The sequence below is a fragment of the Dendropsophus ebraccatus genome, chromosome 1 (assembly GCF_027789765.1).
Source record: "Dendropsophus ebraccatus isolate aDenEbr1 chromosome 1, aDenEbr1.pat, whole genome shotgun sequence".
Classification (NCBI taxonomy): Eukaryota; Metazoa; Chordata; class Amphibia; order Anura; family Hylidae; genus Dendropsophus; species Dendropsophus ebraccatus.
Window position 1 is genome coordinate 163,623,705 of NC_091454.1, and position 144,179 is coordinate 163,767,883.

Sequence of the window (144,179 nt, forward strand, 5' to 3'; positions counted from 1 at the left end):
CCCCAGTTCTGAACCTGCTGCTTTCCGCTGAAGACACAGAAAACTGTGTGTGAGCTATTCACTCAGTCTTCCCCTCCCTTCCAAGATGGCTCATGTAAATAGCTTCCTGGCCAGCTGTCTCTGCACTGTTTCTGCACTCTGTGATGCAGGGAGGATTAATCACAGTAAGGTCACAAGTAACTTGACCTTAAATTACCCTCCCAAGCAGAATCAGCTAGCCAGGGACACTTTACGTGAGTCGTCTGTGGAAGAAGGGGAAACAGAGAGAATAGCTCACACACAGTTTTCTGTTAATTTAGGAGAAAGCAGCAGGCTCAGAACTGGGAGAAGGAGACTGAAAAGGTAATGACATGTATGGAATGAATTGTTAGTCTCCACGAGATGGGGATGATTCAACATGTATAGTACCTAACCGGATAACCCCTTTATTAAGAGGAGTTTGAGGTCCTGTGGCCCAACAGATTAACTATAATACTCCAGAAAATTGGCGTAAATTCTAGCAAGAAGCTATATTAGCTATAAGTGTAAAGTGGAGCACAAACAGCCATCGATGTGCCAAATTAATTTAAAAGCCTGGGCTGTTTCCTCTCTGCATTAAGATTAAAGAGGACCAATCACCTAAAAATCACTATCCCTATAATAAAAGATTCTCTGTCCCTAAGTCTATTCCTGAAGATACAGACTGCCTGTGCAGTCTGTATCTTATGCTTTTACCTAATCCAGGATAGCGGAGAAGTAAGGCCGGGGGCGGCCATCTTGATGACGTCACAGTGGTGCGTTCCAACGCTGGAACGCAAGGGACGTAATCAAGATGGCGCCCGGCTTTACTGCACCGCTACAGAGGAGTAGGTAAAGTATAAGATACAGACTGCAAAGGCAGTCTGTATCTTCATGAAGTTTATTTCTGAAGATACAGACTGCACAGGCAGTCTGTATCTTATACTTTACCCACTCCTCTGTAGCGGTGCAGTAAAGTCGGGCGCCATCTTGATTACGTCCCTTGCGTTCCAGCGCTGGAACGCACCACTGACGTCATCAAGATGGCCGCCCCCGGCCTTACTGCTCCGCTCCGCTCCGCTCCGCTCCGCTCCGCTCCGCAGCTATAGGTAAAAGAATAAGATACAGACTGCACAGGCAGTCTGTATCTTCAGGAATACATTTATAGGCCCAGTTAGGATATTCATACACAGCGATCTCGCGCTGTATAGCGCGGGATCACTGTGTACTTACAGAGCGGTGGCAAAGGCTCATGGGAGCCCTTCCTGCCGCTCGGCATGCCGGGAGCTTCCTGTCGCGCGCCGGCTCTTTTCAAAAGAGCCGGCGCGAGACAGGAAAAGAAAATCGGTATATTGTGAAAACGCGGCCCTAAAAGTAATGAATTCAAATTACAAATATTAATAAAATTACAATTTTAATCTAATTATCGAAAAAAAAATTTTTAATTTCCGCCCATGATTGGTTCTCTTTAACAAATTGGAGGAAATTATTTAAAGAGGTTTTCCGACAAAATAAATAGGTTAGGGTGCCTTAAAGTGACTGTACCACCAGGCCAAGGCTGAAGCACTGGAGGCGGGCCGACCCACCCTTAGTGGGAGGAAACCCCAGCCCCTCCATGACGTGACTCCATTAGAATCAATGGAACCCTATCATAGAGGGGCTAGGGTTTCCTCCCACTAAGGGTTTGTCGGCCCGCCTCCAGTGCTTCAGCCTTGGCCTGGTGGTACAGTCACTTTAAACATAAAAAGGCTGTATGCTACATTCACCTGTCCATTCATCCACAGCACTGCTGTCACTTACTAGTGATACCACAACATGCAAGAAATGGCTGCTCAGTGAACCATTGGTTTAGGCAGGCCAGTACAACAGGTGATGTCACAAAATTTTGAGCACTTTTGCACGCCAGAAAACAGGTATACATGTAAGTTTCTGTACATTTGCAGAGTTTCTTCAGCACAGTACACAACAATGCATTACATTCTGAATTTATTGAAGGTTTTGACCTAATGATATCAATAAATCAGCAGCAGTTCCACAATATAACTAGGCATGTTGCAGATCCGCGCGCCAATTTCCTTGTGATATAAGCCCTTGTTTTTTTAAAGTTGCTTGTGGATTAAGTTTGTTAAAATCTCTTCATTTTCATTCCATTTTTCTGGTACGGTAATAAATTGCGGATTTTCTCCCCACAAATCCATAATGTGTATACACCACGTGGGCATAATCTGGTAAGAACCAATTCTCAAGTTTAATTTAAGAGGTATCCTTTTTAGGTTGCTTTATGTATATCTGGCTTTCCACGTTAGTCATAGAGGACATCGTAAAGATAAAAAAATAATAATTTTAGAATGTGCAAGGTTGAACACCAAAGGAAGATTGCAAGACAAATAAATATAATAATGGCCTGAATGTGGCAAAAATATAAACCTTGTAATACTGTTTCTCTGCTGTTTTACATTCTGGTTTGGTGACATATGGTCCATATGATAATGTGCAATGTTAAATAAATATGCATGAAACTTCACCTTGCTGAAACAATAGGATGAGTATATTACACAGGCAATTGCTTTTTAATAGCTTCAGAATATTGTAAAAAGAAGAAAATGACCAGATAGCCTCCAGTGACCCAGAATAATTTACATAACCATCTGTCTGAATACGCAACATATTATACTTTACAGGATTGACAACTAGATCACCTGGTACATCCTCTTTAACCTAAACCCACTAATCGAACGGCGCCGACACGGGGAAGCCGGTGCCGAAGTCCGTTTTTCGGACCGAGGCCCGGTTCCCGTGCACGCCGCCGTTCTATGCACCGGAACTGGCCGGTGCTCAAGCACTTGAGGCCGGCCGGGCTGCCCCCAGTGGGAGGGAGTTCCCTCCCCTGTATGACGCGGCTCCGTTAGAATGAATGGAGCCGCGTCATACAGGGGAGGGAATTCCCTCCCACTAGAGGCGGCCCGGCCGGCCTCCAGTGCTTGAGCACCGGACGGTTCCGGTGCATAGAACGGCGCCGTGCACGGGAACCGGGCCTCGGTCCAAAAAACGGACCGCGGCACCGGCTTCCTCGTGCCGGCGCCGTTCGATTAGTGGTTTTAGGTTAAAGAGGATGTACCTGGTGGTACATCCTCTTTAAAGCTAGAGTATGGTCTGGCTCATCCAATTTAAAGAATGTATATTTACACAGTTAGGCTACATTCACATGTTCAGTGCATGGATCTGTGTTTTTTTTTTTCAATTTCACTGCGCATATAATTTTTTTCTGGTTTCGCAACATATTTTATGCAAAAGTTCAGCCTGTCATTGTAAAGTACAATTAGTGACGCAAAAAATCATGCGGCTCATGCGGGTCTGTAGGTGTAAAAATGCAAGTTTCATGGCCTTTTAAGCACAAGGAGGAAAAAATAAAAACGCAAAAATGAAAATTAGCCTGGTCCTGAAGGGGTTAAAGGGAACCTGTCACCCCCCGCTACAGCCCCCTATACTCACCTGATCCCGCCGGAGCGCTGGACTCTCCTGTCATTCTCTATGAGCGTTGGACTCATCTCTCAGCGTGCGCGCCGGGCTGCAGCGGCTGAGATCTCTGTGACCCGACCGGATCAAGAAGCGGGATCAGGTGAGTATAGGGGGCTGTAGCGGGGGGTCGGGAGCCTGTCACCCCGACACGGGGGTGACAGGTTCCCTTTAAGGACAGAGCAATTTTTTGTTTTTTACTCCTTGTGTATGTAAGGCTATAGCAGTTGCATTTTTTCACCTAGAAACCCACATGAGCCGTTATTTTTTGCGCCAGTAATTGTGCTTTGCAATGGCAGACTTAATTTTTGCATAAAATATGCTGCAAAACCAGAAAAAAAATTATATGCACGGTGAAATTGAAAAAAAAACACAATTCTTTATCTTTTGGGTTTTTTCGTTTTTACGCCGTTTTTCTATGGAAAAACTGTCATGTTATACATGTTCCTCAAGTCAATATGATTAAAACGATATGCAATTTGCATAACTTTTATATTATTTGATGGCTTTTTAAAAAATAAAACCTTCTACAGAAAAAAAAAGTTCCTTAAAATTGCTCCATTCCCAGGCTTATAACACTTTTAATCTTTGGTCTATGGGGCTGATTGAGGTGTCATTTTTTGCGCCATGATGTGTTCTTTCTATCGGTACCTTGATTGCTTGAATGCCCAATTTTTGCACTTTGGCAGGTCTTTGCACTTACGCCGTTTACCGTGCGAGATCAAGAATGTGATAAATTAATAGTTCATGCGATTATGCACACGGTGATACCAATTATGTTTATTTTTAATAAAATGGGAAAAAGGGGGGTGATTCAGACTTTTATTAGGGGAGGGTTTTTTTTATTTATTAATGAAGACACTTTTTTTTTTTTTACATTTATACAGTAATTAGAAGCCCCCCTGGAGGACTTCTAATACAGCTACATTGATCTCCCATAAAGATCAGTGTAGCTGTATAACACAGCACCAATTCATTAGATCGGTGCTCTATTGCTATGGTCTGCATCAGACCATTGCAATGTCACCAAGGGATCCCCTCTCCGCGATCGCATCGTGGGGGGGGGGATGCCGCCACTAGACACTAGGGATGGGCTGTAAATAACACTGTTAGATGCAGCTGTCATGTTTGACAGCTGCATCTAACTGTGTTCATTAGCGGGAGCGGCGATAGGCTGTCCCGTGCTGCAGATAGCTGTCAGGCAGAGCTGGGTTGCGGCGCGCCACCCCCCCCCTCTTAACTTCTCTTGCGGACACATGCCATACGGGTACGGCATATGTCCTTAAGAGGTTAATGACTGACTGACAACTCAGTCTTCTCACTCTTCCTCTCTTTGGGGCTGAGCTCCAAACTGTGAGATTGAGATCCTGTGGGTCATGTGATCAGGTCTTTCACCCTTTTCTCTCTGTGTGCAGGTCCTGCTCCTTTCTCCTGTTTCTTCTGATGTTCAAAACTCACTCTGCACTGCATTGAGGGGGCTGAACATCAGAGCTCCGGGCTTATAGAGGCGCTGTGGGCCCTGGCACCTGCCGGGGTAAGCCCTGTGCTGACGCTGGCACTGTTTTGCCAAATTGAGTATATTGAGGATGCACTTGATGAAAGAACAAAAGCATTTGGTAGCCTCTTGCATTTGACGCCTTATACCAATAATCATAAAATAATGTTCTTATGGAATGATGGGAACTCAACAGATTAAATAAACAATGGAATACATAAGTTTCAACATCTTCCCCAGAGAATGAGGAAAGACTTTTATTTACTGAGGCATAATTCTGGTGATTGTTAACCTTATTCCTGAGGCTGAAATAAAAATGTTGTCTTTACGATCACTTATTGTCTTGTACCAAGCAGGTTAGACTGGAAATGTTGTACTTAGGGGTATGAAAGTGCTTTTTGTGTGCTAATTATATATCACAATAGAATATCTCAGCAATCGAAGTCAAACAAAACGAAAGGCTGTCTGCAAGTTTCCTCTTTTTTTGGACAACCACCTCTTACAGGTTTCTATGCCACAAGCTGGGGGTCTTTTTGCATGAGATTTTCTTCATTACTGGGAATATTCAATTTTGCTGCGATTTACATATAATGTCTGAAAGAATGCAATGTGAATACACCACAACTATTTGCAGAATAGAAGCCATAATGTTAATAATTTATAAACATGACATAGCACCCACCAAAAGCAATGGACATTAATATTTAAAGGGGGTCTGTCACTAGGTTTATGCTGCCTTAAATGAGGGCAGTAGGAATGAGTGAACTTTTTAAAAGTTCGGTTTGGTTCAATCCGGCAAACTTTCGTGAATTTCGGATTCGTACGAACCGAACCTAAAACGAACCTTGCTATAATGGCTGAATAATTGCAGTTACAATAGTGGGAGTCTGATAGGGTATAGTTTCGTTTAGTTGCAGTTGCTATTACAATGAAAAAAGTGGAGAAAATCAAAGTGCAAAATTAGTGGAAAAAAAAATAAAAAATGCCGGCAATACCCTGTAATACTGAGCTCAGTGTGCCGGGGAGTGGCTCTTTATATGTCCGTTCAGCCAATCAGCTGAGCGGACATATAAATCTAAATGTTTCCTCTATTTCTGCTATTGTGATAAAAAAAAAATTGCATAATTAGAAGAAACATTAAGTATTACATTGAACTGTATTATCGGCAATAGGAATTGCCAGCATTAATACAGCTCCCTATAATTGTTAATATTTAATTAATAAAGCACATTTTCATTCTAATAAAGCTATTTTCGTTGTTCAATAGCATAATTAAAAGGAATCAATGCTTTTTCAATAAAATATACTGTAAATAAATAAATATATGTATATATACATTTATTTATATATATTTTTAATTAACAGTATATTTAATTGCAAAAGCATTGATTCGTTTTAATTATGCTATTGAACAACGAAAATAGCTTTTTTTAGAACGAAAATTTTTTATTAATTAAATATTAACTATTACAGGGTGCGGTATTATTGTCGGGGATCGCTAACCATGGTAATACCGTTCCCTGTAATACTGCTTCCCTGCTTTCCCAAATGCATTCCAGAGGTGTTTGCATCACTTTCTTAAGATGTCTTGCACTTTTCTATTCTGTGATTTTATTTGTTATTGTTATTTAAACCAGATTCGTTATGAATTTTTAAAGTTCGGTTTGGTGATAAACCGAACTTTTTGCAAAGTTCGTAACGAATCTGGTTTGTAACGAATCTGGTTAGTTGCGGTTCGGTTTGCTCATCCCTAGAGGGCAGTAACTAGTGACAGAAATGCTGAACAGATTGGTGTATTACTTACATCATTTTGATTAGCCATTCTCCTAATATGCAGGAGAATAGGATTCTTGCCACACCCCTCCCCCACCCAGCTGCTGATTGACAGTTGACTGCCTATACACAGCATGGATAGATAACTGACATTCAGCAGCTGGTGGGCAGAGTTTTCTGCTTCTCATGAATACCCAGGACTACTGGGCTCATGCACATAATGGAGAGAACTACTAATAGGATATCTCTGAATCAGCTGCACAGAACAATACTAGATTTGCATTTCCAGGGAAATACATAGTGCTTGAAAAGAGCGCCCCTTTACCAGTGACTTCCAGAGCGCCCCTTTACCAGTGACTTCCAGAGCGTCCCTTTACCAGTGACTTCCAGAGCGCCCATTTACCAGTGACTTCCAGAGCGCCCCTTTACCAGTGACTTCCAGAGCGCCGCTTTACCAGTGACTTCCAGAGCGCCCCTTTACCAGTGACTTCCAGAGCGCCGCTTTACCAGTGACTTCCTTTTAAGAGAAACTTTAATCCTGGGTGCCGTCCCTTTAAGAGCGACTTGGGACCCTTCCCTTTAGGAGCAACTTGGCTCCCGTCCCTTTAAGAGCGACCTGGGTCCTTTCGCTCTTAAAGGGACCCAGGTCGCTCTTAAAGGGACCCATTTCGCTCTTAAAGGGACCCAGGTAGCTTTTAAAGGGACCCTTGTCGCTCTTAAAGGGACATATTTCACTCTTAAAGGGACCCAGGTCGGTCTTAAAGGGACCCATTTTGCTCTTAAAGGAACATATTTTGCTCTTAAAGGGACTGATTTTGCTCTTAAAGGGACATATTTCACTCTTAAAGGGACCCATTTTGCTCTTAAAGGGACCCAGGTCTCTCTTAAAGGGATATATTTCGCTCTAAAAAGGAACGGTTTTGCTCTTAAAGGGACATATTTCGCTCTTAAAGGGACCCAGTTTGCTCTTAAAGGGGCCAAGATCGCTCTTAAAGGGACCCAGGTCGCTCCTAAAAGGACCCATTTTGCTCTTAAAGGGACATATTTCGCTCTTCAAGGGACCCAGGTCGCTCCTAAAGGGACCAATTTAGCTCTTAAAGGGACCCAGGTCGCTCTTAAAGGGACCAAGGTCGCTCTTAAAGGGACCAAGGTCGCTCTTAAAGGGACCCAGGTCGCTCTTAAAGGGATTCATTCTGCTCTTCAAGGGACCCAGGTCGCTCTTAAAGAGACATATTTCGCCATTAAAGAGACCCAAGTCGCTCTTAAAGGGACCCATTTAGCTCTTAAAGGGTCCCAGATCGCTTCTAAAGGGACCCATTTCACTCCTAAAGGGACCCAGATTGCTCTTAAAGGGACCCATTTGGCTCTTAAAGGGACCAAGGTCGCTCTTAAAGGGACCCATTTCGCTTTTAAAGGCACCCATTTCGCTCTTAAAGAGACCCAGATCGCTCCTAAAGGGACCCAGGTCGCTCCTAAAGGGACCCAGATTGCTCTTAAAGGTACCCAGGTCGCTCTTAAAGGGACCCAGATCGCTCTTAAAGGGACCTAGGTCGCTCTTAAAGGGACCAATTTCACTCTTAAAGGGGCCAATTTGACGCTTAAAGGGACCCATTTCGCTCTTAAAGGGACCCAGGTCGCTCTTAAAGGGACCCATTTCGCTCTTAAAAGGACCCAGGTCGTTCTTAAAGGGACCCAGGTCGCTCTTAAAGGGACCCAGGTTGCTCTAGCGACATGTGTCTCTTTAGGAGCGACATGGGTCCCATACCTTTTGGAGTGACTTGGGTCCCTTTAAGAGCAACATGCCTCCCGTCCGTTTAAGAGCAACTTGGGTCTTGTCACTTTAAGAGCGTTTTGGATCCCTTTAAGAGCTACATGGGACCCTTTAAGAGCGACTTGGGTCCCGTCCCTTTAAGAGCGACTTGGGTCCCGTCCCTTTAAGAGCGACTTGGGTCCCGCCCCTTTAAGAGCGACTTGGCTCCCTTTAAGAACGACTTGGGTCCCTTTAAGAGCTACATGGCTCCCGTCCCTTTAAGAGCGACTTGGGTCCCTTTAAGAGCGACTTGCGTTCCTTTAAGGGCGACCTGGGTCCCTTTAAGAGCGATCTGGGTACTTATAATGGTAAAGATCATTGCTCGGTTACCATGACAATCTTACTCATGTCAGTTAGACAAATTTGTTAAAGACCTTCCATATATTACATCTTCTATTGGCCAATAGTGGACATGTGACTGTGTGAATGTTGTGATACATTGCCTGACAAGACCTTAGAGTTCCTATTGGCTGCTATATTTCAGCTATTTGCATATGTGCTGTGATTGGCTGTTAGCGTTTAGACTGTGGCCATTATTTCCAATGGGCTATTATTTTCTATGGGAAATTCGGGGTCTTTAAACGTAAATTTCTTAAAAATTACCAATCCGATCAAAACTGAAAATATATTGCACACCTCACACAGCCGAGGGCTTCGAAACGCAGTTTGAACGGAGTCTGTGCGCAAAGCGGTTCGGGCTGTATTAATCGCAGAAAAACGGCTGGAAGAAGAAGAATAAGGATTACAATATACTACTAGATTTGCATTTCCAGGGAAATACATAGTGCTTGAAAAGAGTGCCCCTTTACCAGTAACTTCCAGAGCGCCCCTTTACCAGTGACTTCCAGAGCGCCCCTTTACCAGTGACTTCCAGAGCGTCCCTTTACCAGTGACTTCCTTTTAACATACTGTAAATGCTGGGTGCTGTCCCTTTAAGAGCGACTTGGGTCCCATCCCTTTAAGAGCAACTTGGCTCTCGTCCCTTTAAGAGCGACATGGGTCCCTTTAGGAGCAACGTGGGTCCCTTAGCTCCTAAAGGGACCCAGGTCGCTCTTAACGGAACCCAGGTTGCTCATAAAGAGACCCATTTCGTTCTTAAAGGGACCCAGGTCGCTCTTAAAGGGACCCAGGTCGTTCTTAAAGAGACCCAGGTCGCTCTTAAAGGGACCAAGGTCGCTCTTTAAGGCACCCATTTCACTCTTAAAGGGACCCACGTTACTCTTAAAGGGACCCAGGTTGCTCTTAAAGGGACCCAGGTCGCTCTTAGAGGGACCCATGTAGCTCTTTAAGGGACCCATGTAGCTCTTAAAGGGACTAAGGTCGATCTTAAAGGGACCCAGATCGTATTAAAAGGGACCCAGTTCGCTTTTAAATGGACCCAGTTCGCTCTTAAAGGGACCCAGGTCGCTCTTAAAGGGACCCAGGTCGCTCTTAAAAGGACCCATTTTGCTGTTAAAGGGACATATTTTGCTCTTAAAGGGACTAATTCACGCTTAAAGCAACCCATTTCGCTCTTAAAGGGACATATTTTGCTCTTAAAGGGACCCAGGTCGTTCTTAAATGGACCCATTTTGCTCTTAAAGGGGCATATTTTGCTCTTAAAGGGACCCAGGTCGCTCTTAAAAGGACCCAGGTCGCTCTTAAAAGGGACCTATTTCGCTCTTAAAGGGACCCAGGTAGCTCTTAAAGGGACCCTTTTCGCTCCTAAAGGGACCCATTTTGCTCTTAAAGGGACCCATTTTGCTCTTAAAGGGACAAATTTTGCTCTTAAAGGGACCCAGGTCGCTCTTAACCCCTAGACGACCCTGGATGTAGGGTTACGTCATGGAAGTCTGTCCCCAGACGACCCATGACGTAATTCTACGTCCTGGGTGTTTCTCCCGCTATGAAGCGCACTGCGGAGCGCGCTTCATAGCAGGTGGGGGCTGGCTGCAGTGAGCAGCCGGGACTTCACCGGTAATGACACGCTGCAGCGATCGTGCTGCCGCGTGTTATTAATCCCTTAAACGCCGCGACCGCGGCGTTTAAGTGTAAGTGACAGGGGGTGTCCCCTGTCACTTACCGATCGGGACCCCGCGATGTGTGACTGATCGGTAAAACGGACCGCTGGAGGTCTCTCACCTGCCTCCGTGCGGTCCGATCAGCGATCTGCTTCACTGAGCCTGCATAGGAAGGCTCAATGAGCAGAGCGCCGATAACACTGATCAATGCTATGCCCATGGCATAGCAATGATCAGTGTAAAAATCAAAGTAGTGTATGTAGAAGTCCCCCAACTTCAAATGTGTAAAAAAAAGTTCAAAACACTATTACACTACCCCAAAACCCCTCCCCCAATAAAAGTTGAAATCACCCCCCTTTCCCATTATATAAATAAAACATATAAAAATAAATAAATAGATAAACATATAATATACCGTAGCGTGCGTAATTGTCCGATCTATTAAAATATAACAAGCGTCATTGTGATCTGTGAACGGCGTACACGAAAAGCGGGGAAAAAGTGCGCAGATTACCGATTTTATGTTACATTATAAATTTTAAAAAATCAATAAAAAGTGATCAAAACGTCCGATCTTCACAAATATGGTGTTAATAAAAACTAGAGATCATGGCGGAAAAAATGACACCCCATACAGCCCCATAGGTGAAAAAATAAAACCGTTATAAGCGTCACAATAGGCCCATTTTATTAATATTTAATTGCCAAAAAAAAAGGATTTCATAAAAAAAATACATATATAACATTAGAGAATCTGTGTAACCTGCATATGGTTGTGTTCGGACTGACCTATAGAATAATAGTGTCATGTCGCTGTTACCATATAGTGCATTACGTAGACACAGGAACCCCCCAAACGTTACTATATTGCATTCTTTTTTACGATTTCACCAATTTATATCTTCATAAATAATATATTTGGAATTCCGTCATACATGTTATGGTAAAATGAATGACGCCATTACACAGTACAACTATTCCTGTAACAAATAAGCACTTACATGGCTTGTAGATAGAAAACTGAGAGTGCTAGAGCTCTTAGAAGGGGAGGAGGGAAAAACGAAAACACTAAGATCAAAATTTGCGCGGTCCACTGGGTCATTTTGGGCCTGGTCCTCAAAGGGTTAAAGGGACCCATTTCGCTCTTAAAGGGACCTATTTCACTCATAAAGGGACCAATTTCACGCTTAAAGGGACCCATTTCGCTCTTAAAGGAACATATTTTGCTCTTAAAGGGACCCAGGTTGCTCTTAAAGGGACCCAGGTCGCTCTTAAAGGGACCCATTTCACTCTTAAAGGGACCTATTTTGCTCTTAAAGGGACCCAGGTCGCTCTTAAAGGGACCCATTTTGCTCTTAAAGGGACATATTTTGCTCTTAATGGGACCCAGGCCGCTCTTAAAGGGACCCAGGTCGCTCTTAAAGGGACCCATTTTTCTCTTAAAGGGACATATTTCGCTCTTAAAGGGACCGAGGTCGCTCTTAACCCTTTAAGGACATGGCCCATTTTCGTTTTTACGTTTTCGGTTTTTCCTCCTTGTGTTTAAAAGGTCATAGCACTTGCATTTTTCCACCTAAAAACCCACATGACCCCTTATTTTTTGCGTCACTAATTGTTCTTTGCAATTACAGGCTGAATTTTTGCATAAAGTACACTGCGAAACCAGAAAAAAATTCAAAGTGTGGTGAAATTGAAAAAAAAAACGCATTTCTTTTATTTGGGGGAAATGTGTTTTTACGCCATTCACCCTGGGGTAAAACTGACTTGTTATGCATGTTCCTCAAGTCGTTACGATTAAAACGATATATAACATGTATAACTTATATTGTATCTGATGGCCTGTAAAAAATTCAAACTGTTGTTAACCAATATACGTTCCTTAAAATCGCTCCATTCCCAGGCTTATAGCGCTTTTATCCTTTGGTCTATGGGGCTGTGCGAGGTGTCATTTTTTGCGCCATGATGTGATCTTTCTATCGGTACCTTGATTGCCCATATACGTCTTTTTGATCGCTTTTTATTAAATTTTTTCTGGATTTGATGCGACCAAAAATGCGCAATTTTGCACTTTGGGATTTTTTTGCGCTGACGCCGTTTACCGTGCGAGATCAGGAATGTGATTAATTAATAGTTCGGGCGATTACGCACGCGGCGATAGCAAACATGTTTATTTATTTATTTATTTGTTTACTTTTATTTAAAACCTGGGAAAAGGGGGGTGATTCAGACTTTTATTAGGGGAGGGGGCTTTTTACTATTAACAACACTTTTTTTTTTTTTTTTACACATATACTAGAAGCCCCCCTGGGGGACTTCTAGTATATACACTGTGATCTCTCATTGAGATCTCTGCAGCATAGATATGCTGCAGAGATCCATGAGATCGGCACTCGTTTGCTTTCGGCTGCTGCAGCCGAAAACGAACGAGTGCCGAGCCGAGGACGGCGCCATCTTGGACGCGTCCCCGGCCGGCATCAGTAACGGAGATCGCTCCTCCGGGACAAGGTCCCGGAGGAGCGATCTCCCCCACTAGACACCAGGGAAACGTTGCCTCCGGTAATCGGAGGCAGCTGTCAACTTTGACAGCTGCCTCCGATTAGCTAATTAGCGGGCACGGCGATCAGACCGTGCCCGCTAATAGCGGCGGTCCCGGGCTACACGCGGCACCCGGGATCGCGGCACTTCAAAGCGGGGCCGCCGCGCGGCCCCGCTTTGAAGTGCAAGTGAGGACATAGGACGTACCGGTACGTCCTATGTCCTTAAGAGGTTAAAGGGACACATTTTGCTTTTAAAGGGACATATTTTGCTCTTAAAGGGACCCAGGTCGCTCTTAAAGGGACCCAGGTCGCTCTTAAAGGGACCAATTTCACGCTTAAAGGGATATATTTTGCTCTTAAAGGGACCCATTTTGCTCTTAAAGGGACATATTTTGCTCTTAATGGGACCCAGGCCGCTCTTAAAGGGACCCAAGTCGCTCTTAAAGGGGCCCATTTTTCTCTTAAAGGGACATATTTCGCTCTTAAAGGGACCCAGGTCGCTCTTAAAGGGACCCAGGTCGCTCTTAAAGGGACACATTTTGCTCTTAAAGGGACATATTTTGCTCTTAAAGGGACCCAGGTCCTAAAGGGACCCAGGTCGCTCTTAAAGGGACCAATTTCACTCTTTAAGCGTGAAATTGGTCCCTTTAAGAGTGAAATTGGTCCCTTTAAGAGCGACCTGGGTCCCTTTAGGACCTGGGTCCCTTTAAGAGCAAAATATGTCCCTTTAAGAGCAAAATGTGTCCCTTTAAGAGCGACCTGGGTCCCTTTAAGAGCGACCTGGGTCCCTTTAAGAGCGAAATATGTCCCTTTAAGAGAAAAATGGGCCCCTTTAAGAGCGACTTGGGTCCCTTTAAGAGCGGCCTGGGTCCCATTAAGAGCAAAATATGTCCCTTTAAGAGCAAAATGGGTCCCTTTAAGAGCGACCTGGGTCCCTTTAGGATCGACCTGAGTCCCTTTAAGAGCAAAATATGTCCCTTTAAGAGCGAAATATGTTCCTTTAAGAGCGACCTGGGTCCCTTTAAGAGCGAAATGGGCCCCTTTAAGAGCGACCTGGGTCCCTTTAAGAGCAAAATATATCCCTTTAAGCGTGAAATTGGTCCCTTTAAGAGTGAAATTGGTCCCTTAAAGAGCGTCCTGGGTCCCTTTAAGAGCGAAATGGGTCCCTTTAAGAGCAAAATATATCCCTTTAAGCGTGAAATTGGTCCCTTTAAGAGTGAAATTGGTCCCTTTAAAAGCGACCTGGGTCCCTTTAGGAGCGACCTGGGTCCCTTTAAGAGCAAAATATGTCCCTTTAAAAGCAAAATGTGTCCCTTTAAGAGCTAAATATGTCCCTTTAAGAGCGAAATTGGTCCCTTTATGAGTGAAATTGGTCCCTTTAAGAGCAACCTGGGTCCCTTTAAGAGCAAAATATGTCCCTTTAAGAGCAAAATGGGTCCCTTTAAGAGCGAAATGGGTCCCTTTAAGAGCGACCTGGGTCCCTTTAAGAGCGAAATATGTCCCTTTAAGAGCAAAATGGGTCCCTTTAAGAGCGACCTGGGTCCCTTTAAGAGCAAAATGGGTCCCTTTAAGAGCGACCTGGGTCCCTTTAGGATCGACCTGAGTCCCTTTAAGAGCAAAATATGTCCCTTTAAGAGCAAAATATGTCCCTTTAAGAGCGACCTGGGTCCCTTTAAGAACGAAATGGGCCCCTTTAAGAACGAAATGGGCCCCTTTAAGAGCGACCTGGGTCCCTTTAAGAGCAAAATATATCCCTTTAAGCGTGAAATTGGTCCCTTTAAGAGTGAAATTGGTCCCTTAAAGAGCGTCCTGGGTCCCTTTAAGAGCGAAATGGGTCCCTTTAAGAGCAAAATATATCCCTTTAAGCGTGAAATTGGTCCCTTTAAGGGATATATTTTGCTCTTAAAGGGACCCATTTCGCTCTTAAAGGGACCCAGGACGCTCTTTAAGGGACCAATTTCACTCTTAAAGGGACCAATTTCACGCTTAAAGGGATATATTTTGCTCTTAAAGGGACCCAGGTCGCTCTTAAAGGGGCCCATTTCGTTCTTAAAGGGACCCAGGTCGCTCTTAAAGGGACATATTTTGCTCTTAAAGGGACATATTTTGCTCTTAAAGGGACTCAGGTCGATCCTAAAGGGACCCAGGTCGCTCTTAAAGGGACCCATTTTGCTCTTAAAGGGACCCAGGTCGCTCTTAAAGGGACCCATTTTGCTCTTAAAGGGACATATTTCGCTTTTAAAGGGACCCAGGTCGCTCTTAAAGGGACCCATTTCGCTCTTAAAGGGACCCATTTTGCTCTTAAAGGGACATATTTTGCTCTTAAAGGGACCCAGGTTGCTCTTAAAGGGACCAATTTCACTCATAAAGGGACCAATTTCGCTCTTAAAGGGACATATTTAGCTCTTAAAGGGACACATTTTGCTTTTAAAGGGACATATTTTGCTCTTAAAGGGACCCAGGTCGCTCCTAAAGGGACCCAGGTCGCTTTTAAAGGGACCAATTTCACTCTTAAAGGGACCAATTTCACGCTTAAAGGGATATATTTTGCTCTTAAAGGGACCCATTTCGCTCTTAAAGGGACCCAGGACGCTCTTTAAGGGACCAATTTCACTCTTAAAGGGACCAATTTCACGCTTAAAGGGATATATTTTGCTCTTAAAGGGACCCAGGTCGCTCTTAAAGGGGCCCATTTCGCTCTTAAAGGGACCCAGGTCGCTCTTAAAGGAACATATTTCGCTCTTAAAGGGACATATTTTGCTCTTAAAGGGACTCAGGTCGATCCTAAAGGGACCCAGGTCGCTCTTAAAGGGACCCATTTTGCTCTTAAAGGGACATATTTCGCTTTTAAAGGGACCCAGGTCGCTCTTAAAGGGACCCATTTCGCTCTGAAAGGGACCCAGGTCGCTCTTAAAGGGACCCATTTTGCTCTTAAAGGGACATATTTTGCTCTTAAAGGGACCAATTTCACTCATAAAGGGACCAATTTCACACTAAAAGGGACCCATTTCGCTCTTAAAGGGACATATTTCGCTCTTAAAGGGACATATTTTGCTCTTACAGGGACATATTTTGCTCTTAAAGGGACCCAGATCGCTCTTAAAGTTACCCAGGTCGCTCTTAAAAGGGACCCAGGTCGCTCTTAAAAAAAACCATTTTTCTCTTAAAGGGACATATTTCGCTCTTAAACGGATATATTTCACTCTTAAAGGGACCCAGGTCGCTCTTAAAGGGACCAATTTCACTCATAAAGGGACCAATTTCACCCTTAAAGGGACCCATTTCGCTCGTAAAGGAACATATTTCGCTCTTAAAGGGACATATTTTGGTCTTAAAGGGACCCAGGTCGCTCTTAAAGGGACCCAGGTCGCTCTTAAAGGGACCCAGGTCGCTCTTAAAGGGACCCATTTCGCTCTTAAAGGGACCAAGGTCGCTCTTAAAGGGACCCATTTTTCTCTTAAAGGGACATATTTCGCTCTTAAAGGGACCCAGGTTGCTCTTAAAGGGACCCAGGTCGCTCTTAAAAAAACCCCATTTTTCTCTTAAAGGGACATATTTAGCTCCTAAAGGGACATATTTTGCTCTTAAAGGGACCAATTTCACTCATAAAGGGACCAATTTCACCCTTAAAGGGACCCATTTCGCTCTTAAAGGGACATATTTCGCTCTTAAAGGGACATATTTTGCTCCTAAAGGGACCCAGGTCGCTCTTAAAGGACCCATTTTTCTCTTAAAGGGACATATTTCGCTCTTAAAGGGACCCAGGTCGCTCTTAAAGGGACCAATTTCACTCATAAAGGGACCAATTTCACGCTTAAAGGGACCCATTTCGCGCTTAAAGGAACATATTTTGCTCTTAAAGGGACCCAGGTCGCTCTTAAAGGGACCCATTTCGCTCTTAAAGGGACCCATTTCGCTCTTAAAGGGACCCAGGTCGCTCTTAAAGGGACCAATTTCACGCTTAAAGGGACCAATTTCGCTCTTAAAGGGACATATTTTTCTCTTAAAGGGACCCAGGTCGCTTTTAAAGGGACCCAGGTCGCTCTTAAAGGGACCCATTTCGCTCTTAAAGCGACCCAGGTCGCTCTTAAAGGGACCCATTTTGCTCTTAAAGGGACCCAGGTCGCTCTTAAAGGGACCAATTTCACTCATAAAGGGACCCATTTCGCTCTTAAAGGGACATATTTCGCTCTTAAAGGGACATATTTTGCTCTTAAAGGGACCAATTTCACTCATAAAGGGACCAATTTCACCCTTAAAGGGACCCATTTCGCTCTTAAAGGGACATATTTCGCTCTTAAAGGGACATATTTTGCTCCTAAAGGGACCCAGGTCGCTCTTAAAGGACCCATTTTTCTCTTAAAGGGACATATTTCGCTCTTAAAGGGACCCAGGTCGCTCTTAAAGGGACCAATTTCACTCATAAAGGGACCAATTTCACGCTTAAAGGGACCCATTTCGCGCTTAAAGGAACATATTTTGCTCTTAAAGGGACCCAGGTCGCTCTTAAAGGGACCCAGTTCGCTCTTAAAGGGACCCATTTCGCTCTTAAAGGGACCCAGGTCGCTCTTAAAGGGACCAATTTCACGCTTAAAGGGACCAATTTCGCTCTTAAAGGGACATATTTTTCTCTTAAAGGGACCCAGGTCGCTTTTAAAGGGACCCAGGTCGCTCTTAAAGGGACCCATTTCGCTCTTAAAGCGACCCAGGTCGCTCTTAAAGGGACCCATTTTGCTCTTAAAGGGACCCAGGTCGCTCTTAAAGGGACCAATTTCACTCATAAAGGGACCCATTTCGCTCTTAAAGGGACATATTTCGCTCTTAAAGGGACATATTTTGCTCTTACAGGGACATATTTTGCTCTTAAAGAGACGCAGGTCGCTCTTAAAAGGACCCATTTTGCTCTTAAAGGGACAAATTTTGCTCTTAAAGGGACCCAGGTCGCTCTTAAAGTTACCCATTTTTCTCTTAAAGGGACATATTTCGCTCTTAAAGGGACATATTTTGTTGTTAAAGGGACCCAGGTCGCTCTTAAATGGACCCATTTTGCTCTTAAAGGGACATATTTTCTCTTAAAGGGACCCAGGTCGCTCTTAAAGGGACCCAGGTCGCTCTAAAAGGGACCAATTTCACACTTAAAGGGATATATTTTGCTCTTAAAGGGACCCATTTCGCTCTTAAAAGGGACCCAGGTCGCTCTTTAAGGGACCAATTTCACTCTTAAAGGGACCAATTTCACGCTTAAAGGGATATATTTTGCTCTTAAAGGGACCCAGGAGACATGGGTCTCTTTAAGAGCGACATGGGTCCCATACCTTTTAGAGTGACTTGGGTCCCTTTAAGAGCAACATGCGTCCCGTCCGTTTAAGAGCAACTTGGGTCCCGTCACTTTAAGAGCGACTTGGATCCCTTTAAGAGCTACATGGGACCCTTTAAGAGTGACTTGGGTCCCGTCCTTTTAAGAGCAACTTGGGTCCCTTTAAGAACGACTTGGGTCCCCTTACACCGCCGAGGTCTTCGAAACGCAGTTTGTGTGCGCAGTTTGTGTGCGCAAAGCGGTTCGGGCTGTATTACGTGCAGAAAAATGGCTGGAAGAAACGGAAGAAGAAGAAGAATACGGATTACAATATAGTGCTTTTCAAGCACTATAATAAGTGATACATCATTCTGTTCATCTCGTCTATCGCTAGATTATGCTACCCTTAGATAGGACACCATAAACCTACTGACGGAGTCTCTTTAAAGTGATACTCTCATAAACATTGAGCTACAACTCCTACTAACGTTGAAGTTTGTAGGGTCCAACAGAGATATCCAGTTGCTTTTCAACTAAATTACTCAAAAAGCCATACAGAGAAGTGATAATAATGAGCCCAAAATATGCCTGGCAATGTTAGGAAAGATCTGATGCAAACCAGTTTTTCCCAGAATGTATTGTCTGTTAATAAACTCTAGAGAATACAAGAATTTTTTACTTTTTTCCCATTGCTTTGGGTCATTTATCTTTATTGTCCTTAGTCAAAAAGATTAGGAATGAATTTGATGGACTTTGGGTTCGTTTACATAGGTAAACGCACACTAAACACCCTAAAAAAGTGTTTTCCATCTCCCATTGACTTAGGGTCCTATTCCACGGGCCGAGGAGGGCCCGATCAACGGTAAATCGCCGCTCGTTTACTGGGCCTATTCCACGGCCCGATGATCGTTGAGCGAGGGCTGCAGGGACATAGTTACCGATGTCCTTGCAGCATCATACATTACCTGTCAGGTCTTCTCGGTGCTGTCTTCATCCCCGGGTCCTGCGCGCTCTATCTTCAGAATGGCCGGTCAGCTGACCGGCCAAACTCAGCCAATCACAGGCCGCGGCGGTCCCGGCCTGTGATTGGCTGAGCGCTTCGTCAGCTGACTGGCCATTCTGAAGATAGAGCGCGCAGGACCCGGGGATGAAGACAGCGCGAGGAAGCCTGGACAGGTAATGTATGCTGCTGCAGCCTGTCAAGTCGTCGGTCACCCACCGCGCACCGCTATTCAACCGTAGCGCGGTGGGGGAACGATGATATTAGGTCTGGCCCTAAATGAACGATCAGCCGATGACACGATCATCGGCTGATCGTTCTCTCTATTTCACCAAACGATAATCGCCCGAATCGGGCCAAATGGGGCCGATCCGGCCGATTATCGTTACTGTGGAATAGGGCCCTTAGTAGGAATGTTGAAAAAACCCCAATCTAAAAACAACAGTGCTGAAAAAAAGAAAGTTCAAGCTGAAATCGATGGGCACTTGGAAAAAATACATGTCAAAAGCTGTATATACACAACATAAAAAAAATCTAAATCAGCACCAATTAATTTTTTTAGCAGTTTTTGCCCACATAGCCGTACATGTAGTTGAATTCTAGGATATATTTTTAAATGTTAAAGGAGAAGTCCTGCCAAAACTATTTTTTTTATATGTTATTACTTATGGAAAGTTAGACAAATTTCTAATGTACATTAATTATGGTTAAAGCACATATAGGGCTATTTCCCTTAATTTAGTAGATCAGGGAGACTTCAGATTCTCTAAAAAACCGTGACGTCACGAACCGGGGGTGTAATTCCAATGGAGTGTCCAGCAGGGGCGCACTATATATAGAAGTCAATGAGTACCATTTGGAGTACGTTTGGAGGGCACCGAGCAGGGAGGGAGAGAAGTGCATCTACCTCCCCCCTCCCTCCCTGCTCGGTGCTGCTGCTGCCACATATGCACAGTACTACTCCCCCATTATCTGTTCATATTATCAGCAGATAATGGGGGAGTAGTACCTGTGCTATCCTGATAACAAACGCCACCGCCACACAGCTGCTTGTCCCAGCACTTCAGCATGCCCCCACCGCCGCTCCCCCTCCTCCTCCCAGCTAACAAGTTGTAACTAAAGCGCCGCTCATTGCCGCCACTCTCCGCCGCCGCTTACTGCTTCTATCCACTGCTGCTTACTGCCTTTCTCCGCCGCCTCTCTCTGCTGGCACATACCGCTTCCCGGTCCGCACTGCATGCCGGCCGGGGACAGGAAGCACCAGGAGCGCCGTGCTCCCTGCGGGGTGAGGTGCTTCCTGTCCCTGGCCGGCATGCAGTGCGGACCGGGAAGCGGTATGTGCCAGCAGAGAGAGGCGGCGGAGAGAGGCAGTAAGCAGCAGTGGATAGAAGCAGTAAGCGGCGGAGAGAGGTGGCGATGAGCGGCGCTATAGTTACAACTTGTTAGCTGGGAGGAGGAGGGGGAGCGGCGGAGAGGGCATGCTGAAGTGCTGGGACAAGCAGCTGTGCTGCAGCGGCGTTCGTTATCAGGATAGCACAGGTACTACTCTCCCATTATCTGCTCATAATATGAACAGATAATGGGGGAGTAGTACTGTGCATATGTGGCAGCAGCAGCTGCACCGAGCAGGGAGGGGGGAGGCAGATGCACTTCTCTCCCTCCTTGCTCGGTGCCCTCCAAACGTACTGGTTAAATACATTTATGGATTACTTTGGGGAGCAAGGACACTTGCTCCCCAAAGTATTCCATGAATGTATTCAATCAAAAACATACTGTATAGTACATTCTCATACACATCCATTGTAATTCCAATGGTACTCATTAACTTCTATATATAGTGTGCCCCTGCTGGACACTCCATTGTAATTACACCCCCGGTTCGTGACGTCATGGTTTTTTAGAGAATCTGAAGTCTCCCTGATCTACTAAATTAAGGGAAATAGCCCTATATGTGCATTTCCCATAATTAATGTACATTAGAAATTTGTATAACTTTCCATAAGTAATAAAATATTAAAAAATAGTTTTGGCCGAAGTTGTCCTTTAATGATCAATGAGGAAATTAACGGGGAACTCCAGACAGCCCTGTTAAAAAAAAAAAAAAAAAAAAAAAACTTCTAAACAATGCAAGGTATGTTCCCCCCAACACTCTGCATGTGGTTTTACAGTAGTCCTGCTCCTCTGATGAACTTTTCCTCCTTCTCCGCTGCTCCTCTCTCTTGCTGTTCCTCACCCCATGCATGTCTGCATCCTCAGTCTGTGCTTAGCAAACAAACTAAGAAAGTGGTCACATGATCAGTGTCTCCTGGGGGATGGGGGGGGAGCAGGAGACTGGATTGCAGGGCAGCCAGTTTCCTTTGCATTTTGGACGCAGTAACATATTATATAGAGACATCTGTAAAACGTTCTATGTATTTTTTTTTTATAGAAAATCATTTTCCTATGCGGAGTTTCCTTTTAACGTAGAATGGTAACTAAAAAAATATTTTAGACCTAATTGAAAATGTTCCCATCAAGTGGAACTTCCTCACTTTCTACTTTAATATCTGTAACATCCTGTAGGATTTCATTGTCCTTGAAAAAAAAAAGGTCAGAGAAGAGTAAGCCAAAATGTTGGGCTGGAGCATATCCTAGATAAACACCTGGCACTATACCTGCAGCCATCTTCCTACTGGCTCAGCTCTGCTAGCTGGCCGACACAGGAAAAGAGAAATCATTTTTGGGGGAATCACTTCCTCTCTTAGCTGGAACAGCTTCAATTGTTCCTATATATGAGTCAGAGCAATGTGCTGATGAATGAGAAGGAAACATCGTCCTGTTTTAGGTAGAATAATTCTGAGCAAATGTTTTTATTTATAATCCCATCACATAGAAGATGACATCACATTGCAGTGCATTTCATGATGAATCCATACTTTATAGTGTGGCCATAGCTGAAGGCATAATGGCAGATGATGTCAGGTCAGCTCTGAGTCACTTGATTATCCCATGCGCCTAGTCACTTGGTCTTATGTTGATGTAGCTACTGATTTTAAACTATCCAAACAGTATAAAGGATCACACTGAATGACTATAAAATGACTTCCTTACTGTATCCCTATAAAAGCAGCAAAAAATGTGCCAAAGTACCGGATATTCTGTAATATAGTGAGCGGACCTTAGCCCCACGCACATTGCCTCCATAACCCTGCCCCTCCTCTGCATCATTATTGCATAGGCCTAGACCTTTAGGCCGGCCTGTTTCAATGGTCGCTGAGGTGGTGGGGCCTATGCGGTGTTGATATCACAGGGGGTGGGGCTACAGTAGCAATATGGGCGGAGCTAAGTGGCACTGTGCCTGCGAAGCCCCATCCAGGTAGCACAATCCGCAGATGATAAAAGATCACTTTTTACTGGAACAAGCAACATGATGTATGATATAAAATAAGATATGAAAACTGCAAAATTTACCCTTTACACCTGTGTAGAGAAGTCATAATGCAAGAAGGGGGACAGTGTCACTTTAAATATGAACAACATTTCACACAATAATCTTTCTGTGTAATAGGACCCTACATTTCTCACATTAATCTACATATAAAAGAGAAAGTGCTTACAGGTTTACTGAAGACACCATACCCAGGATCACCTGTACCCTGTAACTAGGGGTGATACGCACAAAGCCCAAGGGGCAAAAAGGTGAGCACTGCATCTGTTCACTGCATATACTGTTACGCTGTCACTTAAAGGAGAACTCCGGATAAAAAAAACTTGTTTTCTATTAAAAGTTATATAGATGTGTCTATACAATGTATTACCGTATCTGTACGGTTCTGCCACACTGGTAGATGATAGAAATCCAGTAAGTAAAAAAAATTGTCCCCTGTGCCAATTCGCATTGTCTCCTGCTCCCTCTGCTATCCCCCCTTAGGAGACAAATAGTCCTTGTCTTTGTCTCACATTGTGTGTGTTTGCTGATGATGCAGACAGGGGGCAGGGCGTGATGTCACAGGAGGCACGGCTGGATAACCCAATCCCCTGAGTGATTTACCATCTCTAACTGGCCAGAAGCAGTTGCAGCACTAATTTTACTGATTGTATGGGAGGAGGACTGTGATGATCACATGAGGGAAAGCATTGCATTCTGGGAAATGCTAAACCAGGAAGGACAGAAACACAATACAGAGCAAAAAAAAAAATGGATTTTTGGTAGTTTCAAAACTGGGATAGACAAGTAAGTAATGTGTTACGCTTCTGCAGAAGTTTCATTTTTTTAATCTCTACCTTGAGTTCCCCTTTAAGGCGCTGCCTCTTGCCTCCTTTTTCTGTCCTTTAATTTAAATGCTGAAAATAGACTCTAGACTATGTCACTAACTGTATTAAAGTATCTAAATGGAGGAAACATGGGAAAAGAAGAACATGATCAAAACCTTCAACATTATGTTAAATGCCTAAATAAGGTTTAGGGAAAATTTTATAGCAAGAAACTGAACATAAGAACAAGGAGGTAAAATTTGAGGTTAGTTGGCGGAAAGATCAGAAGCAATATGAGAAAATACTTCTTTCTTAAATGAGTAGTAGATGCTTGGAACAAACTTCCAGCAGATGTGGTTGGTAAATCTATAATAACTGAATGTAAACCTGCCTGGGATATACAGGTACATATATCTATCCTAAGATAATAGTAATAAAGAATAATAATGATAATGATGATGATAATAATAATAATAATAATAATAATAATAATAATAATAATAATAAATAATAGAAGCTTCAGAAGAGAGGGATGATCTCGTCACAGTTCAATGCATCATCTGTTGACAATGAGTGTAGCATATAGAAAGGTGCGAGGTGCAGCCAGCTCAGTGGGACAAGGATTGGGTGACCATAGCGGTGCTCAGCCCCAATAAGTCCACCTTATCGTGGTGAGGCAGTTTACACTGTTTGCAAATAGTAACCAAGAGACTCATTATTTTTGTGGAAGTTTTTTTGGCAGTTGGGGGGGCTGCTTTTAATTATTTTCATGTCTGTGGTGGGTCTGTATCTTGCTGTTGCGGTGAGCTGTTGCATTTTTCTGTGTTTTTGTGTGTTTGCAATTTCAGCCATGGCAACGTGCTCCTGCCTAGTGTGAACGGTGTTCCAGGAGAGCTGACCAATTTTTTCTTTTTTTCTGTGTTCCAGATGGGGGAGTGGCTGCCTCCATTTGGTCGTGCACTCCACCTGTCCCACCCAGGTGGTGCAATCATGTTTGCAGGTATTAGACGGATCTTGCATGCCGAGAGCATAGGCGTATTACACACCATGGAGAGGCCATTACAGTGTAGGGTCTGCCTCGATATGAGTCCACCGTGGTGAGGCAGTTTACACTGTTTGCAAATAGTAACCAAGAGACTCATTATTTTTGTGGAAGTTTTTTTGGCAGTTGGGGGGGCTGCTTTTAATTATTTTCATGTCTGTGGTGGGTCTGTATCTTGCTGTTGCGGTGAGCTGTTGCATTTTTCTGTGTTTTTGTGTGTTTCCAATAAGGCATAAACCATGAGAAGTAGATAAGTGATCAGGCAGCACTCACCGAATCCAGCAAATGGTCTTTTATTGTTGAAATAAACACCAATCAACACTCGTGGGAGACAAGAGGATTGCAGGGGTGTTCCACAGGTGACGGCCTGTTTCGCGCAACTAGCGCATCAGGCCGGTAGATGCACTACTTGGCGAAATGGGCCATCGCCTAAGGAACGCCCCTGCAATCCTCTTGTCTCCCACGAGTGTTGATTGGTGTTTATTTCAATAAAAGACCATTTGCTGGATTCGGCGAGTGCTGCCTGATCACGTACCTACTTCTCATGATAAAAAAGAAATAATAAAAGGGTAGACTAGATGGACAAGGTGGCCTTTTTCTTAAAAGTTCTGTTTCCTTAGGCTATGTCCACACTACGTAAGTTTTGTATTAATCACGGCCGTTGTTGTCGATTTGCAACAACGGCCGTGATTAATACAAAACTTACATAGTGCTGCCGCCTATGGAATCACGGCTGGAGTGTTTACACATACTATACACTCTGGCCGGGATTGCTAGCGGCGCCGCAAAAACCTGACATGACAGCACCTGTCAGTTCACACAATGGAGCGTGCGGCTCTGGTCAGAGCCGCACGCTCCATTGTGTGCAGCAGGGGATGTGGGCCCACCCTGATGTGCCCGCATCTAAATTCATTAGTAGTGAAGATCATCTAGCTGGTAGTGCAGTCACAGAACGGCCAGTGTTTTACTAAATGTGAACATGGCCTTACAAGGAACAACAGTTATCTCCATACTGTTGCTGAACAAAACTCGCCAAAACTGTGAAACAGCTTGTTATTAGTGTACGCTAATTTAATGGGACTTAATCAGGTACATATGCCTATAAGAGGTGTTTCTGAACCTATCATTGACTTGCTGAGGCAACTGTACAACGTCCAGTGAGTTTTGTGAATAAGCCTTTTTCTAATTAACAGGACACATGCTCAAAACTTGCTGGACATGTATGGAACATGTTGGGTTGCCACCTACATCACCTTCGGGTCCCGGCTGAACGATCCCACCTCTGCTTCCTAGAAGGGCTTGTCTGGCAGTGAAAGGCCGCCCCGGCCAATCACTGATCGAGATGGGACAGCGCTGCTGACTGTGACCGTCTCAGAAGTGGAAGCGGGATCATTCAGCCAGGACCCAAAGATGATGTAGGAGCACATTTTGTTACACAGTTTGTTACGTTCTCTCTAAAGGGCAGCTAAATATTAAAACCTTAATTTGAGTGGGATACCCCTTTAAACAGGCCACAAAAAGAATTGCTAAAGCTAAACAAATTTAAAGGATTCCAGTCATTGCTTTCATGATACCTGAACCATGAGTTCTCGGAGAGGTTCCCAGAAGGTTCTTCTTCTCCCACCAGCTTTGATTTATAGATCTTTTCCTGTTTGAGTATAGGAGAGATCTACCAATCAAGGCTGATGAGGTTCAGGCAGCAGGAGACACACCACGCATAACATAACTCTCCTACAGCCACCACCCAATCTTCTTATGGATTCTAAACTGGAGACTAAAGTGATGCAGTTAGAAGTTGATGCTAAACAATCTTCCACTGCTGGGGTGGAATTCACATTTTAGATTTATCACGCCATGGCCATGTCATCTATTGGGTTCTCCTTCTAATCATCTCCTCTTTTTTGCAGCAGGTCTGCACTCTCTATACTAGAAGAAGCTCCTAATAATACCACACACTTACAGGGCCACCTGCTGTGCCCCTCATCATAGTGCCACACAATGAGCCCCCTGATTATTGCCCCTTATTACACTATGCCTCCGGAGAACAATACTGCCACAAGCTGTGCTCCATGCTCCAACAACTCCAACACTCTGGTCACTCATTATACAGTATTATTGCCACTAGCTTCTATTGTAGTTGTTTGTACAGGAAAAACAATAGTTAAATAATATTGGAATGTCATCAAAAGTAACAGATTGATGCAGACTTGCAGACATTTTTGTAACCATAGAAACATTATTGCATAAAGTCGGCTTTGTATACAAGAAGTATGCAAATACATGAAAATCAGTCAAGTATACAGCATACAGATAAAGAATAGGGTGTCCTAAAAGCTCTGTTAGTGTAATGTATAGCTGAACTAATACTTTAGTCAGTATAGTGCATACCTCCCAAGTGTCCCTCTTTTGACCCATGTCCCTCTGTCCCTCTTTGCCCCTTACATGTCCCTCTTTTTGACCTAGGAATTAGATTTGCATTAATAAACTTTTTATGTAGCTATAGAAAGTGTCTGGTTTCTTACTGTATAATAGACCCAAACCTGCATATTATTCTATCATGTGGTGCAAGCTGGATCCTAAATATTGTTATATTCACATGAATCTTGTTACATTATGGCCCCTTTCACACATGCAGCTCATATGGCCCCATACACATATCTGTGGGTGTTACAAATCTGTTTTGGGGCCATGATCCATGACGCAAAAACAATTAAGCCATTGTGCGTCCATATCCTCCACTTGACAGTGGGTCCCTGCAAATGCGGACAGTTACTGTCACACATTCGTAATCTGGTCCGCAGTTACATACAGGGTTACTGATGTGTGAATGAGACCTAAAGATGCAGTTACACATACAGGATCTGCTGCAGATTTACAGATATCAGTGTACCTAAATGCATCAATCTGCAGCAGATCCTGTATGATAGTGTAATGTAAGCATTGTATGACTGTACAGTGACATCACTAAACTCAGGCCCTCCAGCTGTTACAAAACTACAATTCCCATCATGCCTGGACAGCCAAAGCTTTAAATTTTGCTGTCCAGGCATAATGGGAATTGTAGTTTTGCAACAGCTGGAGGGCCTGAGTTTAACACCCCTGCTCTACTGTGACAGAACGGAAGGCATTACCCTTATGAGGTGTTATTACTGTGCTATCACCATACAGTACTCCTGTGTTGTGATATCACTATGCCATGACATCATTATGTGCCCTTCTATACTGTGCCATACTTGAGTGCATGATCCCAATGAGGCGACATTACTGTTGCCATTTTTCTTGCACTGTGACATCACTATTATTACTGTGTTGTGACCAAGGCCGTATTACCCGCTGCTGCTGCCCTGGACACTACACCTGAAGAAGCTCCATCTTCACTCACCAATTACCATCATGATTTTCTAATGCGTTCTCACATTTACTGTACGTCACCACATGCAGCTGAAACCAGACCCTCATGTGGTAACCAACAGGCGTATGGCCAATAATCCTGGTAACAGCACATGGCTACTGGGGACAAAATGGGAGTGTGCTTTCGTCCACATGTAGAAACATTGTCTGAATCGCATTTTTCATGGTTTTTAGCGGCTTAAAGCAATGATTAGAGCTGTCTGCATATTGTCTGAGGGAATTCTCACCACAGGATTGGTAGATTGGTAGGTAATAGCTCCAGGCGTCACATTTATCACCGTCACACCAGACCTGACCAACACCAGACCTGACCAATACCGACGTACTATGACTGGGTAACACTGCCATACCAGACCTGACCAATACTGCCATACTATGACTGGATAACAACGCCATACCAGACCTGACCAATACCGTCATACTGTGACTGGAGAACACCGCCACACCAGACCTGACCAATACCGCCATACTGTGACTGGGTAACACGGCCATACCAGACCTGAACAATACCGCCATACTGTGACTGGATAACACCGCCATACCAGACCTGAACAATACCGCCATACTATGACTGGATAACACCGCCATACCAGACCTGAACAATACCGCCATACTGTGACTGGATAACACCGCCATACCAGACCTGAGCAATACCGCCATACTGTGACTGGATAACACCGCCATACCAGACCTGAACAATACCGCCATACTATGACTGGATAACACCGCCATACTAGACCTGACCAATACCACCATACTATGACTGGGTAACACTGCCATACCAGACCTGACCAAGACCACCATACTATGACTGGATTACACGGCCATACCAGACCTGACCAATACCGCCATACTGTGACTGGATAACACTGCCATATCAGACCTGAACAGAACCGCCATACTGTGACTGGATAACACTGCCACACCAGGCCTGACCAATACCGCCTTACTGTGACTGGATAACACCGCCATACCAGACCTGAACAATACCGCCATACTGTGACTGGATAACACAGCCATACCAGACCTGAATAATACCGCCATACTGTGACTGGATAACACCGCCATACCAGACCTGAACAATACCGCCATACTGTGATTGGATAACACCGCCATACCAGACCTGAACAATACCGCCATACTGTGACTGGATAATACCGCCATACTGTGACTGGATAACATGGCCATACCAGACCTGAACAATACCGACATACTGGGACTGGATAACACCGCCATACCAGACCTGAGCAATACCACCATACTGTGACTGGATAACACCGCCATACCAGACCTGAACAATACCGACATACTGTGACTGGATAACACCGCCATACCAGACCTGAGCAATACCGCTATACTGTGACTGGATAACACTGCCATACCAGACCTGATAAATACCGCTATACTGTGACTGGATAACACTGTCATAATAGACCTGACCAATACAGTCACAATGTGACTGGATAACACTGCCATATCAGACCTGAACAGAACCGCCATACTGTGACTTGATAACAGGGCCGGCGTCAGCACCCGGCATACTCGGGCAAGTGCCGGGGCCCGTGGCCGCTCAGGGGGCCCCCGACACTTGCCCGAGCAGTGAGCCAGACGCCCGCCTCATCACCAACCTCCGGACACCTGGGGGGGAGGGTGCTGCCGTCCCTGAGTCCGGGTGTGTGTGTGGGGAGGTTGCTAGAAGGACCTGCTGTGTTTGCTGCAAAGCAATGGGGAAGGACCTGTGGTGACGTCATAAGGGGGCGGGGCTGAGAACGGGAGAGGCTGTATATGGATGAACGACCTGTGATCATTGTCATGTGACATGAGGGGTTGGGGCTCACTTATACCTTCTTTCTGTATGCTGTGAGTTGTAGTCCTCCTCTTATACCTCCTCCTGTAATGGCCTCTGATCTCCCATAATAAGGCTGTCCATGCTGGGAGTTGTAGTCCTCCTCCTATACCTCCTGTGATGTCCTCTGATCTCCCATAATAACAGGCTGTCCATGCTGGGAGTTGTAGTCCTACTCTTATACCTCCTCCTGTGATGTCCTCTGATCTCCCATAATAACAGGTTGGACTTGCTGGGAGTTGTAGTCCTCCTCCTATACCTCCTGTGATGTCCTCTGATCTCCCATAATAACAGGCTGTCCATGCTGTGAGTTGTAGTCCTCCTCTTATACCTCCTCTTGTGATGTCCTCTGATCTCCCATAATAACAGGCTGTCCATGCTGGGAGTTGTAGTCCTCCTCTTATACCTCCTCTTGTGATGTCCTCTGATCTCCCATAATAACAGGCTGTCCATGCTGGGAGTTGTAGTCCTCCTCTTATACCTCCTCTTGTGATGTCCTCTGATCTCCCATAATAACAGGCTGTCCATGCTGGGAGTTGTAGTCCTCCTCTTATACATCCTCTTGTGATGTCCTCTGATCTCCCATAATAACAGGCTGTCCATGCTGGGAGTTGTAGTCCTCCTCTTATACCTCCTCCTGTGATGTCCTCTGATCTCCCATAATAACAGGCTGGACATGCTGGGAGTTGTAGTACCCCCCGTATACCTCATTTAATGAGGACCCGTCCCCCGCCCGGATTAGTGAGTATGGTTTTATTTTTTTATTTTCTTGTGTTGAGGGAGAGCAGGGGACATTACTATGGGGGCAGAGGAAATTACTATGAGGGCAAAAGACATTACTATGGGGACAGAGCAGGGGACATTACTATGGGGAGCAGGGGATATTACTATGGGGAGCAGGGGACATTACTATGGGGACAGAGCAGGGGATATTACTATGGGGGCAGAGGACATTACTATGGAGCAGGGGATATTACTATGGGGAGCAGGGGACATTACTATGGGGATAGAGCAAGGACATTACCATGGGGAGCAGGGGATATTACTATGGGGACAGAGCAGGGGACATTACTATGGGGAGCAGGGGACATTACTATGGGGGCAGAGGACATTACTATGGAGCAGGGGACATTACTATGGGGAGCAGGGGATATTACTATGGGGAGCAGGGGACATTACTATGGGGACAGAGCGAGGACATTACTATGGGGAGCAGGGGATATTACTATGGGGACAGAGCAGGGGGCAATACTATGTGGACAGAGCAGGGGATATTACTATGGGGGCAGAGCAGGGGCATTACTATGGGGACAGAGCAGGGGACATTACTATGGGGAGCAGGGGACATTACTATGGGGAGCAGGGGATATTACTATGGGGGCATGGCAGAGGACATTACTATGGGGAGCAGGGGATATTACTATGGGGACAGAGGGCATCTTTACTATATGGAGGGCACAGCATTGGGACATTATTACTATATGGGGGGCACAGCATGGGACCTACAAACCTCCCTACTTTACTGCACATGACACCAAACAGTGGAGTTACTACTGTATGGGAGTCTATGGGTGGGAAAAAGGGAAGGAAGTGGCTGGAAATGTGCAGAGTCTAACATGTTTGTCTGACTGGTCCCGAAGAGATGAATGTAGCTTGAAGATATCATCATGGAGGTCTGGGCAAGATGGAGAGCAAATGGAGAGCGATCGCCTCAGATCAAAGGAGACGTCACCTGTGAGTTACTGGATTACATTTTTTTTTTCAGTATTTTGTCAAACTTTATTTGGTAGGTGTGCCCCGAGGTGTGCTATACAAAGGGGCCCGCTAAGGCTCTCTCGCCCAAGGGCCCACAAAAACCTGGAGCCGGCCCTGCTTGATAACACCGCCACACCAGGCCTGACCAATACCGCCTTACTGTGATTGGATAACACCGCCATACCAGACCTGACCAATACCACCACACTGTGACTGGATAACACCGCCATACCAGACCTGAACAATACTGCTATACTGTGACTGGATAACACTGCCATACCAGACCTGACCAATACCGCCATACTGTGACTGGATAACACTGCCATACCAGACCTGACCAATACCGCCATACTGTGACTGGATAACACAGCAAGACCTGACAAATACCTCCATAACTCCTCACCCCCTCAAAAAAACACCAGATTTACTGGAAAATCTAAACAGGAGGTGGGAGACTAAAAAAATAAAAACAAAAAAAGTTGTTTCCTTCCCCCTGCTCCCTGGTGCTGCGCCCATGCAAGGTGCTGCCCGAGGCCTAGTGCTGTGACATAATTGTGTCCATTATTCCTGTGCAGTGACATCACTGACTACATTATCGCCATGATGTGATGATGTCATAGTTCCCACATGTATTAGACTAGCTATATATTTATACAGGACACTTTAGTATTGTTTCTATACTAAGCACCGATAATCACTGAACAGTCCTAATAGGGGACTGAAAACAACAGACCAAGCACAAATCAATAGTAAGCACAGATAGGTCCCTAATTATTCTAAAACTTAACTTTTACTGATATACTAAAAAGCACAAAGAAAATCCAAACTTAAACCTTGTGAAAAAACCTCCACCTTATAAAAAACCAGGCATAAAAAGCCCCATATACGTATTAATGCATGCCACATATAAATACATACATGAATACACACAACCATATAAACAGTAAAAACCGAAGTGTGTAGTGTGTATCCACCTATAAGGCTAGAGATCACGGTATAGATACTGAGACCGTCTAAATTAGGGAGCACCTGACCCTAAGGGTCCCTGTTGGGTGCACCACAACTAGCCCTACTCGCTCAGGGACTGTCGGAGTTATCGCCCTAGGAAGGGCGGCCCCTGCCCCGTACTAATACTACACCACTATCCCTATATTACCCCTACCTAAGCTCCCGACACCGTGTTTCATGCAGATAATCATCAGGGGAGTACAACATATCAAAAGGGTAGGGAACAAAAATACCATGTACCGCTAATCACATAAAAATATTGCGGCGGTACTGAAAACAATGGCGTCCTGAGAGTGCTCAGAGACGCCGACTCACGTGGACCTCGGGTCGTCCATTGCATGCAGGGCTAAAGCGTATGGCTTGCCATACGCTTTAGCCCTGCATGCAATGGACGACCCGAGGTCCACGTGAGTCGGCGTCTCTGAGCACTCTCAGGACGCCATTGTTTTCAGTACCGCCGCAATATTTTTATGTGATTAGCGGTACATGGTATTTTTGTTCCCTACCCTTTTGATATGTTGTACTCCCCTGATGATTATCTGCATGAAACACGGTGTCGGGAGCTTAGGTAGGGGTAATATAGGGATAGTGGTGTAGTATTAGTACGGGGCAGGGGCCGCCCTTTCTAGGGCGATAACTCCGACAGTCCCTGAGCGAGTAGGGCTAGTTGTGGTGCACCCAACAGGGACCCTTAGGGTCAGGTGCTCCCTAATTTAGACGGTCTCAGTATCTATACCGTGATCTCTAGCCTTATAGGTGGATACACACTACACACTTCGGTTTTTACTGTTTATATGGTTGTGTGTATTCATGTATGTATTTATATGTGGCATGCATTAATACGTATATGGGGCTTTTTATGCCTGGTTTTTTATAAGGTGGAGGTTTTTTCACAAGGTTTAAGTTTGGATTTTCTTTGTGCTTTTTAGTATATCAGTAAAAGTTAAGTTTTAGAATAATTAGGGACCTATCTGTGCTTACTATACTAAGCACCGGCAGAAGGAAGGGGAGAATGGCTCGTACTACGTCACGGCCACTATAGATGCAATAATATTATTATGTTTATTCACTGGTCTTCCTGTGCCACTGCCCACCAGAGTCCACAAGTTTTATTCTACGTCGTTGTCCCTCACAGCTCGCCACGCCCACATCCCTCAGACTCCTCCCTGGAGGGCGGGGCGACATTCCACCGCTCTCGCCCCCTCTTGCCTTGTGATCTCTTCGCTACACGCTGCGCATTCCTCCGACGCCTGACGTCACGCGGACACGTGACTGACAGCCGAGAGCTCGCCGTACTCCTCCTCCTACTCCGTCAGTCCGGAGTGGTAGCTCCATTATGAAAGACTCATCCTCCGCTGGGTCCGGAGCGGAGACGGCTGCTAGGCGCACTCTTCGATCGGTCACGGGATCCTTCCCCACAGGAGACATCTCCAATAGATGGCTGAGCGTCCCGGAGGAGGCCTGCCTGACACTTCACGGTGAAGAGAATGGTGGGTAGCTGCGTGCAGGCCCCATGACACCGGGCTGCGGTGAGGAGGGGGAGGCAGGTGACAGCCCCGCTGGCTGTGCGCTCCTCCTCACTGACACACAGGAGACTGCCCGGAGGAGCTGTCATGTGCGCTGACACATTGTACCGGCAGCCTCTCCAGCCCTGATGAGCAGCCCCAGGTGTGATGCTGTGCCGGCCGCTCCTGCTGGGTCCTGAGGCTGCAGCATGGGCTCATGGGCATGGCTGTGTGTGCTGTCACTGAGCTGGCAGGCAGCCTGTACACTGGCCTCATTTCTCACATGTATGTCTGATGCTGGAGCTCCCCTTTAAGTGTAAGGCTTGGCCATCATCAGTAGAGGGAAAGTGATGTCATTGTAGAGCAGGGCTGTCTGGGCATGCTGGGAGTTGTAGTTCTGCAGAACATTATTGTATGCAATATTTCTGCTACCAAAGCTTCACTTTCCATTTTACTATGTTGTGTCTGTATTGGCCCATAGAGTGCAATGGGTTCTATACTGTCCAGAGTTGCAGACAGAGGTGTAACTAGAAATGGCTGGGCCCCTCCCCCACTGACTACTAAGCTGTCAAGTGTAGTCATAACTGCAAGCGCTGGTCATGCGTGCTTGCAGTTAAAGGGACATTTGCAGAATTTCAGGTGCTGCAAAGATGACAGCTATAGGGTGCAGTGTATTGCAGGAGCGGGTTACCGGGCCTCCTGATAACTCAGGCCCCATAGCAGCCACGATGGCTGCCACAGTGGTAGTTACGCCCCTGGTTGCAGATACGTAAGGGGCCTCAGTGCTGTATTACATCATTATAGATAAAAAGAGGGCTTCACTGCTAATTCCAAGTGCATTCACCTCTCCTGCCTCCATATGTGGAGTATACAGTCAAGCAGATGTCACTTCTCCTGCTGTTGGGGATGTTTGATGGCTGCTCATCCTGTTGCCCAGTTGGCACCTAGTTATCTTTATATGGGACCCTTTAGATACAAGGCATGAGTGTATGGGCAGGACTGCAGAAGCTGAGTTTGGGGGTGCTGTAAGCCATGCAGTCGGCACAGCCAGCAGCTCTTGTCCAGTCAGTAGTGCCTTGCCACGATATGAAATGCATCAGGTAGTTACATTATTTTTTTTTATCTACCTGTTACTTTTAGAGGAATATGAAGAGAAATGGAAACGAAGAAGAAAAAAAAAAGATCTAGAATTTTCCTTCATGGCTTCTTATTGTAGTGATGCCACAGATTGAAGGACTGAGCGGAGCCCCCCCCCCCGTACTCCTGATACCCCTACACATCATAACTCCACAACACATCATAACTCCACAAGGTCACCCACATATTCCTAGTCCAGAAAGTGCAGTGTGCCTGGTGATGCAGTGTTACTGGAGCAGGCAAGAGGCACATGTATCCAGGAAGGGTGGGGGATGCCCAGATACAGATGGATCCTAATAAAGTCCCAACACTTGACCTTGGGGCTCTTGTACACAGCAGTGCTATGTGCCTGGATCATGTACATTACTATGCAGAGATGTGATGCTTCTAGGGAACATGGCCATTTTACATGGCAAGAAATGCTGCAAGGCACAAATATAGTATAATATATAAGTATAGCACAAGCTCATAGTGGGGTAAGGGCACCATATTGTGGCTCTCTCGTACAGATCCTGTATACATCCCTGTGTATGGGACCTGGGAGGACTGTTTCTATTTACTGATCATTTCATGTTATATACTTTGTATATTGTCGCTAGTATAGTAGCCGGGCTGCTTTAGCAGCAGCAGTTATATATAGAAGGTATGTTGGCCCTTCGGGTGGGGGTTAGCTCTGTGCACACTATAGTACTGTACAAGAAGGGGCATGTCTGACTATAGCAGGTCATTCCTGAATTCCTTCGGTGAATGGGGCTCACTTGTAGGTGGTGACTATTATCGGCTATGCTGGAAACTTCCTTTTCTGCTGATACGATACATGTGTAAGCTATAAAATGGTTAACTCCAGCAAGTATAGAACATGAGGCTGCAGCCAAGAGTCCCCATGTGTTCTCACGTTATTGCTTCCTGTAAGCGCTGTCGCAATATCCACTCAGGCTTTAGCTGTGATCGGCCGTTTACTCTTCCTGACATTGCGAGCAGAGAAGGGTTAAGGCACGTCGCTTCACCTTCTGGGCTTGATGTTTTCCTTGGCGACTACAGCGTACCTGCGCTTATTGCAGACTTTAGGGATTAAGGCTGACAAGTGCTTTATTGTCCTCGGATAGTCTCTGCCTCACATTGCAGGGCTCTTCTTTCTGTAGGGGCTAGGGACACAGCGGGACAGTAGTACAGGGACTTAAGTCATGTATTTACATATAGATGAAATGCCCACTGCTTGGGAGGGATTCAGGTCCGTGTGTATTTCACATCCACAGTAACTGACGTATGGCTGTGGGCATTTTTGGCATGCAGTGTATATTTGCTGTGGTGATCCATGGGAGCTGCTGTTTTATCCTCTCCTAGTTTTGTGCACTTCTGTCCTTGTTGCCAGAGTTGCCTGCTGCCCTTAAAGGGGAACTCCACGTGATAAAAACTTGTTTTCTATTAAAAGTACATTAAAAGTTATAAAGATGTGTCTATATAATATATAACTATATCAGTGTGGTTCTTCCACGCTGGTGCTGATTGAAGTGAAGAAAAATGGCGCCAGTGCCGATCCACGTTGTCTCCTGCTCCCTTTGGTCTCCCACCTTAGGAGAAAAATCTTCCATGCCTCTGTTTCACTTTGTGTGTGTTTGCTGATGATGCAGACAGGGGGCATGGCGGGATGTCACAGGTGGCTTGGCTGTATCCCCCAATCCCCTGAGTGATTCACCATCTCTAAGCAGCCAGAAGCAGCTGCTGCACTGATTTCACTGATTGTGCAAAACTCTGCAGTCAAATTAGGGCTATGTTCACACATGTTGGAGTTTCATTGCAGTACTGCAGCGTCTTCACAAAAATGATGCAGTAACACAAGTAAATGATGCTAAACGGCAGAGAGGATCAGAGCCGGATCTGCCAATCCCACCTGGACAAATAACGCGGCATAAACAGTATATCCAATGTAAGATAATATCGGATAAACTTATTGTGTGGCTCAGGTAGAGAATACAGCGTGCTGTGTGGTGTTACAGGTAGAGAATACAGTGTGGTGTTACAGGTAGAGAATACAGTGTGGTGTTACAGGTAGAGAATACAGTGTGGTGTTACAGGTAGAGAATACAGTGTGGTGTTACAGGTAGAGAATACAGCGTGCTGTGTGGTGTTACAGGTAGAGAATACAGTGTGCTGTGTGGTGTTACAGGTAGAGAATACAGTGTGCTGTGTGGTGTTACAGGTAGAGAATACAGCGTGCTGTGTGGTGTTACAGGTAGAGAATACAGCGTGCTGTGTGGTGTTACAGGTAGAGAATACAGCGTGCTGTGTGGTGTTACAGGTAGAGAATACAGCGTGCTGTGTGGTGTTACAGGTAGAGAATACAGTGCGCTGTGTGGTGTTACAGGTAGAGAATACAGTGTGCTGTTACAGGTAGAGAATACAGTGTGCTGTGTGGTGTTACAGGTAGAGAATACAGCGTGCTGTGTGGTGTTACAGGTAGAGAATACAGCGTGCTGTGTGGTGTTACAGGTAGAGAATACAGTGTGCTGTGTGGTGTTACAGGTAGAGAATACAGTGTGCTGTGTGGTGTTACAGGTAGAGAATACAGCGTGCTGTGTGGTGTTACAGGTAGAGAATACAGTGTGCTGTGTGGTGTTACAGGAAGAGAATACAGTGTGCTGTGTGGTGTTACAGGAAGAGAATACAGTGTGCTGTGTGGTGTTACAGGTAGAGAATACAGCGTGCTGTGTGGTGTTACAGGTAGAGAATACAGTGTGCTGTGTGGTGTTACAGGTAGAGAATACAGCATGGTGTGGTGTTACAGGTAGAGAATACAGCGTGCTGTGTGGTGTTACAGGTAGAGAATACAGCGTGCTGTGTGGTGTTACAGGTAGAGAATACAGCATGGTGTGGTGTTACAGGTAGAGAATACAGCGTGCTGTGTCGTGTTACAGGTAGAGAATACAGCGTGCTGTGTGGGTAGAACACAATAAAATGATAAATTACTGCAAACAATTCAGTAACACAATAAAACTGCAGTGTGTGAACACAGCCTAGATGTTCTGCCACAGCTTTGGGCGGGAATAGGCAGGGTGGAGGACTGTGATGAACAGCTGAGGGAAAGCATTGCATTCTGGAACCTGTAGTACTGTGTATAACTGATAAACCAGGAAGTGCAGAAACACAGAACAGAACAAACCCCCCCAAAACAAATGGATTTTTGGTTGTTTGAAAACTGGGATAGATAGGTAAGTAATGCTATTTGCTTCTGCAGAATTTTCATTTTTTTTAACCTCTTCCTGGAGTTCCCCTTTAAACATGATGTGCACAGGGACTTTTAAGGAACTCTAGCAGCATTGATGAAAGGCAGCTATACTATGTTCCCTGTCATGTTATGGACATATCAGATCTGGACGCTACTGATGGTGACCACATTTGGCTGCTGGAGAGCAAAAGATTGGCCAGTGCTCAAAGACAGGAGGGAAAGTTATGAAACCTTGTGCAGAGGAGTGGTGGAGCAGTTGCTCATGGCAACCAATCAGATTCAAGCTTTCATTTTTCAGAGGCACTTTTGAAAATGAAAGATGGAATCTGATTGGTTACTATGGACAACTGCTCAATGGTTTCTCTGTACAAGGTTTGATACATCTCCTAATAATTTTTTTTATTTTTTTTTTCTTCCCTCCATAGGGAATTCCAGTTTACTCTTGATGTTTATGCTATGGAGACGGTTTCAGAACAGTGAAATGTTGTGTCAGTAGCCTGCGGCTGGGGCAGACAACATGCGACTCTTTCCCTAGGACAGTGCTTGATAAATCCCAGGGGTCAGGTAGCCATGACCTCTACATTTGTGCTTACTGTTTGTCAATAGAAGTTCCACTTGTTAGGCCAATAATAAGTTGTATTGGCTTAAGCAGTGACGTAACCAGCTGTCTACAGTATGTTGTCTCACTCCATTGGATGCCTGGAGTCTCACAGTACACACCATTCAGTCGACCACAGGTGCCTCGTTGCCAATAGTATTGTCTGTAAAAATGACGGAAGTGATACTGGAAATCTGGTAAATTCTGAAAAAACCCTTCTCTGATGTATGTAATGTTGGTGTTGATATTATTTGTGGTGTGTGCACTAAAGCCTAAATGTTATGTTTTATACCATAGTGCCTGGTCAGTAAGTACCTTAGGGCCCTATTCTACCGGACTGTTATCGGGAGATTTTTGTTAAATCGTTCGAATCTAAACGATAATCCTTTGGTTTAAATGCAGTTAACGATTAACGACCGAACGAGAAATCGTTGATCGCTTTATAAGACCTGGACCTATTTTTATCGTTGCTCTTTCGCAAAACGTTCGCAAATCGTTCGCATTGAATAAGACTTTGTTCGGTCGTTCGCAATAGATACAAACGCAATAGCGAAGAAATAGCGAAGAAAAAACGATCGCAAATACGATCATAAGTAACGATTATCGTTCCATGAAAATGAGTGAACGTTTTCAGGTCTTTCGCAATAGCGGTCGTTTGAGGTTGTTAATCGTTAACGATTATGCGAACGATAATCGTCCGGTGAAATAGGGCCCTCAGACACAGAACACAGAACCTGGGCTGCACCTCCACTATATCTGTTAATGCCAGTATGACGAATGCCGATATCGGTGATGCCAGGCCACACACACATGCTCTGGGTTGTTCGTTCCCTCCTTTAAATTCATTGTGTTCGCACACGAATACTCTCTTAATACAGGTTGATGTGCAGCCAATAACACACCTGTGGGAATAAATGTGACACATTAATTTGCCCTCAAATCGGCCTGTGTGAAAGGTCTTTGGGCTAGGTTCACAATGGACACCAATGAAGCCTGACAGACCAAATTAAAGGGCTGTAAAACCCTACAAAAACTTTCTTCCAGAAACAGCACCACTCAAACTGGAGAAAAGAGTGGGGCTGTCTCAGGAAGAAAGTGGCCATGTTTTGTTGCCCTAGATGATCCCTTTAAGTTTTATTGGGTCTGTTGCATTAGTGTCATACTTCTGGATTTTAACTAGACAAGAAATTGTGGTTGTGTGCAGCTTTCCCCCCCCTCTTCCCATTCGCAATACATGCACATCAATTGCATGTGTATTTGCACTAATTTTTCTGTGCTGGTGCGTGCAGTACAGATCTGGCATCTGAGAAGTATTCCTGGGGTTTCCTCTGTGCAAACAACCAGTTAAAGAAGCTTTGGGAGATGAAACACCACAGAATGGGGCAAAACTAGAGAACTATGGTCACATGACCAGTAAATGCATTTAAAAGCTTGCATTATTTTTCCCAGGGAGTTTGGGGGAAGTAGGCCTAAACATAAAAATGTAAAATGTTTTTGATTTAAACAAGTCCGGCCAAGTACTTTATTTTTTTTTCAAAGGCAGGGGGGTTTGGGGACAACAACACTTAAAAACAACTTATTCAACTCACCTCTCCTCGTACCTCTTCAGGGACGGATAGCCTCTCTGGGACCCCCGCTGGGCTCAGGATCTCTACCAGAGCCGACGTCACGACCCAGTTGATTGGCTGTGCAGCAAGTCGTGACGTCATTATAACTCTGGAAAAAACGCAGAGGATGGAAAGCATGGGGAGAGCTGAGTAAAGACTGGTTATCATGTTTCCTCCTGCCTTTAAAACAAAAAAAGTACTTGGCCGGATGTCTCCTTTTAAAGGGGTTATCCAGTGCTACAAAAACATGGCCATTTTCTTTCAGAGACAACACGACTCTTGTCTCCAGTTCAGGTGCGGTTTGCAATTAAAGAGGATGTACCACCTGGTACATCCTCTATAACCTGAACCCACGGATCGATCGGTGCCGTGGTCCGTTTTTCGGACCGCTGTCCGGTTCCCGTGCACTGCGCGGTTCGATCCAGCGGTACCGGCCGGTGCTGAAGCACTGGAGGTCGGCCTGGCTGCCCCCAGTGGGAGGGAATTCCCTCCCCTGTATAATGCGGCTCGCTTAAAATGAATGGAGCCGCGTCATACAGGGGAGGGAATTCCCTCCCACTGGGGGCGGCCCGGCCGACCACCAGTGCTTCAGCACCGGCCGGTACCGCTGGATCGAATGGCGCCGTGCACGGGAACCGTGAGGCGGTCCGAAAAACGGACCGCGGCACCGGCTTCCCCGTGCCGGCGCCGATCCATGGTGCATCCTCTTTAAGCTTCATTCACTTCAATGGAACTGAGCAGCCAAACCCCCCCCCCCCAAGCTGGAGACAAGAGTGGGACTCTCTCTGGAAGAAAGTGGCCATGTTTTTGTAGCACTGGATAAACCCTTTAAGAGCAGCCCATGATTTTTCCAACAAGTCTGTTTCCCCACCAGTCTCAGTAAATTGCTGCTTGAATATGTATAATCTTCGGGGAAGTAATGTCTTTTTTTTTTTTTGTCTGCTACGTGCCATGGTTTTGTCATGGGTGGCCATTGTGGTAGGCTTCAAAGCACTGTCAAAGTCACATGATATTTTTCCCTTCTGGGTGACCTCATCATAGATAGTGGTGTGGGAGTAATGCAGAAAATAAAAGTAGGGTCTATAGAATTCTTGATTACTTTCCCACCTTATGCCTAGATGGTACTCTACAGAAAATTCCCTTTATAATTGCACTCTAAGTTTATGACCACTACTAGTTAGGGCTTTTAACATCATGTACCGTACCTTACACAGCAAGTTATAAAGGGATAGTAGTAGCAGAAGTCTGATACTCCACGATTCAATCAATAAAACCCTAAAAGTCTCATTGTGGTGGTATTTTAATATTGCATGGCAGGAATAATTATAGGGATCTGACACACATAATGTTCCCATGCTACATGGTGGTTTTTCTCCAGCAGTCTGTCTCCGAAGCTTTTTGTCCTGTAATGATCACTTCAGTGTTAGATGTCTTGTCTTCTGACTTCAAGAATGTGCCGGCATATGATTCTGTCCATAGATCTGACCTAGGGTGATCAGGCACTTGTCACATTTCATGCTATGGAACGACATGTGCTTTATTAAGGACGTCTACTGTGAAAGGTTGAAGCTGTGGCCACTAAGATGGTACTGTGCCTTTTTGTTGAAGCAGTCAGGTTTCCAGCATGGAGTCTGGCACTTTACCAGGCACAATAGTGCAGCACATGACGTTATTCTGTCCCATATTTTACACAGGTGTGAACCAAGCCTTTCCGGTCTCATTGTGTAGGTGCCGCCTTTTATTCATATACTACACCTCTAAAGCCATATAACCTCTGTGAATGCCCCAAACTGACTGGGAGCCCCTTTTCTGACAGACTTTATTTTGCTCTTCAATAACTGGTGGAGATGGGTTTGTGAGTGTGTACGCCTGTCCGTCTATATGTATGTATATGTAGAAGCCATATTTTATCTTCCCAGTGCACTCAGCCATCCTGTGGTATGGCATTCTGTGTGGATGAGAGATAATGGCTCTTAGAGCCTTCTATCTGTTCACTGGGGACGTGCTTAAACGGCTCCGGGTCTATGTTTTGCAATCGTGCATTCCTGTTTCTTATCTCCCTTGGTATAGTTTTTCCTGCTAGGGGCTAAGCTATTCTTATGTGATGTTACTTAGGGTTTTGCAGAGGTTTGGCTACACCTGGAAGGCACAAATAATGAATAGACCAGATGCAGGTTAACATAGATCCTGAGGCCGTTCTGGTGGACAGGTAGCCGGACGGCTTTAGTTTACACTGAGGTTGGAATGCCGTCCTTAGAGGTGATGTGTCTGGTCAGCAAAAGGGAACAACTTGTTCATTGCCAGATCATGAGAAATACAGGACATTTGCTGTCCTAGTCCACAGATCTCAGTATATTAATGCTCTAAGCAGGTCAAAGCGGCATTCATGGTCATGTTTTTGTGGTTAAGGGTGTGTCACTCATACAGGATCCGCAGCAGATTTGGTGCGGTGTTCAGTTATTTAGATCCAAATCCTCAGCAGAAAACCCGCTGCGATATGGTGTGTGTGAAACTACCCTAAGGGTACAAACCCACACACCGTATACACAGCAGATACGCAGCCAAAACGCAGCAGAATTGAAGCAGATTTGGGGGTGCAGATTTGATGCTGTGTTCAGTTATTTAGATCTAATCTGCTGCGTATTTGCTGCGTATCGCAGCAGTAAATAAGCTGCGTATACGGTGTGTGGGTTTGTACCCTTAGGGTACAAACACACGCAGCAGATACACAGCAGATTTGATACTGTGTTCAGTTATTTAGATCTAATCTGCTGCGTATCGCAGCAGTAAATACGCAGCGTATATGCCGTGTGTGTTTGTACCCTAAAGGGGTTAGAAAAACATAGCTGATTTTTTTTTTTTTTTTTTTTTTTTTATATCCTGAAAGGGCTCCACACCTGTTCTCAGGGTTTATGTGATATTCTGTCTCCTCATTTCAATGGAACTGAGCTGCACATTATTTTACAAAAACAGGGGATACAGGCAGTTAGTGTGAACATAGCCTTATGGTGCATGTTTGCTGGGGAATCCTTGGATGCCCATGGTAAATGTCTCTTTAGACACCCCATCACCTGACAGAGGCCAAAGGATGTCAGCAGTGCCCCTTCACATATACCTCTGCAGTGAGATGAGAGCTTTAGCTGTTTTACCCTCAAGAGTTTACTCCCAATCTGTCAAAAATAGGAACAGACTGAGAACAAAAGAGAAAAGAACTTTTGCCTGAGGCAATTCTAGTGAATGTTCCCTTCCTCCTCTTGCTGGACTCTCTTCTTAATTGTGTCTAACAAAAGGTTTAAAGGGAATCTGACTGCACAGATATGTATACATCCCAGAGCCCCGTATATGTATATATCCATGCTGCCAGTTTTCCATTGCCGATCACACAAGCATCGCATACACACCTTCCGTCAGCGCTGCTGTCCAGCATGTTGCTAAAAAAGTTGTTTATCCCAGGCTGAATGTGTCACGGAGACGGGTCTGTGACATTTTTAGCTTCCGCTCTCTGGCCGCTGCTGTATCTTCAAGCCGCCACCCCACCTCCTCCAGAATGATTGGAAGGCCTACTTCACACTGAGCAAAAATGGCGGCATTCCGCTGTGCTCACTGTCCTGCAGTGTCTAAATGGGAGGGTGCGTACGCCTCTGTTTCCTCCTCTCTCAAAGAATCGACATTTGTTGCAGAATTCCGCCATTTTTCGCTTAGTGTGAACTGGGCCAAATGGTGCGTTTACACAGAGATTTATCTGTTTAATCTATTTTTTGAAGCCAAAGCCAGGCACAGACTATAATAAACAGGTCATAAAGGGAAGATTGAGATTTCCCCTAATTTCAAATCCATTCCTGGCTTTGGCTTTAAAAAATCTGTCAGATAAATCTGTGTAAACACACCTTTAGCTGGCTCACTTTGAAATCCTGCGCAGCTAATACTGAGCTGGCTGTGAATCATTCGGAAGGAGGCAGCCTGAAGATACAGCAGCGGCCAGAGAGTGGGGCGGGAACGGACAGTGTCACATACCCGCCTCTGTCACACTGTCAGCCCGGGATAAATAAATTTTTTTTTAGCAATATGCTAGAACACACAACAGCGCTGAAGGCGTGCATGTGATGCTTGTTTGATCAGCAACCCAAAACTGGTAGCACGGATATATGCGTATCTGTGATGTCAGTTTCCCTTTTAAGAGAGAAACACATTTCCCAAATTTTGCAACCTGCTTTAGGACATACTTGCACACATCATTCACCGATGGTTTTCCGAGCACCCTGTAAAGGTGCCAGGACACCCTCAATAACGTTCAGCCAAGTTACCTCATCTGTCCTCATGATACACGTGAATGTTGTTTCTTAGAAATCTTTTGTGCCCTTATTCTTCTTGGAAATGTGGGAATAAATTGACAACGAGATGTTACCAGGCCCTGTGTCAATAAGGTGTGTTTCTACACATGGTGCAGAATTGTGCAGTTTGTACCGGTTGGAAAATGTGCTGACCATATGACTAGGATGTGTAAATGACGGCGGATGGATATCCCAAACATCAGTCTGCAGAAGGGTGTGTGAAGTGACTGAACAGCTGGCTCCATAGTGATCTATGGCTTGTTTCCAGCTATAGTACAGGGCTCTTGTTACAGTTGTGCTGGGTTAGGCACTGTGTATGAATAGCACCTATATTTAAGCCTACAGGATCACTATGCCTCATTATCTAAATGGCTAAAAAAGAAACGTGCATAAAAAGCTGCATGTAATAAATCAGATCAGGAGAGATAGCTGCCAGCTGATCGAGCATTCAGTGTATATGGCTACCTTAAAGTGTCTGGATTGTAGCAGGTTGTAGGAACAATACCTTATGTGATCAGTAAGATATAGCCAGGGGAGACTGAGTGGCATTCTGCTCCACTCCCCGACTGGAAGGGACATCCGGCTCCTTCTTAGTTGGGGTTTGATTGACAATCGGGGAGTGAACGTGCTGCTGCTGACTCTCGCTCACAGCAGGCTTTGGGAATGAGGACATTTAAAAGATGACTGAAAATGCCAATAATGTCTTAAAGGAAAAGTTTGTCAGTTCCTATTGAGCGTAAAAGAATCTAATGTCTTCTTCCAGCTTTATTGGCTCCGACAGTAGAGCTGCGGCTCCTAGCATGTGTGTTTTTTTTTTTTTTCCCCCCCCCCCCCCCCTTTAATCTTTATTTTGTTCAAAAATAGTAATAACATAAGATCACAACACATAATACATAATATATGTATCCCCCCACCCCCCAACCCCCGCCCGGACATGGACCAAAAAAACAAAAAAAACAAACCTTAATCTACCTCATCAATTCCCTTCCATTTCCTCCACGTTCTATCAAAACGTTTCTTAGCCCTTACGTAGGTTTTTGCGGCAATGTTTTCATAACTTCTGATCTTTCCCACTAAGTTAGACCATGCTCTTATATGGGGAGGGTTATCATCCAACCAGCATCTTGCGATCAGCACCTTAGCACACCCAAAGATTTTTAACAAGAGTGTCCCGCCTTCTCCATCATCCACAATCCCCCCCAGCACTACCTCCGGGGCTGTAAGCTGAAGGTTTATATTCAGGCACCGCTCCATGTGTTCCATGATCTCCCCCCAAAATTGTTTTATCTTACAGCATGACCATATCATATGATCTAAATCTACATTTTCCTCCCCACATTTCTTACAGCACACTATCCGGTTATCCTGTATCCTAGCTATATCTTTAGGTGTATAATATAACCAATAAAACATTTTAACCTTAGCCCTTACGTATATTATGTATTATGTGTTGTGATCTTATGTTATTACTATTTTTGAACAAAATAAAGATTAAAGGGGGGGGGGGGGGAAACAAAAAAAAACACACATGCTAGGATGATCCTATGTGGCATACTAATAGAACCCTTGGCCAAGTTTTTGACACACAATTGCGGCTCCTAGCTTGTTGTCGCAGGATTTTCCTTGGGGGATAAGTATCACTTACATGATCAGCTGATACTCTCAGTATACAGTACCTGGCATGTCAATATAAATGTGCTTTTTATGTGAGATCTCAATTTACAGTAAGAGGGTAGTGGTATCGAGCTGTTATATGAGTCATAGGAGAAGCTGTGACTCATGATCCGGAAACAAATCCTCATGTTTTAGTAAATCTGTGCAGTGTCTCGGAAGATGATGCATGTCTGGTAGGTCACCTTGGCTAGGTATGTTTGTGGAAATTGGGTGACATCTAATTATTACACGATTATACAGTGAATGAATGATTGCTTTATGGCATCGATTAGCCTGGCACCTTAAGGGGCAGCCATTAGGGGGAAGTTCAAACATGGACCTCAGATCCACGGCATATTAAGTACAGTTATGTGGATGAGCATTTCTGAACCCCATTAACATGTAGTGGGAATTTTCAGAGCACTCTGCAGGGGTAATCCAAGTAATTCTGGGTGTTAACTACTTTTGCTGTGAAATGCAACAAATTTGCACCAAGATCCCCAGAAAAAATAATTAAAAATTGTGACGTGTGGGGCCACATGTGCAGCGTTGTCCACATATTAGATATTTCTATGCAAACTTTAAAGTTGAATGTCGCTTATTTGTACAGAAACACCAAGGATTATCTTGTGGAATGACAATGGCACTAAGGGTGCCTTTACACAGAGATTTATCTGACAGATTTTTGAAGCCAAAGCCAGGAATGAATTTGAAAAGAGGTGAAATCTCAGTCTTTCCTGTATGACCTTTTCTCTGTTTATAGTCTGTACCTGGCTTTGGCTTCAGTAATCTGTCAGATAACTCTGTATAAAAGGACCTTAAAGCGAATGTACCTAATGGACATGTCAAATAAATTAGGCACCATGGTGCCTTCTCATCATGGAGACGTGGATCCCAGCACTCCAGACACCACGGACACCGACATCATAACTTACTTTTGGACCTAAACCACATTGTGACAAATACAAGAAATTCACTGAAGGACCAGACGGTTGACTGAAGCACGACTCTAAGGACTAGACTAAAGGCCCTATTCCACGGGTCGTTTAGAGGAGCAATATTGTTCGTTTTCAGCCGATATCGGCCGCTACGAACGATATTCGTCCCGTGGAATAGAGTGCAACGATCAGCCGACATTGTTCATGTCGGCTGATCGTTGCAGTCGCTTGTTTTTCAACATGTTGAAAAACAAGCGACTGATATAGCAGCGATCTGCTGCCGTCGCTCCGTTGAATAGGAGCATCGGCAGCAGGCGCTGCTATATCCTATGGGCTGCCCGGACGATCAGCGATCCCCAGGGCAGCTCCCCGCCGCCCCTCCTGCACTCACCCGCTCGCTGACGCCGCATTGAATAGCGGCGGCAGCGAGCGGGGAACGAGGAGCAAACGAGCGCTAATAGCGCTCGTTTGCTCCTCCAAACGACTCGTGGAATAGGGGCATAAGCCATTACCTGAATCCAACTCTGCTACTTAATAGACTGCCAGGTCACCTAGTCCTATTACTGTTGGTCTCTCCCACACCAAAACGGAGATAGCCAGAGGGATCCTACTCTTATCCTGTATTAGATTACACCATCAACTTAAGACATCTGGTTATCTCCATGCAAGACCCACACCTTATTTCCCTGATGAACCCACTTTATTGCCAACATTTGGAGGGGGAAATGCGTTGGAAGACAAGTGTGACGTCTATTGACTAAATCTTATGACAAAATCTTTTGACTAAGTCTTATTTAACTGTGTATACATGTACACGGTGGCGGACAAGTTAGCGCCACATTCGCAGCTCAGTGTTTAACTTGTATCTTTTGTGCTATTTTGTTTCTGCCATAAATCATTAGTATATCGAAACCTGCACTACCAGTGACAATACTTGGTCCTGTGTAGTATCACCATCCACTATCCACTATTGGTGGACCTACTTGTCGCTTCAGGGTAGGGACAGCCCCTGCACTTGGAGTTTGGAGAAGCCCATACCAGGGGGGTCCTGCATAGAGTTTAGGCAGGGACATTGTAGATATCTGTGTATATGTAAATATACTTGTATGTCTGTATTTGTATGTTCACCACATATTTTTTGTAATAAATTCTTCAGCACATGACGAAGGGTTATACAGTTTCCTTTTTGTTTATGATATTTGATAACAAAATGTTCAGTGAGACGCTTTCTTGTGGACTGATCGCTGGCCCTTTTACACAGACCAATTGTCAGCAACCTAGCATCTCTACCAATGCAATTTTAAAAACTATTAGAAACATAATTGTACAAAATATTTCTCTCTATACTGCCTCTAAACATATTAACATTAGAGAAGAGTGCAACTCAAGCTCTGGTCTATCCATTTCGAAAGTGTCTGCATTTGAATACCGGTGGCTGAAGGAGTTGGATGCAGTCCTGAGGCTGCCCGGAAAACTTGGATGCAGCCTTTAGCTTGTTTTACAGGAGAGAAAAGAGCGCTGCACCTCACACCTACGGCTGACACTAGTGCCTCTCGGCTGCATGAAAAACATCAGAATTTTGTGTATGAATTGATCAAGCCACACTGCCACTTTAGTACCTCCATGTTTTTCCCATTCTGTCTGCAGCCGTTTTTGGTGAGTTTAATACCATATCCATACTTGTGTTGTTTGGGGGCAGCCTTCCTCGCCGGTGGTGCTGGCTGGGACTTTTTTGGGGGGGGCACTTTGGGTCTGGTCCTGTGACATGGGGGTTGGGGGGCCACTCCATGGCCTCCCTTCCCTGCATGTGCATGGTTTGCGGGGGTGGCGGTCACTGACCGACACGGTGTGGAGTTAGCGTAGGGACCCGTGTGATCCAGGAGACCTGCACGTTGGTACACGGGGCGATATGGCTTGAACAATTCATATTCCAACATCCTGAAGTTGGTTTTTTAAAATAGGCCTAGCAGCATTAGTATCAGCCATAGGTGTGATGTGCAGCCGCTCCTCTATCGCTATGTCGGACTATAGCATGTTTTCCAGGACTCCTTGCTTTTGCTCATTACGTATTTTGGTATCTCCATAGAGACACCTGGTGAGTGATTAGTGTGATTAAGCCTGTCTGGTGACTCCAAGTGGAGGTGGAATAGCATCAGCCATGGCCCCACTGTAGATCTGTGTAGCATCTGTTATAAGCCGGAGGTGAAGACTCTATATCAGAACCATGTCTGTTTACAGTTTGTGTAGTGCGATGGTACATTGTGGATAGGAAAAAAAGGACGCTGGTTGACATCAGGGAGATCAACCAAAACACAGCAGAGACACAATCACGTGTCTTGACATCAGTGACATTGCCCTCTGGGAAATCAAATATGCAGAGACACTTACTAGGCATTGCTCCCACTAGCCAGTATCCTACTCCACACTGATGAGGGTCAAATACCCCGAAACAGCTGTCTGTGGATGGATACCAGTGGCTTCTTTGACTGGAGACATTCCTTGGCTTGGTTGTTTTTTCCCAGAGGAACAAGTCCAATACCTCATATGGTAGACAATTCCCGGCACTCACCAAGCAGTTGCAGTGAAAAAGTTTATTGCATGTCCAGTGGTATTGCGCACAGAAAAAGGACACGTTTCAGCTAGGCGCCTAAGGTGCTTGGCGGCAACAAGTGCTGTTTATGTACATTACTCAGTTGAACAGACGATAAACTTCTTCTTTTACATGTCTGGCTCTATAATGCACATATACAGCATTTGTTTTGGCCAAGCACCTTAGGCGCCTAGCTGAAATGCGTCCTGTTTTGGTGCATTATACCATTGGACATGCAATGAACTTCACTGCAACTGCTTGGTGAGTGCCAGAATATTGTGCTCTACATCAGAACCATCCTGTGTAGTGAGTGTTTTTCCATTGCCTCACAGGTCACTCATCTATTGTGGGGCAGTAAGGACTATACTAGGTGGTTTGCTGTCATTTTTCTTTGCTATATCTTGGTTAAAATGATTTCAACATCTTAAAGACTTGTAACTACAAACTTAATTGGTTAATTGGTTCCGGAAGGCAGTTTGAGAACCAAGCAGTTTGAAAACCGAGCAGTGTCTTCCCATAGGAAATAATGTAAATGTGATTAATTGGTTCCAGCAGCCACCAATAATTACCTACAATACAATTACACTGATAAGTGCTCAGTATAATCACTACAGTACAGGACAGAACAGCACTATACTGTACAGGACATTAAACATAAGAAATGTTCATCAGAACCAGCAATTATAGTACAGTAGTCACCAACTCCTCACTCATCCTTTACTGTATAGCGTCCCCCCCATCCAAGCACTGTAATGTATGGGAGATGGTGGTGCACTGCCTGTACTACTACTGCACTGTATATGCACTCCAGCAGTCTTATACAGCACTGTACTGTATCTGAAGCCTCACCACTGCTTAACCCACCAGGTACAACCCACCATCCACGCTCGCAAAAACGTTAGAAAACCGAGCAAAGTTCGAATTCCAAACACTACTTCTGGGTAAATTTTCGTTCGAATACCAAGCGGTTCGAGTTCCAAAGCGTTCGAAAAGCGAGGTAGTACTGTATTTGTTTTCTTTTATACCTTCCCCTATCACCTTGGTGCATGGAGCCTGGCAGGAATACTCACAACCATCAGTTCCTGTATAACTGACCTATACGTTACACACCGTGCTAATGCCAAGAAGTGTTGTGGCCTCCCCTTGGGGTTTGGATAAGCATTTCTTGCACGGCACATGAAACCTTGGCACAGCCTTGCCGTGGCTAGAATGCAGAATTCAGAATGTTAATTCTGTAAATTCCTGGGGATAAAGATTATCTGCATATTGTTTTACTCCGTCTCTCTGGGTTTTGTTTGATTTGTCTATAGAAGCCGGCTAGTGACCTGTGCATTCACGTGATTCCTGTTGCCTTAGTAATATGCAGTTTAAATGGTATGGATATTTATACTGTAATATTGATACCAAATATTCTAGATCCAATTCATGGAATAAATGGGGGCTTTGTCTTGAGTAATGGCTCCATATTAATACCTGGGATATAAACTTTGATTTAAAGAGACTTTCTCTAGGCTTATGCTGTCCTGGGCATAGCAAATCCTAGTGACAGATTCATGTATTACTTACTGTACATTATTCTGTACAGCCATTTCTCTGATATCAAGGACGTCAAGTGCTACCACTAGTCCTGTCTGTTATGTCCGGATGCTCAGTAATCCTCTATATTCACAAGGTCCTGGCATGCCACATGTTCTCCTGCATATTGGGAGAGCAGCTGCACAGAAAGGTGACATCATTCTGTCACTAGTTTGTCGCCTTCATATAGGGTAGCATAAACCTAGTGACAGATTCAATTTAAAGGCTTATGATTTTTTTTCAATCTTTTGCACTGAACTGATCCCTCAACTTACAATGGCCTCAGGTTACAATATTTTCTACATACAATGGTCCTTTCTGGACAATTGTAACTTGAAACCAAACTCAACATTCAATGCTGCAGACAGTCAGGACCTGAGGCAAATATAAATAGCTAGATGATCGACCAATAAAAGTGACCATTTTACTGGTAAAGCCCCAGTATTACTGGAATGCATGCAGTGATTAGCTGTCTAGTATCACATCTCTACAGTACAGTGTGATACTACATGTCCTGTAGTATCACACTGTACTGTAGAGAGGAGATACTATATACACACACAGCAGTACATGTCTTGTACTGCTGTGTGTCTAGTATCTCCTCTCTACAGTACAGTGTGATACTACATGTCCTGTACTGCTGTGTGTGTCTAGTATCTCCTCTCTACAGTACAGTGTGATACTACATGTCCTGTACTGCTGTGTGCGTGTGTATATAGTATCTCCTCTCTACAGTACAGTGTGATACTACATGTCCTGTACTGCTGTGTGTGTGTATATAGTATCTCCTCTCTACAGTACAGTGTGATACTACATGTCCTGTACTGCTGTGTGTGTCTAGTATCTCCTCTCTACAGTACAGTGTGATACTACATGTCCTGTACTGCTGTGTGTGTCTAGTATCTCCTCTCTACAGTACAGTGTGATACTACATGTCCTGTACTGCTGTGTGTGTCTAGTATCTCCTCTCTACAGTACAGTGTGATACTACATGTCCTGTACTGCTGTGTGTGTCTAGTATCTCCTCTCTACAGTACAGTGTGATACTACATGTCCTGTACTGCTGTGTGTGTCTAGTATCTCCTTTCTACAATACAGTGTGATACTACATGTCCTGTACTGCTGTGTGTGTCTAGTATCTCCTTTCTACAGTACAGTGTGATACTACATGTCCTGTACTGCTCTGTATGTCTTGTATCTCCTCTGTACACTACAGTGTGATACAGTGGTACCTTGGTTTAAGAGCAACTTGGATTAAGAGCATTTTGGATTAAGAGCTCACAGTTTTTCAAAGTTGTTACTTGATTTAAGGGCATTGCTTTGGTTTAAGAGCTCCCTGTACTGGGTGGGAGCGGGAGTGAGGGAGGCACATGGTCTGCATAGTGGGGTCTACAGCACTGTACTCTGACCCAGGAAGTCTCCCTCACCCTCCAAATCATAGCAGATCCACTTCAGGCTGGGGCTTGCATCAGAGGACAGGACTTAAGAGGTAATCTCTCCATAGCTGTAACCCCTCTCTCCCCAGACAGAGAGTGCTGCTATACTGTGCCCACACCTGCCCTGCTCATTTCTTCATGCTCCCTGCAGTCTGTCAGCACACCTGTCCTGTACTGCTGTGTGTCTTGTATGTCCTCTCTACAGTACTGTGTGATACTACATGACCTGTACTGCTGTGTGTGTATATAGTATCTCCTCCCTACAGTACAGTGTGATACTACATGTCCTGTACTGCTCTGGGCCAGGATGAGTTGCTCCTTTAGGCACCAGGTAAGGGTGACTTCATTTATATTTCTGGGACCCTGTGTGATCTGTAGAGGACCCTGAAAACACTCCGATTTTCTACATAAAAAGTAATTTATAGTCTGTAGTACAGTAGCTCTTTCTATCCCTATTAGATATCTGCTTATTTGTCCTCATTTTGGGAGCTCCAGAACAAATTACCAGTTTTCCATAGAGTTTTGGTCTCAATATACAATATGTTCAACATACAATGGTAATCCTGGAACCAATTAATATTATAGCTTGAGGGACCACTGTATTTCAGAAATGTGAAGCTGTCTTTTAATCCTTTTTTTTTTTTGGGTGGTGATGGTATGATTCTGTGTCCAACAAGTGAGAATCTTCTCTAGGGCCCATTCCAGATGAGTGTAATGGATGGCATCATATCTAATCCTAATGGCAATCTGCGATGCTTCCAGTTGCTGTCAGGCCAGGATTTGTATCCATAATCCCTATTCTAAGCTTGTCTATATTGCCCTGGTCTAAAACTGCCCTAAGGTGGAATGAGGCCTAAGGCCCAATAGTTTCCAGTACAACTTGTATGTGGTTTTGGAGTTCACATATGGTACTATATTGGCTTTCACTTGGCATCCTTTGAATGCTAATGAAGGCCAGTTACATAGTGTTGTATTTTATCCCCTTATGAATGCATCTTTGTCTCACACATTTGACCTTGGAAAACTAGGCACCCCCCATAAATGAATGCCAAAAGTGTGCAGAAGTTCCACTTGTCATTGGTATGAAGAAGTAACCCAACGTTTGCAGAGTTGTGGAGAATTATGTACATGCTGTGATCTTGGATTTTTGTTTGCATCTCTAGATTTAGGATGATCTTAAAGGTTTTATCCAAGATTAGAAAAAAGCACAGATACTTTCTTGCAAAAACAGCACCACTCCTGTCCTCAGGTTGTGTGTGATATTGCAGTTCAGCTTAATTAACTTTAGTGATAGGTGCTGTTTCTGGAAGAAAGCTGCCATGATTTTTTTTAAAGCCTGGATATTCAGTTGGTTATGCTCCATAAGGGTAGTAAAGCCTAATTCATATTTCATAGTTTTTTTTTTTGGGGGGGGGGGGGCAGCATGTATCTGTCCAACCCCCTTTCCCAATATATATGCACACAATTGGAGGGGGAATAATCTGCTTTTCTGGTGAGGGGTGGGAAAAAAAATAAATAATCATGGGGCATTTTAAAGGGAACCAATCAGCACAATAGTGCTAATATGATTCCCTGCTGCACAGCATTACTCTGCTGTGCAGCTCCACAAAGTTACCAGCCGCGACTGCCGCAATAGCATTAAAGGGGTAGCGCGGCGTTTAACATTTATTCACTAAATAAAACACATTACAAAGTTATCTAACTTTGTAATGTGTGTTATTTAAGTGAATGGCCCCCGTCCCCGTGTTCCCCCCACCCCGGAATTGTGGTGCAGTATACTTACTCAATTGTTGTCGACCCCAGCCGCCATCTTGGGTCGACAACATCATCTTCGGGAGGCCGGCCGAACCGCTCCAGCCCTCCCTCATGCCGGCCCCCCTCTGCCGCGTCATCAGCTGCTCAGCCGCAAGTGGCTGAGCACAGTTATGCTCAGCCAATCGCGGCTGAGCAGCTGATGATGCGGCAGAGGGGGCGGGCATGAGGGACGGCTGGAGCGGTTCGTCCGGCCTCCCGAAGATGACTTCGTGGACCCAAGATATAACACGTATAACTTTGTAATGTGTGTCATTTAGTGAATAAATGTTAAACGCCGCACTACCCAAAAAAAGAGAGAAAAAGAGAGGAGCGCAATGACAAGAGAGGGGCGGCAACTAGTCATGTGGGCGGGGAGCCTCCCGTGACTAATCACGTCTCTCTGTCTGCCAGCGTGCAGTGCGGGGATGATTCACAGGCAAAGAGGGCACTAGCAGGTCTCCCTGCCTGTCAATCATCCCTACAGAGTGCTATGGCAGACAGTGAGACCTGACAAGTTGCCGGTCCTCTCCTGTCATCAGGCAGGGGAATAAAACTACATTTTTCCTGTAGCTTCAGGGACCTGCTCACCTAATCTAGTCACTGGTGTTGCTGACCACACAACTTACAGTCCCTAGCTGCTTCCTAGCTGGACTCGCACCCTTAGGCGAGACAGGATACGCTGGCATTGGGGACTGGCTAACGGGGGCAGATCATGTTCCATTGTGTATTGGGGGGTCCAAGAAGTTGTCGGAGTGGGAGCTGCAGGCTATCAGGGAGTGTAAGTATTTTTAACATCCATATGAATGTTTTTTTTAAATCCCATAATACCCATTTAAAGGGAACCTGTCACCCCCCGTGCCGGTGTGACAGGCTCCCGACCCCCCGTTAGAACCCCCTATACTTACCTCATCCCGCCGGGTCCCGCTTCTGGATTCGGTCGGGTCCCGGAGATCTCAGCCGCTGCAGCCCGGCGCGCGCGCTGACAGATGAGTCCAACACCCATAGAGAATGACGGAGCGCTGGACTCTCCTGTCATTCTCTATGGGTGTTGGACTCATCTCTCAGCGCGCGCGCCGGGCTGCAGCGGCTGAGATCTCCGGGACCCGACCGAATCCAGAAGCGGGACCCGGCGGGATGAGGTAAGTATAGGGGTCTCTAACGGGGGGTCGGGAGCCTGTCACCCCGGTACGGGGGGTGACAGGTTCCCTTTAACATTAGTGGTTAATGCTAAACATATGTGAGGCTGGGGATCCACCTATGATAAGAAACGCTGTGTAAACCATGCCCCAGGGCTCTTCTGGGCCACACAATATTGCCAGGATTATGAGCAACATCGCATAGCTGCTAGTGGTGGTGTGTGTGGTGTTCCATAGCATTCAGATCAAAATTCAGACATTGTAGAAACAGTTTTAGGGCTCTATTGCACGGAACAATAATGGCTCTGTTTAATAGAGACAACGATCAGCTTATGAAACGATCATAGACTGATCGTTTCTTTAGGTCCTAACCTAAGATCATCGGACTCACGCTTGGCTGACGATTGAAAAAAAACAGTCAATACATTACCTTCCCACACTCCCGGTCATCTGCGCTCTGCATGCATCCCGGAGCCACAGCTGCAGCTTCATTGCATCTTTGAGCTGACAGGTTGCTCAGCCAATCACTGGCCACGGTGGTCTGGGCCAATGATTGGCTCAGCGGCCTGTCAGCTCAAAGACCAATCTGAAGCTGCAGCTGCGAAACCGGGAAGCATGCAGAGCGCAGATGACCCGGAGTGTGGGAAGGTAATGTATTGACTGTTTGGGCCAGGGCTGCACGGTCATTACTAATGTCAGTGCAGCCCTTGCTAAACGATTTGGGGCCGTTTACAATATTGATTGGGCCTTCCTCAGCCTGTGTAAGGGTGCGTTTACACAGATAGATTTATCTGACAGATTTTGGAAGCCAAAGCCAGGAATGGATTTGAAAAGAGGAGAAATCTCAGTCTTTCCTTTATGACCTGATCCCTGTTTATAGTCTGTTCCTGGTTTTGGCTTCAAAGATCTGTCAGATAAATCTGTGTGTAAACGCACTATAATAGCACCCTTATACCAGTTGTACTTACTATTGCAAGGGGAAATTTCATTCATGACGTAAACAAGTTACTTTTACTAACAATGGTCTTTATGGCACTTACAGTCGACATTCTTTCATTTCAGTGCAGAAAATGAAAGCTGAACGCTACGGAGGAGAGGTGTAAGAACTATACAAATGCAGCTGTGCTTATAAGTTTATATACCCCAGGCAACGTCTGTATGCTCTATAGTTTTTGGAAAATATAATTGATCCTACAAAACGCCATGTCTTATGTTAGGACTATTGGACATTTATTATCATAGGATAGCCTGATTCAGCAGATAATCACCCCGTCAGATAATCGTAATTGGGCCCTTATATCAATTGCAATGCAGAGTGTGACATGGTGATCTCTGACCTTGCAACCTGTGTAGCAGCCAAAGTCACTTCTTTTTTTAATCACAGAAGAAAATCAACTCACCACTGGCCACCCTTATGAGGAAGCTGGCTATACAGTTAAAAAGGCACTGTTGCGTTAGTCCATTATGGGCCGTAGTTTACTGTTTTTTGCCCCACAAAGATTTCAACACTTTTGACTCTCTCAACATCATATTGATACATGATGGTCGGGAGATCTGCAAGTCCACACCACAGCTTCACACTCCATAGGGTCCAGTGTGTCACTGAGCATGAGAATAAGGCCTTAGTCTTAATGGTCATTCACACGTCCATAGAATTGCATTCATACATGGACGATGTTCTGCCGTCCAGTCTGCAGAACACCGTCCGTATACAGATCGAATTTTACGGGACTCCATTCCTGTGAATGACCCCTTAAAGAGGATGTACCACCTGGTACATCCTCTTTAATCTGAATGCACGAATCGAACGGCGCCGGCACGGGGACCGGTTCCCGTGCACGTCGCCGTTCTATGCTTCGGAACTGTCCGGTGCTGAGGCACTGGAGGTCGGCCGTGCAGCCCCCAGTGGCAGGGAATTCCCTCCCCTCTATGATGTGGCTCCATTCATTCTAAGGGCCCACCGTCCGGTTCCAGTGCATAGAACGGCGAAAAACGGACCGCGGCACCGGCTTCCCCGTGCCGGCGCCGTTTGATTTGTGCATTCAAATTAAAGAGGATGTACCAGGTGGTACATCCTCTTTAAGGGGTCATTCACAGGAATGGAGTTCCGTAGAATTCGATTTGTATACGGACGGTGTTCTGCAGACTGGACGGCAGAACATCGTCCATGTATGAATGCAATTCTATGGACGTGTTAATGACCACTAAGACTAAGGCCTTATTCTCATGCTCAGTGACACACTGGACCCTATGGAGTGTGAAGCTGTGGTGTGGACTTGCAGACCTCCCGACCATCATGTATCAATATGATGTTGGGAGAGTCAAAAGTGTTGAAATCTTCGTGGGACTTCACTGATACAACCCCATGGGATTTATACTGCAATTGCTATTGCTACTCATCTGGAGTGGGCTGCTTTATACTCCCTAGTAATTCCCTATGGGAGGCTTGTTCTGTGAAGCATTAGCCTGTACATGGTAAGTGAGCATCTCGAATGCTTGTGAACGCTGTAATTGACGGCTGTTGTGTGAACCATATCTGACAAATCTGCCGGCAGATCTATAAGAGCTCCACCTGTAACGTGTGAATTTTCGGAGCCCCTTCTATTAGTTGCGGTGCATGGGAGCCTGGAATTTTGTTTTTTTTCCTGTTTGGTTGTTGATTTATAGACTATTACCATTTCCAGAGTGAAGATTGTAAGATAAAGACACTCCGTAGTTAGAAATTTCTGCCTCTGAGCGATAGGAGTGCCGGGCTGGGACTGCGTACAAGCAGACCTGTGACTTATCACGCGGGCCTCAAATGGAAAAACCACTGGAACAGGCAGGGAGGGACACATTCTCCTAGCAGGTGGAATTTGCCCAGCATTTATTTGCGTCACTTAATGGTAGCAATAAACTGCATGGGGACAAGGATATGTATATTGAGCACACATTCATTGCCCCCTCACCATAATGCCGCTCTCTTATATTCCTCTTCTAGACCATTCTACTGATGAGAGGGATTTGGCTCCACAATGGAGGTTACGTCTGTTTGTTATACTTGCACAAAGGAACTTTAAGTGATCACAGTGTTATCCACCCAATATATCAGTGGATGAGTGTGTGTTATAGGGACACTAAAATACAATACGGAAAGTACACATTAGTGTGAAGGTGCAGCTGCAAATGTCCTACATACAGCCATGTTCAAACAATGTTAATATTCAGAAAATTACAGCCGTATTTTCACCTCAAAATGACAGCCATCCAAAAATTTGTCTGAAATCAAACATTGTGTGACTAAAGCCTAAGGGTCCTTTTACACACAGATTATCTGACAGGTTTTTGAAATCAAAGCCAGGAATGGATTTGAGAAGAGAAGAAATCTCAGTCTTGCCTTTATGACCTGTTCCGTGTTTATAGTCTTATCCTGGCTTTGGCTTTAATAATCTGTCAGATAAATGTGTTTGTGTGTATTAGAGCATCGAAGAGTCATTTCTGTTAGGCACACTGTGTGACGGGGCAGAACGGGTTAGGAGTCATGCTTTGGTTTTAGTGGCCCAGATTTATCCATCTGCCTGAAACCAACACTGTTTATTTTTCCCCACTAGAGCCAGTCACAGCTCAGGTTTCATTTTAGCATAATATAAGGCCTGAACTGTGATTGGTTGCTGTGGGTAAAGCCCCTATTACACGGGGTGATGGAGAGGAGAAAACGAGCGCGGTCCATGCTTGCTTGCTCCTCGTTCCCCGCTCGCTGCCGGTACTATTACACGTGCTGCGGGGGATTGCTGCATGGGTGATCGCTTGATCGTCCGGACATCCCATAGCGGATAGCAGCGGTCCTATTCCACGGAACGACTACAGCAGGTCGCTGCTATCTAGGTCGTTTGTCTTTCAACATGTTGAAAGTCAACAATCACCCGACATTGTTCATGTCGGCTACTTGTTGTCTTCTATTACACAAGACGACTATCTGCTGAATATGGACAATAATCATTTTGTGTAATAGGGTCGTTGTTCCCATCCACCTAGTATGTAACACCGCTGGCTCCTGTACAAATCTGTTGTGTGTGAGAGAACTCTGCTCAGGAGAAGCCGGGACACAGAAGACATTATGGGGACAGCCCGAATATCACTGCACCACAGCTATCCTATTTAAAGGGGACTCTTCCTCCCCATTATCCTCCCTGTGCTGAGGGCAGCATAATATGCTGTATCCAGCAGTATATATCACCTCCCGACTATGTAAAGTGGTTTATGAGCACTCCGTTTGCAGCCCAGAGCGGACAGGGAAGGTCCAGCTCTCTTTTTACATATACTGCAAGTCTGTCATTACAAAGCCACACTAGTTATATCACATTTCATGCCAAAAATAGTGAAGTATGCCATGCTCTTCTTGCAGTTCAAGCAACAGGCAACCCCAACTTATCCCATTGTAAGTCCAGTGCTGTGATTTGCTGTTCTGTGTGCGCCCCATTATGGCTGGGACACACGTGTTCTTTCAGCCTGTAGTACACACTTACTCGTAGTTTGCATGTTTCAGATTACTTAAAAGTAAACCTTCTACCCCTCAAGCAGCAGGATCAGTCAGTAAGACACTTTTAGAGGGAGGAGGGGTAGGACTGTCAGAAGAGCCTGGGCCTACCTAGCCTACTGAACGTTTTAGCCCAAAATAGGGGGCACTTTATTTTCCTCCTCTTAAACTTATACCCACCACAAAAGTTACCCTTACCTGAATGAGAAGCATAATGGTGTCTCTGAGGTCAGAATACTAAGCAACCACTTCCTCAGTATAATGGGTATGTCACATATGAAGGGATCTGGGCTACCTGGCGTCTCATGGCTTGGTGAATGTTGCTGACTGATAACAGGTCTTCCGTAGTGTTATTATGGTGGCGGAGTTTGAGGTGATGCACACGTATCATTGGTGGGATCTTGTCATAACTTGTAAAGCAGAAACCTTTATTATACCGTATTTTACACAGCATTGGGTTCAGCTTATAAAGTGCACTGGCTACACTCATGGACAGAAAGGACACAGACAATGCAGCTACTTTTTATACAGAGCAGGTATGAGATTTACAAGTTGCCCTGAAATTATTATTGTAAATGTTTTATGTGGATAGAGACTGTTGTATTGGATCCTATAGCTTTAGGCTGGGTTCACACAGTTTTTTTAGTTAACATAACTTTTTTTTTTGCTAGTGAAGTCCCATGTGTCTTAAGGTGAGTTCATCAACCAAAACTAGAATAGTTATGGAAAATCCAAAACCATTCTTAAATTTTGATGTATTATTGCACTTCAGTACAAATCAATGGGGACACTAAAGGTGCAGCTCCCCAAACAGAATAATCCTAACTTTCTATAATGTGTGAAATGCTAGTTATCCAGACACTGTGTAATTGCTAATATATTGGGCAGTTTGTATAGTATAGTGGTTCTTTGTGGACTTACCCTGAAAATATTTGCAGTTCCTTGTGTGAACGGTGTGTGATCTTGGTGGTGACCGTACGGCACCATGTAAGCCAAGTTGTATTATGCCACATAATGAGTTTTTATTTGTTGCTTTGGTGTGTTACCTGTCATGTCACATTTACTTCATTGTAGATACAGTTAATATTACGGTTAGATCCTGATTTTGACTAATTTTCTTCAGTGATTTTTACGATTTTTGCAGTGTAAGGGCTTTACCTTTTACTAACATTTTATTTTCTTTTAAGAACTTAAAGTACAAGTACAGTCCTGTGGTGCAGCATTAAGTCTTCTAACCTGTCATGAATGCTTAAACATTGTAATTTTACCTAAATTCACATCAATTTTGTAATGACACAGATTTACTAAAATTACACCTTATCACTTAGAGCCGCTTATTACTCAGCTGATGTTTTTTTGTTTGTACAGTGTTTCTGCCTTTCTTTCACTACCTGCTACCTCTGCATTTTTGCTGTGAACCGCTGTAGGGGTTTCTCCACCAAACCAGCACCCTGCTCTGTACTGACAAGGAACAGGACCCCACATCAGCTGGGCACAGAGAGGTCCTCTTCCTGTTGGAGGAGATTACAGTTTAGCTGTCAGGATACTTTTATGGGAAAATGACTGCTGGGCTCAGCGTTTGGTGCAGGTGATGAATTTATTTAGTGTTCCCTAAAAGCCACATGGAAGACATGGACATTCATCTCAGGCAGATGCCAACGTCTTTTGGACACACTTTGTGATGGCTATAGTTCATATATATTGACTTGCACTGTGTATGGCTACCATTGTGAGGGTTTTTTGTGTCTTGATGGTGGGCCTTGTCTCCTTTGTCCCTAAATTGACTTCATGTACAAATTTAGGCTTTGTTTACAGAGTGTATTTTTTAAGACAAGAATGGCCTTTAGGGCTATGTTCATACAACGTAAACAACCGCCCGTTCCATGACTTAAGTACCAGCCGGATGATCTTTCCAGCTGCAGAGCTCTGATGCGGGCACATAAGCGCGCTCCCGCATCAGAGCTTCCCATAGCACACAATGAAGCGAGTGGCCTGAGCTCGGACAGGGTTTCCTACGGCCGCAATTCACTGAATTGCGGCCGCAGAAAACTGAGACATGTCAGTTCTTTGCGGCACCGCACGGGATCCCGGCCGGAGCGTATACGATGTGTATACTCTCCAGCCGGGATCCCATTGAAGCAGAGGCAGTGGTCCACTCCGCAGAAAGTACTTTTACGTAGTGTGAACATAGCCTAATGGTTAATTGGATTACAGGTACAATAAAATGTGCCCACAATCCAAATAAAATAAAATTATGTATGGTATATTGGCGGCAGGAACATGTCAAACTATGGCCGTGAACATGGCGTTGCACAAAATTCCCCTTCAGTAGCTCCAAACCCAAAATGCTTGCCCTGCAGTGCCAGATAAATGCCACTGTGCCCCACAAAATGCCCTGCAATAGCACCAAACACAAAATACACAGGTACGCTAAATAAATGCCCCAGTGCACCACAAAATACTATTCCAGGAGGGCCAAAAACACTATAGTGCCTAATCTGTACTCCTGTTGTTCTGCCACCAAGGTGCAGAACCGGTGGACTCATTGTCGTTCAACAGTGTCATTGGGGGCCCTTTACTAATTGTAACCACTAACACTTGTAGGGCTGGCATTTTCCTGCTTTCTCCTTTGTGCTAATGCCAAGCATTGGTATGATCCCTGCACCACACCAGAGAGTGTACTGTGCCTCATATTATGAGAATTGCTGATCTAATGTTAACAAGTTTAGTTAAAGCGACTCTTTACCCACAATCTGACCCCCTCCCCCGAAACCACTTGTATCTTCAGATAGCTGCTTTTAATCCAAGATCTGTCTTGGGGTCCGTTTGGCAGGTGATGCAGTTATTGTCCTATAAAACAACTTTTAAACTTGCAGCCCGTGCCAAACGGGAGTATCTGTGCCCTAACTTTGCACCACCCCTCCGTCCCTTCTCCCCACCCTCTTCATCATTAGGAATGCTCCAGGCAGATTGCCTCCTATTCCCCACCTGTGTTAGCCCGACACATGGGCTGGATCGTTAAGCAGCTGTGCAATGTTTAGACAGGAGAAAATGTTCCTGTGGCATTTCTAATGATGAAGAGGAGGGACGGAGGGGGGGTGCAAAGTTAGGGCACAGATAGTCTAAGCCATGCCCATAGGGCATAGGGCTGCAAGTTTAAAAGTTGTTTTTTAGGACAATAACTGCATCACCTGCCGAACGGACCCCAGGACAGATCTTGGATTAAAAACAGCTATCCGAAGGTACGAGCGGTTTGGGGGGTCAGATTGTAGGTACAGAGTCGCACAAGTCAGTGCTTGGAAATTTCTTTTTTTTTTTATAGCCCAAAATACCCATTGGCCAAAAGCTCATGATCCATTGGGCAGATTGAGTTGTTGTTATGCATGGAGGTTGTTTTCCCGAGCCGACTGGCCTTCCTCTTAGGACTTTGGGTCTCTACATCTCCATGTCTTGTTCTGCTTATGTGAACAGAGGCGTACCTCAGTTAGATTATAATCAATAAAGATATGTAATGTCAAATATCTTGATCTGTCAGACAGTATTTAAAGTCATCCCCATCTCCCTGATTCGTAATTGGATCAGTGCTAATAGTGTGGTTAATATGTGTATGTGTTTAATAGGTGATGCTGCATGATGGTGCGTTTACACAGACAGATTTATCTGACAGATTTTTTAAGCCAAATCCAGGAACAGACTATAAACAGGGAACAGGTCATAAAGGAAAGACTGAGATTTCTCCCCTTTTCAAATCCATTTCTGGTTTTGGCTTCCAAAATCTGGCAGATAAATCTGCCTGTGTAAACACACCATGAGCCAGCGACCCACAGTGAGATTCTTTGAATCGCACATCACCTGCTGTATGGACCAGAAGTCAGTTCCTGTGTTCATTCCTTTAAGGTGCTCAGTGTCAATTTTTATAGCAATAACAACAGCTTTCCATTTTCTGAAGGAATTTAGGAGATTAAAGGGGTTTTCCAGGGAATTCCAAGAATTCTCTCCATGACATGGGGTGCTATAACAATAATAAACAAGCTATACCCTCCTCACCCCATGCCCTGAAGCTGCCACTTCTGCCGGGTGCCAGTGATGTGCCAGATGATACAAACTGTTCCCCTTAGCCAATCACTGGCCGAGGCAGGACACCACTGTGGTCACTGATTGGCCGAGTGGGGCAGTTCCTGTAGAGTCAGCACGTCACAGAAACCTGCAAGAAGTGGAGACTGTTTTCCTCGGACATACTGCTTACAACCATGCTCTAATTGATGTAATACTTTAAATTACTTAGGTTGAATTGGTTGGATTTTCTGTGACTGTGTGGTCACGCTGCCTTTGGGTCACAGTGCGACCCCATTCACTTTTATGAGTGAAGGGGTTGCGCTACCAGAGAACATGACATGATGATTATTGATCACATTCCTGGGAATCCCCCTGTAGCCCTAGCCTAAGGGTCCTATTCCACGGGCCAATGGGGGCCCCATCAATAATGTAAATGAGTGCCGATCTGCTATATCGGCGCTCGTTTACTGGGCCTATTCCACGGCCAGATAATCGTTTAGCGAGCGCTGCAGGGACATCGTTAAGGCCCTATTCCACGGAACGATTATCGTCCGTATTCGGCTGATAATCGTCCCGTGGAATAGAGTGCAACGATCAGCTGACATCGTTCATGTCGGCTGATCGTTGCAGTCGCTTGTTTTTCAACATTTTTTTTGCAACGATCAGCTGCCGTCGCTCCGTTGAATAGAAGCATCGGCAGCAGATGCTGCTGTATCCTATGGGCTGCCCGGACGATTAGTGATCACCCGGGCAGCCTCCCTGCCGCCTCTCCCGCACTCACCCGCTCGCTGCAGCCGCGTTTAATAGCGGCGGCAGTGAGCGGGGAACGAGGAACAAACGAGCACTGAGAGCGCTCGTTTGCTCCTCTAAAACGACCCATGAAATAGGGGCTTTACTGACTTCAATAGTTAATGGTAATGTATGGAGCTAGGTAATATATGGAGCTTCTGAAATCGCTGGTCGCGCACTGTTTTTACATGCAGCTATGTGCGGTCGGTGACCGATGATTTTAGGTTGGAAATGTCTCTATTCCACTGAGCGATAATAAGCAGCCGATTATCGCTTCGTGGAATAGGCACCTAAAGCAGCATTTACCGAGTCAGTCATTTAAATAGCCCCATTCACATGTTACCTACAGATTTTCTATTGTCTATAGCAGGGGTACTCAACAACTTTTAGTGAAGGTCCACTTACCGGGGTCTATTGTCAGGTGAAGGTCCGAGCTGAACATCAGTAGGAAACGTGTTTTGTTACTTTGTCACAAACGTTCAACTATTTATATACAGAATTGCTGCTTATTAGCGGGAAAACTGGCATTTTTTTTCTCTCTCACCAGGCCTTTGATATTAGGTACAAAGGGGGTGACTGCCCTGGTAGTATATAGCCCCCCTGTTGCTCCCCCAGTAGTGTATAGCCCCCCCTGTGCGGTCTCCCTGAGTAGTATATAGCCCCCTGTTGCTCCCCCAGTAGTATATAGCCCCCCTGTGCGCTCTCCCCCTGTAGTATATAGCCCCCTGTGAGCTCCCCCCAGTAGTATATAGCCTCCCCGTGCGCTCTCCCCCTGTAGAATATAGCCCCCTGTGAGCTCCCCCCAGTAGTATATAGCCCCCCTGTGCGCTCTCCCCCTGTAGTATATAGCCCCCTGTGCGCTGTCCCCCAGTAGTATATAGCCCCCTGTAAGCTCCCCCCAGTAGTATATAGCCCCCCTGTGCTCTCCCCCTGTAGTATATAGCCCCCCTGTGAGCTCTCCCCTGTAGTATATAGCCCCCCTGTGAGCTCTCCCCTGTAGTATATAGCCCCCCGTGAGCTCCCCCTGTAGTATATAGCCCCCCCGTGCGCTGTCCCCCTGTAGTATATAGCCCCCTGTGAGCTCCCCCCAGTAGTATATAGCGCCCCTGTGCTCTCCCCCCAGTAGTATATAGCCCCCTGTGAGGTCCCCCCCAGTAGTATATAGCCCCCCTTGTGCTTTCCCCCTGTAGTATATAGCCCCTGTGAGGTCCCCCCTGTAGTATATAGCCCCCTCAGTAGTATATAGCCCCCTGTGAGGTCCCCCCTGTAGTATATAGCCCCCTGTGAGGTCCCCCCTGTAGTATATAGCCCCCTGTGCGCTCCCCCCAGTAGTATATAGCCCCCTGTGAGGTCCCCCGTGTAGTATATAGTCTACCTGTGCGCTCTCCCCTTGTAGATGCCCCCCAGACAGAAAAAAAAATAACAAAAACAACTCACCTAGCACCTCGTTCCCCGCTGCGGCTGTCTTCTTCTCTTCCCGTCGGTCCAGCCCCCGGCTGATACGCGCTCTGTAGGGATGTCCCGGGGATTCCCCAGCAGAGCGCGCATCAGTGATCTCAGCGTACGCCGCCGGCCTGCACTTCCGGGAAGGACAGGCCGGCAGCGTACACTGAGGTCTGTGGTGCGCGCTCTGCTGGGGAATCCCTGCTCTGCTGTGTGAAGACGTTGCTGCCTTAGGTGAATTCTGCAGTAATTGTGTTATGTCTTGGTTAGTTTGCATACGTTGTGCAGTATATTAAATAATGTAAACAAAGAGACAGAGAATCTCGCACTCACCGACTTCACAGATGCTGGTGGTTTATTTACGGGTACATCAGAACCAAGTGCTGCGGGGAGAGGGGAGATGAAAACGCAGGTGTGTTCACAGGAGCAACAATGTTTCGCGCCTGCTACGGCGCTTCGTCTGGCTAGGAACCTAGTTCCTAGCCAGACGAAGCGCCGTAGCAGGCGCGAAACATTGTTGCTCCTGTGAACACACCTGCGTTTTCATCTCCCCTCTCCCCGCAGCACTTGGTTCTGATGTACCCGTAAATAAACCACCAGCATCTGTGAAGTCTGTGAGTGCGAGATTCTCTGTCTTTGTTTCCATTGCTTACTTGGCTTATTTGTCTCTGCACCGCGACTCGGGTGGATAGGATACATATGGGACAGCGGCACTTTCCCGTCCTCTGTATATACGGGCCGAAGCGTGCTGTATCGGCTGGTGCCGGTCAACTCTTTCTCTACCTTACCTATATTAAATAATGTATTGTTACCAGATGAGACGTATCCTTTACATTTAGTTGGTTAAAGCTAACTTTATTTATTTTTATTTTCTGTTTAGTCCCAGAAATCTTGGATCGAAAGCACTTTCGCCAAGAGGGAATGTATCTACATAATTCCAAGTTCGAAGGACCCACACAGGTAATGGACATTTTTTTTTTCTTTCCTTTATCTCATATAAAGGAATTTTCAGACCTACACATTGATCGCTGAATGCTTGGAAATAAACATGCTAGGCCTTATATAACTTACAGCCACAAAATGTTATCCTATACCTTATTGTATACATTGTTGAATACTCACTGGTGCCTGCATTAGGGGTTTTGGCACAATTCCTTGTAAGACAAGCCCTAATGTAGTGCCATACACAGCTGGGATAGATTTACTTCTCGGGCTCAAAACCATATTGTAAACTAGTGGTTTAAGTGGTGTCCAGACCTGTTGAAGTAGCTACAGCCACAAATTAAATTATATTTGCGATGCTTTGCTAATATTAGCATACGAAATGCACTTCTAATCTCCCGAAAATGGCTTTGGGGCTGAAGGTAAGAAAGATATCAGCAAGTTAGGTGCGTCTAACCTGCTGATAGGTTTTATTAAAGGAAAACTATTTCTACAAAAATGTAATCTTTAGACCACTAGGGATTATCCCAGATTTTATTCCATATTATATTTGCCAACAAAATTTGTGTTTTAGGACAGGATAGCTATGTCTGCATGCTGATAGTCCATCCTTGCTGGTCTGAAGCTTTTATTTCTGTGTTCAGGGCTCCGCTGGTCCAGGAGGGTTATTAATAAAATTTGTTGTCTGTTTTTAAGTCCATTTTCTTTGCTATTATAGATGCCTTCCAGGATGCCAGATTTGCCAGCAGCTTGTGAGGTTTGTAAAATTGTCACATACCATCCCTTCTATGTTCTCTTTTCTAGTAAGTATTGTTTCTACAGTCAACATTTAGGTAAATTATCATTTGGGCTGTTAAAGCAGTGTTCACACATTTGCATTTTTGTGTTTCTTCTGCTGTTTTCCTGTAAATTGCGCAGTTTGCAGCCAAATAGCAGAAAATCATTGCAAGAGTGCAAGTAAAACATAACAAAAATGCCATATGTGAACACAACTTGAATTGGGGATCTCCTGCGTGTAATAATCTTGATGTTGGTACACTTTAAATGAAGGTCAACTGAACCTGTTAGTTTCAGTAGGACCAGGTGACCATCTAACGTGTATTGGATTAAGTATTTGGATCTGTTAGTTCACGGAGAGATAAGCCACCACTAGGTTTTCCATGTTCTCTACTGATAACACAACATGCGAAGCCAAAGATGCACTGTAGAACTTTCCGCATATAACTTTTTCGCTGTTCTCTGTTTGGTGGACGGTGAAAGTAAAATTTCTCTTACCACCCTGTAGATGCTGCTGTGGCCGCCTGGTCAGACAACATGCCTGCTTCACCGCCAGCATCGCTATGAAGTACTCCGATTTGAAACTAGGTGAAAATTTTACAGAAGATCTGGAAGAATGGTCTGTGGAAAAACACACAGAAGAGAGCCCAACAGATGCATATGGTGTCATCAATTTTCAAGGTGGATCACATTCCTACAGAGCAAAGGTACAGGGAACAAAATGGCATTTTCACTGTTTTATGTGCATTAAAGGGGTTTTGCTACAATGGGCAAGTATCCAAAATCTAAATCATCTAAATCTGCCATTTGGATAGAGCAGCAGTAAGGATACTGCTCCATCCATTGTCTATGGAAGAGTCAAAGATGGCAGAGCATATTTAGGTGTCTGATTCTAGAGATATTAGGCCATCCCAGCAGTTGGATCGCCTGCGATCATACACTGTGGACAGAAGGAAGTGTCCATGGTGGCAAAACCACTTTAACATCCGTTTAAATCACTCAAACATTTAAAACCTTATGTGTATATAAACTATGTAATGTATAAAAAAAACATGTAAACATTTAAATATCTGCGATTGTTATAGTATGTCAGGTTGTCCTACGACACAAAGCCAGAAACCATCCTACAGCTGATGCTAAAGGAGTGGCAGATGGAATTGCCAAAACTTGTCATCTCTGTACATGGAGGAATGCAGAAGTTTGAGCTTCATCCACGGATCAAGCAACTGATCGGTAAAGGCCTCATAAAAGCTGCTGTAACCACCGGAGCCTGGATTGTCACTGGAGGGGTAAATGCTGGTAAGCCCCAAACTATTGGCAGAATCTGTATGTAGTATGACTACTAGAGATGAGCGAAGCGGGTTCGGGTTCGAGTCCATCCGAACCCGAACGTTCGGCATTTGATTAGCGGTGGCTGCTGAACTTGGATAAAGCTCTAAGGTTGTCTGGAAAACATGGATACAGCTAATGATTAAATCCATGTTTTCCACATAGCCTTAGGGCTTTATCCAAGTTCAGCAGCCACCGCTAATCAAATGCCGAAAGTTCGGGTTCGGATGGACTCGAGCATGCGCGAGGTTCGCTCATCTCTTTTTTAATAATTGTCTTTTTATTAAAGATTTTCAATATAAGACAACACAACAGAATTAAGCAAAATGAAAAAAGCTGACATAGTCATGGGCAGTAAGAATAACCAGGAAGTCCATGGGGAGAGTAAGGGAATATGACTAGCAAGCAATTAAAACAAAAACAATTTGCAAACACAAACCAAGCAGTTGCCCGGAGAAGGGTCCATAGAGGGCACGACCAAGGCAGGCAGGCACTGAGAGAGTGCAGAACCTGGTGGGCCGGACGGGTGTGAGGTTCGCTCATCTCTAATGCCCACCACTCTTTTCTATTTGACATAAGACAGACTTATTGTGTTGGAATAAGTTTCTCTAGTGTGATGTGATGTAAACACAGAAAAACACTTTACAGAGTAACTAAGGGGTCACTCACACGCTCCGTGATTTACAGACCTTAAGAAGCGTGAAGTTGTGTAGTGGAATAGCCGACCTCCCGGGATCATGTATCAGTATGAGGCTAGGAGAGCTAAAAGTGTTTAAAGCGACTCTGTACCCACAATCTGACCAAACCACCTGTACCTTCGGATCGCTGCTTTTAATCAAAGATCTGTCCTGGGGTCCATTCAGTAGGTAATGCAGTTATTGTCCTAAAAAACAACTTTTAAACTTACAGCCCCGTGCCCAACGGCTGGAGCTTAGACTATCTGTGCCCTAACTTTGCACCACCCCTCCGTCCCCCCTCCCCACCCTCTTTATCATTAGGAATGCCACTAGAACATTTTCTCCTGTCTGAACATTGCACAGGTGCCTTATCGATCCAGCCCGTGTTCAGTATTCACACAGCAGAGGAATAGGAGACAATCTGCCTGGAGCATTCCTAATGATGAGGAGGGTGGGGAGAAGGGACAGAGAGGTTGTGCCAGCCTGATGCTTACACAATCTAAGCACCTGCCGAACGGACCGCAGGACAGATCTTGGATTAAAAGCAGCTATCTGACGGTACAAGCGGTTTGGGGGGGGGGGGGGGGGGGGGGGAGGGGGCGATTTGTGGGTACAGAGTGGCTTTAAATCTTCATGGGACTTCACTGGCACAGCCACACGACAAGTCCCAGGAAGATTTAAAAACTGTCAGCTTTCCTGGCATCGTTGATACACGATGCCTGTAGGTCTGTTATTTCACTACACAGCTTAATGCTCCGCAGGGTCCATAAATCACAGAGCTCGTAAATGACCCTTTAATAGTTAAATTCAGGTGTTTTGTTTCAGTTCCATTGCTGCAGATGTATAAAATCAAGCAACTACCAGTGTAGTCTGCCTTTACTGCCTGGGTGTGGTGAATGCAAGGAGAGCATTACTATGACTGCATTGTGCCAGCTGTAAAATATGCGTGGGGATGGATAGTTCTATGGTGTTCATTCCACATTTCCTACTTTTTGTTTTTAAACTTAGGTGTAGCAAAACATGTTGGTGATGCACTTAGAGAGCATGCTTCGAGATCATCCCGCAAGATTTGCACTATTGGAATAGCACCATGGGGAGTCATTGAAAACCGTAATGATCTGGTTGGAAGAGATGTAAGTAGATGCTGGTACATTTTATTTTTTTTTTTTACATTTTGTTTTGGGGAAAAAAAAAGTCTTAAGTCTTAGGCTGCGTTTACACAAAGATTTATCTGACAGATTTTTGAAGCCAAAACAAGAAACAGGCTATAAACAGAGAACAGGTCATAAAGGAAAGACTGAGATTTCTCCGTTTCAAATCCATTCCTGGCTTTGGCTTTAAAAATCTGTCAGATAAATCTCTGTGTAAACGCACCATTAGATACAGAAGGACCACAATAATCTTGGAGTCAGTTCAGATCTCCTATTCAAAATATTGCAGTTATTCCACCAAGATAGAATTTAAGGGAACCAATCAGCCCAATCGGGCTGTTATGGTTCCCTGAACCGCTGTATGCTGGCACGTACCGGCCGAGGAGATTAAAGTCCTTTTTTTTTTCTTTTTTTTTTTTTTTTGGGTATACCGCTACTGCTGCAGGTTCAGGGAACCATATCAGCCCGACTGGGCTGATTGGTTCCCTTTTAAAGCCAAGTGACTTAATGCTCTCAGTAAAACGAATCATTATGGAAAATTTAGGTTTAAATAGAATTAAATGGAACATACACCCCAACAAGTTATACACTATCAGTTATACAATAATGATTTCTGATGAAAGTCAGAGGACCTCATTCATTGCTCATGACTGTAAAGTTTTTGGTGACATCCAAAGTCGTTCTTTTCGTTTTCTTCCCAGGTCATTGCTCCTTATCAAACGTTGCTGAACCCTCTGAGTAAACTCAATGTTCTCAACAATATGCATTCCCATTTTATCCTGGTGGATGATGGTACTGTTGGAAAACAAGGTGCAGAAGTGAGCTTACGGAGAGAGCTGGAAAAAACCATAAACTTACAGCGCATTCATGCACGTAGGTTCTGGTCTTTGTAGTCACATTGATGGTTATTAAAAAGATGAGAATTTTATAATCTACTTCTGTAGTTGGTGGTAAACATACACTACATATTCCTGATGAACCTCTACATGTATATGATATTTTAACTAATCTTTACCTGTCTCATTTTCAGGTATTGGCCAAGGGGTTCCTGTAGTGGCCCTAATATTTGAAGGTGGTCCCAATGTGATCCTCACAGTGCTGGAATATCTTCAGGAAAACCCACCTGTGCCTGTTGTGGTTTGTGAGGGAACAGGCAGAGCTGCTGATATATTGGCTTATGTGCACAAGCAAACTGAGGAAGGAGGGTATGCGATTTATTAAGTAGCCTGGAATGCTCATATTCATTAAACAGAAATATTTGATTGATGTATCTACTTTTAGGAATCTTCCTGAAGGTGCAGAGTCTGAAATCATTTCAACTATCAAAAAGACTTTCAACTTTAGCCAGTCTGAGGCCGTCCATCTATTTCAGATTGTTATGGAGTGCATGAAAAACAAGGAACTTGTAAGTACCACCCCTGGTATAGTAACAAAACTGCATGTGGAGATTCTCAGCAGCTTAGTGACGTCCTGTCATCATTTTACAATTTACATTGTGAAAATAAAAGCGGTAGTAATCTATGTCCCTTTATTGTGGACAATTACCACAATGTGTTTTTCTCCTTCATTCCCTCTCAGGCTCTTCAATGGCCATAAAGTGATGTACACTTCAGTTACCAGCTGAGAGCTCTCATTTTCCTAAATTAACAGAATCTTAAATGGAAAGCTTCCAGATTTAGCTGAATAATTCTAACATTGAACACCGTGTGCTAATGTGACTGTCATCAATAGACAGGCCATTTGTTTTCTGCTGTATAGCTATAAATCAGCTACGTCCTGAAAGATTGCTATAGCAAAGCTTCCTTCTCGATTATTATAAGCAGTTTTCTTTTTATAGAAGAAAATTCATAGCCCCAGCTTCTACTTCATGTAAATCTGTTGGGTGGTCTAATTCAGTGAGAGCACGTATACACATATGGTCTTTCTGCTTTATAACATGATATTGCTGAATGTTTAGCTTGATAGGTTTGTACTAAAAGATAAAAATCCGCCCGCCTCTACTGGGAGCTTTCGTCTTTTGAATTAACTTTAAGGCTGCGTTCACACTACGTATATTTTAGTCAGTATATTTCAGTCAGTATTGCAACCAAAACCAGGAGTGGATTAAAAACACAGAAAGGATCTGTTCACACACTGGTGAAATTGAGTGGATGGCCGCCATATCATAGTAAATAACTGCCATTATATCAATACAACAGCCGTTGTTTTAAAATAACAGCAAATATTTGCCATTAAATGGCGGCCATCCACTCAATTTCAACATTGTGTGAACAGATCCTTTCTGTGTTTTTAATCCACTCCTGGTTTTGGTTGCAATACTGACTGAAATATACTGACTGAAATATACATATACTGACTGAAATATACGTAGTGTGAACCCAGCCTAAGCTGTATAGATAAGTCTTCAGTAAGCTTTCCCCAGTGGTAGCTGCAGGCTGCCAGGACTGTATAATTTTGTGTGCACTTTTAAATTTGAACATGTGTCACTATCTGGGAAAATGTTAAACTCTGAGTATAAAAAACAAAACACTTTTCTGGTATTGAGATTTTTTTGTATTTTATTATTATTATTATTTTTTTCTTAGATGAGCTTGGATGAAGTACATTTATTCTAGAGGTGTAGTTGCCTCCAGCTCTAAAATGATCATTACTGTCTTTTTTTTTTTTTTTTTAACAGATAACTGTGTTTCACATGGGCTCAGATGAACACCAGGACATTGATGTTGCAATCCTTACTGCTCTATTAAAAGGTAATACAGCTAGAGATGAACAAATTGGTCATGTAAACAAAGCAAAGCGCTAAGTTAAATCAGTGCTCTGCTTATCAAGCCGCCAGGAAAAGCTGGATCCAATTCTTGGACACTTCTCCCACTTTCCCAGAATTGGATCTAGCTTTCCCCCGGGAACCTGGAGCGGCATGGAGCGGAGCAGCGCTGAAAGGTTGGAGGTTTGATGAGCGGAGCGCTGATCCAACAAAGCGCTTCACTTCATTTAGATGTTAGCTTTTATACTATCAAATCATGATCCAAAGTGGTTATAGTCTTTGCTGTTGAGGATATATCGCTTTTAGATGTTAGCTGTTATACTATCTAATCATAATCCAAAGTGATAATAGTCTTTGCTGTTAAGTATATATCACTACATATGACTTTGAGAGCACATAGTCTACATATAGTATATATTATATAGTATATTCAGTGTTTCTATTTTTATTTCTGTCCGTTGATAATATATAGTGTTAAATAGAGTTGTTTAATTATATGCACTTTTTTCCTCTCCAGGAACAAATGCATCTGCATTGGACCAACTGGTTTTGACTCTGGCATGGGACAGGGTTGACATAGCCAAAAACCATGTATTTGTCTATGGACAACAGTGGCTGGTAAGCATGCAACATATTGTTAGAAATTAGTCTCGAAAAAGAAAATTCAGTTATATATAATACTAGTGGCATTTAACACAGCAGAGCCAAGAATGAATGTTTCCAAAGTAAAAGATAAGGGAGAGAGAAAAAAGCCAGGCAGCAGCGCCTCGTGTGATACCGTACAAACAAGTCAGTTAAAAATGCAAGGTGCTGATGGGGTGCTCACCTTCAAGACCCTTGGGCTTTATGCATATCGCCCAAATGGGTACCAGGTCTTCAGAAGATGCCAGGATATGGTGCTTCGGTGGAGAGTGCAGGGCTGCAGGCCAACTAGGATAGCCCAAACGGGATGCTCCCAAGTGGGGGCCCGTGGGAATAAGGCTAGTCTAGGTACAAAAATGGTGCGTGGCTAATCCATAAATGTTAGCGCTGCCCAAAAGACTCCAAATAGAGGCTGAATAAATTAAAAATATTTATTAAAAGTGCACAATATTTACGCGTTTCGAGGAACAGAGGTCCTCTTCATCAGAATAGCAGTGCATCCATGCACTGCTATTCTGATGAAGAGGACCTCTGTTCCTCGAAACGCGTAAATATTGTGCACTTTTAATAAATATTTTTACTTTATTCAGCCTCTATTTGGAGTCTTTTGGGCAGCGCTAACATTTATGGATTAGCCACGCACCATTTTTGTACCTAGACTAGCCAAAGTAAAAGATGGCCTTTAATGCAAATGGATGTTACAGAATACTTGAAGTTTGTGATATGCATATTCTGCTGCCAGCTCTTGCAGAACAGCAGGTGATGTCAGAGAAGGAGACTTCATATTGCCATTTGCCCTGTACATCTTAGTAACAGACCTTTTACATGGGCCATGTGAAAGGGCCAGTGATCAGCTGCCAAATTAAGAAAAATGCTTGCTCATCTTTTGTGTGGCAATTTAAATAATTGTTAAAGCCTTGTGTAAATGGTCCTACAGTATTGAAGTTAAAGGACTGTATAAATGATCAGCACTCATTCATGCAGCTGTTTAAGACTCACCACTGATCATTCTGTGTAAAATCTTTGATGTGTAGCTGTTTAGTTATGATGTGTGGTGTTAAGGACCTTCAAGATTAGAACTTATCAACTTATCTACAGGTTAGGGGATAACTGTCTGATCCATAGGGGTAAGAGCACTGGGTTCCATTGTACCCTAAGTGAAATAAGTGGTGGCTCAGCATGTGCACTGCTTCTCCATTGACTTTTGGCTGGAATTGTCCATCGTGGAATGCCGCCAGCGTCAGTGTCATAATACTCTATGGGAGGCGCACGTGGCTCCTCTCCCCGCGCTAAACAATAAACATGTTGATTCTCCAGCGCTGAGAGATGCAGCCGTGCACCTCCCATAGTGTCATTATGACACGGAAGCTGGCGGCATTCCGCGGCAGACCATTCTGCAGCAGAGTTCTGCCGTTCTTGCGCTGTGTGAACAGGCCCTTACAGAGCACCTTGGAAAGTTGCATTTGGGAGGTAGAGTTAGCAGTCCTAGTTGTGCCTGGAGGTTTTTTTTTTTTTTTGTTAAAGTATTTAGCATGTAGCACAATTGTTTCTTTCTTACTTGTTTCTCTTATACATTTATGTTAGTACATCTATTTTGTTTGTATGATCTTTACTGTTCGCTATTGTAACATAAACTTTTCTTCAGGTTGGTGCCCTGGAGCAAGCCATGCTGGATGCGCTTGTAATGGACAGGGTTGCATTTGTAAAACTTCTAATAGAGAATGGAGTCAGCATGCATAAATTTCTAACAATTCCCAGACTGGAAGAGCTATATAACACCGTAAGTTATATTACGTTATGTTTTACTACTCTATCGTGAGCCAGCTAGCAGGAGATTCACTCTTCTAATTACCATCAATTGTGCTTTACCATGCCATCCATATATTTAAAGGGAAATGATCATGCAAAGGTATTAATTTTAACTTTTGACTCTTTATTAAGTAAGAATACAAAAGACCCTGTTTTTTTCTGGTGGCACACCTTTTCTACTGGTTACACCTGACAACTCATGGCCACAATAGTGATTGAGTTTGTAAAAGCTGTTTGATGTTTATGGACATGGTTATGCCTTTTCTTATTGATCAGTTCCCTTTATTACACTTAGAAAATAGTGTTTTAGTTGGAACTTTGTATACTCGGTTTCTTAGAGCTTTCCATCATAATTTCAGCTTATGATGTCAGTAAATATATGAAGTATTGCCATATATTAACTGAAGTCATAGTATTACTCACATTTATTTCTTTTCTCCATTAAAGAAACAAGGTCCTACTAACCCTACTCTGTTTCATCTTGTCCGAGATGTTAAGCAGGTAAATCCAAGCATTGTCTCCTATTGTGTACTATCATGTCCTCCTTCTTGTGTTAGCAATTAATTATAGCTTGTTATCCTATAGTGTGATTATTTTGTTCTATTTTTTTATAATTTTATTAGGGGATTGAAAATCACACTTAAGGCCCTATTCCACAGAACAACTATCGTCCGTATTCGGCCGATATCGGCCGCTACTTACGATAATCGTCCCGGGGAATAGAGTGCAACGATCAGCCAACATCGTTCAAGTCGGCTGATCGTTGCAGTCGCTTGTTTTTCAACATGTTGAAAAACAAGCGACTGATACAGCAACGATCTGCTGCCGTCGCTCCGTTGAATAGGAGCATCGGCAGCAGACGCTGCTGTATCCTATGACGATCAACGATCACCCGGGCAGCCCCTCCGCAGGTCCCCGCCGCCCCTCCCGCACTCACCCGCTTGCTGCAGCCACGCTGAATAGCGGCGGCAGCAGCAGCGAGCGGGAACCAGGAGCAAACGAGCGCTGAGAGCGCTCGTTTGCTCCTCTAGATGACCCGTGAAATAGGGCCATTACACCTTTTCAACTCTAAAGACCCTTTTACACAGGCAGATTTACTGCTAATGAGAGTTCCTGGGAAGCTCATTCAGCCAATACTGTGTTTGTAATGTATTTTTGTGCATACTGATTATGTGCAGCAGATAATGGTGCATTTGATGGCTGCACAAATGATACAGCGATCGTTCATGCAACCAGGTCATGTGATTGATCACACCTTAAAAAGGCACAGCAAGGGAGCACACTACTTTGTGGCCGTACTCAGCCGCATATCGGATCATGTAAAAGGATCCTTGGTCTCCCCATTACCCCTTAACAATCTATTAAAAATGCTTCAATACATTTGAAAATGGGAAGGTGGTGGTTGGAAGTTCAACTTTCCTGTCTGTGAGACTAGAGGCTGCGAGAGGGGAAGGGCCTCATAAAGTGGGCAGGCATGATTGGCTCAGAACATCACACACTCAATCACGCACTGTGGGCTGGAAACAATTCATTGTCCCCCTGTATGCTTTCAAGTGATCTAGACTGAAAGGTGAAATCTAGAATGAGCGCCTCAAAGCAAAGGGAAGAAGAAGCCAAACAGTATATGATATCATTATATAATCCTTAGACAATGTGGAAACTGGGGCATAGTGAGACCAAAGGTGGGGCATCAGAAGACGAGATAAACATTAATAACATATTTTGTATTAGCATTTTTTTTTGTAAATCATTAAAAAGGCCTTAGTTTAAAATATTCACAGAAAAAAGGAAAGTAATACAAACAAACCAATGAATTTTAGAATCTGCCTGAGAACATTAGCAGTTTAAGTACAGCGAATGGTGGGAGACATCACTATGCGACCAATAAGAAATTCTGTGGGGCATAATAATTGATGTGACTGACGTAAGGTATTAGTATTTATAAGACAATACGCTAATGACAAATTCAAGGACATTGTGCCCTCAGAAGGAACCTGCCCAATTACACACACATTTACATACACCAGATGACTCTTACCCCCTCGGTCTTGAAGGCATGAAAAGTTAATAAACACTCAAATCAGTAGCTGGATTCTCTATCCACTCTGGCCTTGTCAAAATTTCGCAGGCACTTCTGATTCATATAAAGGACTTTATCGAATGGGATATCTTATTGACCACTTTCATCCTTTGTGCTGAAGTGGGGACTTCAGATGACGTCTACTCCATAATAACCTCCTTAAAACAAAGTAGCAGAATAAAAAAAACAACAAGGTTTTGTAGTTGAGGAATATAAAGTATATAGTATATTATACTGTAGCATCCTATAGTATGAGTATAAAGTATACATAGCACCCACCAGACCTTGTGATTAATGAAGAATAGGACGGAGGACCTAGGGGGGTAGGGTGCATGTTTGACCACAGGAAGCAGGTATCAATTAGAAAGATCCCAAGGTGTTAACCAGGCAAACACCTGCACCTGCTTCAGAACGCACCTTTCAGTAAATGCGGCCAGGGAAAAGGAGGCGGTGCTTTAAGACTTGCGTACTGTTATGCCAGTCTTGATAAATGTCTCCCCATCTGTTGAAATTGCAAGTACAGTGGTACCTTAGTTCTGGAACACCTCTTAAACTTGTTTAACTTAATTCTTCATTCTTGGTTCTAGGGCAATCTTCCACCAGGCTATAAAATTACATTGATTGATGTTGGTCTTGTCATTGAGTATCTGATGGGTGGTACCTATAGATGCACATACACAAGGAAGCGCTTTCGAATCATTTACAACAATCTTCATGCTGGAAATCGGGTATGTGCTACGTGGTGTCCTCTTATCACACTATATTAATTTTGTGCTTTCCTGGCTGTATCCTTCCATACCGTAGACTAAAAGGGGGTTGACCACTTTAGAATATTGTTCAGTTTATGCACTGCACAATAGCTCCCTGTGTGCCCCATAGATCTGATACCGGTTAACCCTTTTCCAGGCTGTGCCATTCTGCTCTGTAGGTTTAACCGCAATCTTGTCTGGAAGATGGGCAAGCATGTAGGAACATGTATCCATGCTCCTCTCTTGGTCATCTTCCATAAGCATATACAAGCTTAGTGGCCAGTATGGACTAAAAGCCATCAACCTACTTCAATCTAATGTCTGTGTCCACCTTTTGTCAAAGTTCTGACAACTTTTTATCAATTTCTATCACTGAAAAGTTTGAATTGTATTTTACAGCGTTCTGGCAGAAACACTTCAAGCAATACACCTCAAATGCGTAAAACCCAAGAGTCCTTCGGAAGTCGAGCAGATAAAAAGGAGAAGATGAGACACAATCACTTTATAAAAACTGCACAGCCCTATAAGCCAAAGGTACTTTTCTAGCATATTTACAGTATAAAATACACTTCAAGTGTAGAGGTTTGTAGCCTATTATTTGAGTACAACTTGATTTAGTTATTCTCTAATTTGACACAGTAGTCTGTAAATTGGTTCCTTGTTATATAGTGGTATGTCTTTTATGCCGTCTGTAGAACCTTTTATGAGAATTATAAGGAGATCCAGATATGGGCACAATATTTGTTTAAATGAAAGGTAGAGTCAACTAGGACCAGAGGGAGAGCAACTTTTATTGCGGTTTAAATATTTAGGACCTGCAGAGGCCTTAAGCACCATGTGTAAGATTATTATGTTATAGTCTTTAGTCTATTTATGTTGTGTGCTTATTGTTCTGACTTGGGACATCCTTATGTCTTAAAGGAGAAGTCCAGCAAAACTTTTTATTAAAGTATTGTATTGTATTATACAAATCCCCAATATACACTTATTACGGGAAATGCTTATAAAGTGCTTTTTTTCCCTGCACTTACTACTGCATCAAGGCTTCACTTCCTGGATAACATGATGATGTCACGACCCGACTCCCAGAGCTGTGTGGGCTGTGGCTGCTGGAGAGGATGATGGCAGGGGGACACTGAGGGACACTGAGCATCCCCCTGCCATCATCCTCTCCAGCAGCCACAGCCCGCACAGCTCTAGGAGTTGGTTCGTGACATCACCATGTTATCCAGGAAGTGAAGCCTTGATGCAGTAAGAAGTGCAGGGAAAAAACACTTAATAAACATTTACTGTAATAGGTGTATATTGGTGATTTTGTATAACTTTTATGGGACAATGCGATACTTTAATAAAAATTTTCGCTGGACTTTAATTGTTTCCTAATTTTCATTCAGTTAAATTCAACCAAATTTGTTATTTTGTTTAGCAAGATGCATCAAATGATGAGGGGAAAAAGAAAAGGATGAAAGATGAGATTGTAGACATCGATGATCCCGAAATGAAGCGTTTTCCTTACCCATTTAATGAGCTGCTAGTTTGGGCTGTGCTGATGAAGAGGCAGAAAATGGCCCTTTTCTTCTGGCAACATGGGGAAGAGTCCATGGCTAAAGCTTTAGTTGCCTGCAAATTGTGCCGATCTATGGCTTATGAATCAAAACAGAGCGATGTAGTAGATGACACATCAGAAGAACTGAAAGAACATTCAAGGTATTTACCTTAGGATCTACACATTGATGGCATCATGTTCAGACATCATGTATTTGCAGATTGCAAAAAACACACCACCTTGACCTATTGGAGGTTTAAAAATGAAGCTGCTACAGCGTTTATTACAGAACATAGCTTTGATGGTCAGCAGACTACAATGCAATTCAGTTGGCTGCTCACAACTTTTCCCAGCACGGCTGAAAGAAGTCTTCAGTAGCCCAACCTGCTGTGTGGTATCTATATTACTTTAGCCGCCAGTATAGTGGTGGGATCTTGTAGGGAGTCTGGACCTCCAGCATTGAAAGTGTCTATACTTCTAAAGAGTATTTTAATAATAATATGGGAACACTCTTTTAGGCATGGTCACATAAGTTGGCCATGTAACCCTGTTATAATTTTTAGGACTTTATGAAGTAACCTTATTCAGTAACTTTTTTTTTTTTTGCAGTGAATTTGGCCAGCTAGCGGTAGACTTGCTAGATCAGTCCTTTAAACAAGATGAAACCATGGCAATGAAGCTTCTCACATATGAGCTGAAAAATTGGAGTAATTCTACCTGCCTCAAGCTTGCTGTATCTTCCCGACTTCGCAATTTTGTTGCACACACTTGTACCCAAATGCTGCTGTCTGATATGTGGATGGGAAGGTTAAACATGAGAAAAAATTCCTGGTATAAGGTGATTTTTGAACTCTACCTGTAGCCAAAACCTTATCTTGGATAATCCTATTTTATTTTGGTTTAAAATAATGTAAATTAAATGTTGGTGTCTATTTGAAAACCAGTGCTCCATAAAGCAATGCTATGGTGGTACACAAATTTGCTGCTATTTTCAGCATTTGTTTGCTGTCATTGAACAGACTTGTTTACACTTACCGATAGGTGATTAAAGTGAAATGTTGTACGATCATCGAGCCGTGTAATGGGCTCTGTAAATAAGTGCTGATCTAGAAGATTGGCGCTGGTTTACACTGCGGCTTGGGCTGTCTATTACGAGCTTTAGAGTTTCAGATATGGGGCGGTAGCTGATAGAGATAAAACAATTGACAACAGTGTCATAGCTGAAGAATGCAATTTGATACACTGCCCTAAAATTCCCCCCATCTCCTCAAATGTTCGTACAGAATATTCTTGTTCTGTTGTATTGTGATTTGTCATATAAACTTGTTATTTGTTAAATTTCGTTACTTTATCAAGTCCCTTTTGACCTGTGCTTTTATTTGTAATATTTTAGGTGATTCTGAGTATTTTGATCCCTCCTACAATTCTTATGCTTGAATTTAAAACAAAAGCTGAAATGTCCCATATACCACAATCTCAGGATGCCCATCAAATGGCAATGGATGACAGCGAAAATAACTTTCAGAATCTACCAGAAAACATTGCTATGGTATGTATAACATTAAAGGGCATACATTGCTGTGTCTTTGATGAGACCATACAGCATTGGCACAGAATGAAATTGAAATCGGTGAGAATGTTAATAGGAGCATTTCTTTTCATTTGTTTTCTGTTTGTGGAAGCAATGCCTTTCTATTTTTTAGAACAAAGCCATAGGCAAGATTATATAAGGCTTAATTTTATATAATTTTCTTTCCATCTTTTAGAACGTATTCAAGGAAGTTCAGGCCTTTGACAATACAGATGTGAAGACTGAAATTGAGACTCAAACAAAAACCCGTCGACTTCCCATTACCCAGAAGTTCTATGCATTCTATCATGCCCCCATTGTAAAATTTTGGTTTAACACTGTGAGTATGAATATCATTTCAAAACTACTTGTTTATTGCCTTGAAGATTTGTACTTGACATATTTGCAAATTGCTTCATTAACCAAAAATGATTCCTCACCCAAGAAAACAAATAATGGCTGCTGTGTGTGTCTCTCTACTCTCTAATTTGCAGTCTACAATCTATTGAGCCATAATCTGCTGTCGACTGCCTGTCGGGAATATCTATCTCTAGTAACAGCTAAATCAGAAAAAAAATACAGGAAGTGGAGGTGGGGTTTGTGCAGAAGACAGAGAGTCTCACAGACTAGGCTGTGTACCTGCAATCTGAGTCTGTATGCCTGCTGTAGAACATCCACACTGTTTTCACCACATACCACCCATAAAGCTGGGCAGCTGTCCCTTCTATAAATAGTAGTGTATCTCTTGTATTATGTCCACAGTGCTGCAGTGTAATTGTCTCTCCCCATCCCCATAGCAGCTGAGTGCTTATAGTAACCCATTTCTTGCTGTGATCCTGCTGCTGTTTGGGTTGCAATGTGCTCTGTGAGCAGAAATAAAACAGTGCATCAGTAACCCCTTCTCCCTCCACATGCCATTTGGAAATATGTAAATCAACAGTTCGGTCAAGTGCACTTTCTCCAGAAGTATGTCATGGTGTAAAAGAGAGACGTATGTGCAGTCCTGTGATTGGCCAGAGAAGTAAGGAAAAAGAAGTCCATGCATGTGTATTACTGGTAAACGGCACAGCTCTGGTGCTGTCCCCTAAAATTTAGAGAATGAAAAATAGCTGAGAACCATGGAGGGGGCTCAGTAACAATAAGAACACTAAAATCACCACTTAAGGGATTATCCAGCATTAGAAAATCATGGTCACTTTCTTCCAGAGACAGCACCACTTCTTGCCACCACACCTGAACTGGAGACGAGAGTGGTTCTTTCTCTGGAAGAAAGTGGCCATGTTTTTCTAATGCTGGATAATCCCTTTAGTCTAATAAAACTGTATAGATTTTTTTTGAAACTTTTTGAAACAGGTAGTCTTACATTTTTTTTATTGTGTTCACTCATAATTATTGAAAGCATGCTCTCACTTTGTGTGGGCTGTGGCCTCAACCTGATGGCTACCATCATTTAGTTTTATGGATGTTGAGAGTGTTCTGAGACCCAGCAGAATTAGAGACTTTACAAGGATTCACATCATTTATTTATGTTTTTTTTCTCTGTAAGAGACAAAAAACTGTCAATGCTGTAAATCTGATGTTTTGTTGGTCAATATGCCTGTCTTCAGATAGCACAAGAATGCCTTCATCCCTGGGAGGATGAGATTTCATTTACACAACCATGTACTGTCTATACAGGGGCTCTCTTATCTCCTATGTATCACATTAGGTTTGTAACAAAATACTATATTGCGGTGATCTGCAAAATAAAGAGTAACTTATTGTGCTCATTAATGGGTGAACTCAACTCCAGAATGTGTCTTCTCAGAGAACTAAAGCAAGTTTTTGACTAAAGAAAGGTTGCAGTATACATAGTCGATAATACAAATGTGTTTGAGGATTATTTTACTCATTCAACCCTGTACTGTGGCTGCAGTCAGTCCCCATACACCCTCTATGAAGGGGTAAATGTCCCTCTCAGACTGCAGCCCCTCGCTTTTGGTAAGGGTTCACTCACCGTTGTGTGTTTTTGCATATGGTGCCTGTCTATCTTAAGGTTATTTCAGTCACTAATGGTATATATTTCTCTCCCCCCAGCTGTTTTATTTGGCATTTCTCATGCTTTTTACTTTTGTGGTCCTTGTGAAGCTGGAGCCATTGCCTTCTCCCCAAGAGTGGATTGTCATTGCCTACATTTTTACCTCAGCCATTGAAAAAATTCGAGAGGTTGGTGTTTTAATTTTTAAAAATGTGTTCAAGATTTGTGAGGAAAAAAATATTGGGGGGAATTTACAAAGACATTTACATGTAAACTCCTGCTGCCATTGGGTTTAGCAGATTTCTTTCACTGTATAATGAATCTGCTACCATCTGTGTGCTGCATGTAGAAATATACACTAGACCCCAGCAAGCATGGATTTCTGCTATAGTTCAGGCCAGCTACTGGCATAAACTATAGTAAATCTGCTAGGCAGTACAGGCCTGCCGCTTTTACACTAAGCCCTAAGTGACAGAATACAGTAGCATAAACCAATTAGAAAGTCACAAGCTATTGCATAAATGAGCATTGCTACTTTTTTACACCAAAACCTGATATAAACCTAATCATAGATTTCCCCTATTGTCTTTTTTTTAATAAAATAAAGGCATGATATAATATGTTTGGTGCCTTTTGCTACTAGTATTGGCTTGACTAAGGGTCCATTTACACAGAAAGATTATCTGACAGATTATCTGCCACAGATGTGAAGCCAAAGCCAGAAACAGACTATAAACAGATCAGGTCATAAAGGAAAGCCTGAGATTTCTCAGTTTTTCAAATCCATTCCTGGCTTTGGCTTCAAATCTTTAGCAGATAATCTGTCAGATAATCTTTCTGTGTAAATGGACCCTTAAACTGACTGATTAATATTTTTATATTAACAGAAATATTCTAGATCTCATTATTCTGTCTGACCCTAGATTATTTTGCACTACTAATGGGTAGATTTGTACTTTACTTTTCTTGTCCTGTATATTCATAGTGATATTTGGTTGACTGTGTTTTCTTTCTAACAGCAGACATATTGGTTGTCTCCCATCTTTCTAGAAACAGATAAACCCAAGTTTTTCAGTACGTTTTTTTTTTTTCTTTTTGCAGATTTTTATGTCTGAAGCTGGGAAAATTAACCAGAAGATAAAAGTGTGGTTCGGAGACTATTTTAATATCACAGATACACTCGCTATCATTACTTTCTTCATTGGATGTGGGATGAGACTTGGTGCATACAATTATAACTTAGAAACCCCTTTAGATAATGATGGCAATGACAATAATGCTCAAAATCCTCTTTTTATTGCTGGAAGACTGACGTATTGTCTGAATATCATTTTCTGGTATGTCCGATTACTGGATTTTCTGGCTGTCAACCAACAAGCTGGCCCGTATGTAATGATGATCGGCAAAATGGTATGTCATGCGGATGGGTGTGATTTGCATTATACATGGGATGAGCTTAGCTACAATGAAGTCATACTTTTGCCCTTTTTTGTCTTAATAGGTTGCAAATATGTTCTACATTGTTGTCATTATGGCCGTTGTCCTCTTAAGTTATGGCGTTCCAAGACAGGCAATACTGTATCCATATGAAGGACCAAGTTGGATGCTTGCAAGGAATATTGTTTTTCAGCCCTACTGGATGATGTTTGGTGAAGTGTATGCTTATGAAATAGATGGTAAAGGTTTTTTTTATGACTACCTCTGTTCAGTATTAGTGTGTGCAGAATTATTAGGCACGTTTTATTTGAGAGGATTCTTTTTATTATTGAACAACAACTATGTTCTCAATCAACCCAAAAGACCTCAAAAATATCAAACTTGATATTTTTGGAAGTTTGAGTGTTTTTTTTTATTTTTATTTTTAGACTTGGCTATCATAGGAGGATATCTCTGTGTGTAGGTAACAATTACTGTGCAGAATTATTAGCCAATGTAATAAAAACCAAATATATACCCATTTCACTTTCTCACTTACTTTTCAAGCGGTAAACCAATATAACAGAAAATTTAAAAATAAACATTTCTGACATACAAAACCAAAAACAAATCAGTGACCAATATAGCCACCTTTCTTTAAGATGACACCCATAGATTGTCGATCCATAGATTGAGTCAGTTGCTTGATCTGCTTACGATCAGCATTGTGTGCAGCAGCCACCACAGCCTCCCAGACACTGTTCAGAGAGGTGTACTGTTTCCCCTGACATTTTTACCAGGTATCGTCAGCTACCCATTCAATTCACAGAGACAAAGAAATCAAACCATAGATATCTACACTCAGCGGCCACTTTATTAGGTACACCATGCTAGTAACGGGTTGGACCCCCTTTTGCCTTCAGAACTGCCTCAATTCTTCGTGGCATAGATTCAACAAGGTGCTGGAAGCATTCCTCAGAGATTTTGGTCCATATTGACATGATGGCATCACACAGTTGCCGCAGATTTGTCGGCTGCACATCCATGATGCGAATCTCCCGTTCCACCACATCCCAAAGATGCTCTATTGGATTGAGATCTGGTGACTGTGGAGGCCATTTGAGTACAGTGAACTCATTGTCATGTTCAAGAAACCAGTCTGAGATGATTCTAGCTTTGACATGGCGCATTATCCTGCTGAAAGTAGCCATCAGATGTTGGGTACATTGTGGTCATAAAGGGATGGACATGGTCAGCAACAATACTCAGGTAGGCTGTGGCGTTGCAACGATGCTCAATTGGTACCAAGGGGCCCAAAGAGTGCCAAGAAAATCTTCTCCACACCATGACACCACCACCACCAGCCTGAACCGTTGATACAAGGCAGGATGGATCCATGCTTTCATGTTGTTAACGCCAAATTCTGACCCTACCGTCCGAATGTCGCAGCAGAAATCGAGACTCATTAGACCAGGCAACGTTTTTCCAATCTTCTACTGTCCAATTTCGATGAGCTTGTGCAAATTGTAGCCTCAGTTTCCTGTTCTTAGCTGAAAGGAGTGGCACCCGGTGTGGTCTTCTGCTGCTGTAGCCCATCTGCCTCAAAGTTGGACGTACTGTGCGTTCAGAGATGCTCTTCTGCCTACCTTGGTTGCAACGGTTGGCTATTTGAGTCACTATTGCCTTTCTATCAGCTCAAACCAGTCTGCCCATTCTCCTCTGACCTCTGGCATCAACAAGGCATTTCCGCCCACAGAACTGTCGCTCACTGGATGATTTTTCTTTTTCGGACCATTCTCTGTAAACCCTAGAGATGGTTGTGCGTGAAAATCACAGTAGATCAGCAGTTTCTGAAATACTCAGACCAGCCCTTCTGACACCAACAACCATGCCACGTTCAAAGGCACTCAAATCACCTTTCTTCCCCATACTGATGCTCGGTTTGAACTGCAGGAGATTGTCTTGACCATGTCTGCCTAAATGCACTGAGTTGCCACCATGTGATTGGCTGATTAGAAATTAAGTGGTAACGTGCAGTTGGACAGGTGTACCTAATAAAGTGGCCGGTGAGTGTATACATTATGTGTATTAATGAGAAATGACAGAGGAAAAAGTATGGAACACACTAACTGAAATTTCTATATGTGTTTAGTACTTTTTCCCTTTCTCATTTTTACATATAACTTCATTTTTGGGCATCTATGGTTTTTTACTTTGCCTGTGTGGATTGGATGGGTTGTTCCCAACATCTGTGAGAATGTCATGTAATTTAGAAATCTGCTTAGGCCGCATTCAGATGTTCTGTGTTAGCTCCGTAAAACACTGAAGACATGGGCGCTGAATGCCTGTCCTGGATGGTTTCACCACACGGCATGATGTTTCATACCATGGGAGTGGGGAATCTGTACGAATCTCCCTGACAATGTAATGACAAAGCTGTGCGGCTGTGCCATCACAGTGCTGCAGAGATTGAAACGGTTTCCCTGTTCCTGGCATGATATTAATATATCACACCATGTGGGGAAACAGTCCAGAACAGGCATTCAGCGCCTTTGTCGTCCGTGTTTGAAGGAGCAAACATGAAACTTGTGAATGCGTCCTAACTTAGAAAATTGGTGATGTGTTTTATACCTTTTTCACCTGCTGTATATACGTATAGGGGGAGATTTATCAAACATGGTGTAAAGTGAAACTGGCTCAGTTCCCCTAGCAACCAGTCATATTCCACCTTTCATTTGTGAGGAATGAAAACTGGAATCTTATTGGTTGTTGGGGGCAACTGAGCCAGTTTTACTTTACACCACATGTGATAAATATCCCCCTATACGTATATACAGCAGGTGAAATATGTATTAGGGTACAAACACACACGGTTTATACGCTGCGTATTTACTGCTGCGATACGCAGCAGATTAGATCTAAATAACTGAACACAGTATGAAATCTGTTGCGTATCTGCTGCGCATCTGCTGTGTGTGTTTGTACCCTTAAACACATCCCAAATGAGACACCTCATTGAGGTCCTAAATGAACTCCTTTTGTACTACTTTTCTGTCCCTTTCCCAACATTTCCTAAAAGTAGCTTGGTAAAAGGTATAGGAATTTTTCATGTTTACTATAAAACCTTTTTTTTTAATGTATTCTAGTTTGTGCCAATAACTCGGAAGTGAAAGAGTTATGTGCTGTTGGAACATGGCTGACTCCGTTTCTTCAAGCTGTCTACCTCTTTGTGCAATATATCATTATGGTTAATCTTCTCATAGCATTTTTTAAGTAAGTCAATTGTTCTTATGTTACTTCTGAATACTAACATGCTGTATGTTTTATTAACAACATTTCTTTCAATAAAAATTACTGTAGGACACCTTTTATAAGGGCATGGAGATGTACTGCTGTAAGAAGGTTTTAGGATCTGCTTGGTACTGAGTTATGACAGCATTAGGAGTAGTTTACTAAAACTATGTGGTGCATCTGTAGATTCTGTAGTGTAAATTTAACCTAGCTATTAGTTGGCTTACTTTACACCAGAATTATGCGCTATCATTTTTACTTATTTAGGTCATGCCCCTGAATTAGTGAAGCCATGCCCACCTCCTGGTGAGACATGCCCCTTCTATGGTAGTGTCTAAAGCCCATAGTATGAAATGTAGGGCAAGTCATATAACCATTTTTTTTTATTTTTTTTTTTGTTACACCAGAATTCTGTCAATAGTAAATATGCACTAGGTCATTTATATGTTGGAATACAAAAAATATATATACAGTTGTATGCTGTGATGTATCCCCACTGTGCCCATGATGGTTAAGTAGACTAAATGTAGTCTGTTTTGACTACATTTGGTTTGCTTTACCACAGTGTATGTTTTATTTGCGGGATGGAATTGTCTAGTCTACCTTGCTATACTGTTTGGTTAATTGTCTAGTCTACCTTGCGAATATGTTTGGTGATTGATAATGCATATTGCCATATTTGCAGGAATGGCATATCAACTCGGTAATATGACCTGTGAAAAAGCCCAGAGAGTGAAAATTTAGAGTGAAAATTTAAAGTGTTCTTGTTTGGGGGGAAAAATTTTTTTGTTTAAACCTCCACTGATCATTAGAATGAAGCAGGAGAAACGCACAGATGGGTGCTTTTTCTCCCCAACTCATTGCAAGAAAGAAGCTGCAAAAACGTTATAGAATCCTCTTTCTGCAGGCATTCAGGGAGAAAAACCCCCTCTGCTGCACACTTCTATTGACTGATTCTAATAATCAGTGCTCTTCGCATTCAGACCCAGACTGATCAAAACTTTTGACTTGACTTTTTCCTGTTTGTTTCTTTTTCCGGGTTGTAGGTACATTTTTAAAGGTCATTTTTAAACTTAAATTTTTGTAGATATTAATACACTCTGCTTTTTTTTGTGGTTTTTTTTCTCCATTCATTTTAGCAATGTGTACTTCCAAGTGAAGTCCATTTCAAACATAGTTTGGAAATACCAGCGCTACCATTTCATTATGGCTTATCACGAGAAGCCTTTCTTGCCACCACCTTTGATTATCTTCAGTCATTTGTCTTCACTCTTTTGCTTTGTTTGCAAACGAAGAAAGAAAGACAAGTATTCACATGGACCAAGTAAGTTTTTGTGTTTTGTTTTACTATACTTATGATGAGTATACTTGTCATGCCGCCGTTAAGGAGATGCAGAGAGGGATGTGACCGATCGCCTCGCCCGGCTAATTAGCTAGTTAGATGCTGCTGTCAAAGCTGACAGCTGCTTCTAACTAGGATTACAGCCCCTTTCCTGGTGTCTAGTGAGGGAGATCGCCCCCCTGCAATGTGATCGCGGAGGGGCGATCCCTTCTTCCTGCACGGCCGGGCCTCAGCGTCTGACTGACGCTGATCCCGGGTCACTAATATATTGCTTAGAGCTGCTGGAGCCAGAAGCAAGCTCTCACTGATCTCATGGATAAGTGTAGTAGAAGTACACTGCATTGATCTGTATGTTTACCCCATTCCTGATCTCACATGGTAAACTGCCTAAGCGTGAAAACCCACCAAAGTGCAAAATTGCTGATATTTTTTTGTCACATCAAATCATGTTGCATATATGCAATCAAGATACCAATAGAAAGTACAGATCATGGTGCAAAAAATGGCACCTCACACCATCAAATAAAATAAAAGTTAAACAAGTTAAATATCATTGTAATCATACCGACTTGAACATAAATAACATGTAAGTTTTAACATGGAGCAAAAAGTGTCAACACAGAAAAATAAGTAAAAAAGCCCTTTTTTAAAAAAAAAAATTCACTGCGCAAACAATTTTTTCCCAATTGTGCAGCATATTTTGGTAAAAGTTGGTCAATGCAAAGTACAATTATCGTCACAAAAATAAGGGCTCATATTGGGTCTGTAAGTGAAACAATGCAAGCGCTATGGCTTTTTAAACAGAAGGAGGAGAAAATAAAAGAGCAAAAATGAAAATTGTCTCCGTCCTTAAAGGGTTTAGAGATAAAGTGGGCCTGGTAAGTCTAAGGGTCGTATTAGACAATTTTTGTTTTCTGAGATTAATGATGAACCAATGAATGATGCCCAAAGAAGCATTTTTGTGAACATTCACCATAATGCTCGGAACGATAGTTGTTAGTTATAATCGATAATTCAATTGTTTGTATACTCTAGAATATGATCGGTAGTAATAATGAACGATGTGCATATACTGATTGATTAGCAATGATTTTATGGTCAGATCAAGAGATGCGATCAACGACATACAAATTTTTGTTTGATCGTTCGGTCCTTAGGGTCCTTAGCCTAACCAGGAACTATCAATGACATGCTGTTGGGCTGCCTTCACACATCCATGGAAAAAAATAAAAACATCAGGCAGATTTGCAGGTGTGTGTTTTTTCATCTCACGCCCTACGGCACAGCATTACCTCCTAAAAATAAAACAGAACGGTTTACTGTCCATTTAAGATATCCATTTAAATTAAGAGGGAAAAAATTGATGCAAAAATGAATGTTAAAAATTCATTCTGCCAGAACTGAATAGGCGAGGAATTTTTTTAAATCAAATCCTTTTTATTGAAAAGTGTTTTTTTTCCAAACAAATTATCTCCCAGTGCAAACAAAACACCCCAAGAGGGCATACCCTCCATCCCATGACCACCCCAACCCTCCCCCCACCCTCTGAACCTTCCATCTCCAAAATCAAGGTAAACAAGCATGAAACAAGCATCCAGGCTGGGACCAGTATAATGCCTACTGACAGATAACGACTGAAAGGCAAAAAGAACACACATAATCATTACAGCGTGCAGGTAACATGGCTCATGTGTGGGAACTTGGGGATGCAAGGTCAGGGAGAAGCCATCCATTTACCCCAAAACTTGTCAAATTTCTTGGTGGCTTTTCGTTTCTCATGCATACTTCTCAATACTCTCTCAATTCTCTATACCAATTAGCCAATTAACCTTTTCCACAAATTCCGCTACCAAGGGAGGGGCCTCATCAAGCCAGTACTGAGCAATAAGTTTCCGCGCCATAGATAAAATACGGCCACTGCAGTTAGTTCCACTACATTTATTGCTAGATCATCTACATATCCCAATATATAAGGCGTGGAATTTCAAGCAGAAAAATTTCCTCTTCAATTACTCATCTATTTCTTAGTGTGAACGCACCCTTCAGGCGTAGAAAGAAAAATGGGGCAAGGGCACTTTCTAGTGTTGTACAGCTGGAAAAACACAAGCATTCAAAACACACTCACTCACATGAGGTTGTGCTAATCTAGGCACAACACTATACAGCTTTTTTTATGGATAAAACCCAATGCTGCTCATAGAGGACCCCCAATGATGTAGACCAATGGTGTATTAATGCAGAATAGTTAAACCAGGACAAGGCTTGATGAAAGGAAAACTCTGGAAGATTTAGTGCAAAGGGTCACACTACAAGCCGCTCCACTACCACAGAATGCAAAAGAACGGAGGCATATTGATGTGTGGCAATGGCAGGAAATTCCACTCATTTCGGCTCCATATATAATGTAGAGTGTTCCTCAGGTATGCCTGTGGAAAGGCTTTACATTATTTATGGAGCCGAAATGTGTTGCATGTAAATAAAATGTCCTGCTGTTGCTTGAAATTTTATTGGTCCTGGTTCAACTACTCTGCCCTGTATAGGTGGGCGCCACAGTTCTGGCAAACAGCTGATCTGCATCTAGTTTAAAAAAAAAAAAAATGTTTCTGCTTAGAAACGGGCGAACAAGCCCTGTCACACAGCAATGTTCCTCCTCCGTGGACTAATAACTGTGGTTATCCCTGTTCTGTCTGTACAAAAAATGTTGCCACCTGCCTTTTTCTTGTTTAAATTAGAATTATTCCTAACGGAGGAAGACCAGAAAAAGCTTCATGATTTTGAGGAACTGTGCGTTGAAATTTATTTTAATGAAAGAGATGATAAATTTCATTTGGGAAGTGAAGAAAGAATTCGTGTTACATCTGAAAGGTACACATCATGTGATTTATTTATTTTTTAAAGAGATTTATTAATTTGTAAAAAATGTATACATTCACAAAACATGGTGGAAGGAACACTCCACCTCCAATGTACAATGAGTACAAAAATTACATGCCCGAACATAGTCCACTAATGCCACGTTAACATATCAGGGTGTCAGCATAAACATGTATTTCCAATGAGAAGCATAACACAAAATACAAACCTTCCTTCCCTCCCTTCCCTGTGCTCATGGCCCACCGCTGGTCAGGAAACTTCGCAAGAAGACTCAGTTTTTTAACTTCCTTAAAGTCCCAGCCACATCCTTAGCCAAGTACCACTTGGTGTCTTTGAAGGGTTATACTACCTGCGTATCTCTACATCTGACAAAAAAGTGCAAATAAAGGTTGTCCATTTTGTCAAATGTGGTCAATTGTGTTTTGTGTGCGTTTTAAAAGTATTTGCTTTGATCCATTGTTTTTTATAATGCAAGTCAATGGGAGAAAAAAAAAATGCAGAAATTTTGTCCCCTACCTATAATCACCTTTAGTAATTTTATGTTTTCCTACATTGATATCTTAAGAACTTTCTAGGTCTTAAGTTGTATGTTTATTTTTATCGTGTTTATGCTGTGAAGCATATATGTAGCTTTCTATGTCTTATTTTGCTATTTTGAATTTTTAGGGTTGAACAGATGTGTATACAAATCAAAGAAGTCGGCGATCGCGTAAACTATATAAAGCGTTCTTTACACTCTTTGGATTCACAGATTGGCCACTTGCAGGACCTGTCTGCCCTTACTGTGGATACCTTGAAAACGCTTACTGCACAAAAAGCATCTGAGGCCAGCAAGGTTCACAATGAAATCACCCGGGAGCTGAGCATTTCTAAGCACTTGGGGCAGAATCTGGTGGATGATGGCCCTCTACGTTCCTCTATGAGGAAAAAGCATAGTGTTAATAATTTTTTTGGCTCTTCATTTCCGCAAGGAAGTCCCGAGGCCAACAGCAACTATCTCTTCAACATTTCTTTGAGAGATGAACGAAATACTGTAGGAAAAAAGGTGGGTGACTTCTTTCCACCTCAGAGAGAAAAACTAAATATTCCAGATGCTGGTCCATCTGGAAGTGCCTTAGTTTCTGCAGCGGATTGTCCTACAGAACTGCCAAACATTGCCCAGGGTGGTGTATCGCTCATAGAAAATCAGACTCCTGGCATGTCCACCAGTAGCGTGCCAAGCTGCTCTTCAACTTCAGCTACTTTTTTTGTAAGCACGCCAACTCAGCCAAGCCTAAACAATCAAATGGACATGGCATCAAAGCTGGAAATGTCCCTCCAGCCAAGATCCTCAAAAGTAGACAATACTGTGGAATTTGGTGCTTTTGTTGGTATGTATATTGTCTTATTTCCTGTTGTGTATCCTACATTTACACAGTTCAATAATACTAAGTGATAAGTAATTGTAAGTATAAAGTAATTCCTTTTCCCTTTCAGTATGCCCCAAAAAGACATGTCCATCAAATGCAACCTACCCTGTCACCAATCACATAGCTAAACCCAATATGCCAGTACTATAACTGTTATTGGAGAGCTTCAGGCTCAGCCAGTATCGCTGTTTTCTCTGTGTTCTTTATACCAGCAGAATAGTTATGTAGTTTCTGGGCTGTGGGGTATACGTGACACAAGACTGTGGTTGATGTGACCTTTCAAATAGATCAACTTTGACAGGTATAACTGTGGGAGATTAAGGGAAACTGGGGTAAGAGTTATGCAGGTACAGAGACTGGTAAGGGATTATTTTGTCATACATGATCTGATGTAAGCAAAGGTCGTAAGAGAAATTATATAATAATTTGTATACAGCGCCAACATATTCTGGGGTTACATACATAGACAAAAATCAGACATTACAGAAATACACTGTAATCAATGTAATCGTCAAACCATACATGAGGAATGGGGGTCATGCTCGTAAGAGCTTACAGACTATGAGGAGAGGATGGAGACAAAGGCAGAGGGGCAAAACTGCTTCATTGTTACTATGGTCCAGCCATCTTTATAAATAGGCAGCGCAGGTACAGGTATGTGAACCAGTCACCAATCAGTGCCTGTATGCTACAGGTCTAAGTGCTCAAATGCTTGGTGTGTGTGGGTATTGGATCTGACATTCTTAGGTAATGCATTCCATAGAACTGCGGATTATGGAGGATTTTAGGTGTAAGTCAGGTAGGATGATAGAAGGAGATGAAGGAGGAGATGTAGGGAGGTGCAGAACTGTGAGGAGCTTTTGTGGGTGAGCAGGAGGCATTTATATTGTGTTCTGTGCTTAATAAAGATCCAATGTAATGGAGGCCCCCCAAAAAAACTCGAAAGACATGTTAAGCCCCTATTCCACGGGTCGTTTAAAGGAGCAATATCGTTCGTATTCGGCCGATATCGGCCGCTATGAACGATATTCGTCCCGTGGAATAGAGTGCAACGATCAGCCGACATCGTTCATGTCGGCTGATCGTTGCAGTCGCTTGTTTTTCAACATGTTGAAAAACAAGCGACTGATATAGCAGCGATCTGCTGCCGTCGCTCCGTTGAATAGGAGCGTCGGCAGCAGATGCTGCTATATCCTATGGGCTGCCCGGACGATCAGCGATCCTCCGAGCAGCCCCTCCCGCACTCACCCGCTCGCTGCAGCCGCGTTGAATAGCGGCGGCAGCGAGCGGAGAACGAGGAGCAAACGAGCGCTAATAGCGCTCGTTTGCTCCTCCAAACGACTCGTGGAATAGGGGCATTAATGTATTCGATTTATTTTTTGTGGATGCTTTTTCACACACTTGAAGATAATTTTTTATATCAAATGATCATTTAATTGCATGGTTTTAATGTGAGAATGCTTGCACTATAAGTTATATTTTGAAGAGAAAAAAAAATACACAAAGTTTGATGTTTTAGTTTTTTTGGCTATTTTTAGCCAACTAATGCAACACATGCAGAGGCTTAAACAGCATTTTGTTATAATCACTTTGGTCATCATAGGCAATTGTGTTACAGCTCACTGGTGACCTGTTCTAAACTTGCAGCTTGTTTTTGTGTTTTTAAGGTCACAGGGACTCTCTGATTCTGCAGAAACATGTTAAACAGCCGGAAGAGCAAAGCGAAGAAGTAGTAAAATCATCAGACTTGGTAAGAAAACAGATATCTAATTAACTATTTTTTTGTGAACTTCCAGCATCAAGGGTATGGTCTACGGTTTACTTCAACCTGCTAGTGCACATATCTAAAACTATTCATCTCGCATCAGAGCAACACATTACCGCATATAGACATAGTCAGAGGTTTACCGGTAATTTAGAGCGAACTAAGGGAAATGTGATCCCGGAGACTGTGACCATGGAATAATTGATGGTTCTGGACGGCTTGAAATGATCTCAAACTTTTGCTGTGGTAGTTTCACACACATAGTAGTCTGTAGAGGTTACATAGAATAGAATGCAGAGCTAAAAGTGAGAGCCAGTTCTTTTAGCAGAAATAACTCTGTCTTCTGATCAGAAGACAACCACTCAAGTAGCCATGTGTTCATAAAGTGTTATGCAGTGGAGCATGGCTGACAGCATAGTACCTAGAACTTTGAAGTGCATGATTGACTAAAGAGCACAACCAGGGGCAGGTCAACTTAAAGAGAACCTGGCATCACTTTCATGCTACCTGAATGACACGTTATTAGATTGGTCCATGGTGGCTTCTGTGTGCCTTGTTGGCCTTGATAGAGATTTCCCTGTACCCAAACAGGAAGAGATCTATCAATCAAGAGTGGAGGGATGGAGAGAACCCACCAGGGACTGCCAGTGTGACATTTGGTTTAGATAGCATGAAAATTATGACAGGTTTTAAAAGCAATTAAAATGGAGACTGGAGATGGCAGTGTTTTAGGCTTCTGTAGTCTCAGTTTTGGTTACATTGGTCACAAGCTCATCGCCAAGTCTGGATTAGAATTTAGCCTGGGGATCCATGCAGACATATATACATTTCCCTTTTGGCTTTTTGTAGCAGACAGCTGAGGAACCTGACAGTAGCCTTAAAGCGTAACTGTCATTTCAGGGCCATTTTTCTGAAAACATTAAATATCAACAGTACAAGAGATTTTAAGAAACTCTGTAATAGGTTTTATGTACTAAAAGAGTTTCCTTCTGTACTGAAAAAGCAATCTCCCAGCCTCCCCCCTCACATCAAATGAAGCAGGATTTCTGTGTCCATTATGTGGCTATGGAGAGGGGAGGGGCTGTTAGGAGTGAGTGAGCACGGAGCAGTCCTGCACAGCACAACACCCTGCAATCTTCTCTCAGTAAGTTCATAGATAAGCACTGACCTTTCTGACCCCAGAATCTTGCGGTTTAGGTGCCCAGAGAGTCTACAAACAGCTGACCTTCATGTCACCTCTTCCTGCTCCCTCATCTCCCTCGGCCCCTCCCCCCTCCATAAGGATAGAATGGAGAGAGCAGAACCCGTCTTCACTGACTTCCCTGTAATGAAGACGTGTTTGGCTGATAATGCACAGATAAGAAGTCAGGGGGGGAGGCTGGGAGATTGCTTCTTGAGTACAGAAGGAGGCTTTTTTGGCTGATGAAACCTATTACAGAGTTTCTTAAAATCGCTTATACTACTGATTTCTGCAATAAAAAAAAACATGACAGTTACGCTTTAATTCTTTCCTTTTCCTTTAGATGGGATCATATCCTCCTTCCAGTCTGAAGCAAGTGAAATCCTGCGCTGGATTTACAGAACTCAGTAAAATCTCCCAGTCTTTGCGGCTAGATCAATGTGAGTGCTAACAGTGTATGAAAACATCATTGCTTTACTGTGTAAGATCCATATGACCCATATGGCATATTCACAGGGTGTGCTTTAAATGCCCTTAGATGCAGGTCCAACACCAGTTGCGCCCTGTTTGCTGCAAACAGAGGTAGCCATGATAATGGAAACAGCCAAATGGGCTGTACTATATTTCTATACATCCATAGAAGAAAATTAAAGTTATGGAAACACTGTTGGCTATGCTGTTTTCTTAACCCCAACTTGGCATAGCTTTATGGCTTTTATAATGGCAGCCACAGCCAGGCTGCATGAAGGCAGGGGGATGGGGGCAGTGTTCTGGAGAAAGTTGTGGCTCCCAGAGGCGGATAAAGAGGCAAGGTAGTTCTTTTTGATACCTGTTTTGTTCCAAATGCTAGGAAATCACTACTTCTATTTAGTTAATTGTTTTCCTTCCTGACCCTGGTGAAGCTTATACCCAGTATTTCCCTTTTTATTTTAGTGCATAGCAGTAGCCGACGAGCCTCTCTAACCGAGGAGACAAATGTGGATGACTCCAAAGAAACCTTTCTAGCAGTTTGTACTTTCACTCTTTGTGTTGTAGTATTGTTCTCCCCGCAGTTGTTCTGAATATCTTGCTGATAGCCTTGAATGAATGTGTGGGTGTTTTATTTAACAGTTAAAGGAGAATCTCTGAAAGCTTGTGTTAAATAATCAGAATCAAGGGCAGCGTGTTACATGAGCTGTGTGAGAAAAGGTCATGATCGCAGACTGCGTAACAGGGTGCCCTAGTTTTCCTAAACCCTTTGTTGTCAGAGTGCCCCCAAATTTGACAACCTTACACAGTTTAACAGCGCAAAGTCGGTGTCATGATATCAAGAAGCTTTTATGTCTTTTGGTACAGTCCATTTTAAGGGGATCCTTTGTAAGGGCAGCATATTACAAATACAGGTCCCAACTGCTATAAGCTACAATGAAGAGATCAAAGAATACAGCAGATTCTTGTGTGAAGGGAGCACTGGCATGCCTCCTCACGGTATATACACAGCAGTATGTCAGTATAGATATCTGCACAATCCCATGAGACCATCTCCTTGCAGGAGAGAGGTTGTGCATCAGTGCAAAAGATGACAATAGGAACAAAATAAGGTGTTCTCTAAGTGACCTCAGTTCATATGAACAGAATTTGTCATAGCGAGGCAACCCCTTTGTTTCTGTGTGGTACTCTGGTGTTTACATATATTATAGGACACCCCTCCCTTTGTTTGTGAGAGCATGTACGTAGAACAGTATTAAGCACATAGAGCAATCTGCGTACAATACGCATTGTATTGTCATATGTATATTTCTTTTTCAGGATTGGTTGCAGTCCCATTCATCATCCACAAGCAAACCAAAGTAAGGCTTGCCCCCCACTACATACGCCTAGTCCCAGTCATTTAGTTACAATATGCCACTTATCCCTTACACATACTGTACATCTCCTCTATTGTCTACAAAATTTAGTTCATTTGAGGACACATGGGGTTGAGAACTCCCCAGAATGTATACACTATCACTACATACATCTTTAGTCACATGTATTAATATGTAACACTACCGTAAAGCTTCACATATTTTGTAATTTCTAGTAAATTCTTCTCTGTCCCGTTTAGCCTGAAAAAGTGTACTTTTAAGCAGGTGTTATGCTTTATATGGAGATTTGACATTAATTCTTTAAAGTCCCATGATCTATAAAAATAAAAAAAGAAAGGCAGGGGGGTGCAGGAGCATAATAAACAACCTTTACTTACCTATTTTTGTGCTTAATAGTGCTGCTCCTGGGTCCCTGTTGACAGCACTGGGCCGCTGCAGCTCTTTCAGTTCGCTGACTGGCCAAGCAGACAATCGCTCAGCCAGGCAATGATGTTGTAGCTGGAAGTGCCGGGTATTTGGCTTACCTGGATTTTAGAAGAAAATGGCAGCCGGCAGCCTTCAGCAGGACCCAGGAGCAGCGCTACAGAGGCACAGGGACGGGTAAGTATATGTAGTTTTTTAATTTTACGCACCCCCCCTGTCGTCCTGCCTGTTTTTTCATGGGACTCCTCACTTAAAATATTGTGTTAACACTTTTACTGAACACTTTACAGGCCTACCGCAGAAGAGGATGCCTTGAATGGTGAGTGTCTCTTCACAAAGCAAACATTAGCTCAGACAATAAAATACAATCAGACTAATATATAAACCTCTCCCTTATAGGTATTGGTTCGCCTTTCAAACCAATAGTGGACATCAATTACTGCTATTCAGGTTGGTTTTTGAGTGTTGTAGGGAAACATTATAGTGGTTAATAGTGAACTTTCTTAACCAATGTTTTTTGGTGCAGCTGTTGAACGAAACAACCTGATGAGATTGGCGCAGAGTATTCCTTTCACCCCAGTTCCTCTAAAAGGTGAGATTTCATTATTCATTTGTCACTGCGGTGTATAGGAAAGCAGATTTATCTCTGTGTTATCAGTCTTGCTGCAGTAGTGCTGTTCAGGTGTGGGCTTGCCACACTGCCATCTTGTGCTAGAACACTGTTACAGCAATCTAGAAATGTTTAAAGGAACACAAAGGAATGTTTTTTTTTTTTCTGTATTGTGCCTAGTTAATGCACCATGCCATTAGATATCACTGATACAGATAGTGGCTCATGTGCCAACGTTCTACGTTAAACTATTTTTTGTTTTTATGGTTTTATGTCTACCATATTTCTGCTTATTTAAGTTTTTAAAGGGTAGCAGTATCCCCGTTGCTTGACATGTCAAGGATAGGCCAAATGTTTTGACGATTAGGGTCTGCTGAGACCCCCACTTATTATGAGTATGAGAAAGGAGAGAAGCGCTGTAGTGCATTTCATTCCCTGGGCTCACAGTGATCACAGTGATCTCAAGCCAGAAATGCACGGAGTCTGTGTGTCCTCCTTGAGTTCTCACTTCCTGTAGCTTGTGTTTCATTGAAGGCAAATGCATTGGGTATCATTTCTTACTTATATGTAAATCTTGCAGGAGAACTAGTCACAGTGTACCGCCTGGAGGAGAGTTCTCCCAGCATCCTGAATAACAGCATGTCCTCCTGGTCACAGAGGGGTCTCTGTGCTAAGATAGAGTTTCTTAGCAAGGAAGAGATGGGGGGAGGACTGAGAAGAGCTGTGAAGGTAGTATGCACTTGGTCCGAAAATGACATCCTGAAGGCTGGACATCTCTACATCATCAAGTCCTTCCTTCCCGAGGTGGTGAATACCTGGTCAGGAGTGTATAAGGAAGATACCGTACTTCATCTCTGCCTTAAAGTAAGTATTGAGTTTTAATGGAGTTTTTTTTTTTTTAGACATATGCAGACATATGATGTACTATGCATGATCGTACCTTTGGCTGGGTTACAGTTTCATAATAGCAGAAAAGAAATGCTTATTATTTGGTCACTGTAAAGGTCTAATGTTGTAAAGTGCAGTTTTTTAGGCACATGCTGAGATGAGGGGGCAAGGAATCATAGTGACTGTGTCCCCTCATGAGGCTTTATTACATATATATCTGTGTGGTGCAAGTTGGAGTATAAAAATATAAAGTTGTCTATGGAGCAGTGTAGACATGTAGAAACCTTTTACACATCGCGTTCTAATCTTTGAGTAAAACAAAATTAATCAAGTGGGTTTTTTTGTCTTTTTTACGCCATATTTTATACTGCTGTTTGGAGGTTACTAATGTTTTGTGCCCTTTTATGTAGCTAAAGTTGTCAGCTTATCCCTATCCACGTTTATTGTCTTTTAGGAAATACAACAGCAGAGGGCAGCACAGAAAATGACGTTTGCCTTTAATGCAATGAAGCCCAAGTCCATTCCGTACTCTCCAAGGTACACATCTCTATTGTCTTTATGCATACATAGACTCTGTCACCTCTGAAGCTACAGTAATGTGTAAATAATTCAAAAGATGTTGATTCTGTAATCTGTACATTTTTATCTTTTTACTCGCTTGAAATGACTCGCTGTAAGCCTGTGATCGCAGGAGTCTTTAGCATTCGTCTCCATGATATCACTGCGCTTAATAGTACTCTTTATGTATCATCATTCCCAGGTTGCAGGTTGAGAGCAGGGGAATGCAATTGAGTAGAAAGATAAAATTCAAAGATTTGAAATCTCATTTACTTTTTGGAGGTAGCAGAATTTCTAATGTATGTCCATTATTTCTGTTTCCAGCTTCTTTCCAATATGTGTCAGAACTATAAAAATTTGTTCTTTAAGCATACACATTTACATCCATGCAGTCATTTCTGGCTCTGCAGTTCAGCTTAATTTATTTGAGTGGAGCTAAGTTGCAAGTTGCAAATGTTCAAAGACTGCGCTATTTTCGGCACTGCAGTAAAGCACTGTGAATTGATCGCTGGGAATCAGACCCCTGCTTATCACAAATTCCTATCCAGGACAAAGAATACTCCATCAAAGTTGGGAACACTAAAATAAATTGTAAATTTTTGATCATATGCAGTTAGAGTAATCAGTTAGGGGGCATTCACATGTTTGCAATTTTTGGGGACGTTACAGACAGGGAAGGCAAGTAATGAATTTGTTCCCCACCCTGGTATGATGTGTCAATATTATGCCGTCATCAGGGAAGCTCTTTGAATCCCCGCAGCACTGTAATGACAGAGCCGTGCAGCTGTGTCATTACAGTGCCGTGGCAATTCAAAGAGTTTCCCCACTGACAGCATGATATTGACACATTATGCCAAGTGGGGAAACTAACGTTACTAACCTTCCCCGTCCGTAATGTCCCCAAAATTGCAGACGTGTGAATGTCCCTTAGCTTAGTGACTTTTTTGAAGATATAGTTTTATGTATTTTTAGTGATAGTGGTTTTAGTCATGGCATTCTTTTACAGGCGTTTTTTGCTTTCATGTGTTCTGGACTTATTTACGTAAAAAAACAACTTTTCACTGACAAACCCCTTAAAGAGATGAGTGTCTGCCATTTTAACACTAAGTCCCTATGGATCTCCTTTTCCTGTTGCATCACACCAATCACTGGCTGCAGCAGTTGGCTCAGCATTTCCTTGTGTCGGGATGGAGACCTAGTTCAATAAATGCCAGATAACCCCTTTAACCACTGGGCGCAACTTAGAATTGGAAGGCCCAGTTGACACATACCTAATGTGTGGCAAGCTTAATACTACCAATGCATAATATGTACATGTATTACACAGTGAATCCCTTTGGGATGGTTTGTGTTCCAGCTGCCCTCTGAGAATGATCCTCTGGTAGACAGGAAGCTGTGATGGATGCTGCATCTAAGATGGGAAGATGGCTGCAGCATTTAAGTGTTCACTTCATTTACACTCAGTAACTGTAGTGTTAATCAAACCTCATTGTGTGTTTTTGTTTATCTCAGGTTTTTAGAAGTCTTCTTGCTGTATTGCCATTCGGCTGGCCAGTGGTTTGCAATCGAGGAGTGTATGAATGGAGAGTTCCGAAAATACAACAACAACAATGGCGATGAGCGTGTCCCAACCAATATGTTAGAGGAAACCATGTTGGCTTTTAGCCACTGGACCTTTGAATACACAAGAGGAGAGCTTTTGGTTCTCGATTTACAAGGTGAGATCAGATAAAGGATATGGATGTTTCTTTATTGTCAGTATTCCAGGTGGTTCATTGTTTTTGAATGATCACTTTTTTTTTTTTTTAAATAGATTAGGAGTCTACAGTCATATTGAAGAGCGTTATTTACATCTTATAGGTTTTATATTAAGAGATCATATTACATGAGGGGACATTAATGTTATTTTATCTTATTACAGGTGTTGGGGAAAACCTTACTGATCCATCAGTTATAAAATCTGGAGAGAAAAGGCAAGTTCTTCAGACAGATTGTTGTCTTTAATTGTGTGGATTCTCTAATGATATGAAAATCCTAGCAATGTTACATGTCTCATTGTTTGAAAATGAACTCCGAACTAACTTGACAATACTTCTATAGGTCGGCAGACATGATATTTGGACCAGCAAATCTAGGAGATGATGCCATTAAAAATTTCTGTGCTAAGCACCACTGCAATTCAATCTGCAGAAAGCTGAAGCTTCCAGGTAAACGTCATCTTAGGTTTCTTGCCATCCGTAGGGCAGGTTTATTTTATCCTACCTACAAAATGTCCACAAGTGACATCTCCAGTGCAATACATCTGAAAGAAATTTTTATGAATCTCTATTCTCTTATGGAAATTTTTAGCATGGAATTTGTGGTGGTTTTTTTTGTTGTTGTTGTTTTTTGATCCAAACCCTGTCTGTTTCTTGGGGATTTTCACAGCAATTTTTTCCTTCTATAATACATGGGAATTTTGCAAAGGGTTCACAGCAGGTTCATTGTGGAAAAAGCCACTGTGAGTGGGCCTACCCATAGTTTATTAGTTAAGGGGAGTACATTGCAACATATTTTTTGCAAGGCTTTGCAGGTTGTACATAAAGCAAAGCCCATAAGCAATATGTTTTCATATCACAACCAGCCTTCAATCTGTCATGACTGATAAAACAAATTGCATATGGTTAGAATACAATTATATTAGCATTATGCAAATGAAGGATAGTTTTTTTTTTTAACCCATTTTCAGATGTATTGCATCTCAAGAATAGCGTGCCAAAAAAAGCCTTTCTCCCAGGATTTTTTTCTATATTTATTTTCCCCCGAAATGGCATAGTGACACTCTATGAAAAATAAGTTTGTTGTTGTTTATCAGATTTGCAATCGTGATTGCCAGTTTCAATAAATGTCTGCAATGAGATGTTCACTGGAAGTCTTCTTAACAGGAATGAACTCTTACCTTTTTATGTGTACAAGATTTCATTATCCTAGGGAGGTTTTCTAACATTTTTATTGTTGATCTAGTGTGTGATAGGTAATGCTTTGGGTTGCCGAAGCATGTGAATATACTATACCCCTTTTGGCTAGATGTGTTCCAGATAAGAGATAGATATATTATATCTCTCTCTCTCTCTCTCTCTCTCTCTCTCTCTCTCTCTCTATATATATATATATATATATATATATATATATATATATATATATATATATATATATATATATATTATAACGTCCTATTCTAATCTATGGGGGGTGGAGGCCGTTGTTAGCATCTGTCATCACAGCCTACGAAACCTTATCTTTGTATATATGTTTATGCTGCTGGTTATGTTGCCGGTTTCCCCTTGCCGATCATACATCATAGTGCATATTTGTCTTCTGCATGCTGCTCTGTGATCTGGCATGTGCAAGAAAAACAATCTTTATCCCAGGCTGGTAGTGTCACAGAGGTGTGTCTGTGACATTATCAGCACCCGCCTCAACTTTCAGTCGTCAGGATAGCCCCCGCTGTCAATTCCGGAGAAGGCGGGATGGCAGCCTGGAGATATAGCAGCGGCCAGAGAGCATGGTGGGCAGAGGCTGTGCGGGGCGGGTGCTGACACACCTCTTGTGACACGGTCAGCCCCCTTGAATAAAGATTTGTTTTATTTAACATGCTGGATCACAGAGTAGTGCAGAAGGTAGGCACTGCTCGTGTGATCGACAAGGGGGAATATATGTATATCCGTGTGGTCTGTTTCCCATTAAATAAATAAATTCCATAAGACATAGAGCATTAATTTGTTATGTTATGCAAAATGTGTGTTCTCTCTTTGTCTCCATTGCCATTTTATTTCTAGAAAAAAAAAAGACATTTAAACTTGTAAATAAAGTCCATGCATGAGTGTTTCTGGTGACTGATACTTACTGTCCCCTTTTTCCTTTAAAGACTTGAAGAGGAATGACTACACACCTGACAAAGTGATATTTCCTCAGGATGAACCTCCAGAATCCTCAACCGATCCTGATGGTTCTACCAAAGAGTCAAAAAATTCTATCCGTTTAATGCTGTAACTGAGAAGCCAGATGTGGTTGACATTTCTTAAACCCTCAGAATGAGTTGGGTATTGCACACATGTGCATGCTGCTAGGAGTCTTATTTTATTTTCTCTTATTTGTTTTTTTTAATGTCTACATATTTTTAAAGGGGAGGACCTTACATGAAAAGTCCTACTATGTAAGTGCAAATCCAGGTTTTCAGAATGCCTTGTGTAATAGCTGGGAAAGTCCATGATGCATCCTCTGGGTTTTCCACCTGCCCACGGACATGCATTGGTAGCAAACATGACATGGTGACTTGAGTTTTAACTGTGTATAGTGGCTATATTTTATATATTTCAATTTTACCAGTTGTTTAGTAAAGCCATGATCAGCAGATGATAATTGTATTTTAGAACAAATGGGAAAATGTCCCTTCAAGTTGCCTTGTAAAGAGAAGTGCTTTTCTAGTATATCTTGTTTGCTTCAGAAGTTCTCTTCCAAAGACCTCAAACTGTACAACCTGTATATCAACCGAGAATGTACAAAATCTCTTAATTTTTCAATGTATTTAAATGTATGTACAAAGATCTTTATTGTTATGTGGTACCTGTTTTAATGAATTACTGAGGTGGTTGTAAATTATGAGAAAATGCAATGCAACATGGCCAATGAATTGTAATCTAAATATTCCCAGTGTTGAGAGAGTTTATGTCAAGAGCCTTTTTTTTTAAGGTACTATATGCAGGTTTTAACTAAAGAACGAATAATAAAGTTCTATACATTTTTACTCTGTAGTGTATCTTATAGATACAATACTTATAAAGGCACGAACAAATTAGCTGTTAAAATTGTTTTATGTTGCTGGGGAAAACGAACTATACTGTATACATTTTATATATCATTTAAATCTTTTAAAAAATCTAAAATAAATTTATTCTTCACACAAAGTTGTGTTTCTTGATGATTTGCTGTATGTTCATATATCTCAGATGTCAGATATATATCAGATGTCATATATCTCTAGCTTTTTCACTGTATTTTATACATCATGACTTTAACCCTTAGGGGAGACAGCGATTTTTCATCTTTGCATTTTTGCTCCTCGCATTCTAAAATTCATAAGTCTCATTTTTTTCAACAAATGTCACTTAAAGTGACTGTACCACCAGGCCCAGGCTGAAGCACTGGAGGCGGGCCGACCCACCCCCAGTGGGAAGAAACCCCAGCCCCTCCATGACGTGACTCCTCCATTAGAATCAATGGAACCCTATCATAAAGGGGCTAGGGTCTCCTCCCACTAAGGGTGGGTCAGCCCGCCTCCAGTGCTTCAGCATGGTTCTGGTGGTACAGTCACTTTAAGGCTATTTTTAGGGCTATTTTTTTTTTTTTTTTTTTTTTTTTTTTTTAAGTGAAACTAAATGTAGTTTGTAATGCATGGCAAGATGGAAAGAAACAATTTTTGAAAAAAAAAATTGGGGGGGCTTTAATTTTGTGTGCGACCAATAATGGTACATCTTAATTTTTTGGGCAATTATACACGCTGTGATAGCATAAATGTTTATTTGATTATTTGTTGACTGTTTTTCATTTGGAAAAATTGAAATGGGGGCAAGAGTTTTTTTTTCTATTCAACAAAAAATATATACTTTCTACACGTTTTAGCTTTCTCATGAGGAAGCAATGATCAGTATTATGTGCGATTTGGACTGATGATAGAGGCAGCAGGAGAAGCCTCTGTCAGTCGATTGCACTGCAAAACCCACACACAAGTGTGAGGCTTGCTGCAGATGAAGAGGAGATCGGGCATTGGGAAACCACCGAAATTGATGATCACCACTGATACACCATTTGACGCCTTTAAAGCTACTTAAGTTTTTAGACTTGAAAACAGGATCTATGGGGTTAATTCTCGCCTGCACCGCAATCGTCCGGCATAAAGCAGCAGCCCTCTGCTATACGTTGTAACAGAAGGCTGTCCATTATAACAGTAGGTCAGCTTCCAATCTCCAGTTATATCCGTCATAGGGGCGGGTCTGTCACACTACCTGTCTCTTCCAGAATGATTAACCTGCTCATGGAAAAATCCTGTGCTGCTGAAGATGAGACAACTTTCATTCTGGAGGAGTTTCCCTTTAAATCCCAGAGACTTGGCTTTCAAATAAGTGTATGCACAAGTCTTGGTGCAATACTGGCTTGCAGCACATGGAGTAAAAAAAAAAATGTACTTTTTGGTCTTGCATAAGGAAATGGGTGAAAGGTTGTTACTGGCAGTAGGAAGAAAGATCAGTCTGTTTATAATCATCTCCTGGTCTGTACAGCCATTCAGGCAGGGGCATACACAAGGCATTTTCTCTCCTAATAGAGAGGATGCAGCTACTATGTGTTACATTTAGGTATTTTTTTTTCTATTTTTCCTTTTTCTTTATTGCCTTTTACCTGTGCCTTATCAACTTTTTATGTGTGTGTGTGACTCAAACATCTACAAACATCTGATATGTAGACACACCAGTCACTATCTGATTGTTACAAGGCACAATGACTGATAAAAATGGACATGTTTATTTAGCAATGTAGTTATATTTAATCATGCATAAATTAGCCATTGCTAACTACTAATAAACTATTTGTCTAATATCGTTCAGTCCGTTTATGTCAGTTTATGGACTCCACAATATTTCTGAAGGTGTCTTGTGGCATCTAGAACCAGATCTTTTTTCAAAAACTTCCCTACATTTGAAAGCTTATGTTCTTCCTGCCTTTTTATAAATTACCCTATTTATCAAAAATTCATCCTAGGAAAATGGCCTTAAAGTCTCGGCCACTAGGGGTCTCCCTCTCATGCAGTCTGCTGTGCACAGCCTGTTAAGGCTAATCTTTCTCTTTTATAATATCCTGAGCAAGACAGATTGTATGCTTCACCCACAACTTCCTACAATGTGCTCTCTGAAGGAGAGGGGAATGAGAGAGCATGGACTTGTGTACCTGTCATTGCAGCAGCAGGGTTTATTGTAACAATTTCTGCTGTCTATTTAATTTGCTATGATTATATAGCACCTTGCAAAGCCAAAGCATCTAACTGTGCTGCTGCTGATTTGTTTCATTTCTTCTCACACTGCAACTTACAAAGCCAGTGCATCAGTAACCTCTTCTCCCTTCACATATATTGTAGTGTGTGACATAAAAAAAAAAAAATTAAAGGCTGGGGGTGCGGGAACATAATAAACAAAGTATACTTACCTATTCTCGTGTAACATAGCGCCGCTCCAGGGTCCAGTTGACAGCCACCGGCCTGATGCAGTCACTGACTGGCTGAGCGGGCAATTGCTCAGCCGGGCCATGACATTTCAGCTGAAATGAGTCTGATATGTAACCTACCCAGACTTCAGCTGCATATGACAGTTGGCGGCTGTCAACCGGAACCGGGAGCTGTGCTACAGAGGCATGAGGACTGGAATTATACATTGTTTAAGTTCCCGCACCCCCCAGCTGGCCATGCTTTTTTATTTTTATAGGACATCCCATTTAACCCCAGCACAATGCAAGTCTGTACAGTGCACTTTCACAAACACTGTAATTGTGTAGCAGTAGCAAATGTGTTGTGCTGTGATTGGATAAAGAAGTTCTCCCTCCCCACCCATTGGTGTCCAGGTAGCTGTAGTTCTCTCCTCCCCCCCCCCAGGGGTGTCCTGGTAGCTGTAGTTCTCCCCCCCTCCCCCAGTGGTATCCTGGTAGCTGTAGTTCTCCCCCGCCCAGTGGTGTCCTGGTAGCTGTATTCTGCTAGATAGGCTCTCGCTTACAGAGCCTATTATAAGGGGGGGGGGGATTTTGCTAGGGAGAATCAGTGTGAGTATTATGGCTAACCTTTTATTTTACCCTGGGGCACCCCTACTGAATAATATTAAAAAAAATACAAAAGAAACGTCATTCAGTGACTCACGGGTCATGTCTTTGATATCTTTGATGTCTTTGATGTCTTTGAGATGTCACTTTCCCTTTTCTTCTCCATCTGACCCAGACCACCATGATGTTTTCTTTCAGCTACAATTCATCTCTCCAGAACCTGCCAGACAAACGGCTTAGACTCCATAGCACCTGAGGCAAGGAAAAGTACTGTGCCCCCCAATGCCCCTAGCATTGTAGTAAACCCCCAGTGGTGTCCTGGTAGCTTTAGTTCTTCCCCCCCCCCCCCCCCGCCCCTGTGGTTTCCTGGTAGCTGTAGTCCGACACCCCCCCCCCCCAATTCGGCATGTAGGAGACATATTATTGCTTCCTTTATTTCACCCATTACTTTGAATCCACTTCTGGTTTTGTGAGACCAGCATTGCTCTAAACAGGGTGTCAGCATGGTTATGGAGATTAACCTCTTACCGGGATCCTCCACATGAATAAATATAATATGCATGAAAATCTAGCATCCCTCACATATATACAAATAATACGATACAACATGCAAAAATAATAATGAAACGACACAGTACATAGAATAATGTGTACAAATGAATATAGCATGCATGCAATGATGTACAAACCAAAGTAAAGGGCTGTGAGGCGATGAGAGTGACCCCGGTACTAACCCTACCCAACGTGTTCCGTCAGCAAAGTGCTGACTTCATCAGGGGTCTGTGCTACAACTCACAAAGTAGATTGTTTTATATCCAAAAGAAAATGAATGTACCAATCATCAACCAGTTACGGCAGTACTCACAGGTGGAACATCAATATCGCCGCCACCGGTGTCCAACATGGCCCCCAAACCGGAAGTAAAAGCTAGTATAATGCAATAACCGGAACTTGCTTCTGTCATGTGATGAGTTCACATGACGTGATAGCGTCTCCGTCATCACAGTTGTAAACACTCTGGTCCATGGCCCATCCCTAAGCATCACATGACTCCATGATGTCACCCCATGACATGATCTAAATATGTAAAGCTCTTATGCCATCAAAACAAATAAATGAACACAGCAACCCTAAAAGCGATCGTACGCTACTGGAGATATCAAACCAAATCTTGGGTATGGTCAGTGGGCCCACATGGAAAAAATTATGTAAACATAATATGATGGCCTGCCCGGATCGTCACGTTGCGTCCGAGCGCTGTCATCATGGACATGTATACATGTGTGCCCTCGGACAGATAGAATAATATAGAGAAGAAATGTTCAAAGGCATCTGAGTCGATATAATGGTAAACACAATATAATACAATGTAAGATACAATGGTATATATATCCGCCCCCTGGTAATATGTGCTGCAGCAACCTGTAATAACGGTTAGCATTATAGATTCTAAATACATAATTAACATTCAGCAGACTCCGGCCAACGAATTTAAAACCCAGTGTCGGACTGGGGTACCTGGGGCCCACCAGAGGAAATGATCCTTGGGGCCCACCAAAGAAGAATCGGTAAAAAGTGATATACTGACCCGGCCCTATCCTGGATTCATCTGGATCTGCGACAACTCCCTTGTGAATGACATGTTTTCAGTTGAACTATAACTCTCAGAATACCCTACAATTATGAAGCTTTAATGAAGGGTATGTTGGGAGTTGTAGTTTCAGACAGAACAAACCTTTAATAATTGATTGTTGTGCAGAAGCTTCTGGTGGCCGTAATCTGTTACAACCATCAGCCCTAAAGGTCCAGCACTATATGTCTCTACAGTGGCAGCTCATATGTACTACAACTCCAAGCATATCTTGAGGGATGCAGACTATCAGTAAATGCTTGGAGTTGTAGTGCTTGCAGCTGTTGTACCTGGAGGATTCTTGGTGTATTGTATACTGAAGGCTTTGTGGAAGATCAGAATACAGTTATGTGGGGGCTCAGTGTGTGGAAGTGACCCCAGAAAAGCACTAAGATATATATATTATCACCATACTGTACCTCTCAACATACCATCACACTGTTACTGACCAAATCATCCATCATCATACTACTACCCCCTTCATCCTCCTGCACCTACATCATCATACTACTCCTCTCATCCTCCTGCTCCTCCATCATCATCCTCCTGCACCTCCATCATCATAGTACTACCCCTCTCATCCTCCTGCTCCTCCATCATCATACTACTACCCCTCTCATCCTCCTGCTCCTCCATCATCATACTATTACCTCCTTAATCATCCTCCTGCACCTCCATCATCATAGTACTACCCCTCTCATCCTCCTTCTCCTCCATCATCATACTACTACCCCTCTCATCCTCCTGCTCCTCCATCATCATACTACTACCTCCTTCATCATACTACTACCCCTCTCATCCTCCTGCTCCTCCATCATCATACTACTACCTCCTTCATCATACTACTACCCCTCTCATCCTCCTGCACCTCCATCATCATAGTACTACCCCTCTCATCCTCCTGCTCCTCCATCATCATACTACTACCCCTCTCATCCTCCTGCTCCTCCATCATCATACTACTACCTCCTTCATCATACTACTACCCCTCTCATCCTCCTGCTCCTCCATCATCATACTACTACCTCCTTCATCATCCTCCTGCACCTCCAAGATCATACTACTACCCATTCATCTTTCTGTCCCTCCATCATCATACTACGCCCTTTATCATCATTCTACTACCCCCTTCATCCTCCTGCCCCTCCATCATATTACTACCCCTCCATCATCCTCCTACCCCATCATACTACTACCCCCTTCATCCTCCTGCCCCACCATCATATTACTACCCCTCCATCATACTACTACCCCATCATACTACTACCCCCTTCATCCTCCTGCCCTTCCATAATCATAGAAGTACCCCCACTCATCCTCCTGCCCTTCCATCATCATAGTAGTACCCCCCTCATCCTCCTGCCCTTCCATCATCATAGTAGTACCCCTCTCATCCTCCTGCTCCTCCATCATATTACTACCCATCCATCATCCTCCTACCCCATCATACTACTACCCCTTCATCCTCCTTCCCCTCCATCATCATAGTAGTACCCCCTCACCCTCCTGCCCTTCCATCATCATAGTAGTACCCCCTCATCCTTTTGCCCTTCCATCATCATAGTAGTACCCCTCTCATCCTCCTGCTCCTCCATCATATTACTACCCATCCATCATCCTCCTACCCCATCATACTACTACCCCCTTCATCCTCCTGCCCCTCCATCATCATAGTAGTGCCCCCTCATCCTTTTGCCTTCCATCATCATAGTAGTACCCCCTCATCCTTTTGCCCCTCATCAGCATACCAGTATCTCCCTCATCATTCTACAGCCACTCCATCTGTATTTAAAACAACAAACAGATATACTTACCTCACCTGTAAGGTTCCTCTTGTGCCCCAGCGACTCCTCTCCCCACTCTGCTTGAGTGAGAACAAACTCCGGAGGGGGCGGGGCTTCCCGGGACTACCCAGGACATGGTTTTACCGGGGCTGTCTCCTCAGAGTCGGGCAGACCCGGCAAAACCATGTATTTATCCTGCTGCAGCTGGGGGCCCACTGAGGACAGGCAGCATCATCCTATGGCTGTCTGGGGGCCCCAGCTGCTGGACAGGCAGTGGGAGTGGGGGAAGGGCCCACCGGAGGATCCTCCGGTCCTCCGGTGGCCCAGTCCAGCACTGCACACACCATCCCCATTTCCCCCCATTGAGTAGTGTCTAAAAAGATATATTGTGTATGTGTCAAAGTATAAGTGGAAAATGACCCCCCAAACAACCACAAACCCCTGAGACCCTACACACACACACCCACCCACCCACCCCAACCCCCCGGAAACAATACACACACACGTGTCACACACACCCCACCCCCCACCCTGTGAACCGCCCCTGTGGAAAAAGTGCAAAGAAAAGATGCCCACTTGTACTAATGTGAAAAATAGAACTGAAACTATGCTGAATGATAAATAAAAATTACTTCTTATAAAACCCAGAGAAGAGCAATTCCTCATTGAGTCCCCGTGGTGCCATAGTCTCCAATTGGAAAATCCAGCGTGCCTCTGATCTCAATAGGGCTCCCGTCGTGTCACCACCCCTAATATTGGAGGAGATCCTATCCAGTCCCACTATCCTCGTACCTTCATATCTCCCCTGATGGTATCGCAAGTAATGATTAGCCACAGAGGTCAGTGTCTTGTCTTCTAAGATATGTCGTCTGGCCAAAGAGATAGTAGAAAAGTGTTTTTGTACTCGCTTTCTGAGTTCCTGTGATGTCTGTCCCATGTACATTTTCTGGCATGGACAAAGTAGTGCATAAACCACATTTTTGGTCCGACAGTTGATAAAATTTCAGAGATTCCATCGTCTCCTGTAATGTGAGAAAAAATGATCGTCAGCAATAAGGAACTGGCACACATTGCAACCCCCACATGGGTACGTGCCCAGCTGTCTTGTTCCAGACCCCAAAAAGTTTTTTGCCCTTGAAAAATGGCTCTGGACCAGCATATCCTTCAAATTGCGAGATCTACGTGCTGTTATGGTAGGTGTATCATGGATATGTCTCCGGATCTTCTCATCCGAGGTCAAAATTTGCCAGTATGGGGTCAACAACTTATACAGGTCAGACCACTGATTATTATACTGGGTTATCAATCTTACCCTGTTATCTTCTGTCCTTGACCGTGGTCTCAGAAGATTTTTCCGGTCCGCTCCAAGGGCGGCAGTATGTGCCCGAGATATCAAGCGTTTGGGGTACCATTGTGCCTTAAATCGATTAGTCAGATCCCTAGCTGCTGTGCCATAATCACTTACCTGGGTACAGTTACGACGGAGTCTCAAAAATTGTTCATTGGGTATTCCTGCTTTAAGATGCTGCGGGTGAAAGCTGGTCACTTAACATTAAGCCCTTGTGTCATAGTTACATAAGGCTCTGTATACTATTTTGGTCTTTTAATATTTAGCTCTTGCTGATGGATTAGGGGTGCGGCACACTCATATTTACGTATGACTTATAGGTCACAATATATTGCACATTTATTGCAGATTGGTGATTGGTACTAGCTTTTACTTCCGGTTTGGGGGCCATGTTGGACACCGGTAGCGGCGATATTGATGTTCCACCTGTGAGTACTGCCTTAACTGGTTGATGATTGGTACATTCATTTTCTTTTGGATATAAAACAATCTACTTTGTGAGTTGTAGCACAGACCCCTGATGAAGTCAGCACTTTGCTGACGGAACACGTTGGGTAGGGTTAGTACCGGGGTCACTCTCATCTCCTCACAGCCCTTTACTTTGGTTTGTACATCATTGCATGCATGCTATATTCATTTGTACACATTATTCTATGTACTGTGTCATTTCATTGTTATTTTTGCATGTTGTATTTTATTATTTGTATATATGTGAGGGATGCTAGATTTTCACCCCCCATAAAGAGCTGATAGAGAAGTTGGAGAAAATTGGACTTAATCCCTGGATAGTTCAGTGGATTTGTGGTTGGCTGAAGGATAGATATTAGAGGGTTGTTGTTAATGGTGTATATTCCGAGCAGAGACTGGTTACAAGTGGTGTGCCACAAGGGTCTGTTCTGGGTCCTATTCTTTTTAATATGTTTGTAAGTGACATAGGAGAAGGGTTGGTAGGTAAAGTTTGCTGACGACACAAAAGTGCAATAGGGTTGATATTCCTGGAGGTGTCAGTAATATGGAAAACGATTTAGCTTTGCTAGATAAGTGGTCCAAACAGTGGAAATTGAAGTTCAACGTTTTAAAATTCATAATGCACTTGGGGAGGAGGAATCCTCTATCCGAGTATCACATCGGCCGTACTGTGTTGGAAAAGACTTCAGAAGAGAAGGATTTAGGGGTAGTGATTTCTGACAGCCTTAAAATGAGTCACCAGTGCAACCAGGCGGTGGGGAAAGCAAATCGTATGCTGGGGTGTATAGCTAGAGGTATAAGCAGTAGGAAGCGGGAGATTGTGATCCCGCTGTATAGAGCTCTGGTGAGGCCACATCTGGAATACTGTGTCCTGTTCTGGAGACCTCATCTAAAAAAGGACATTGATAAAATAGAACGGGTCCAAAGACGGGCTACAAAAATGGTGGAGGGTGTGAGGCATAAACCATATCAGGAAAGACTTAAGGATTTGAATCTGTATAGTCTGGAGGAAAGAAGGGAAAGGGGGGACATGATTGAAACCTTTAAGTATGTTAAAGGACTAAATAAGGTTCAAGAGGGGAGTGTTTTTAGTAAAAAAAAAAAACTAAGCTCAAGAACAAGAGGACACAGTGAGAGGTTAGTTGGATGAAAGATCAGAAGCAATGTGAGAAAATATTATTTTACTGAAAGAGTAGTAGATACCTGGAACAAACTTCCAGCAGAGGTGGTTGGTAAATCCACAATAACAGAATTTAAACATGCCTGGGATAAACATACATCTATCCTAAGATAATAAGAAAGAAAATACTAAAAGGGCAGACTAGATGGACCCAGTGGTCTTTTTCTGCCGACAATCTTCTATGTTTCTATGCTTCTATTATGATGCCTTGATTTGTACAAAATTGAGGTAAAAAAAGCTGCAATTTTTTTGCAAATTATGGCAAAAATGTAGCCAGGAGACAGTATACCACTGAAAGTATAAGTCTTTTTGGGTGGCCATGGGCTCCCCAGGAGCTCAGGGCCCCGGGCTACCGCCCGAAACGGACCTATTGTAATCCACTACTGGGTACATCATGGGTCCTTACGTGACAGGATCCCATGACGTACCGGTACGGCATGGGTCCTCAAGAGGTTAAAAATGTATATTCTTTTATTAAAGGGGCATTCCCCCCCCCCCCCCCCAAATCATTTTCCCCTTCTAGACGCATAAAATCATCAAAACTCAGTCCACTCTGACCCTGCTCCTGGCCTCCACCCTCCGTGTCTGGGTTAACATGTCCTCCATCTCTTCAATTAGCAGGGTTAGCTATTATAACCCTGCCCAATGAAGAGAGGGATGACAGCTCTGTTACTCTGCTGGCACCCCCCCTCCTTCCATTCCCGGAGGCACACAGCTGGCCAGTCTTGCTCTGTTGCCTTACAGCCAACCCCCTTTCCCTGCCGTGCAGGATACATGTGTTATGTTTGCAATGTTATTCTCCCGGCGCCGGCACTCCCCCATACATTTCTTATCCTGCTGGCTCTTTGCCCATGTGCACTGTTACCATTGGGTCTTCGCCACCCTCTCCCAGTAATCTTTCAACCCGATCCACAACGTGACAAACTCAAGCGCCAGGTAGGCAACACACTGTTTGGCGATCCCGGTCTTTGTGACATTACCCTGTCTGTTCCCCTAATAATTGAGTCCCACACTACCAGTACCTCTCTGGCCTGCCCTGCACTTCTATTTCAGACCTTACTGGAGCAAACCCCCCCCTGGCTTTCAGAGACAGTTCCCTGCTACAGCAATGCACTCCCGAACTAACATCCCCCTCATCCGCCAACTTGGCAACTTGTTGGGGTGAGCCAGATCAGGCCTAGCCTCCCTGGCACTTTTTCCTCTACCCCTTTTTCTAACTGTCACCCAACTAGCTGCCTCATTCTCCTGCACCTCCATGCTATCACCCTCTCCCCCATCTACCCCTGTGAGTGATTGCTGAATGAGCAGCAGACTACTTTCAAGTTTGACAATGTCTGTTAATGTTGCCAGCTGCTCCTTTAGATCCAGAATCTGGGCTTCCAAACCAGCACCCTCAAATTGTTGTTCAAGGTTTGCATACGTCGCAGAAGATGTACATTTGACCTCATTGTAAAAAAAAAATGAAGCACATTGTTAAATAAGCATGTAAGATATAGTAAACAAAAACAGTGAAATAGAAAAACATTTTTGCCTTACCAGAACTTTTACCTCTCTTTATTCTTTTTTAGTTGTTGTTTCTCAAAACATTTTATGGTACCATACAAAAATCTCAAGCCACAAAAAAAACTCATATATTCTCATAAGAAAAGTCCTCATATAGACTAGGTTGCAGAAAAGCAGCAAACATATGAAGGACAACTGAACCTCTAATAAATCAATACATAATCTTTATTAATAAGACAAACGAATAAATAAATGAAATAGTGATGAAGGAAAAACAATCCAGTCGTGATTCATTGTTTTTCCTTCATCACTATTTCATTTATTTATTCATTTGTCTCATTAATAAAGATTATGTATTGATTTATTAGAGGTTCAGTTGTCCTTCATATGTTTGCTGGTTTGGTACTAGAACCCTTCTCTAGGTGTATTGTAGTAACACCCTGTCCCCCACCCCGGGTTTCTATTCTACTTTGTTTCGGATGTGGGGGAGTTTTGCGTGACTTGTATTCTGTTTATATAGGTTGCAGAAAAGTGGATGAAAAAAAATAAAAAGGTCAACAAAAAAAAAAAATGATTTCAAATTTTTCCAGAGTCCACGTGCTTTGTCAGTAATTGTCCAATCATCATCGCACCCATTGTGCTTACAGTTGGGTGCAGCACGACATGGGCAGCTTGAACTTGTACGAAGAACGAAACATCCTGTACTGTGCAAAAATGACTACACCTCTGTTCTGTAGTTGTATAATAGTGTATGGATTACATAGTCTGGGGTGGTAGTGTCAGCTACATATTACACCTGCAATTTAAAATTCCAACCGGGCTTTATGTGTATCAAAGTCTGACAAAGTAGACCTTGGCAGCAATGTCCCTTGGACTCTAACCAAACATCGGTTTTCTAACAGTATTTAATAAAAAATGTATTCTATTTTTATCTATAAAAATTTCTAATTCTGCATAACACCTTGAAACATCCCACTTTCCATGCACAGTCTGTATATACGTACAATATGCAACATAACGGATTATCTGAACTCTGCCACAAGGCTGTGTCAGTACAGTACCGCTAGGGTTTAAACTGTTTCGGAGCTCCCGGCATCATAATGAAATGGGATGCCGGATGTTTCAATAATCTGTTCCACTGCACACCGTCTGTTTATACGGAATGTGGAACTAAGGCCTTAGGGGTTGATGTCTCCTTTAACTTTGTTTCTTTTTTAAAAACAATGTCTTGTAGATGAATCATACAGAACAAAATATAACCTAAGAAACAGCACTTGGTGATCTTGACTGTTGCTGTCATAAATTCCTATTCACAATTGTACCATTTTATCAAGTTTCATCTTATCTGTTACTGAGAAAGGAATTTATGCGGAACGGGAAAGGAGGAGAGACAATACTATATAACATGTGTATACAATCCAAAGAGTTATACAGTATCAGGAATATTCTATACAATGAGTGGGTAATATGGGCCTGTCTTCTAGCCAATTTGCCTTCAACTTTGCAGTGGCCCCCCTTTCAGTTCTCTGACCAAGTATAGCATACTGTCACAATAAACACTAAGATCATTTCTTTCCCAAAATTCTGTATCTTTTCATGATATTCCCTGAGCTTTGACTTTTTCCATAAACTAGATTTTATTTATATTTTATTGACCAAAAAAAAACATCTAGACAACATTAAAGGCATCTTAATGATGTAAAGGGGCTTGTCTGTGGAGCAGGAAAGATATTATCTACCCTTAATGCCCTTCCACCACCTTGTTGTCTCAGATGAGGGTGTGGGTACCATATCACAATCACCACATGGAGATTGGACCATATGTGCATGTGGTGCCCAGTGTCTACCCAATGTTTTTGTAAGTTCAGCATCGTACAACCATTTGACAGTGCATGCAAGATGGTTTTGCTTACATGTGTACCTTCTGAGATGTCAGAGAGGGGCGGTACTGTGTAGTGAGTGTAGAAAGTATTTTTCCCGCTCACCAAACAACTCCTTTAATTGATTGGCAGCGCTTAATATAAGAATTATTTTTCAGCTGCATGGTTAGTTTATGCCCACTGGTGGTTTGACACTGCTATATTGGCCTTGTATGTGTGGGTTCCTATGTGACCCTATCCAACTTGCTATGCAAAGCTCAATAGATATGTCCAATGCTCTATTTCATTCAGATACTCCCAAGTTATCTGCCAACACTTCATTGTGGCACAAACCTCACCTGCCACTTGTATTACATCACTCTGTGGGAATCTTTTGGGCAAAGAAGGGTTTTAAATATCCAGACGTTGGTTTTCCTGACTGCAACCTTCCCTTCCCTTGATACTTTGCAGGCTACATACCCCCTCTGCATTTTTTTATATTTTAAAGTCAGGCATGTTATTAGAACATTTTTTTTCCCTTCAAGTCTTCTTCTAAGCTGGATCACTTTCATCAACTTAGAGGTTATCCTAGAGGTTATCCAACTTAGAGGGGGGAAATAAATAAAGTCCTGGAGTGATATACATCACTATTTGAAGACTATTCTTTCGAAAACAGCCCCTCTCCAGTGTAATTTCCAAGCCTTTAGCCTATTTCATGTCTTTGTAGCTCTGTTCTCTTAAAAGGGTGCACCAGCTCGGACCCCTTTTTCGGCAATGCCCGGGAAAGGGGTGGGTGAATATCCACTTACCTCCCAGCTCCAGCGTTGGCAACCACATTCGGACACTCTGGCCCCCCCAGTGTCTGGACGCTTCCAGGTCTTGAGATGGAACTTGAGGTATGATGTGCTCTCAGCCATTCAGTAGCAGTAGTGGTGCTCCCCCACCACCACCACCACCACTCCACCACTTAATGGCTTTATTTTGGGATCTGAAATGTTCTTTTCTAACACTATTTGGAGAGCTGCAGAACTATTAATTTATATATTAATTTATATTGAATTGCTGGAACCTACCTTGTGCGCTGTGCACCGCTATTGTGGAGTAAAAATAATTGCAACAGCAACAGAACATCTGTATATGCTCTGGCATGTGCAGATGTTAAGATTTCTCATGCGCGATCCACCATGTCAATTCTTTGGGAGGATGGCGGACGGCGCATAAGAAATCCTATTGAATCAATGGGACAGGCAGAATTTCAGTCCACAGCGCAAACTCTGGTTGAAATTTGGCACCTATTCTGTAGTGTGAACATACCCTACCTTACTATTAAACTGAAGGTTTTGTTTTCAGATAAGTATACTCATACCACTTGTATATCTGGTGATGATACATGTGCGATCCGCCATCTGCCCAAAGAATTGACATGTCAGTTCTTTGGGATGATGGCGCATGAGAAATTCTATTGAATCAAATGGGACAGGCAGGATCTCAGTCCACAGCGCAAAGTCCATTTGAAATTTGGCATGTATTCCGTAGTGTGAACATACCCTACCTTACTGAAGGTTTCCTTTTCAGATAAGGATACTCATACCACTTGTATATCTGATGGTAATGATACACCACCTTCCTCTGAATTATGTCTTAAAAAATATAATTTATTTAACAAATGACATGTTAATCCTCAGATTATTTCTCCAGGTATTGACACCTTCACTACTTGGTGATGCAAGATTAAAAAGTGAGAAGGCTCACACCTGTAAAGGACACTCTAAGTAAACAGGACATTGAGGCATTACTGAATCTGATTCACTGTGATGAATATGATGTTATTAAACCGACTGAGAAGGGCGGGCCTAGACAGCTCATAGATAAGATTAGGAGACAATTGGATGGTGTGACTACTTACAGACACGTGCATACCGATCCTTTGCCAGATATACTGACGAAACTTAGAATATTGACTGACAATGCTTTTGCTTTGGATGTGATAAACATTAATATGAGCTTAATCCTCACACATCCCACCACTCCTATGTTTTATGTTTTACCTTAAATCCATAACAACTGAGAATGCCCTTACAGTAGTCCTATTGTCTCTGGGAGGAAACTATTCTAGTGTCCTTTGATGTTATTAGTCTGTATGCCTGATTTCATCATAATAAAGGACTGGAATGTGTCAGGTTTTATCACAGCTGGATATTTCTGACCATGGTATACCATTTGTTTTATATGGCAGACTTTGAAGAGTCCCATGTCTATGTATCACACCACTGTCATTTGAGACTTACCTTTACGCACTCCCAAGGAGACACTCCCATTTTATCGTTGTATATAGAGGTTTGGAGTGTTGGGATAGATGACATTTACTGATTTGAATTGGCAATAATAACTTTGAAGGCCTTTCTGTTATCTTAATGGTGTCACACACTATTTTAAACATAATATACCAAAGCAATATAATTTTTGGACAGATGGGTGTATCTTTAGGCAGGTAGGCTGAGAACAGATTTATTCATTCAGTTTACTGTTAGAAGTAATGTTTTGCACTTTGATAGTCCACACCCAAAATAAATGATGTGCTCTCTTCCCTATAGTCATCTACTTGTGGTTAGAAGAATACTTGATGATCCAGAGAGGGTGGATCTATAGGAGTTAGTTTTCGTAGAGAAACATAAAATCCAAAAAGATGATAGATAGATAGATAGATAGATAGATGGCTACTATTAAAGGCACGATAAGGTAAGTCCCTACGAGTCTCGTTTCTATCTGTTTATAATAACATAAGCGGTAAAGTATCTGCAATTATTCAAATAACTCTAGGTGTTCTCTGGTTGGATGTGGTGAGAGAGTAGATTTTCTTGTGCTTCCCTATGTATCTCTTTGATGGAGGTGGTTTCATAACCATGTTCAGACAGTGATTTAGAGCTGAATTTTGGATATTATGCCTCTTTGGTTCTCTCAACAATAGGGTAGGGGTCTTTGGGCCCTATTACACAGAGCAATAATTTGCTGAATCTGGCCGAAGTGAATACAAGCCGTGCTGCAGTTACTCATAGCAACACAGGGACCTGAGTCAAGATCCATTAACTGTCTAGTATGGACGCCAAACAGCTAAGCGACATGGGTGCCTGGAGTCAGTACCCCACTGATTTGTGACTGATGAGCTAAACCATTTGATAAAATGATGGACAAATTGAAGGAAGATGTAAGAGTTGGGTGATAATGAAGTGGTACAGTCCTTTGTACTCATAGTGGTATAAGGGTAATATAAATGTGCATACAAAAAAATACTACACTATACAGTATCTCCCTTTTTCTTGACACATACTACCATTGTGGCAGCGTAGTACGTACTGTCAGATCACACTCCTAGTAAACTCTATTTCTAAAGTTAATCTTTTTATGTACTCATATTTTGAGTTTCTCATAAGCCTGTCCTCTTAAATTTGTCTCTTGATTTATTTTTAGTCTTCTTTTGCATATGGACATGTGCCCACTGGTTTTTTTGTTTGTTTTTTGTGGTTCTTTCCTGGCCACACTTTTTGGGGGATATTTCTGGCTTTTTTTTAAAAATATAGAATGATTTTTTAACCTTTTATGCCTTAAAATATGTGTCAAAATGAAGCATGTAAACATAACAATTACAGGTATAAAATTAAAGAGCCATTTTCCACTAAAGGCCCTATTACACGGAACGATCATTGTCCCGTATAGTAGAAACTTACTTAGTAGAAGGCAACGATCAGCTGACATGAATGATGTCGGCTGATCATTGCAGTCATTTGGCTTTCAACATGTTGAAAGACAAACGACTTGTATAGCAACGATCTGCTATTGTTGCTCCGTGGAATAGGAGCAGGGGCAGCAGACCACTGCTAGATGCCAAGTCCTGCCTGGAAAATTTAGTGATCTAGTAAGTGCATGCAAAAGGACGCTGGTTGCCCTTAGGAACATCAACCAAAACAACGCAGAGACACCATCACGTGTCTTGACGCCAGTGTATTCTAAAACATTGCCCCCTGGGAAATCAAATATGCAAATGAACACTGCAGAGACACCAGAGAAACCCCGAAACAGCTGTCTGTGGATGGATACCTTGCTTAGGTGGTTACCTTAATTGGAGACATTCCTTGGCTTGGTTGTTCCTTCCCGGAGGAAGGTCTGGCTAGTTCACTGACATCGAGACACATGATGGTGTCTCTGCAGTGTTCTTTTGCATATTTGATTTCCCAGGGGGCAATGTTCTAGAATACACTGACGTTGAGACACGTGATGGTGTTTTGGTTGATCTCCCTGAGGTCAACCAGCGTCTTTTTGCATGCCCCATGTAATACAACCTTACATTCAGTAGAACTTATTAGTAAGAGTACTGCTGCTATTTGGGCATTTTTATGGTTGAGATGGTATGCTGCTTGTTGGGTGCGTGTTGAAGAACTGTTGTGTTTGTTTGTGAATATATCTATTTTTTTGTGCTTTCCACTGGTTTCCACAGTTTACATGGTTAGAGACAATCATCCTTTTGACTATGCAATTTATTCACAATGAAGACATCACTTGCCAGTAGTTCCCACTAATAATGGTTATAGAATATATTATAATTTTTCTCCCCAAATTTTTTGTTTAAACAGAGTTAATAAAGTACACTATTCATTAAACCTACCTGTACATTTGATGATAAAAATATGAATATTTATTTGTATAGCGCCAACAGATTCCGCAGCGCTTATTTAAAATTTGATCATTGGAAATTCCCACTCACCAATCACACCTGAATATTTTTAACAAGTAAAGGTATAAAAGTATAAAAAAGTGCCCCAAAGACATCTTAGAAACCTGTAAAACCTGCCGAAATCATCTCGATTTACTCCTTAGTGCTTGTTCTGTACAATTATTTTTAGCATGGAAAGTGCTGTGATGTCAGTGCTTCATTTCATAAGTAGCAATATGTTACATCCAGTGCTTTAGGAGCTGTCACCATAGAGCAGGCACATCCACTCTCATCTTAGACCTGTTTGGTTACTTGCTGCTCATAGATAACAGGTCAGAGGCACCTGCTAGAGGCAGTTCCCACATGGCAGAGCGGGACATTCCTGAAATGCTATTACTGAAATTTAAGCTGAATTAACCTAAAGTGCAGAACAGCCAGGTCCCACTTTACACTGGTCTGATCTGGAGTCTCTTGTTTTAAAGAGAAGATAAAACTTGGACACTTGCAAGAAGCCAAAACTAAACCAAGGAATCCAAATGACAAGGTCTTGAGCCATGAACCCGGTACGTAGAACATTGCTGTTCATTTACCTGTAGTTATGGCTGTATTGTACAATAACACCTGCATGGTTGGTGCATGTGAGCATCTGCTCCCTGTTTTTTCCTAATTTTTTTTCCGTTTCCTAAAGTTTTGAGAATCCTGAATTAAAGTAGACCAGATACTATTTAGAGGTTGTTAGATATACAATAGTCTGTAATCATGTAATCAAGTGTTATTTGACAAAGCATTAAACCAATGGTAAACTTCCCCAGCTTCATCTACATATGTAACAGTCAGCACTTTATAATACCTTGCACTATATTATTTTTACAGTATTATTGAGAAACTATATGACTTTTAGAGATAGATTCTTATGGAATAATGCATGTGAACAATCAGTCCCATTAACCCAGCAGCTGTCCATGGGCACCAAGTCCTAACAGTCTGAAGAGTAGTAGATTTTGTTCACTAGCTGTATACTCGTCTTTTATGTCTCGCTGCTTGATTCTATTTGTCCATTTGAATGGCAATGGAGCCTCCTCTTAGTGTACATTTGGTTGATATGAATTGGAATAGCTTTTTAACTATATGTAAAACAATTGACTTTACAGTGGATTCCACAAACAAATGTTTAACTCTATTTTTATAAATGTAGTGGAGTCAGTGACACTTACATCTGAAGCATACTGTCCGTTCCCAGGCATTGTTCAAATGTGATGTAAACAGAGTACTAAAAAGTCATAGAGGTGCTAACTAGCGAGTACAACTAACCAGTTACACCTCTTTAGGAGGACATCTTATATCATGTTACTGTATTATATTACTGTGCTGTATTATTATTACTGTTACTTATTTTATTATAACTGTATTAGGGCAAACATTGCAGAGATATTTTGAAAGTGTATTCCCATTTATTGGGGCCAATGTTGACCACATAAGTGCAGATAATGTTCCTTAGGGACTTCACTAGATAGTGGGGCCTGGGCAGGTGGATCTTTTGGTAGTCCTGGTCACATAAGGAACTTACATATAAGACAAATTCTTTTGATGTAAGTCCCTGGTCATGGGTTAAATATATATAAAACTTTGTTTAAGGAAGAAAAATCTTTTTTTTTTTTAAAGCGATATTCCCAACTCCATAGGATCCACAGGATAGTGGATAACAAACTAACAGCAGCCCCATGGAGAATGAATAGAGCTCAGGACATGGTGACTGCATCCCAATTCTGGGGATTGTGGGGGTTCTGGTGGTCAGACCCCCAGTGATTAGCTGATTATCCCCTATCCTATGGTTAGGGGATAAAAGGCTAAGATAGGAACACACACCGTTAAGTAAGTTTCTACTCATACTCATCACATTTGGCACATATACGTCAGCAAATGTTCAAAATGAGATGCTGTTATATTGGTGTGTGAATAGGCAGGGGCCCCATTTATTTCTAATGGAACATTAGAACATTTCTTACACATACATGTTTAATTATGGATTAAAAGAATTCTTTACATTTTCTACTGAATCTACAGAATCTACACACAGCATGTGTGTTCCTAGTGTAAAAGAACAGCCTGCCAACTAGGATTTGTATTAATAGAACTGTGCAAAAGGTTATAGTGTCTATTTAAGATACATAACTAATGCCAGCATTTTGTATTGCATCTGTGTTTTATAGGGCAGAGGCTAATTACAGTAGGTGTAACATACCAGGATAATTGACTACGCAGAAACAATTGATGGGTTTCATTAGTTTCTAATGCTGCAATCAATTGAGCTTGATAATATATGGGCCTGCATTGGAAATTATATCACAGTGTGACCAAGCTACAGTATCCATGGGAGGTTTATCACTGATTGCTGTGTTTTACCTGTATTCACTGCAAAACTATAGCAATTAATAAGGTGTCTTTAGTTTATGTCATTAAGGGTCTTTTTACATGACCTGACATGGGACCGTGCAAGGATGCAAACAAGTGTCGATCAGCGTGATCAGCACTCGTTTGCAGTGTCTTTACACAACATAATTAGTCAAGTTGCCAGGGCGCAGGGGAGAATCTTGTATCGTTTGTGCGGCCATGGAAACTGACAGCATAGATATGCATATATCTGTGCTGTCAGTTTCCGGATCACACAAGTAGTGCGAACATACCTTCTGCACTGCTGGTGATCCGGCATCCTGCTCTCTGGCTCTCCTGGCCCCCTCTCCGGCCACCGGCTGTTTCTTCCGGCTGCCACCTCCTCGGCTGTTAGTACAGTACAGATACAGTGGAAAGCCAGAGAGCAGGACGGTAGTGCCAGAGAGCGGGATGCCGGATCACACAGCAGCACAGAAAGTATGTATACACAGCTTATGTGATCTGGAAACTGACAGCACATATATATATATATATATATATATATATATATATATACACATATATATATATATATATATATACACACACACATCTATCTATGCCATCATTTTGGATTTCCTATCTAATATTAAATTTTAAAACAGGCTCTAAAGATGCATTCAGCCAAGGATCTGCATTTGCCCACTCCTCGCCCACTCCCAGTCAGAGGGGCGGCTGTAAATCAGGTGTAAATCATGGCAGGTGTAAATCATGGCAGAAATCTACACCTGCTCAGAAGTCCGGCAGGGCAATTGGGGACGAGTACGATGGTCTTCATAAATGTCCCCTAAGGAGTGAAAACACAACAACAAAAAAATGTATCATTTCGCCTATCACCTGATATTCACTCCCATTAATAAAATTAAGTTCCCTCCCATCTGAGTCGTAGCTAAATTGTCTGAGAAATTATAAACCTATCTCAAGAACGGGAGGGAATATCAAGAAACTGTAAAATAAAGTGTGTGACCAGAGTATCCTAAGCTATTTTTTGGTAGTAACCTCAAGTGGTTTAATGGTGATTTATTACTATGTTTAGACATAGACATTTGTTAATACAGATTAGTGATGAATAAGGATAAGCAATTCTGCCACATAAAAAAGTTTGTTTGGTTTATAGTATACAAATCTATTGTGGATTCAGAGAAGTGACAGATAAGACTGGACTTCTTTGCTTCCAAGCTTAAGGATATACTGTATGGATCATTTGTCATGTGTAGTCATCTAAAGCACCCCATGCCTCACCAGACTGTGAGCTGCACCTCACAGTTTGAGAAGTGCTAATCTGGAGCAACGTTAGGGTGTGATTGCATTCTACACAGTTATACTGACATAATTACAGAAGGGATGTAATTAAATCTGTGCTGATAATAACTATGAAGTTGTAAGAAATATACAAATCAGCTCTGTAATGATTCGTATTAAATGGTAATTAACTCTTAATTGAGCGTATACAGCAGTTGACAATGTACAACAGATATAGTAAGCATTGTGATATGTACCTTTTAATGTTTAGAAAAGTGTCTATGAAAATATCATACCTCCTTGATTACTCTTACCCTTTTCAATACATTTGCATGGAAGACACCTGACAACAATCAACTGCTGCTGTCATTTGTCAGCATTAGTGACACTTCTAGTTTCAAGATAGAACATACCCGGTAGAGATATCACTTAAAGTATCTCAAACGTGAGTGGCATTTTTGTAAATATTTTACTATACCTTTTACCTCTTAGTGAATCCGGCCGGCTGGGCGCACCGAATCTGCGCCCGGTGTACAAAATCTACACCTGCTTCCAGCAGGTGTAGACTTTGATCATGATTTACGCCTGCGAGCATGTGTAAATGATGATAAAAGAGGCGCAGGAGGAGGCCACGCCTCCCTCCCGCCTTATCACGCCCCGCAAGCTCCGCCAGCCCGCCCATCGGGGGAGCAGGGCGTACAGTAGGCGTATGCCAGGGGGAAAGGGCGAATCTGCACCTTCTCCCTGGCATGTGCTTCTTAAATCCCTCCCTATGTGTATACGCTTCGGCCGGGATTTCCTCAGCCTCCAGCACAATGTAAGTTCCATACTAATCACGGGAACTTACGTTGTGTGAACATGGCTTTACTGTGCAAGTATGGGATCTTGGACTGGTGAAGAAGAGGGAGGGACTAGGATCAGCCCCAGTGCACCAAAGGGCCTCATTTACATATTACCTATTTTATAAATTACAACAAAACAGTGCAAAGAATTGGAAATCTTTACGATTTGTATCAGAATGCAGTATAGTATATATATAGTATCAGTATACAAACCTGCTATTAGTTTTCCTTTAATACAAGTAGTCAAGAACACTAGACAACGAGCCCTTTGCTGCTTTACGCCTTACAGATACATGCTGCCTTTTGCTGTATTCAGGGCTGTTATTACACCTTATACTGCCCTAGGCATTTCTACTGAATACACCTCATTGGGGCGAGTCCAATCACATCCAAAATTTTGAAGTTGCAGATCCTGCCACACAGGAGAGTTTAGGTTTCACTGTACATTTCACCTACATTGAAAGTGATGAAATCTGCCCTAAGTCCCTAAGAGGAATAGCATGCTGTGCAGTTCTGACCTGGGAACATTCCCATAAAGCCTGGGTCCAGACATGACAGAACTTCTACAGACTTGTATCATAATACTCAGGGCTCATGGTTGTGTTGGTTCTGCTGCATCACTTTACGTTCCCTGCTAGTTATCCCATGTCAACATGCAGTGGGGAAAATAAGTATTTGATACACTGCTGATTTTGTGAGTTTTCCCACCTAAGAATGGAAAGGTCTATAATTTTTCTTATATCATAGGTACACTTTAAGGCTATATTCACACAACAAGGAAGAATTGGTCCGACAGCATCCAATAGTGAAAAAGTGGTGGTAGTTTATTCAAGCAACACACACCATAGCAACGTTTCGACCCAGCAGGGTCTTTGTCAAGCCTTGAGGCTTGACAAAGACCCTGCTGGGTCGAAACGTTGCTATGGTGTGTGTTGCTTGAATAAATTACCACCACTTTTTCACTATTGGATGCTATCGGACCAATTCTTCCTTGTTGTCTTTAACTGGGATTGAAGACCCTCTGGCAAGCGTCCGTCTCCTACAAAGTGAGAGGCATTTTCTACTTACCCAGGTGCTGTTGGACTTTTTGCTGTATGATATATTCACACAACGTCAAAAATAGAGAAAAGGCTTCCACTTTTGCAATTTAAAATAACGTCTGTTTTTGACACGATTTAACTGACTGCAATGAAATGCACTGAAGTCAATGGAAAGATGGACGTTCAATGCACACAATGTATTGAGTAACGGACGTTATCACCCCGGACGTCAAAATAATGATCATGACATTTACTTTCGTACATCTTTTGCAAATAGCGGCCTTTTTTATTAGTTGTTCACACACAGTTTTTCTTTTTTCACGGTTCTTTCTCCGCTTTTACTGTTAAATTCAATGGACTTCTCAATTAAGCCACAGCCAAAGGCCAATTAGCTCTAAGGGGAGGCCAGACAGATAAATGTGCCAAACTGTGAAAGACAAAGGGGGAGATTTATCAAACATGGTGTAAAGTGAAACTGGCTCAGTTGCCCCTAGCAACCAATCAGATTCCACCTTTCATTTTCTGAAGAGTCTGTGAGGAATAAGAGGTGGAATCTGATTGGTTGCTAGGGGCAACTGAGCCAGTTTCACTTTACACCATGTTTGATAAATCTCCCCCAAAATATATAAGAAAATCCAGAAAATGTATCTATATTGTGACATAGGACTATGTTGCATTAAGATTAGAGATGAGCGAATTTGCAGTAATTGGTTATCTTATCGTTATCTTTGTTATTGCTATCAGCCTGCTTTTTTTTTTACTGACTGCCGCTCTGTGCCACTCCTCCCCAGGTGCGGGGAAAATCTGTATCCAGTTCTGGGAAACTTCTCCCAGTTTCCCTGGACTGGATCCAGCTTTTCTCAGCACCCAGGGAGGAGCAGCACTGAGTTAAAAGGCAGACGGCTGATAAGCGGATTTCCGAGATAACAGAACATTTTGCTTCATTATTACTGTAAATTCACTTATCTCTAATAAAGATCAATATACAGCGACTGAGGATCTGGTTTTATTGTATAATTCTGAAGTGAGTCAGCATTACATAAATAAAGAAATAAACCAAAAATGATGAAAAATTCCTGGCTTGCTATACCACTGGGTGTATAAACACTGGCAGGCATCTGCCCTAAACAGGGATCATTTTGGACTACAAAAATCATACAAAAATCCAACAGTACATAAGCATTTATGTAATTTCAACATTACTAATGGTGTCTTTCAAATAAAGAGCTGGAAAAGGACTGGATACGGTTCTAGGACACCTCAGTGTGTCATATAAGATTTTTCAGGACATTTGGGCACTTTCGAAGCTAAATCGGCAGCCAAATCTGATTTGAATCAGATGGCTGTTTAGATTGAATTGGACCCAAAATGAATTTTTGGATATTTGCTCATTGCTACTGACAGTGTGTTTAACAGCATGGTGTAGTGGAGGTGAACAGAATTCCTAAAGCAGCACATTACATGGCTAGGATAATAAGACACGACATAGGAGCAGTCAAGCAAAGCTGTGCAATACTATATGTAGGATACATCTAAGTTATAAAAGCAAACTCAGTCCTGTTCATTATATCTTTGTATTATGTTGCAAATCGGGTATTTGTTTTTCATGAATGAGAATAAATATTGATCAATAAAAGGAAACTAATAGCAGATTCATACATGCATACCTGTAGTGGAAGATCAGCTGATCCCTGCACCAGTATTCTTATCTTCTTCTGCCCATCGGCTTATACATCCACTCTTACTTATGAAAATTCATCCATTCATAAGTTGCCATGTCTTCCTCCTCGGACCCAACCTGTACAGGCAATGTTACTGTGCAAGCACAAGATTTTCCGAGTATCCACTTCAATTCCAGTGGTCTAGAGCAGGGGTAACTCAACAACTTTTAGTGAAGAACCACTTACCGGGGTCTATTGTCAGGTGAAGGTCCGAGCTGAACATCAGTAGTAAACGTGTTGTTTTGTTAATTTTAGGCTATGTTCACACTACGTTAAACTACGGCCGTAGTTCTCGCCGCAGAACACATCGTATACACATCGTATACGCTCTGGCCGGGATCCCATGTGGCGCCGGAAAAAACTGACATGTCAGTTTTCTGCAGCCGGAATTCAGTGAATTCCGGCCGCAGAAAGACCTGTCAGTTCACACAGTGAAGCAAGCGGCTCCGGCTGCTTGCTTCACTATGGGCTATGGGAAGCTCTGATGCGGGCGCAGAGCTCTGCGGCCGGACGGATCATCCGGCCGGTACTTAAGTACGGAACGGTCACGGAACGGCCGTTCTGTTACGTAGTGTGAACATAGCCTTAATGTTAACGTTGTTTAACTATTTACATACAGAATTGATGCTTAGTGGGAAAACTGGCATTTTTTTCTCTATCACCAGCCCTTATATAGTGCCCTTGTGCGTTCCCCCAGTAGTATATAGTTCCCCTGTGTGCCCCCCAGTAGTATATAGTCCCCCTGTGCGCTCCCCCAGTAGTATACAGCCCCCCTGTGCTCTCCGTCAGTAGTATATAGCCCCTGTGTGCTGCCCCCAGTAGTATATAGACCCCTGTGCGCTCCCCCAGTTGTATATAGCCCCCCTGTTTGCTCCCCCAGTTGTATATAGCCCCCCTGTGCACTCCCTCAGTAGTATATAGCCCCTCTATGTGCTCCCCCAGTAGTATATAGCCGCTCTGTGCGCTTCCCCAGTTGTATATTGCCCCCCTGTGCACTCCCCTAGTAGTATATAGCTCCCATGTGCGCCACCCCAGTAGTATATAGCTGCTTGTTTTGTGCTCCCCAGTAGTTTTTATACCCCTGTGTGCCCCCCCTCCCATAAAGCCCCCTGTGCGCTCCCCCAGTAGTTTATAGACCCCCTGTGTGCTCCCCCTGTTTGTATAGAGACCCCCCTGTGCTCCCCCCGTTTGTATAGAGACCCCCCAAGTGCTCTCCCCATTTATAAAGACCCCCACTGTGTGCTCCCCAGTAGTATATAGCCCCCTTGTGCTCCCCATCCCGTATAACATATAACATTAAAAAAAAAACACTTACAAATACTCACCTGGGTCCGGGCTTCTCCTCTTCTCTTGACTCTTGTGGCCGCTCTCCTCTTGTCTTGGCGCTGGCGCAATGAGATTACTCGAGCATCATCACCAGAGGCAGGAGTGTGGCCTCTTGTGACCGTTGCAGCCAGTAATGGGTTACTGACCGATAGCTCCCTCTCTGTCAGTGCTGCTGCTGCACGGTAACTATGAGCGCTTGTTACGAGCGCCCATAGTTACTGTACAGAGGGGAGCAGCGCACCTCAGTATATAGGTATACTGAGCTGCAGCCGGGGTCCGCTGGCCTCCGCAGTCGGCCAGTTGAGGACCCCTGGTCTAGAGTGTATGAAAGCATAATGATCAAATAGTTTTACTAAGTAGTAAAATATATTATTATTCATATTCTACACATTTTTAAAGTATAAGGTTGGTATTCAAAACAACTGTGTATTACTTGAATATGGCATAGTCTATGTCTTACAGTTTTACACCATTTACCAGCTAGGAAAAAAAAAAGATTTTTTAACTTGAATTTTGAAAATTGCAGGGAATGGAGTGGCAGCTTCATATGGTTTAAACGCTTGATCACCTAGCACTGACATGACCATAGCTGGAGGTACTGCCATAATCTCCACAGAGCGGTACCAGAAAACTGATACTGCCACAAATAACTGAGGCATGGGCCATTACATTGGATTTTTGCTTTGTTTTCCAGATCTACTTGCCTTGGATAGAACAGATGTTTTATAAACGCGATTGTATTTCCATCATACCAAGTTCAAGAGAACCTCATAGGTAGGTGCTTTACCTATTTAATCTTGCAACCATGTTCAAAAATGGACCCAAACTTTGATTTTTCCAAAAATTTTCTAACACACCCTTCTGGTGCCATAACCCAAACTAAATTCACAATGAGAAAATAAATTTTAATAGACCTCTATTGTCTAAAGCCATACACAACCAATTTATGCCCCTACCATATTTTCCTACATTTATTTACAAATATCAAGAAATATTAACTTACCCCATTGGAGGCTATGTTCACCTATTGGCCGTGATTTGACTCCAAATAATGGCTGGACTAAAAGACTAAAACATAGCCGGACAATGCTTAAATTGATGGTGTACAGTAAGTGGCAATTAACTGGTCAAGGCTATGTTCCCACAATGTCTTTTTTGGCTGTTCTACAGAAGTTTTTTGGACAGCATCATTTTGGTGCCAAAACGTGGCTGTTTAATGCAAATTACAGTCATCTAATGAACATTGTTATTATGACTATCAGACTATAGCTGTTGAGATCTTTTTTTCCTACCAACCTTATTTACCTATTCTTTCCTAGTAGGACCTGATGTACTCAATACACATTCTCAATATGTCTAACCTTGCATAGAAAAACAATTTATTAACTAAGCTTTTATGCTCCCTTATCCCTCCATCTTCTCCTAATATCGCTATTTCAAATATCAAAGCTTCTTTAAGGATTCCTGTCTTTTTTAATTCCTGTGACCTCTACCCAATATTCCTTTACTTTACCACATGTCCAAAACAGGTGTGGCAAGTCCACAGTTTGAATTTTCTCTTGCTCCTATTTGCTTCAATAAAACTGCCGTATAAGAGCCCTTGCACACTGAGTAAAAGAGGATGAATTTACGAGTGGAGGTTTATGACAGGTTTATTGAAGTCTTTTGGATTGGGACAAGTGCCACTTGGTACAGTACCAGAAATCCTAAACTTCGCCACTGAATCTGGGATAAATGGCGCCCATCTATGATGATAATTCCTATCCAAGATGCAATGGACTGGCATATGTAATAATTAAATCCAAGAAGCTGGCTATGGAGAATACTATATGTCAGTACTTGAGATTATTCAAGCAACATTTCTGAGCATCCAGTTATGCAGCTGCTACTGAATCCCTGAATGTCTGTACATCTAACAGCATCTTAATTTCTGTAAGCAGTGGAGATTACTGACAGTAGTCACATATGCATGAGGGATATATAAAGGTATAAAATCAATCTTAACATGTGAAGGTTTGCAATAAATCTTTGGACTTTTATAGGTAATGAACACTTCATTAATTGTATTTAGTCCTGTTTAACCCTTTCACGACCTGGGGTCATTGATGCATCAATCCCTAGGTCGTTTTTGCACATCAGCTTAAGGGATGATAATGATCCCATAAGCTGATGTCCCTTTGTCTGCCTCCTCTCCTTTGTCCTTTGACGCTGTTGCAATCTTGTGACAGCGGCAGGGGAGAGAGAGGGGGGGCAGAGCGCAGGGGTATGCGCCTTGCCTTGCCTCCCTGCCCCCGCTGGCCTCCATAGCCAGGGAACCGGAAGCCTGAGGCTTTCGGTTTCCATGGCTACCAACGGGGCTCTGCGATCACTTTGCAGAGCCCCGATGGACACCAGCAGAGAATTCTCCCTCTGTAGAGGGAGAATTCTCTGTCAAGAGCCCTATAGATACTGCGGTCGTGCTGACCGCAGTATCACTGATAGCCGGGACCCTTTGCGGATGACACAGGCGCAGCTCCTGGGCCTGTGTTATGCTCGATTGTAAATTAACGTTGCTGCGGCAACGTTAATTTACTGTGCAGCGGCGGGAGGGGGTTAACATAAAGGATTATACAGGAACACCCTACTAATCTGTCATATAACAGATGTCTAGATTCTTCATCTTTATCAGTTTTCTTAATCAAATTTTTTTTGTGCGCTGTGCACATTGCGTTTGAGCCATTCATTATATACCTCCGATGGAAGGCTCTGATGTATGTTACCCTATAAGCTTACTATATGTGGCACACCTTGCACATTGCATTAGACATTGCATACCATCCCAATGAAGGCCAGAATTACACTCTCTTAGTTTCTGTCATGTGAATACTCTGGAGTTTTGTAATTCTGTTTTCTGAAGCACTCATGCTGCACTCTGGCATGCCTCACCACTCCTTCCTCTCCTCCTTTTCCATGAATATTCTAAACTGCCTGTTCCCCTGCATGATAACTCAATCTTCCTGGGCTGCACATGCCCCACGCGCCAACTGCATTCGCCATCAGCGGTAAAAGTTACATCTCCCTGTGTAAACAATGACTAATGACATTTGCGCCAGTACACAGTTCCATATTGGGGTGTGTAAAACGACCCTTAGTTGTGTTGAAATATTTAAATTGTTCTTGTTTGATTGTTTGTTATTTTTTTTCGCAAACAGCTAAAAGATTGTGAATTTTGTAAATAAATAAATTTGCAACAGAGGTTGAATAATTTTGTAATGTTTGATGCAAATGCTGAAAACTTTCCTGCGTATATAAAATTTGCCCCCCAAATTTCCAAAAATGTACTAGTGGGAAAACTGTCACCTATATTTATAAAAACAAACAAACATGAATTTAGTACAAGTATATACAGTAGACAATAATCAATCATATAACTATGTTTTAGGTTTTTGTTTTAGGTCTTTTACTTCATAATTGTGAAAGTGCATAACATAAAAAAATAAAGTTTAATACCCACCCTAACAAATAGGGATGGTCCGAACCTGCCGAGGTTCGGGTTCGTATGAACCTGAACTCTCGGCAATGATTCCCGCTGTCTTCCACCTCCGTGGAGAGGGTGGATACAGCCGGAGGACCGCCTGGAAAACTGGGACACAGCCGATGGCTATGGCTGTATCCCAGTTTTCCAGGCGGTCCTCCGGCTGTATCCACCCTCTTCACAGAGCGGGCAGACAGCGGGAATCATTGCCGAGAGTTCAGGTATGTACGTACGTTTTTTATTGAGTAACCCCCCACCTGCTTGATTATAACTGTATTAACAGATTTCAAATGGAGGGGAAAATGCTGACAGAGATACTAATTCTCCTTAAGGAGAGACGTGTGAAGATTCAAAGGCCATTCCTGCTCCACTGGTAAATATGGAAAGAAAGGATATAAAAAAATAGCTCTCACACCACCTTGGGAAAGTGCCGTCAGTGTTTCACTCTAACTAGAATGTGCAAAAATAGCAATTTAAATGGTATCACTAAAGCCAGCAGTAGGCCCGGGGAGGTCTCTGAAGGCCCACGTGTTTCGTCACGTCAGTGACTTCATCAGGGATTTCCTTTTGGAGAGATATTTGGCTTGGCATATATCCCTAGTCAATGTTCTAAGACTCCTAGATGGAGAGAAACACTGACTTGAAGGAATGTCACTTTCCCAAGCTGGTGTGAGAGCTATTTTGTCTATACTTTTTTCCCAGAATTTCCAGTGGAGCAGGAATGGTCTTTGAGTCTCCACCCGTCTTTATGATGCTCTCCTTAAGAAGAATTAGTATGGCTTTGATACTTTTGCTCAGTGTTGTCATCATGCAGTGTGCTAATAAATGTTCCTACATTTCAAATGAGTCATAGATAATAGTTTACACTGCTCAAATACCTAGCCTGAGAGGGCATTGTCTTGTGTGTGACAGAAAATATTTTGCCATTATGTAATATGATCAGTAGAATAGCTTGGTAACAATACACATAAACCAACCAGACAATTTGTTTTTAAAACCTTCTTCAGTCGATTATGCTGCAAGAACAAAATGGACTGAAAGAATGTATTTATAAAGTTGCCTACTTTTATATATACTATATCTACAGTGCATATAAAATGTACATTCCGCTAGAGCTTTATGATGATATCTTAGTAGAATTGAATAATTATTTATTAAAATTCATATTTGTCAATGTTACATCTTTAAAATTGTGTCAAAATAAAAAATCTCTGTAGATTAGAATAATAACCCATTTCTTGTGCACTTTCATTAGATGTATCCCTGGGTGTCAGATTTGTCAACAGCTTGTTCGGTAAGTTCTGAGGCATCATACTGTAGAGTTCTGTATGTGTAGATCCACGCTGCAGAGCCCTATTAGGTTACCTGACCACACAGCCACCATAGAGAATATTAATATCTGCTTGTCAATAGGTGTTGCTGCGGTCGTTTGATCAAAGAACACAATATTTTTGCTGGGAATGCTGACATAAATATTTCAGATGATCAAATACAGCCAGAAGTTTGGACTGTGGAGGAGCACACAGCAAAAAGTCCTACAAATGCATATGGTACCATTGACTTTCAAGGTGGTTCACAAGGCTGCAAAGCCAAGGTGAGTACAATAATATGAACAATTCTTTTCAGGAACATAACAGTTAAAGAGATTAAATTTAATATATCATGTGGATACATGAACAAAAGCAGTATATGGGCCCATCACTGTCCTTTATCTCTTCATTAAAGGGAACCAATCACGCTGAATATGCCCCTAATGATAAGGAAACGTGCTTGTACATAACCCAGCACGCTTCCCAAACATACCCCTGTACCCTCAGTCCCTTCCTTGATTACACCGTATTACATGTCTGAAGTCCTGCACTGTACGTCAGCGTCTTCTCCTGCCGCACTGCACATGCGCAGCGTGCTAAAGACGTCACCGCGCCGCCACCGTGGAACACAAGCCCCAGGTGACATCAGAGGAGCGCAGGTCTTCAATTACGCCCCTCTGGTCGTAATTACAGCGCTCACAACCGCCCAGGACCTTAATTACATACACCCACCGTGACTACTTACAGCTAATTACCATACGGCGTGGGACTTCAGAAATGTAAGAATACGGCATAAACAAGGAGGGGACAGAGGGTACAGGGGGATGTTTGGGAAGCGTGCTGGGTGATGTACAAGCATGTTTCCTTATCATTAGGGGCATATTTGCCGTGATTGGTTCCCTTTAAGGCATTCTCTTAATCAATCCAACAGTCTACCAATAATTGTTAGCATTAAATATTATTATTTCATTAGCTTATATATATAAAAATAAAATTCACAGTTGGAATCTGCTTTTAATGTCACAGTTGCCCGCCTTATGACTGGATCTCTGTGCAGCTACACAGGTCACACCACCAGTACATCCTCCCGTTTATTATATATGGATAACAGGCCAACATCTAATGATCAGTGGAACATGTAATGATTCTACGATGTATCTTAAAGGGGTTGTTTTATTTACATTCAGAAATAGTGCTCTTTGCTGACATCTCTGTCAGTTCCTGTCTCGGCCAGAGATGTCGGCAGAGAGTACTGTCAGACTGAAAATAAAACAACACTTCCTGCAGCACATACAGCAGTTGATAAGTACTTGAAGGCTTGAGATTTTTCAATAGAAGTAAATTACAAATCTACATAACTTTCTGACACCAGTTGATTTGAATGATTTTTTTTTTTTGCTGGACAACCCCTTTAAGAACAGACATTCCTCATATAGTCACTAACACTTGTAAATAATTAAATCTACATCTTTTTGTCTTCATTTCTTTTAGTTCATTAGATTATCATCTGACAGTAAGATCGAAGACATTCTTAACCTCATGGTTAAGGAATGGAGAATGCAACTTCCAAAACTTCTTATTTCTGTACATGGTGGTAGACAAAAATTTGACCTTCACCCTCGAATTAAAGATGCACTGTCCAAGGGGTTTACTAAAGCTGCAGAGACCACGGGAGCTTGGATATTGACAGGAGGACTGAATAATGGTAAGTGACTACATACAACTGCATAATTATTGATGCAGCAGTGTAATGAATTATTTGGGTGCTTTAAAACGGACATTAAATGCTGCCTAAAGACGACCCAATCACTAATGTAAATGAACACCGATCTGCTAGATTGGCGCTCACTTACTCAGCCTTTTTGACGGCTTGATAATCATGCGTCAAGGGCTGCACGGACATCGTCAGCTGATCACTGGCTGTTGCGGTCCCGTCTCGGCCAGTGATCGGCTGAGCTCTGAAGTTCCAACGGTGGCTGCGGAGAGTGGGCAGAAACGAGGAGAACACTAGAGATTATGGACAGGTATGTATAAACTTTATTATTTTTTTAAAGTCATCAGCCGTTGGCATTTCTATTGGCATTGCATTTCTATTACACGTAGTGACGCACACCCGACGACCAATGATTTTTAGGCTGGAATATACGACACAAATATTTTCATTGGCTAATTGCTTTTTTTATTACACGGAGCAATAATCTGTCGAATTGGCCTGATTTGGCAGATTATTGCTCCATGTAATAGAGCTTTGTGAATACAACTGGGCTGCCTGGCCTTATATCTATTGGTTATTTTTGATTTTAGGTGTTGCTGAACACATTGGAGATGCTTTGAAGGACCATGCCTCCCATATGCGTCACAAGGTGTGCACCATTGGAATTACTCCATGGGGTTTAGTTGATGGTAGACAGGACCTCATTGGAAGAAATGTAAGCCTAATTTCTTTACCATTTCATATTCTCTCAGTTTTCTTTGTATTCTATATATTCATTGTGGTTTGTTTTTTCAAGGTTGTCGCTCCATATCAGACGTTACTTAACCCTCTCAGCAAACTCCATCTACTCAATAGTCTTCACACCCATTTCATCTTGGTGGATAATGGAACAGTTGGCCAACATGGGACAGACATTCACATACGAAAGGAATTAGAAAGAAGAATCTCTCTGCAGCAGATTCATTCAAGTATATTTTTTCCTTATGTTTTTATTTAGATAATTCTCTACTCAGAACCTGATTTGACGCAGTAAATATTGTTCACTTAGCGATTCGACTGGTTTAACAATAATTTAAGTTAAAGGAAGAGTATACAAAAATTATGAAAAGATTTTACTTAGTAAAATGTTATACAATTCTCTAAAATGCAATATATTTTTAGGGACTGGCAAACGAATACCAACTGTGGCCCTTATACTCGAAGGTGGTCCCAACACTATCCTTACAGTCTACGAGTATCTTCAAGAAAACCCTCCGGTGCCAGTTGTAGTCTGTGAAGGGAGTGGCAGAGCAGCAGACCTCTTGGCTTATGTTTACAAGCAAACAGAGAGTCAAGGGTGAGATGATACACATTTCCACAAAAACTGTTGAAAAACTGGATATTTTTCAATTACTACATTAATATAATTTCCTTATTCCATTTTTAGAAATCTTTTGGATAGTGTACAGTCTGAGGTTATAGCCACCATAAAGAAAACATTCAGCCTCAACCAGAATGAAGCTATCCATATGTTCCAAACTTTAATGGCCTGCATGAGAACCAAGCACCTAGTAAGTTTAGTGATTCTTGAATGTTTCTTGTGCATTCGGTATTTTTATTATTGCATATTTTATTTTTACATCATAAAAGGCAACAAGTCGCAAACAATGCAAAAAACTCATAAATAGCCTTTTATGCTAAGGAATAAGAAAATATTTAGTATGATTGAACGGAATTAAAACATTGTTTGCAAATGCACATTGTGGAAAAATTTGTATGACATACAGAAAAAACAAGATTTTTTTTTAATATTTTGCCTACATGAATTGTTGTATCTACAATCCCTATTATGAAATATACCATTAGGGAATCGTGAGTTAATTGAAGGTAGTTCTGTGAAAGCCGAGAGCAGCTACAAAGATTATGCCTCGCCCTGGAAATATATCCCCTGTGGTATTGCTGCAGAGGCTTTTAGAGGGGATGTCTCATATATTTCATTTTAATTTCATTAAAAAGCCACTGCAGTAAAAAAAGAAAAAAAATCAGATTGTGAGAGCTAATGGGGGCAGGGGATTAGAGTGATGACAAAATGTAAAGTGCTGCAAAATAAGTTGGCACCATATAAATAAATACATTTTTATAGTATTTTTATCCCACTCCTTTATGTAGGTTTGTAAAAGCAAAATACTGATTTTCATTTACATACATTTTTTGGCTATTTATTTTGTAGTTTTTAAAAACCTCTCTAGGAGCAGCCATGTTGGTAACAAATGCTTCCGTCCTGTATTGTCAGAAGTTAATTGACAGAATGTCATAGAATTTTACAATCTCCAAGCAGTAATGGAGTGCTGCCCCTACCCCAGAGGAAACAGAGTGACAGGAGGGATGTACACAGAGCTTTACCATGTATTGTGCTACCATTCTTTGTTAGGGCCGAAATTGTCAGCAAGCATTCCATTGGACACTCATTGGGCTGATTAACGCCCTATGTCAGTGATCCACCGATAAGTAGGAAACCGCCTGATTGCATCTTTTATGCAGCTGTAAAAATTATTGCCATCAGCTGCACATCTGTGAAAATGAAGATGATAACATAGAAGACTATTGGCAGAAAAAGACCATTTGGTGCATTTAGTCTGCCCTATCCTATCTTGGATAGATATATGTTCATCCCAGGGATATTTAAAGTGTGACTGTCGTTTTGCACCACACTGAGCTGATCTTCTAGCGGTAGAATCAATAGGGTAAAGAGTCATAATGACAGGTACACTTGAACACTGGCTGCTGGGATTTTCCACAGATTTCTGAGAAAACAGAGAACACAGACTCCAAATCATAGTCTCTTACCATTCTGTGAACAGCCTAATAAATAATTTATCACATAACATTATGTGTAAAACCAGTTTATTCTAGATAGCTTTCTTATTGTCTGTTGTAGATAACTGTGTTCCATGCTGGTCCAGAAGAACAACAAGATATCGATGTTTCAATCCTTACGTCACTATTAAAGAGTCAGTACTTTATTTTACATATAGTGTTGTTCTTGTACTTTATTTTACATACAGTGTTGTTCTTTGACTTTGCAGTTTATGGAAATATTTTCTCTGTGACTGACATATTTGGATACAACATTCGTCATGTTTCTATGTACATATAGATAAACTACTCTATGACGCGGCTCCATTAGAATCAATAGAGCCATGTCATAGAGGGGAGGAAGAATTTTCTCCCACTGAGAGCCAGCCCGCCTTCAGTGCTTCAGTCCAGGCCGGTACCCAGAAACAGAATGACACCGTACTCGGGAACTGGGCTGCGGTTCAAGAAAAGTACTGCGGCACCGGCTTCCCTGTGCCGACGCCATTCTATCCATATGCTAAACTTAAAGCGAATGTACTGATGGTACATTGGCTGTAAACTTAATACCTGCCTTACTTCATATAACTGTGATGCCTTGCCAGCAGGGCCAGTTTTAGGAAAATCTGGGGGGTATGCCAATACCTAATGGGCTTGGGGGCACATGGTGATTTGCATAAAAATGTTCTATGATTGTACAGATGAACGTGGCCACTGTAACTGCTGGCAAGTATCTGGCTGTCATGACCAGCCAGTGGTTCACAGGTAATTCTCTGACCTAAATGACTGGTCCTGTGCCATGTAACATTTAACCCCATTATCAATTTTAGGGCCCATTCCCGCTGAGCAAAAGAGGCTGAATTTATGAGTGGAGGCTGTGCAGCGGATTCCGCTTGAGATTTTGGTTGTTGTATTGTTTCAATAGGATTTCTCGTACGCCTCTGCTCTCCATTTAAAGAATGAACATCTTTCAGTGGTTGTGCACTCGATAGCACTTTTATAAAGTATGAGGCTATGTTCACACAACGTAAGGTTCATATTAATCACGGCCGTTGTTGCCGATTTGAAACAACGGCCCTGATTAATATGAACCTTACATTGTGCTGCCCTTTATGGAATCCTGGCCAGAGTGTATACACATAGTATGCGCTCCGACCGGGATCCCTGGCGGCTCCGCAAAAAAC

The 144,179-nt window shown here is 42.8% G+C and overlaps 2 protein-coding genes across 2 annotated transcripts; both read left to right on the forward strand.

Moving 5' to 3' along the window:
- Window positions 1–34,002: 34,002 nt before the first annotated feature.
- On the forward strand, window positions 34,003–107,645 carry TRPM7 (transient receptor potential cation channel subfamily M member 7). Its single transcript, XM_069983411.1, has 39 exons — window positions 34,003–34,209; window positions 67,930–68,009; window positions 68,710–68,748; window positions 69,277–69,475; window positions 69,854–70,067; window positions 71,783–71,907; window positions 72,627–72,798; window positions 72,956–73,130; window positions 73,207–73,330; window positions 74,603–74,675; window positions 75,207–75,307; window positions 76,977–77,111; window positions 77,588–77,641; window positions 79,808–79,948; window positions 80,369–80,503; window positions 81,396–81,676; window positions 82,125–82,353; window positions 82,909–83,064; window positions 83,282–83,425; window positions 85,162–85,290; window positions 86,204–86,512; window positions 86,604–86,778; window positions 89,665–89,791; window positions 90,949–91,133; window positions 93,884–94,016; window positions 94,692–95,395; window positions 97,102–97,184; window positions 98,723–98,819; window positions 99,313–99,386; window positions 100,168–100,208; window positions 100,940–100,968; window positions 101,049–101,099; window positions 101,176–101,241; window positions 101,840–102,123; window positions 102,602–102,684; window positions 104,218–104,423; window positions 104,627–104,678; window positions 104,806–104,912; window positions 106,613–107,645. Exons 1-39 carry the CDS (start codon window positions 34,207–34,209, stop codon window positions 106,735–106,737), a joined length of 5,640 nt encoding a protein of 1,879 aa, XP_069839512.1. The 5' UTR covers window positions 34,003–34,206; the 3' UTR covers window positions 106,738–107,645.
- A 17,724-nt stretch (window positions 107,646–125,369) lies between these two features.
- LOC138801037 (transient receptor potential cation channel subfamily M member 7-like) lies at window positions 125,370–141,503 on the forward strand. Its single transcript, XM_069983443.1, has 8 exons — window positions 125,370–125,587; window positions 134,320–134,399; window positions 138,395–138,433; window positions 138,553–138,733; window positions 139,941–140,154; window positions 140,754–140,878; window positions 140,960–141,131; window positions 141,325–141,503. The coding sequence occupies exons 1-8, from the start codon at window positions 125,579–125,581 to the stop codon at window positions 141,501–141,503; spliced, it is 999 nt and encodes a 332-aa protein (XP_069839544.1). The 5' UTR covers window positions 125,370–125,578.
- Window positions 141,504–144,179: the final 2,676 nt, after the last annotated feature.

What these genes read in the sequence shown, in the direction of transcription:
- TRPM7 (XM_069983411.1), top strand. An exon ending in TTGTCCGAGATGTTAAGCAG is followed by an intron (nt 77,642 to 79,807) that starts GTAAATCCAAGC and finishes TCTTGGTTCTAG; the next exon opens with GGCAATCTTCCACCAGGCTA. An exon ending in CACAGCCCTATAAGCCAAAG is followed by an intron (nt 80,504 to 81,395) that starts GTACTTTTCTAG and finishes TATTTTGTTTAG; the next exon opens with CAAGATGCATCAAATGATGA.
- LOC138801037 (XM_069983443.1), top strand. An exon ending in ATTTGTCAACAGCTTGTTCG is followed by an intron (nt 138,434 to 138,552) that starts GTAAGTTCTGAG and finishes GCTTGTCAATAG; the next exon opens with GTGTTGCTGCGGTCGTTTGA. An exon ending in CACAAGGCTGCAAAGCCAAG is followed by an intron (nt 138,734 to 139,940) that starts GTGAGTACAATA and finishes CATTTCTTTTAG; the next exon opens with TTCATTAGATTATCATCTGA.